The following is a 144179-nucleotide window of genomic DNA, read 5'->3' as shown; positions in this document are numbered from 1 at the left end:
ATAATCTCAATAATACATTTTTTTTAAATCCTAAGCGGATTTTCCAGTGATTATCCAGTTGAGGAATTTTGGTAACTAAGCACTTTGACACAGATTTAATGCCTTGGTATATAGAGAGGGATCTTCTCAGAGATTATTGTAATTATTGAGACAATTATTATTATTATTATTATTATTATTATTATTATTATCATTATTATTATGGAGATGATTATTATTATTTTTACTGTTATTAATAATCATCTCCATAATAATAAAAACAATAAAATTTATAATAATAATAATTGTCTAAATGATTACAATAATAATCTCTGAGAAAATTCCTCTCTATATATCAGGGCATTAAGTCTGTGTCACGGTGTAACAGTAGCAGATAACACTTCTTACTTACTAAAAATCCTTAGTTACACAACTATTGGGCTCATAGCTCAGTTGATTAAGGCTCCTATCTCTAACACAGAGAATCTAGGGTTTGAATCCCAGACTGGGCAAAAATTAAATTAATTAATTAAATAAAGAGCTTGTGTCTGGGGAAGCCCTAGGAGACCATATATGGACGGATGTTGATCTGAACCTGATGACGTGGTCCTGCTCACTGCTAACCTGACACATCTCTCAAAAGGATTCCCTGCCTGATGTCTGCTTTGGGGAACCCTAGGAGATGTGACCATATATGGATAGATATCTGAACCTGATGACGTGGTCCCTGCTCTCCACTAACCTGACACTTCTCTCAAAAGGATTCCCTGCCCGATGTCTGTAGAAGCCATTCAGTACTATTAGTTCAGGCTTGAAAAGTATTTACTACGCGGGACCTGGAGGGAAAATCTGTGAAAATCTAACAAGAAGTTAAGAAAAACGGGTCTGTCCTGGCAAAATCGGGACAGTTGGGAGCTATGTAGAGGGGCTCTGAGAACTGCCCCAGTAGCCTTTCAGTCTCATTAGCTTAAGTTTAATAGTTTATTTTAGAAGGAAGGAGGCCATTAATAACAAATATAAGAAGATTATCAAAGTCATGGTGCCTGGATCTTTGAGCAAGTGTCCCTGGTTTATCATGATGGATTTTGATGGTAGATATTCGTTTAACTGTGATGGAAAGGCCCATTTTATGCAGTTGCACCCAAAAGCCAATAAATCCCAGTTTCTGGGCATAATTGCACATTTCATTGTCTTCATATCTGGACTTTGGCTCTTTACAGACAATGCAGCTGACAGTAATTCTGGTGGCTATTAACTGCAGAGTCCTACTCCTATTACAGGTTATTTGGTTCATTCCCTGTCTTACAGGAAACACAGGAGAAAAACTTTGCGGAGTTGAAAAAGCATGGTTAATGCTTGGTGAAGTTGGGATGATGAAATATGGTAGCTGAAGCAAAAGATTTCTTAAATGTCTTGAAGGCCGATTTGGCAAGCTCCGTGCAGCACTGCGTGATTATTATTATTATAAGGCTGCATCTGCCTTTTTGTAACAGTGCTTACAATGGATTAGAAATTTCAGCTAAACAGTATAAAGGAAAAGTACAAGCCTAATAGATTGCATACAGACATTGCCATAAGGCCATTCAAAATCATCTGGAACCCACACATATCCCTCCTGACCTTCATCTCTGGGACAGAGATGCGTGCAACTCTTTAATCAAGTCTATTTATATGTGGTTTCCTTTCAATCTTGCTCAGCTTTGAGACAGAGGTTAGGGGACTTCAGTTCTTGAGATTACCATATTTTTCAGGACTATAAGGAAAATCTTGCTAAAAAGTGTCTGTGTCTTATAGACAGAAGGTCAGGAGGATGCACACTACTAGACCCTCCTGACCGCTGTAATGGAGATTGGGTAAGGCGCTGACATGGTGCTGCACCTGATCACCCAGGAAAGAGAGCCTCAGCACTGCTCTATCCCTCATTCCTCTCCCAGGTGATCATGAAGGGCAGGAGGAAGCTCCTGTCAGTGAGTTGATGGCTCACTTAACCCCGCCCCCTTTAACTTGATAAAATCGGGTTAAAAGTGGAGTGGTGTGGGTTAATTGACTGGTCTGTGGCTCCCTATTATATATTTAATAGGGAGCCATTCAAGAGCCAGAAGAGCTGGCTCTTCTCAGTGAGTGAAGCCTAATGAGCCAGCTCACTAAGAAGAACTGTAATTTCCATCACTAGTGTCCCGACATGCCTACTCACTGCCTACAAGACCTGTGGTGATGTCAGCATCAAGTGACTGATCACATACTTCCTACATCACTCAAGGTCCTGATACTGCCAAGAATGAGAACATTCTGTGCTGGGACAGGGTAAGAAGAAGAGGAGGGTAGGGGGGTTCTGTGTGTGTGCATTTGTGTGTAGAGTAGATTCCAGTGTATTCCTTATGTGTGCATAGCAGAGCTCTGTGTGTGTTTATGTGTATTGTAGTACCCAGGGTGCTCCTTATGTGTGTATACCTGAGTTGTGTGTGTGTGTTTATGTGCATAGTTGTGCCCAGTGTGCTCCTTATGTGTTTATACCAGAGCTGTGTGTGTGTTAATGTGCATACATGTGCCCAGTGTGCTCCTTATGTGTGTATAGCAGCGCTGTGTGTGTGCTTATGTGTATAGTTTTGCCCAGTGTGCTCCTTATGTGTGTATACCTGAGCTGTGTGTGTGTTTATGTGTATAGAAGCACCTAGTCAGTGTGTATGTATTTGTGTATGTTGAGCTGTGTGTGTAAATGTATGGATGTAGCAGGGCGATGAGTGTAAATGTATAGATATAGCAGACCTGTGCGGTGCTTTTGTGCGACCAGCAGGGATATTTTAATTGGTGTAAAATGTATTTTTCCTTTTTTGGAAAATACTAAATATGGGGTATGTCTTATAGTTAGAAGCGTCTTATAATCCTAAAAATACAGTAGTTAGGGTCCCATACATCTGACTTGACTTTATGAACAATATATGAAATATCATGTGAGAAGTGCATTTAGGGCAGAGATAACAGTCAGGGCTTCTTTGAAACTGAAAGTTGGCTATTAATCTGATTGTCTGGTTAGTACATTTCTGAAAGTGTGTGCGTCTGATTAGGAGGTGCCGGAGAGCCGGGATAAAAAGAATAAAACAGTTTAAAAAGTAATGCGGCGGTTTCTGCAAATAATGAAGATATGCTCCGGCATCAGCTCACCCTGAGCTGGTGCAAGGTATTTGAGGGTTATAACTGGCATTTTAAAGTGGTAGGTTTCCTTTAAAACCACTTTACAGCTGGTAATAGAGGTAAAGTGACAAGTAATAAAAAATTGCCGAGACTAAGGCTCTTTCACATTGACGTTGTTTTTCACATCCGTTGTTTAGTGATTTCCACAGATGCCATTGATTTCTATGGGTGTTTTCATCCATTGTCCGTGGAAAAAATTGTGAAACTATTATGTCCTATTTTTTCACTGATGCAGATCACGGAAGGCAATAAAAGTCTATGGGTCCACAAAAGAAACGGATGCAACATCCGTTCTTTTTCACTGGTGAGGCTAAAATCTATTAAATCTAAGCCCACAAGAAAATAGCGCAAATGCATTTTTTCACCAATTTCCCTGCATTTGGGAAGATTGCATGGGGGATTTCTATCGCAGAAAGGAACTACAGAATATCTTTATAATTAGCTATACCGTACTTTGTAAAGCTGTCTTAATAAGTACATTTGATTTGAATACTTGCACCAGCATTTAAATGATCACATGAATATATCTTGATAATGAGACCTTCAATCAACAAACTCTCCAGCTTAATTAAAATCACTTTCAAAATGCTATTTTTGATTGTTATAAAGCAATTGAACAAACACAATTTAATTTCACAGACACGTTGAAATACAGTGCAGGTTAAACCTCATCATTTATAAAACTTTTATAGAAAATAACCGAAAGCTATTTCTAGACCTCTGTGAGATCCTTTGCATATAAATTCATACAATTGTATCAATAGAATAAAAACTTTATTAGGCTTTTTAACTTTTATAGTTCATCCATTGGTTGAATATAAAAAAAAGAATCTAACCTACTAAATAGACAAAAACTACCTTTGACACCAAATTAAATTGTGATGTATAATTCAGATCCAACTACTTACTACCAGGATGTTTATTTTACTGGTTGTACATAGCCATTAAACCCACTTTATAGCTGGTAAAAGAGGTAAAGTAACAAGTAATCAAAAAATGCTGAGACTAAGGCCTCTTCCACACTAGCGTTGCGTTTCACGTCAGGGTGCAATGCGTGAAAAACTGACGTTTTTGGCTGCGTTTTTGTTCCATTTTTCCTTGGAGTAATTAGCGTTTTTGCGTTTTTCACGCGCGTGTTGTTAGCGGTTTTTTTGCGTTTTCGGCGCATTTTTCACGCGCGAGTCAATGGGAGAATCGAGCATTTTTCAAAGGGACCATGGTTTGGGATTAAAATGGGTTATTTAATTAAAAAATAATGTCTTCTGATAAGTTGCAAACATCTGCGATCTATTCTTCACTGTTCCCCGTGTATATTATCTCCCGACAAGTTAGCAGATGTGAAGAACAGTGAAGAATAGAATAAAACCAGTGAACACAGTGAAAACAGTGACCACAGGATCATTTAAGAGAAAAACACAGTGCAGAACACAGTGCAGAATAGATTACAGATGTTCGGCACATCTGCTTACTTGTCGGGAGATACGCGCGGAACGGTGCGGCCAAAATAGCATGTGAAGAACAATATATATGTGTGTGAAGAACAAATTGCAGATGTTTAAATACATCTGCAATGTGTTCTTCACACATATATATTGTTCTTCACATGCTATTTTGGCTGCACCGTTCCGCGCGTATCTCCCGACAAGTAAGCAGATGTGCCGAACATCTGTAATCTATTCTGCACTGTGTTCTGCACTGTGTTTTTCTCTTAAATGATCCTGTGGTCACTGTTTTCCCTGTGTTCACTGGTTTTATTCTATTCTTCACTGTTCTTCACTGTGTTTTTTTAATTAAATGATCGTTCGCGAGCAGGGGAAATACTGTTATTCTGGTCACCTAGCAACCCTTACGTTTAAAACGCATTGCACTCGCATTGCACTTGCAATGATTGCGAGTGCAATGCGTTCTTGATGCATCTCCATAGACTTGAATGGGGCGTGAAAATTGCGCGTGACTCGCAAAAATAGAGCATGCTGCGATTTTGACGCGCGTGCAAACGAACGCAAGCACGCGCGTCAAAAACAACGCTAATGGAGAAAGAGCCATTGAATACAATGGGACAGAGTGCAATGCAAGTTCTGCGCGTCAAATGCACGCGCAGAACTCGCGCGCGAAAAACGCCAGTGTAGAAGGGGCTTAAGATTCTTTCACATTAACGTTGTTTTTCGCAACCGTTGTTTAGTGATTTCCACAGATGCCATTGATTTCTATGGGTGTTTTCATCCATTGTCCGTCAAAAAATTGTGAAACTATTATGTCCTATTTTTTTCACTGATGCGGATCACGTAAGGCAATTAGAAGTCTATGGGTCCACAAAAGAAACGGATGCAACATCCATTCTTTTTCACTGGTGAGGCTGAAAACATGGGGTTTTTTTTAGAAATGGAGACAAAACAAAAGTGAAAACGGAGACAAATGGAGACAAACGGATTCCTTGTCAATGCATAAGTAACACCAATACCAATGTGAAAGAGCCCTTAGGGTGGTTTCACATTTGCTTTTTTTTCACATCAGTGATTTTTCACGGTACCCAATTTGACTTATGGACACATACAGGTTGTTTTTTCTTTCATGTTTTAAAATGAAAATGTTAAGCACTGGAAGAGTGCATGTTCCTTTACATCACAGAGCACTGCTGCAGCACACAAGACTAGTCCTTTCTGGTAGTTAATCAGTCATAGGACTCTGTGATCCCATCCTTCTGCTACTACTTTAGCATCTTTTGGGTCACTAGCTGTGCCTTTGAATGTGCCAGGGGTTTGCCTTTTAACCGGTTAAGGACCGGGCCCTTTCCCGTTTCTTCATTTCCATTTTTCACTCCCCACCTTCAAAAATCTATAACTTTTTACACATAAAAAGCTATGTGACGGCTTGTTTTTTGCGTAACAAATTGCACTTCCTAGTGATCGCATTGAATATTCCATGCCATGTACTGGGAAGCAGGAAAAAAATTCCAAATGCAGTGAAAATGGTGAAAAAACGCATTTGTGTCGTATTCTTGTGGGCTTGGATATTACGGCTTTCACTTCATGCCAAAAATGACACATCTAATTTATTCTTTGGGTCAGTACGATTACAGGGATACCAAATTTGTATAGGTTTTATAATGTTTTTATGCATTTACAAAAATTAAAACCTCATGAACAAAATTTTTTTTTTATTTTGCCGTCTTCTTGTGCTTATAACTTTTCCATATATCGTTGTATGGAGTTGAGGGTGGTGTCATCTTTTGCAACTTTTGATGATGTTTTCAATGATATTATTTTTAGGAGTGTACAACCTTGTGATCACTCTTTATAGAATTTTTAATTTTTTTTTAAATGGCAAAAAAGTGCCAGTTTTGATTTTGGTCGCGATTTTCCGTTACGGGGTTAAATGCAGTGAAAAACCGTTATTATATTTTGATAGATCAGGCATTTTCGGACGCGGCGATACCTAATGTGTTTATGTTTTTACTGTTTATTTATATTTATATCAGTTCTAGGGAAAGGGGGGTGATTTGAATTTTTAGGTTTTTTTATTATAATTTTTTTTTTAACCTTTTTTTATTTTTACTATTTTTCAGACTCCCTAGGGTACTTTAACCCTAGGTTGTCTGATCCCCCATGCGCCGCCATCAGTTTGAAGCCGCCGGCAGCTTTGCCGGCGGCGATCAGCAAGAAAACACCCGCGATCGGTGCCGGCACCGATCGCGGGTGTTACCGGTAAGCCTTTTCTGCAATATGCAGCAGAGACTTACCGGCTATGGAGAGGGCTCGGCCTGCGAGCCCTCTCCATGCATCGGAACGCGACCGCCGCCGTGAATACACGGCGGGCGGTCGCTAACCGGTTAAAAAATTGTACCTTAACAAACAATATCTTTAGGTGTAAAAATAGGTTTTCTAAAGTCAGTGTGGATACTGCAATTATAGTAGAAATAAAACCTCAACAGACAGGGAACCAAATTTTCCGGTGCCCAGGCAATGTTTACAGCAGGAACATTCACCGGTAGATTTGTACAAACTCCATCATCTCAGCCTTCTCCATTAACCCCTTAAGGACCAGGCCCTTTTTCGTTTTTTGCGTTTTTATTTTTCACTTCCCACATTCAAAAATCTATAACTTTTTTATTTTTCCATGTAAAGAGCTGTGTGATGGCTTATTTTCTGCTGAATAAATAGAACTTCGTAGTGGTATTATTCAATATTCCATGCCATGTACTGGGAACCGGGAAAAAAATTCAAAATGCAGTGAAAATGATGAAAAAACACATTTGCGCCATTTCTTGTGGGCTTGGTTTTTACAGCTTTCACTGTGCGCCCCAAATGACAGGTCTATTTCATTCATTGGGTCAGTACAATAACGGCGATACCACATTTGTATAGGTTTTATAATGTTTTCATACATTTACAAAAATTTAAACCTCCTGTACAGAAAAAAAATTCTTCATTTTGACATCTTCTTGCGCTAATAACTTTTCATACTTTGGTATATGGAGCTGTGGGTGGTGTCATTTTTTGCGACTTTTGATGACATTTGCAATGCTTTAGGACTGTACGACCTTTTGATCAATTTTTATAGAATTTTTCTATTTTTCAAAATTTTTCAAAAACTCCGGGCGCTATTTTCTGTTACGAGGTTAAACACAGTGAAAAAACGGTTATTATATTCTGATAGATCGGGCATTTTCGGAAGCGGTGATACCTAATGTGTGTATGATTTTTACTGTTTATTTATATTTATATCGGTTCTGGGGAAAGGGGGGTGATTAGAATTTTTATCGGAGCCAAGATGGCGGCGCCCACGCTTTGCTGACGGCGATCAAAGGGTTAAAGCCCGCGATCAGTGCAAGCACCGATCGCGGGTGCTAGCGACGGGCATTTGCTTCATTATGAAGCAAATGCCCGGTGAGTATGAAGAGGGCTCCCCCATGCACAGCAAGACATAAGGTTACGTCTTATTGCGCTATGGGGTTAAACTCCTCTACGTTTTTCAGGCTTAAAATACTCCTTCTGCTATTCTACTTAAAAGTAAGGATCCCAAGTTGGTTCTGTGATCATGTTGAAATTACTGTCCAGATTTCTTTTTCTTTTTTTTTATTTTTTAACTTAATCACCATTTTTGCAATGGTGTTTCCCTTTTAAGGACCCCAGAGATTGCCTTAAAGACATATTTAATTGACTTAAATATATACTATGCAATGATTAATTGCATTGAGGCAGATGTCACAATAACCAATGAGGAGGCTGACCACAAAATGCATAGAAATTTTATTTTTTTATTTTCAGAAAGATAAAACAGCGTATTTCAAAGTAGTCAAAGGAGCAAAAAAAACCAATATACCATATTTCCAAGAACAATCAGATACTGACAGAGTATGGAATGTATGTTGGAATAATCAAGGAGGACTGTGAAATAATGTATTTTCACAAACAATGAGATACTAACAGAGTATGCACTGTACTTCGCAATAAGTGAGGATGGCGAACTCTAGCGTACTGTATTTCCATGAACAAATAGGAATTGTAAGTGTATGAACTGTATTTTGCAATGACTGAGCTTAAAGGGGTTTACTTCATGTGTGTATAAGTGTGGGGGCCAGGATATAAGGTAATTTACCAATATACATCTGATACATACCCCATTAGCCAGAGATTCCTGTCCATAAAATGACTGCAGATGGGGGGATATGTGATCTCTATTTGTCCAGGAACAATTGCCCCTTTTAAGTGAACCCCAATATATTATATTTCCACAAACAGTTAGGAACTGTCAGTATATGCATTGTATTATGAAATAACTAAGGGGATGCTGAACCCCAATATATTGCATTTGAACAAACAATCAGATACTGTAATCAATTAATAAGTGGGTGGTAACTCCACAAAAATGTTGAGGTGCCGTATTACAATAATACACCAGGGCACAGAACACACAACAAAGCAAAGCAAGAGGTGGATGTACTGTCCCCAAAAATCACATCTGACAGGAGTATCTAGCAGGAGTATCAGCAGTATCCGCAGTGTGAATGAAGTCTGTGATTCATCATACCCTAGCCAGTACACACCTAGCCAGCAACAAGACTATCCCTTGCTATCATTCTACTGTCCCATACAGCCTGTGTTCTCCCCGCAAGCTTTTATAGCGGCTGTGACTGCCTATGATCTCATAGGGGTGGGTAGTTGCTGATTGGCTGTCAGCACGTAATTTTGTGCGATGTTGTGTTCCCAAGCTTTTCATTTCTGTGTTCAACCTCATTTAAGCCGTCATTTTAGGAAAACTTTGTTTTCTGAACTTTGGATCAAATATAACTTTATCTGAATCACTATGTTTATCTCTAATGTTAATATAAGAATGGGATAATGACCCCAAAACCAAAAATGAAGTTTCAAAGAATTATTAGAACACACAGGTCGGTAGCATATTTTATCCTACAAAATAGAGGTTGTGACCCCAAACAGGCAGGTGGTACAATTCATAGATCTATTACAGACAGGGGAGCAGCATATGTTAACCTACAAAAGTGAAAACTGTTCTGTGCTATACACAAGCCAAAAAAACATCAGCAGCAGTAGTAGTAAACAGGGTGTATTGACACCCAAACTTACGGATGGCAGAGATCATGCAAAATCAAGCACGTAAAAGGGCTGTTGACATTAAATACAATTTTCCATAGCTTTTTTTACTTTCACTTTCAACCGGATGTTGAGTCATTTTAACAAATCACCTGGAAATTTGGATTCATGAAAATTCAAACTTTTTATGAACTTAAGAACAAAGCAGCATAAGGTTAAGAGGGTCCTTCCCGCTCTGCAACAATCATCAATGACATCACAGCTGGAGATCTAGCCGATTGGCCCAGTGATGTCTGCATGCTGTTATGGGCAAGCTTATCATCTAAAGTCATGTGATGCATCATGTGGTACCGTCCAACAATATTTGGTGCAGAATCAGTTAAGAAACATAATGCTCAGCTATAGAGACAACCTTCTTCAAATAATATTTTGTTTTTATTTTAGTTTTTATTTAGTCGTTTTATTTTCAAGGCTATAACAAACACACACCAATTACACAAAGTCTTAGCATTTTCAAAAACGTATCTTATGTGACTGTAGATGAAGCTTTTGCATTCCTTCAGCTGTTTTATAGCGTATTATATGTATGTAAGTCACTCTAGTGCCAGTTTGAAATGATTCTTTAATAACAGTATTGTTGAATACAAGTTTAATCTCACACTTTTATTGAGAGCTCAGTGACCTTTCTCATTTAGCAGCACTGCATATCAGCCTCAGTTGCTATTTCTGGATGTGGTGTTCTCATCATTTAATCATGCTTGATTAAACCTTGAAATGGTAACCTTGGATAATCTGCAATTTCCATGTCATTTTTTTCTATAAACTCTCTTATATGTTGTAACTGTATATATTGCATTCCATCATTTCTAAATAATGTGCTTTGTAGAGTTTTATAACCAAATCACAAAACTGTGTTCTGGTATAAGATAATTGTTGACAGGTAGTTTCAATTAATAAGGTTAAAATGTGAATGAAAAGATATAACGCCTTTCATTTCATAAGTACTTGTGAAGGTTAAGGTAAATATACAGTCATACACTAACAACAATATATATATATATATAAATTCTCCTGCAAAGCCTAGTAATTATATAATTGATTGAACCATCTTTTTATAACCCTGAGAATATTATTGTTGTATTCATATTTCTTATGGATGTGTAGCAGTTCCTGAAAGTTCCTGAAAAATAGTTTTAGCACTTGCCAGTGTAAAACTTTTCATCATAGAGTTAGGTATAAATGTGGTTAGCAGTGGGGGTCATTTATCTTTAGTTGGGACATTTATGCATGTCTTTGCGCCAAAATTGTGACTTTTTTCAAACATTCAAATCTGAATTTTAGAGATATATCAGGCACAACACTGAAAAATTCTTGCACAACTATCTTTGCTAGGCAAGTGGAAATGACTCAAATTTACGCAAAGATGACGCAAAGAAAAAATTCTAAGATAAATGTTTTGCACTATATGGTCATGATGTGGACACATGAAGCATATTAATGAATATATAATATAAAATACTGTATGAAGTGGCATAACTAAAGTCCACTGGCCATAGGACAAAATTCCTAGTTAGGTCCCCTCCCATTTAACCGTGACCACCTCTTTTATCACTTCCCATTTGTGTCCCGAATACAATAATGAAATACAGGTGGGAATTTTAATGCTACCACATCTACTTATCTACCGGAGATGATAGATATGGTATCAGAGCCAAGCAGCTTACTACATAATTACTGGTCTGGAACCAAGATTACTACATACAGGATTAGAACCGAGCGTCCACTAACTAAGCCATTTTTTTCCAAATATATGCAAGAAAAGGGCAGCACTTTAAAAATAGTGACCACATTCAAGATTACTACATAGATACAGTGTAGAAACCCAAGAAAAAATAGACAGACAGCCTTATACTGCAACATATTCATCACAGGGCCTGATGCAGGATAATAAATCTGTTGCAGGTTGCCCTCATAGGAGAAGATAACAGAGGCCCACATGTATTAACGTGTGAGCCAGTTTTCTGTCTAACTTTGAAAAGGAATGAAAAGAATGTGCAAACTGCTTGCACACATATTTATGAAGTGTTTGCACTAGTTTTGTGTCATGGCTGAACTTTGTCGACAGCGGCACAAAAATCTGCATCTAATGGGCATTCCAGTGCCAATTAGGACCAGATTAATGAAGACCATGTGCCAGTATTTAATAATTTGTCTCACTCTAATTTTGATAAATCTGGGCCAGAGAGTCACAGCACAGAGGAGATGCTGCAGAATTGTGAGTTCATGGTAATTCTAGCACTCACTATGAATCTGGTGATGTCTGATCGGAGGAGACTCTTTCATTTTCTTCTACCTGATCACCATGTCAGCTTCATCAAGTTAAAACTCATCTCTGCAGATTTAGCAATACAAAGATTTTAGGGTCCTCAATTCATCATTATCTGCTTCAACTTCTTAGCTCAAAATTGATACTTTTCTTTTACTCCCATATACACTCACCGGCTACTTTATTAGGTATACCTGTCCAACTGCTCGTTAACACTTAATTTCTAATCAGCCAATCACATGGCGGCAACTTTGTGCATTTAGGCATGTAGACATGGTCAAGACAATCTCCTGCAGTTCAAACCGAGCATCAGTATTGGGAAGGAAGGTGATTTGAGTGCCTTTGAACGGGGCATGGTTATTGGTGCCAGAAGGGCTGGTATTTCAGAAACTGCTGATCTAATGGGATTTTCACGCACAACCATCTCTAGGGTTTACAGAGAATGGTCCGAAAAAGAAAAAACATCCAGTGAGCGGCAGTTCTGTGGGCGGAAATGCCTTGTTGATGCCAGTGGTCTGAGGAGAATGGGCACACTGGTTCGAGCTGATAGAAAGGCAAAAGTGACTCAAATTGCCACCCATTACAACCAAGATAGGCAGAAGAGCATCTCTGAATGCACAGTACGTCGAACTTTGAGGCAGATGGGCTACAGCAGCAGAAGACCACACCGGGTGCCAATCCTTTCAGCTAAGAACAGGAAACTGAGGCTACAATTTGCACAAGCTCTTCGAAATTGGACAGTAGAAGATTGGAAAAACGTTGCCTGGTCTGATGATTCTCGATTCCTGCTGCGACATTCAGATGGTAGGGTCAGAATTTGGCGTCAACAACATGAAAGCATGGATCCATCCTGCCTTGTATAAACGGTTCAGGCTGGTGGTGGTGGTGTCATGGTGTGGGGAATATTTTCTTGGCACTCTTTGGGCCCCTTGGTACCAATTGAGCATCGTTGCAACGCCACAGCCTACCTGAGTATTGTTGTTGACCATGTCCATCCCTTTATGACCACAATGTACCCAACATCTGATGGCTAATTTCAGCAGGATAATGCGCCATGTCATAAAGCTGGAATCATCTCAGACTGGTTTCTTGAACATGACACTGAGTTCACTGTACTCAAATGGCCTCCACAGTCACCAGATCTCAATCCAATAGAGCATCTTTGGGATGTGGTGGAACGGGAGATTCACATCATGGATGTGCAGCCGACAAATCTGCGGCAACTGTGTGATGCCATCATGTCAATATGGACCAAAATCTCTGAGGAATGCTTCCAGCACCTTGTTGAATCTATGCCACGAAGAATTGAGGGAGTTCTGAAGGCAAAAGTGGGTCCAACCCGTTACTAGCATGGTGTACCTAATAAAGTGGCCGGTGAGTGTAGATATGTTCTTTATACTTGGGTCCCACAGAAGCAGTTTCAATGAATGGAAATCTTTCTCCGTATTTCCCTATCACCAATGGTACTAGACAGGGATGTCCTCCTGACCTTTGAACCTCTTTTGCAATTGATTAGGAATAATAGTGGAAGGGCCTGCACCAGAATTGGGCATACCTGGACATCTCAACGGTGCACATTGATGATGGGGACCGCAAGATTTCTGTGCTAATTACCTATTGTTTTTTATTTTATCAACCTTTATCTCAGTGCATTACCTTATTTTGGAATTAAATCAATATTCAGTATTAGCAACTTCCAAAAATCTGTAGCAATGAACATAACATTGGAAGAGAACTTGGGTACACGCCTAAAGGAGGAATTTGCCTTCAGTTGGACGTCATCCTTTATTCCTTACCTAAGGATAAAATTAAAACCTTACACCTCTTAATTATTTGCTGTCAACTTCCCTCCATTAATGCAATCTATTAAACAAGATTTGGAAAGATGGTCTTGGTTCAACAGATGCTCAATTTTAAAAATGAATGTTCTTCCACATATTTTGCTTAAAACTTTACCTATTCATGTTTTTTGTTCCTTCCTAGATATATTTTTAGAACCTTATGCTCATTCCTCTAAAAAATGTCTCCTAATCAGAAAAGGGACTTGCTGGATGTGACATATTACTAAGTGGCATCACTCTTGTCTAGAGTGATAGACTGGCATAAACACATAAATATAAAATCCTGGGTATAGATTAAGACTTCATTTGTCCAGACTCCTCTATCAGTGTTACCTTGGCTACTTTTTTCTAGAGAGGTCCTAGACTCCCATCCCACAATATCTCTCATATTGTATACTTGCACTAAATTCTTGACGTGTAAACACTTATCCTCTTCTACTTCTTCTGTAATCCCTATCCTACAAAATCATATGTTCTCTCCAGCAATTCGAGATCCTAGCTTTAAAGCATGGTTTGAATCAATTCAGTTTAGAGCTATATACTTTAATAAAGGGAATCAATGGTTCACAATAGATGATATCACTACACAACAATCACCATGTAGTTTAGCTGAGTTAATCATTTATAGAACTTGTATAGAACAAGGCCACTTAGCTCTTACTTTCTAGAGTATGTATGTTATGTTTTGATCATTAGGTAACTGGCCGTGTTTTATAAATAAATGGGTATCTGATTTAAAACTAGACTTTACTGATCTTTAAGCTTGTTCACACTACTTCGATCTCCAGTTATTACCAGGAGTCAGGCTATAAATTACTGACAAGATAGTATCAAGTTCCCACTCCCATCCATTCAATGTTTCTAGAGGTGTCTTCTTTTTGTTGGAGATGTGGAAAGATGAAAGATATCCTTTTACATATATTTTGGGAGTTCTCCATATAACAACCATTCTGGAGAAGGTAAGGGAAGTGGTATCACTGATATCTGTTTTAAATATTTTTCACTGGTGTTTGTTTTGTTGCATCTATCTCAAGTTCCATTAAAAAGCATATAAAAAATTGGTCATTAGGTATCTAGTTAAAGCGGCTAGAATCTGTATCCATTCTAAATGGAAAAATACAACACCCCTTCTAGAATGGTTACATAGAATAGAGGAGATAAGACAAATAGCTTTTATGCATAATATGATAGATACGTTTCATATTATGTGGAAACCAAGGTTAACATATGGGGTAATGTCGGTATATGAAGCCTTTATGTCAACCTGAGGCTTTGAGGTTTACTGGTCCGCACTCCCCCTTCTTGTCCCCCCCTTTTTTGCGGTGGGTATATTTTTTAGTTTTTTATAGCCAGATCCTGTTTCAAAAAGTTTGCTGATTACTAGTTTAGAGCATCTAAATTTTAAACTTTGGATAAAGTGGACAAAAAAATAATCAATGATCCTAAAACACCAACATTACCGTGAGGTATGGCAAAAAAGATGCAGTTCTAGAAAAAGCACCTCAGAATCAGTATCTATCTCCTCCACAATGGAATCTTTATATGGAATGGACTTTGTAGGAAACATAAAGTTCTTATAATTTTCCTTTCTTTCCATTGCTTAGGATGTACTCATAGGGGGTATTTATCAGGGATTCTGTGCCATACCAGGGACAGCTGGGAATGGGAATTAGACTCAGGGCCCTATGTCTTTTTCTGTGTCTCTAGTCCACTCTCTGACTCTGCATAATATATTCACTGAAATGGTCTTTTTCTAGTACGACCAAATGTCCACCACCTGGTACACAATAGAAAATGATGCATATAATATGAGGGTCTTGCATATTGAAGAGTGAAACCAGATCAGTATTCAAATTCTTCCTGTTGGACAGGCAGAATTCTCATTTTATAATTATTTTGCTACTACACTATGGGTGACATGTTTTTTTTATTTCTGCTAATTAAATTGTCTAATTTTTGCAACTTTTGTCATTTTTGTGATTTTTCACTGTGCTGTTGCTTTTCAACTACGCCTTGGCTGCGCCTTGTGCAGTGTGCCTTATGTATCTTTATTTTTCAGATGTTCTGTTCGACTTTTCACTTATGTATCACTTTTTTGCTTATTTTTGGGACTTTTTAGGCGCAAATCTGCACCTGGTCCAGGGCAGGTGCTAAGGAAGGATTTTTTCATGGACCCTGTTTTTACATGTATATTGAAATTATTTCACATGCTTTAAATGTTTAAAATTTTGCACATTAACATGTTGGGCATTGAAAGTTTGGGCAGTTTTTTTTTTAATTCATAAATTCTTGCATTTAGATTTATTTTTTATTTATTTGTTAGTACTACGGGGTAGTTCTACATGGCGTTAACACGTGCATTTTCAAACCGTCAAAACAGTTCAGAAGGGTAGATTTGCCTAATTACATTGTTGTCAAAATGGTGTTTACAAAATGCATGCATTAATGCAATCTTAACACAAATGTTAACCTCGTGTTAGAGTGTATGTTAACATGTTATGTATTTTGTAAATGCCATGTTCACAGCAATGTAATTAGGCAAATCTTTTCTCCTCAGCTGTTGTGATGCATTTGCAAATGCATGTGTTAACATTACATGTGACCGCAGCCTCATATGTCGTCATCTCCCTGGGGTGTGACTACAGTGCTTAAAAATGCAGGCCACTGCCTCAAATTCAAAATTTATAGTAGTGTCCACTCCTGTATATAATCCCCTCTTGTGGCTTGTGTCTATGTGGACAAGCCAAAAAGTCTCAAAAAATCACAAGAAAAAGACATTACAAATGTCTCAATTATAAACCAAAGGGAAAAAAAACTATGAGACATGGCCTTTTATGTGTTTAATATATGTTATACAGCCGAACAACCCCTTTAAGTAGCAATAAACACTTTTGCTTGCTACTTTTTCAGTTTATTCTAAATAAATACATAATTCATGCATGCTGCATACATGGAAACTGAGCATGATAATCAAAGACAGTATAGTGCAGTAATGTCACATATCAACAACAAATAAACATCTATTGCAAATCATTTTGACAAGTGACTCATAGTTTGATGTGTAGAAACCAATTCTAAAAGCAAATCCTATTCAAAGTATTAAAGACTTAAGGTCTTCCTGTTCCTTCAAATAATTCTATCTTAAGAAGAAATACTAAAGCTAAGGCATATAAAATAATCATTTCAGAACTGAGATTCTATGCTCTCCCGTATCGCTTTTTCCATTTCAAACACTGTGGCTTTTACTACAGCACTGTTTGACCTTCGAGACACTTTAATAGAAGACACACCCTAGATGTATTGAGACTGTTCTTTATATTGTCTTTGTTGTGCAAATATGTAAATGTGTCGTGTAAACCTCCTGATAAGACTAGAAATTATTATTACTTATGAGTCACGATTTATTACTTGCTAACACTTTCCAAATGATAGACCATATGAACCTGTGAGGCATTCATACTGAATGTTGGCAGAGTCCTAACTAAATTAAATAATTTTTCACATTACATCTCTTTATCCTACACATTTAAAGCCTGTGCTAGAACAGCTCTGTATATAATAGTTACATTACCAATAGGGGTCTATGTAAAACATGTATATCTGGTGTGCATTTTTATTGGATGTTTTATGTATGGAATAACAACCTGTTGCACTATTCCATACAGGAAAAAAAAAATTTAACCTGTCCAGGCTATTTCAATAAATATCCATGGGCTGGATTATACAATCAATCCCCCTTAGAGTATTTCATGTGTAGAGTATTTAACTCCTTTCATATCATTTTAATCAAAAAATTGAAGCATATATAACACCAATCTTATGTAAAAATATGACTCATTTTATTTATATTCCTTTAAAATAATCCATAGAAAAAAAAATTACATTAAAATGAAGGAGACATCTTTAGACTGTTGCACAGTTTAAATAGCACAAGAATCAAAGTGTGTGAAGAATATAAAGCCAAATAGCTGACAATTCAGAGCATATCAGAATTTGGACTAGTCACCACCAACATTATATAAAGTCAGTCAATTTTCCCAAACCTCCATAAGCCCTTGCAATATCACCTAAATCAGCCCAAACATCCCAAAAGGACATTACCCGTTTTACGTTTTGTGTATCCACCAGAGTAGCCTTTTGGCTCCTATTGCCATGAGCCATCTAGACTTTTCAATGGATTTTACCTTGTAAAAACTGTGTACAACTTTGACCTTAAATTAGAAATATTACTGTGCAAAGTTTTTCGGCAGGTATAGAAAGTAATGCAAAGGAAGAAATTGAAAAGTAAAGTGCTTCAAATACAGGAGTGTTAAAAGAAGTGTGTGCAGCAAGAAAATGACCCAAAACATATAGTCAATTTCATCAAAACCAATCTTCAGTGAAAAAAGAAGTTTTATTTTTATATCTGTCTATTGTGGATTGTTGACATCTGTTAAAATTGAAACTAAAAATTTTCCTATAAAAAAGTTCAAGGTCAGAAGTTTGAATCAAGTATTTTCTGTGTAGTAGATATATGTTCCTTAAGATAATTGTTTAAGACAATTTTTATTTAGTGATGTTGTATGAAAAGTGTTATCCCTTAGGAATCTATGTGCTGCTACCCAGTGGATATGTTGTGAACTGCAACCTCTCAAAGGGTTTTCTACCATGTTATAACATTGGTTTAATAAAAAAAAAAAAAATTGGAGTCCTTAACCAGGTCAAACTATATTAGTTAAAAGAAGGACATTGGGCAATACATACGATCCATTCATTTTGAACAATTTATGTGCTCTTAGTCATGATTGTTTCAGCGTATGGAGAAGGGGGGTAAAGTGCTTTTTGTCAATAGTCTCCACCCTCCAATGCTGATGTCATTTAACCCTTACTAACATAGATTTCATATATAAATATCAAAAAAATCGTATTACCGATGTAAAGAATACATACAATATACTGTGATAAAAACAAAATAAATAAAAGTTCAATAAAATAAAATCAATAAAAGCAAATATGTACTGTTGCTGGTAAATTTATCATGATAAGTCCATATGCGGTACCCGATTAGTTGTTGACCATTGTTATGGTGATATATTCTGGACATCCATACTAGTTGTTATCGGCAGTCGCCATGGTAACCAAGGCGCTGCCAATCGTGTGACCATTTGCTTGAGGAATAAGGAGACACCCTCGTGGAAGTAAAGAAACAGCAACATTGATAGTTGATCTCCACAGGAACACAGCGGAACCCGCCCCAAGCCATGCAACTCAATAATCACGCTTGGAACAGGTAAATATCCGCACTGTGCGTATTAGGCTCCAGAATATCTAGTTCAGGAAGAAACCGAGTCTTTCTGGCGAGGATCTTTTTATTAACTGTAGGAGTACGGGATTTTGAAGCAAATAAAATAAGCTAATATGTTTTGGATACCATAATGTTTTTGGAATAAAGGCTTTTTAATTCTTCTCCATTAGAGCCGGATGTCCATTCCTTTGGCCACAGTTCATAATGCCTGACATGGTGGCAGTATACTGTCCGGATTTTGGCCCCCAAACTTAGTAATGATCACGAGCATTAAACCTCACATTCTGGGTTAGACACAGTACATTGTCCTCTTTATGGCCCCCACGCTTTATGATGTACCCCTTTATGATAGCCTCCACATTTATAATGAATCCTACAGTATGCCTCTCTCTTATGGCACTCACAGTTAATAATGACATGACATGCCAAATGCCCACCAACACTTAATCCCTGTGGACCCCACTAATTCCCTCTAACTTTGACTAAATGATGCCCTTCAAAGCAGCTTTACTTTATGTCTTATAATTGTAGCCCTCTTTCTAAAAGCGGCCGTCTCCCCCTTTGTTTCCTCTACCCCAATAATTATTTAGATGGCAAAGGAAAGGCTTCTACAGGTCCCAATCAGATAAATGTAAATGTCTGCAACATATTAGTAACATATATGTTTCCACTAGGTACATTTACAAAAAAATGATGCACTTCATAAAAATCCAACTTTACCACAGAACCTGCAGCGGAAATCCAAGGTTGTGGCTTGGGATTTGCAGAGGTTGTCATGCTATTTGGGTCTGTCTGAAGATAGAGTGTGTCAAGATAAAGCAGGCTGGAAAAAGTTGCATTATCACTGATTCCCACTGGAATAAATGTAAGGATTTAACACTGCCTCCACATCAGCAGAACAAAACCCGTGTGAACAACTTGTAAATGGAGATTATTGAAACATGTTTTCTTTATACTTTTATTAAATCAATTTTACGAATCTTCTATTAACATATTGTACAGAATATCTAATTAATACAATAATGTTTAAAACACACTTTGTTACTGACATCAATACTGAAGCCAGATATGGCCTGTGGTTACAGAGCATAGCAAATTTAAGTTTTCTAGTTAATTTTAGCTCCTGGAGTTCTTAAACAGTTCAGAAGTCAGGTCAAGCAGTTATGCTCTTTCCGAGACACGTAGAACATGCAAATACATTACTTACATCTCCACTGTTAACATTACAAACTCTGCTGGAAACTTTATCATTATAGGTTTTATGGATGTGATGCATGTGGTGTTATTTATGTGGCCTGATTCACTTGTAACTCAGTATATGCCATATAAACCACCAGGAGATCTAAATATCACGTAGAAGAACATAAAAAGTATGAGAATATTTTCTAAACAGGAAATAGGCAACATATGTATTATAAATATATAGACAATTTACACTATTGTAATTTGTATGGATCAGATTTTATGTTCCTTTGAATATGTAACTTGCAGTATTGTTGTACTGAAATAGTGTTAAAAATCTGAATATTGCAGTTTACAGCAGCAGGAACCTAATAAAATAAAAGTTCAAGCACAAATGAAGATTGTAAAACTGTGCTAGTCTAGATTCTAATATTCCAGAAATTGTGGTACCATGAAATACCACTTGATCTTAAATAGGAAGTATTAATTAAACTGAAAGATAGACATCACCAGGGACTGTATTTTGAGATATATTAAGATTTGATAGCCCCAAAACTCCCTTTAGATTGCAGTTTACTTCTATTATCTCCTGCGGCCTTCCTGGTATAACATGTGTAACATACAGTATTTAAGAAAATTCTACCTTCGAGGTCTGTTCCTAAGAGTGGTGTCCAGAATATTGATGGTGATCAATAGAATATAGGTCCACCCTCACAATCAACTGTTTTGCCTAAAAACACACAGAATTTAGCTAAAAATTTTGGGCTCAGTGCTCTGTGTTGCGAATGGAAGCCGTAACTGCAGCTTTTACACATACACTGAGTTCCTGCCAGCAGCAGCATGAGGAGTATGAAGCTACAGACAGATAAGTTCTTTGTCTCGTAGGGGGAGGAAGGCACAGCAGATCTAACAGTGTTATATGGAATAGTAGAGATGTGGAAGATACAACTACAATGTTCAGAAGGTAAATTATAGTGTATATAAAATGGTACCCTGATAATCTAACCACAGTGTCTGCTCACAGAACTGGTTGGATCATAATGTGTCTGCTTAGAGAGTCCCCGTCCACGCTCTGGAATTTTACACTGAAAATTACTGAGTGATAAGAGCTAAACCAGCAATAAAACTGACTAAAATTGTAAATTACAGGGTTAAAAATGATCTTTATTGTGTAAACATCACTAGGGGATTGAATTTTGAGAATTTTCTTTCATGGGCAGACCCCTTAAAGTATGCCTAGACTTCTACAGTGATTTGTACTTGTGGCTATAATTTCATATTTCAGACACTTTTTTTTAAAATTCACAGTCATTTTGAATTTCTTATACTATTAAGTCTAAAATTTTTAATTCTGCTGAATTTTTAAGGAAGCAATACAGACTAACCCTGTACTATCGAGTACAAGCCAAGTTTTTCAGCATAAAAACATGTGCTGAAAACCCCTAACTCGGCTTCTACTCAAGTCTATGAAAACAAAAACCTTTGTACTCACCTTTCTGACACCCCCTGCAGGTCCTCTTCTGTTTTTAGCTCCGGCTTCATCTTCCAGCGTGGTCCTGTCACACAAACCATGCTGATGTCCGCTTGCTGACATCATAGTTTGTGCGCCATCATCGGCCTATATATGGGGTGGGGGAGGAGGCACTAGCTATATCTGGGGGCAGTCACTGGCTATACACGGGGGGGACAGACTATATACTGGGGGGCAAGCACTGGCTATATACAAGTTGCTGGCTATATATCCTGGGTGGCAGGCACTGGCTACATACAGCGGGAGGGACTGGCTATATACTAGGGGGGGGCAGGCACTGGCTATATACTGGGGTAGGCGTTGGCTATATACTGTGGGCCAGGAACTGGCTATATACCAGAGGCAGGCACTGGCTATATACTAGGGGGCAGGGGCTGGTTATATACAAGGAGGCAGGGGCTGCTGGCTATATACAAGGGGGGAGGGGCTGTTGGCTATATACAAGGGGACAGGCACTGGTTATATACAAGGGGCTACTGGCTTTATACTAGGGGGCAGGGGCTGGCTATATACTGGGGGGCTACTGGCTATATTGGGGGGAGGTTGTGACCAATGCATTTCCCGCCCACGGCTTATACTCAAGTCAATAGGTTTTTCCAGGTTTTTTGTGTTAAAATTAAGGGCCTCGGCTTATACTTGGGTAGACTTATAATCAAGTAAATATGGTAGTTTTGTATTGTTAGCAATAATTTTGCCTGTTAAAGGGGTTTTCCCACCAATAAAATTAGTTATCCACAACCCCATTAAAGATACATATATTATATATGGTGGGACATTTTTTTTATATATATATTGTATTGTTTTAATACTCACTAGTTAGTTTTTCTTCTTTTGTTAATGAAATAGGATGTCCTTATTTGTACGAGATTTCATTTTAAAATTCTGTGTTATTACAGGTTTGTGTATTTGCATTTTATGTTCACATAACTTATAACAAATGCTAATTTTGCTAGTAGAGTATTTTTTTTCTAGACATTCGTTTAGCTGTTCTATTCTGTAACCATTTGCTGTTGTCACCAGTAGATATCACTCCAGTCAAACAGTTATAGTAAAGTATACCAGGCAATAGCATATGCTGCTTGCTTAGACAGCTGCCCAAATGTCACTAGCTCATGATTGAAAGAAAGAATACTTGGCAGGAAAATTAATTGTTCATTAACTGAGCTGTGAGAATAATCTGTTCAGTTATCATCCGGAGCTACATTAGATATATCAATCTCTGGAGTAAAGTATTTAGAGAAACTCACGGAAAATACTTTTATTTTTGTTTTTTAGTGGACTGTGGAAAAGTCACACACATCTTATAACAAAATATTTGCACTTCTTTGTACGCATTTCACATTTCTTCTACTGAAGTTCACAAAAACATAATAAATAGTAATGTAATAAATATGTTTTTGTAACTACAGTATATCATTGGAATACAAAAAAGAAATGACAAACAATTTAGTTGCCCAATATATAATTATGTAATAATTTGCATGTTAAAAAAATTGAGAAATGAAGCAGGTTTTTCGACTATTAGACACTTTTTAGCATGACTATGACACATTTGACTATGGATTGATATGATATCTCCTCTGATCTTTCTGTGATATGCTACTTTTAGGTATTTACTACTTTTACTTTTCCATTAAGTTTTATAAATAAAGACCATTTGAACAATATATACACATTTTTTTAAATATGCAGTAAGGTTTTGAACATTTTACATGGCTGATGACATTATAATTTAGTTTAACACCTTAACCCCTTCCTTTTAATATGAAATCTGGATTGTATATGATGTAAGCACCCATACACAATCCTTATATTATAGGTGACCAAGATCAAGTTGTTTAGTTTTTTTGTGCTTCTGTCTTTCTCTCCACTATTTCCATATTTTTCAAGGTAAAAATCTATATGAGGTAATGTTCTCTGTGAGACAAAGTATAGTTTATATTATAATTTAATATTCGGTTTCATGTACTGGAAAGCTGGAAAAAATCCAAATGCGGAATTAGCAAAAAAACACAGTAGCGCCAAACACACATGTGGCACTGTAACACACTGTACACGGGGAAAAGATTGAGCATGTTGGTACCATACTTCGCTATGGAAGCATGCGAAGTATGCATATGTGTGTGTGAAAGGAGCCTTATATAGTTTAATTATGCTCTGATATCTTTAAAAAAAAGTTCAAATACCTTGCATAAAAAAATGCCTTACATTGCCATATTCTGACAACTGTAACATTTTTAGACTTAAGTATACGGGGTTGTGTAATTATTTGCGGGATGAGATGACATTTTCATAGATACAATTTTCACAATTTTATAACTTTTTGATCACTGTTACAGCGCTGGGAATGGTGTTAAGTGGGCGTGCCCAGCTGACTGGAAGCTAAAATAACAGATGTTCTGTATCCCTGTAGACAGCACGGAGAAAGCGTAGCGCATGACACTGGGAGCACCGGACGAAGTGAGCACTAGTTATTTTTTTTATGTAGCCTACCACCGGCGACCTCATTTTTTCTAGTTAGTCCCGGACAACCCCTTTTAAAAGGTTTTGGGAACCAGTTATTAGATGAAAATGTGAAATTCTGATGACAGATTCCCTTCAAAGAAAAAGTTATTGGGGCACATGTACTAAGGGTCACGAGCTGCACTTTTGTCAGACTGTGCATGTCTTCATGGCTGAAACTGCTTGCACAGGTATTTAAGAAGTGTCTGCACTGCGATTGTGTCACATGAAACACGCTTGCGATGCAGCTAAGCTAGCTTCCATGTGGCACAAATTAGAGGGCATGCCGTTGGTCGGTCCAACTGATTCCGACTGAGTAACATACTTAACTTTTAAATTGTGCTGCATGCCCTATGTTAAAGTTGCACCACAAAAAAGATGGACCAGTGCGGGGAAGCAACAGATTCATGATATCGGGCACACAATCTTAGTGAATTGCCACACGCAGCATTATAGACAGACAGTGCCTTTTTAGTGAACTCTGTCTACTATTTTACTGTTTTTGTGTTTTTAATTTATAGATTCATCCAATAGGAAGCATCTGAATGCCTACAAAATTAGTATGCAAAAGGAGTATGAAAAATGCAGTTTCAAGAAAGAGTGAAAAGTGTAGCAAAAATTAGAAAATCATAAAAAAGTAGCTTCAACATCTGGAAAAATGTGTAAATACTGTTGGTTCTCCATATATTTTCAACAATAGATGAACCACTAATTTGTATACTTTTATTAGTCCGTTGTTAAAATTAATTCAGAAGTAAAAAAACATTGTCCATCTTATTGAATTAGATATTTAGGTTATATAAGCACATATTAACACTTTTTTACACTGTAGGTGTGGATTTTTTATATTTGTTGTTTAAGTGAATTTTACATCATTTAAAAATATTTAATATAAATGGTACATTTATCCGTATAATCAGCACAAATAATATTTGCTTTTTAGGGTTATTTTTCTAATAAAGCAATACCCTATATATTTTAGATTACATTGGGTTAAATTATTAGGTTGGCTTGGTATAGTCTTGTAGGCACATATACTCAAATGCTTGTTTATGAGTGTATACAATGGGCATACTGTGCAGTGATGTTTAATAGCAGTTACAAATAATATACCGTAGATTGTATCATATTGAACTAGAGGAACTAATATAAGGTGCAACGTAAGATTTAACAATTTTTAACTACTACAGATTTAGTTTCAGAAATAGCGATGAACCTGGTGCAGCAAATTCATCACTGTGACTGGTCGCACTGTTCAAACGAGCGCCAGATTGATAAATCTCCCCCAATGTCCGTCGCTGTGCTTGTGCAGTCCATGATGGTAGAGGTCAAGTGTATTGTTTTTCACTGGAGCATGACCAGTGGGCTGTGCACCATATAAGACTTGTATCTTCTTTTTATTTTGTTAATGTAGACAAAGAATCGTTCAAATAAAATGCTATTGGTAGGGGTTCAACTACAATTCTCTCAAAGGCTGCCCATAGTGGTAGCGACTTGTTTCTGTCATATAGACTTTGGAGGATATAGTAATTTAGCTGTTGTGCTTTGCAGAATTTGATGTCTATACAGAAAAATGTAACCCCTTCATGGCCAAGATTCATTGGTAGCTGAATGTCCAAGTCATTCAATGATAAATGATAATTTCTTTGGAATAGCCTTATAAAAAACATTTTTTCCTTTGCTTTTATCTTGACATGTGATACTTTATTAATTGAATGTTTTTGTTGATAGAATTAGCAGACAAATTACTAAACCTTACTTATGTAAAATATGTTTAAATATGTTTAAATTCACCACCCTTCCCTAGGATCAGCTACAAATGCATGTACCTCTACAAACTCTTAGCTCTCCCTTTCGCTCCTTACGACAGTTTGGAGTGGTGGTGGGGGGCACACTTCAAACAGCACTATCTCTTCAATCTCCGCATTTAATCTCTTAACGACTTGGCCATTTTTCACCTTCCTAACACTGCACTTTTTTTTTCAAACATGACATATATCAGTATAAATGGTTAGATCTTTGGAACGCTGTAACATATCCAGGTGATTTTTGAATACATTTTTTTTATGTGTCCTCTCATTTTTTGTGGGATGTTAGAAGGCTTAAAACTTTAGGTGCGATTTTTCACATTTTCACATTTTGAGGCACCAACTCAGCTTTCATAATATGTTGAGAGGAATAAATAATGACTTTGAGAGATTATAAATTACCACATTGTAGAAAATAAACCCTTCAAAATCTGTAAAATAAGTTTTAGGAAGTGTGTTAACCCTTTATGTGTTTCCCAGGGGTTAAAAGAAAATGGAGAGGGTCTTAGAAATGTAGGTTTTTTGGCCAAATGCTAAATGTATCACAAAGTTTGATACCAAATCTGTCCATATGTGGTGGTAAACTTCTGTATGGGCAGATAAAAGGGCATTGAAGGGATGGAGTGACATTACAGAACCGATTTCTATTAACACTTTGTACAGGCTATAAAAGCTTTACTTTTATGCCAATGTGGACATATGAGGGCTTATTATTTGTGGGGTGAGATTCCCTTCACAGATACTGCATTTTGAGGAGATGAATCTTTTCTTGTGAAGGAAATTAAAATAATCAATTCTTGTTTTGGATTGTGGTTTTTTTGTGGGGGCTGTTCCCTGCACTATGGAAATAATATGTTATCTTTATTGTCTGTGTGACCATGATTCCAACAACAAATACCTCATTTATATCAAACGTTTAGTATTGCCATCTTTTCAGATGTATATCTTTAGTATTTTTTTCTGTTGGTTTAGGGCTTATTTTTCCAAGAAGAGTTATTCTTTTCAGTCATATTATTTTGGTTATCATTTTCTGATCACTTTTTAGAACTTTTATTGTAAAGAAATTTGATGAAAAATCAACCTTTGCAAAGTTTTTTTTTTCATATTTTGTCACTAAGCACACCCAATAATGGCACCTAATATGTGAGGTTTTTTTGTGAATGTGTGCTTTTTGTAATTTATATGTTTTATACATGAAATGGTGGTGTTTAGTGGACTTTCTCTTTATTTATTTATTTATTTACCTTTTTAATACATTTTTTCCATAGTTTGGCTTTAATAAGCGATCCTTTAACCCCTTAAGGACGCAGGGTTTTTTCGCTCATTTCTCGCTCTCCAACTTCAAAAATCCATAACTTTTTCATTTTTACGTGTACAGAACTGTGTGAGGGCTTATTTTGTGCATAACAAATTTTACTTTCCTGTAATGTTATTTATTTTAACATGCCGTGTACTGCGAAGCTGAAAAAAATTTCCAAATGTGGAAAAATTAAAAAAAACGCATGTGCGTCACGTTCTTGTGGGCTCAGTTTTTACGACTTTGACTGTGCGCTCCAAATAACACCTCAGCTTTATTCTTTGGTTTGGTGTGATCCAGGTGATACCAAATTTATACAGGTTTTATTGTGTTTTAATACATTTTCAAAAATTAAACAAATGTGTACAAAAAAGAAAAAAAATTTTGCCATCTTCTGAAGCTAATAACTTTTTCATACTTTGGCGCAAGGAGCTGTGTGAGTTGTCAATATTTGCGAAATGAGCCGACATTTGCATTGCTTCCATTTTGAAGTCTCTGCAACATTTTGATCATTTTTTAATTTATTTTTTATGTGATGTAAAAAGGTGTAAAAGTCGCATTTGGGCGCCATTTCCAGTCTTGGCGGTCACCGCCGGCCGTAACCGGTTTTATATTTTGATAGATCGGGCATTTTGGGACGCGACGATACCTAATGTGTCTGTGATTTTTACTGTTTATTATGTTTTATATCTGTTCTAGCGAAAGGGGGGTGATTTAAATTTTTAATATTTTATTAATTTTTTTTTATTTTTTAAACTTTTTTTAAACTTTTTTTTTTCACTATATCTTAGGCCATCTAGGGTACATTAACCCTAGATAGTCAGATCGTTCCTACCATATACTGCAATACTTCTGTATTGCAATATATGGCATTTTTGCAGCTCATTCATTACAATGAGCCGCTGGCTCATTGTAACGAATCTGCAGAAGCCATTAAGCCTCGGCTACCATGGCAACCAATCGTGGCGATCGGAATAAAGATGGCTGCGCCCGCGCGCCGCCGTCCTTTAAATGCTGCAGTCGACTTTGCCGGCGGCAATCAAAGTGTAAATAGCCGCGATCGGTGCAATCACCGACCGCAGTTATAAGCGGTGGGGTTTTGCCGCAATATGCAACAACCCCCACCTCTGTATGAAGAGGACTCAGCCCGTGAGCCCTCTTCATACATTCCCTATACCTCTGCGCCGTAGAGTTAATTGCTTGTTCAAGCTTTCTACACTGTAATAATAATGTATGGTATTGTGCAGTGTAACTAAAGATGCAGGCTCAGTTAGTTACAGTCAGATCCTACTGCTGGGCAGAACATGGGCACTCGCCAGAATCCATGCTCTGCGTAAGCTTAAAGGGGTATTCCCATCAGTGCATTTACATTTAATTAAATTCATATGTAAACATTTCTTCAATGAATGGATGTTAATACAAAAAATGTTCCTGTGTGAAGATAATTTCTCATAAATGTAGTCATGTTGTCACTTTGAAACCGGATAGGTTCCTCGGATAGGACTACCTCACACTCTGGCAGCGGTGGCCAGACATGTGCTCTAGAGTCCTGCCTGTCCACCAGGATTCAGCGTTCATTACCACAGGACGGCTGCGGGATCTGCAGTAACTCCCCAACTTTTCATATACAAAAACAATTTGTTTCTTTGTGCTATCACTCCAGCAGAGGTGGCCGCATGCAGGGACGCTATCTCGTTTCTAAGGGACAACATGACTACATTTATAAGAAATTATCTTAACACGGGAACATTTTTTCAAATAACATCTAATTGAACAAATATCTACATATGGCAGATTAATGAAACTGAATGTGATTGCCCAGATGAAGAGGGTCCTATCCAGGGAGGAAAAGAGGCACAATTCCCTTACATGTTGTGGTCATGCTTGACCACATTGTCTAAGGGGTTAACACCCATGATCAAAGGTACCTCCAGTTGTGGGTGTTCCTGACACATTATACGATTCTGATGCATGTTGGGAAGGGCTTTACATTGAATCTGTAAAGTGTTTTCCATTTTCACAGACTAGGATATATTCACAAATTACAACAGCAAGTGAAAAGCTAAAAATGAAAATTGTATTTGTGACAGCAAATTTAACAATGGATCTCTCTGGTTCTGTGTCACTTAGAAACCTAATATGAATGCAATGTTACACCTATTATTCCTCATGCAAACGTTCATGTGCTGAAATGGGCTGCAAACCGGGGAAAGTTTCAGGCTTCGCTCACCCCTCCAATCTCCATAGGATCTGACAGCCTTTTTGAATATGTTCAGAAATAGGACCTGCTCTATCTGCAGGGCAGCTACCCAGCTAAGCCATAGTGTGGTGTTCACCGCACCGTGCTCATGCTCCATAGGCGTCTATGGAAGGCATGGGCTTGTCACAGTTTGTGTGCGTAGGGCTTACATTGAAACCGCACGTTTGTCATCATGTTGTATAGAACTCAGTATCTTAAAATAGTTTTTCTTTTTCAGAAAGTAACCTCTTAAAGACTTAGTAACCATAATCAGAATACAATTGATATCATTGGATATTAAGGTAAGCAATTTCTAAAATTAAAACATATTTATTATACATTCAGTATTGCCGTATTGCAATATCTTTAATTGTCTATTTTAATGCATCTGGATAGTAGTAGTACTGTTCAGTAGACAAGTAATTACGTTGCATTTTAGCTATTACACATTTTAGTAAATAAACTGAATGACAATGTAGAAAATTATGAGTGTAAAATTGTAATAGATATGGCAATTTGGCATGCAAAAGACATATCCAATGTTTTCCCTTTAACAGAATTTTCTCCCTATTCACAATAAAAAGGTAAATGAATATTCCCACCTTCTCTGCACTGCCATGAGAACAGAAATAGTATTGTGCAATGTGAATAATGTTTTCTTTAGTCATGAAAAGATGAATCCACCTACTGATGCTGCGAAAATAGAGAAATGAATGAGATACATTTTTCTATTTTGGTAGATGTGCTGAATTGCCTGTAGATGCATACACAGTTAATGATTCATTGTAATTGCTTTTCTGGAAATAAAACAGCTTTGTTATTAGCAACAATAAACTCCAGTACAATGGGACATATGAACACAGTTAGTCTTTAGGATACAGCTTGAAAATGTATATATATATACCATATACCATATATACTCGAGTATAAGGCTAGTTTTTCAGCACAAAATTTGTGCTCAAAAACCCTAACTCGGCTTATACTCGAGTCAACTAAAAAAATTAAGTCAAAACTCACCTTTCTGATGTCACCCGTAGGTCCTCTTCTGTCCTTCGGATCCTCCTCGGGTTCTTCCGCTCCTCCTTGGCTCCTCTGGCTGGGCAAGCTGTACACTACAGGGGCTGGGCAGGCTGTATACTACAGGGGCTGGGAAGGCTGTATACTACAGGGGCTGGGCAGGCTGTATACTTCAGGGGGCTGGCAGACTATATACTGGGAGGCTGTGACCAATGCATTTCCCACCCTCGGCTTATACTCGAGTCAATAGGTTTTCCCAGTTTTTTTGTGTTGAAATTAGGGGTCTCGGCTTATACTCGGGTCGGCTTGTACTCGAGTTTATACGATATATATATATATATATATATATATATTGTAGCCATTGTAGTAATGTTTCATTGTAGCCAATTTGTAATATTCTTTGCTTATAAATGTACAGTCTGCACCGCCTCTTGACAGAAAAAAATGAAATGTATACATTTTTGCTAATTTATTAAACTAGTTTAATAACTTATTTATTAGAAAAAGTTTTGAGCTAGTACAGCCATGAGTCTCCTTGGGAATAGTGCAACAAGTTTTTCACGCCTGGATTTTGGGATCCTCTGCCAAGTCTCTCCGGAGTTGTTCAATTAAGTTTAGGTCAGAGCTCTGGCTGGGCCAGTCAAGAAAGGCCACTGCTTTGTTAGTCTGAAGTCCAGAGCACTCTAGAAGAAGTTTTTATCCAGGGTATCTCTGTACTCTCTTGGTATCCAGGCTGCATTCATCTTTCCTTCAATTGCAACTAGTCACCCTGTCCCTGCAGATGAAAACCACCCCAAAGCTTAATGCTGCCACCACCATGTTTCACTGTTAGGATTTTGATTGGAGATTGATGAGCAGTGCCAGAGAATCTTATTTCTCATAGTCTGGGAGTCCTTCATGTTTTTTTTTAAACTGTATGCAGGCTTTCATAAGTCTTGCACTAAGGAGAGGCTTCTGGCGGCCAAAAATCCCCAACTGGTGGAGAGCAGCAGTGATAATTGACTTTGTTTAACTTTCTCACATCACCCTACTTCAACTCTTCTCCCACAATTGCTTAGTTTAGCTGGACAGTCATCTCGAGTTGTGGTCGTCCCATGCTTCTTCCATTTAAGGATCATGGAGGCCACTGTGCTCTTAGGAACCTCAAGTGCTGCAGAAATTCTGTTGTAACCTTAGCCAGATCTATACCATGCCACAATTATATCTCTGAACTTGTGGGCAGTTCTTTAGACCTTATGATTTTCATGTGCTGTGAGCTGTGAGGTCTTATATAGATTGGTCTGTGCCTTTTCTAGTCCTATCAGTTAAATTAAACACAGCTTTACTCTAATACATAAGTAGAGCCTTCTCAAGGAGGATTAGAAGGGAATAGACAGCATGTGAGTGAAATATTTTAAATATTTAAATATTCTCACGGCAAAGGGTCTGAATACTTATGACCATGTGGTTTTTAAGTTTTTCTTGTTTAATAAATTAGCAAAAATATCTACGTGTCAAGATGGGATGCAGAGTGCACATTAATGAACAACAAAATAACTTTTATTATCTTACCAATTGACTGCAATAAAAAAATGTAAAAGGGTCTGACTACTTTCCGTACCCACTGCATATATGTACAATATAATATATTCCCAATGTTATACTGTATGATCTCACTACATAGCAATCTCTGTATGTGCTTTAGATAGATTATAGCATTGTTGATGTTTAATATTGAGGCCAATGGTTTGCTTTACATTTTCTGAGTGGATGACTCTCTTTTTTAATATATAGGATATGTATATGTTACATTCACATGATGAATTTAAATGATGCCTTTTCATGATAGGTTTATATAATTACTTAGTAGACAATATGATTAATTAACTATATATAAAAGCAATTTATTCTTAATATATATATATATATATATATATATATATATATATATATATATATATAATAAAACCACACAAACTAAACAAGAAGAGAGAAGCAGAAAAAAAGGAAAAACAAGAAATGCAACCTTAAATCAGGATGTTAGTAAACCATAATTTTTAATGGAGGCCTTGATGATCAATCCATACATGAAAAAAATATATCACCTTGTCCTTTTTTTCATGAAAAGTTATATTCTCAAGAATTAAGACACTATTGCAGTTGGTAATGCTAAGCAAAGATACAGACATACATACTAAGCGAGAAACAGAAGTTTCTTTATACAACTTTAAAAGAAAGGTCGCCCCCCCAAAAAAGGAAACTAAATATATACAACAAAAATGTTCTTGCATTAACAGTACAATTTTGAATATGGTTTTCCAATAACAGTACAATTTTGGATAATGCTTTTCCAAATGTACAAATCAGAATCCATCATGCACGCATTGAAATGCGTCCTCCTCATATTGAAGTCCCCTTTTCCCCCTAAAATGTGTGGACCTGTGTATATCCTCTCTCATCTTCCCCCTCTTATTGTGGCTCCCTCATCTCCACTCATATTGTGGGCCCCTTCTCATCTCCCCCTCCCTTTTATTGTGGGTCCCCTTTCATTTTCCCTTCTTCTTGAATTCTCCCAACCCATCCGCCCCCGCTCCTTTTCCTTTACTGCAGTGCGCCTTTTTGATGCCAGTTTATGCGATGATGTCATCACATCATGCCTTCCAGCCTCTGCTATACACAGCAACAATAGAGGAAGTCCATCTGCATCAAGGGTCAACAGGCCTCAGGGACCACCAGTGAATTCACGGCTTACATAATAGCTATTTTATTTGTAAAGAAATATTCTGGTAAAACTGCTGTTCATGCATTGTTCTCTAATTTTGATCTCCAGCATATATTAAAAGTAATTGGTAATTGGACAAATTCATAGACCATAACATTCTTTTCACCTTTTCATTTATACACAGGGATCATCCCCTGAACCCTCCCCATACAACCTTAACAACACTGTACCCTAATACTGTTAAAGGGTTAAAACTTAAAATATGATAACTGACAATATGTGTGATCTTTCTTAGATATAAAAGATAAGGTATTTCATGTATGCCACACTGCTATTATTATATAGAAATTCAGTCTTCAATCTCTTGTCCTGAAACTGTTTCCATTTTCATAGCACACTGCATTCATTTTCATTATGAAGTTTTATATACACTTCTTAAAGCAAATGCTCTGATGTTATAATTAGATCAAAATTATGATAATTGTCCACCAAGCTATTCTTTTTAGTTCACTTGAGAAGTATTGTGAACTGGTAATTTAGTAGCCATTCCATGATATTATAAAGTGAATAAAATATTATTATGGAAACAATGCAATTGAACAATACGTTACACATTTTGTAAAGCAAAAAGCTACTGTATTATTTAGACTATTAGGCACAATTCTCAGAAAAAAATTGTGCTACATGGTTAGGGCATTAGTCTAAAAGTCATGGTGGTAATTGGAATATTAATAAATATCATTTTTTGACTGACGTCTTTCTTCTGTCTTCTGCAGCAGTGGTATATTTGAAATAAACAATGACAGCAGATAAAGAATAGGTTACAATATTGTTCCAAATATTAAAAAAGACAGCATTCTGTTACTATCCTGAAATAATGGAAATCATCATTTTTGGGAGCGAAGTCATAATTTTTACGTTCTCTCTTTAAATACTTGTCAATGGGCCCCAAAAAGAATTTGACAGGCAAAAGTAAGTAGTGCAAAGCATATTATATAACACATTATATATTAAACATTTTAAAATAATTTATTTAAGAAATAAACACATCCAACAACAGTATCAGGCATGTATGATAAGTATCTGCACCCTTAGGTACTCAATCAACCATTTTGACCAAATTTAATTGATAATTAGGTGTAATTGATTGAATGCAGTTTGTCTTGATTGCAGCTAGTCTGGTATTATTTCATCTAATGTACATCTATATATAGAAAGTTACCATGAGTCTCAAGTAATCACCATAAAGTCTCTACAAGAATGTTATCAAGTTTGAAGGAAAAATTCACTAAAATGTGAGAATAAGATACCAGACTAGTGTACAATCAATAGTATGTGCACATGCGAGAGCAGATAATGGAAGGTGAAATGCATGTCATGGTGTTGTGCTGGGGATGTTTAGTACTGCTTGGTACACAATATAGTATACTAGTTACTATTTTTATACTTTTTGGTATATGCTATATGGTACAATCCAAAATATATATATATCTAAATATATATGTCATCTTATACTCTACACAGCTGTATGGAACAATACTGAAGTAAGATAATTAAGCCTTAGTGCCTAAGCCTAACATGATGCCCGTCGTTGAGTTATTTTAACTGAAAGCTTTCTGCAGCACCCCTTAGATGTTGGGGTCAAAAGCAATCATGACAACCAAAGATTTATTCTCTCTCAAACATTATTCCTCTATAAATTTTGGTAAATGCAAGCTATTGGATTTCAAAGGAAACTGAGAATGTCAGCACCTATCCAGCAAACGTGCAACCACAACCAGGCTTGGCGCTAGCTGCCAGACTAGGTAAGTGGTGGCGAACTCACCCTGCAACATCCCTGCGGGCTAAGGCCCTGGTTAAAGCAGATAAACCACCCTGATAAGGGTGAACCCACTATCAGGAACCTAACTGACAGTTCCTGAGTGACCCCACAAGAGGACAGGAAAACCTACTTTGTCTGGCAGCTGCTGGATGGTGGAGCGGACAGATAACCGGAATACAGGAATAGACTAGTGGTTCACAGAATACTAACACAAGACTGAGAAAAGGAAAGCGGGGTAACACTAGGAGCTAAACGATACTGAGGGACAAACAACAGATACAGGACTTCAGGCAGGTTATACACAGGTCAGGTCAAGATCAAACAGGTTATATACAGGTCAGGTTCAGATACAGGCAGACAAACGGAGACAAACAAACCAGGTAAAAACCAAGATGGCTGCAAAGGTACAGAATCGGATTCAAAACACAGAATACCAAACAAGGTAGCAAGAGCACTAGATACACAGGTAAGACATGAAGAATAACCAGCAAAGTATGATGGGAATAGGCAGGAATATAAGGCCATTCCCGAACGCGCCTTCAGCAGCACACTGGGGAAATTGTCCATCAGGTTAGTTACCTTTGCTAGGCAGGGCAGAAATGCAAGGAGCAGGGTGTGGCTCAGTTAATCCAAACACAAGAAGTAAGCCACAGTTCACACACAAATAAACGCCATCTATTCTGCCAACTACGGATAGAGTGAAGTTTAGGCACAGACGTTACAGAGAACTTACCCTCACACATATCCAAGAATGGATCCAGAGACATGTCCCATGATCACCTCCCACGATAATGTGCAAATCCAGAGAATATCCAACGCGTTTCAAATGGTTAAACCGTTCTTTATGGTATATCTCACCTTACCCATGTCTGCAATTTATACAGCTGTCTGCTAATGTTCCACCTGCATGAGGAGGGCACAAAGTAAAGAAGTTGAAGGAGTGGCACAGTGGTATATTGGATTGAGATCCGTGTGGGTGCACGCTTCAGGGACTTTGGCTCGAAAAGACCCTTACAAAAGTAAATCCAACAGCGAGGAAGCAGCACTCCAAGTTTCAATAGTGGTATTTATTCACACCGGTGGAAAAAGATACAACGTTTCAGCTATCTCGATGTAGCCATTTTCAAGATACTTGAAAATGGCTACATCGAGATAGCTGAAACGTTGTATCTTTTTCCACCGGTGTGAATAAATACCACTATTGAAACTTGGAGTGCTGCTTCCTCGCTGTTGGATTTGCATGAGGAGGGTGTGATTATTGGTGAAACAAATTTGCATGCATGGGTACAGTTTAAGTGTGAATAACTGAACAATATATGCAAAAACATACCCAAGCCTATACAATTGATACATCTCTACAGTACAAAAAAATTTAAATATGAAAGAAAAAATGTTCCCAGTTGCCAGAGTAACAAGGGCGCCATGTTCTTAGTTAGTGCTGCATTGTTGTCAATCACCAAGGAAACAAAGATGATGGAGAGATTATCACATGATACTTACTATGACGATGAATAATGTGATAAATAATCCATCTATATTTTAGAAGAAGAAACCATTAGACATAAGTGTCTTCAAGATATCTTTGCAGTTTGAAAAAAAAATGATGGCTAGAGATGAGCAAACATACTCGTCCGAGCTTGATGCTCGTTCGAGCATTAGCGTACTCGAAACTGCTCGTTGCTCGGACGAATACTTCGCCCGCTTGAGAAAATGGCATCTCCCGCCGTTGTGATTTTTGGCGGCCAGAAACAGAGCCCCTGCCCGCGCTGCTGGGATCATTCTCTGTCTGGATGCCGCTAGGGAGAGAGCTGCTGCTGGTCAGGGAAAGCGTTAGGGTGTTCTATTAGAATAGTGTTAGGAAGGAGTGATTCTACAAGAATCCAACAGCCCTTCTTAGGGCTACAATAACGTTTTATTTTACTTTTTTTTGGTTTGCCTGTGGCTGGGCTTGCTGCTATTAGTAGTGCAGCTAGTACCATATTGTGAGTAATTTGCAGGGAGACTTGCGACCGTTGTGTTTAGCTCTTAGTGACACACATATCCACCTTAAACCCCGAAGTGGGACAATTTATTAGGGGTTTGATTAGAATTAGGCAGAGTCTGCTGATTTATTTTTTTTTACCTTTATTTCTTTTTTAGCTCAGAGTAATCTTGCAAAGCAGTGTGCTTTCAGTGTAGGCTAGAAAATAGCCATAGAAGAACCCCAACGGCTTACTTAGGCCTACAATAGCGTTATATTTTCATTTTTTTTGTTTGCTTGTGGCTGGGCTTGCTGCCATTAGTAGTGCAGCTACTACCATATTGTGAGGAATTTGCCGGGAGACTTGCGACCGTTGTGTTTAGCTCTTAGTGACACGCATATCCACCTCAAACACCGAAGTGGGACAATTTATTAGGGGTTTGATTTGAATTAGACACAGTCTGCTGATTTTTTTTTTTTTACGTTTATTTCATTTTATAGTTCAAAGTCATCAGGCACAGCACAAAATCCAGTTGTGTGCTGTCCGTGTAGGTTAGAAACTAGCCATAGCAATAGGATAGCATCGTTTAGTTTAAAAAAAAAAAAAATTAAAGTTTACACTTTAATTTGGAAAATGTTTAACCCCAGGGCTAGGGGTAGAAGACGAGGGCGTGGATGTGGGCGTCCAAATACTGCAGGGGTCAGAGGCAGTGGTCCTGGGCGGGGTGAGACACCACCTGCTGATGAGGGAGCAGGGGAACGCCGCAGAGCTACACTCCCTAGGTTCATCATGTCTCAAGTTACCGGGACTCATGGTAGAGCACTGTTGAGGCCAGAACAGTGCGAAGAGGTGATGTCGGGGATTGCGGACAATGCTTCTAGCCATTTGTCCACCAGTCAGTCTTATACGCAGTCCACCCATGTCATTGAAATCAGCACTCCTCCAGCTCCTCCACCCCAGTCTGCCCCCTCCCACCAAAATTTTGCATTTGAACCGGCATACTCTGAGGAACTGTTTTCTGGACCCTTCCCACAGTCACAAACCACTTGTCCGGTTGCTGCTGAGCTATTTTCCGATGCCCAGGTTTTCCACCGGTCGCAGTCTGTGGGTGATGATGACATTATTGACGTAGTGGAAGAAGTGTGTAAAGAGGTGTCGGACGATGAGGAGACACGGTTGTCAGACAGTGGTGAAGTTGTTGTCAGGCTAGGAAGTCCGAGGGGGGAGCATACTGAGGGATCGGAGGATGATGAGGTGACAGACCCAAGCTGGGTTGATAGGCCGGGTGAACACAGTGCTTCTGAGACGGAGGTGAGTCCTATAGCAGAACAGGTTGGAAGAGGCAGTGGTGGGGCCAAACGGAGAGGGAGGGCCAGAGCTGGTGCATCAGCGCCAAATGTTTCCCGTAGTCAAGCTCCCATGGCGAGGGCTATATTTTCAGAAGTCTGGAGGTTCTTTAAAGAAACACCGGATGACCGACGGACTGTGGTGTGCAACCTGCGCCAGACCAGGATCAGCAGGGTTTCCACAACTACTAGCTTAACTACCACCAGTATGCGCAGGCATATGAATGCTAAACACCCCACTCAATGGCACCAAGCCCGTTCACCTCCGGCCGGGCACACCACTGCTCCTTCCCCTGTGTCATCTGCTAGTCAGCCCCCTGCCCAGGACCCCGGCCCAAACACCTCCCGTGCGAAAACCCCATCTTCGCCTCCACAGCATCCACCAGCGTTCAGCTCTCCATACCCTAGACGCTGGAGCGCAAAAGGAAGTATAGTGCAACCCACCCACACGCCCAAGCCCTCAACGTCCACATCTCCAAGTTGTTTAGCCTGGAAATGCTGCCCTATAGGCTGGTAGAGACCGAGGCCTATCGAAACCTCATGGCGGCGGCCGCCCCTCGGTATTCGGTCCCCAGCCGCCACTACTTTTCCCGATGTGCCGTCCCAGCCCTGCACAAGCACGTGTCAGAGAACATCATCCGTGCCCTGACCAACGCCGTTTCTGACATGGTCCACCTGACCACGGACACGTGGACGAGTGCTGCCGGGCAGGGCCACTATGTATCGCTGACGGCACATTGGGTTAACTTGGTGGAGGCTTGGACCGAGTCTGACCCTGGGGCTGGTCATATACTGCCGACGCCGAGGATTGCAGGGCCTACCTCGGTCCAGGTCTCAAAGGCCTACTATGCCTCCTCCTCCTCCCACCCCTCCACCACCTCCTCCTCCGAATTACCATCCGTGGGCATGGCGCCATCAGTCGGTAGCTCTAGGCACAGAAGCAGTGCCGTCGCTAAGCGACAGCAGGCGGTGCTCAAACTGCTGAGCCTAGGCGATAAAAGGCACACCGCCCAATAGCTATTACAGGGCATCACGGCGCAGACTGATCTGTGGCTGGCACCGCTGAACCTGAAGCCAGGCATGGTTTTGTGTGACAACGGCCATAACCTGGTGGCGGCTCTGCAACTCGGCAGACTGACACATGTGCAATGCCTGGCCTATGTGTTAAATCTCATAGTTCAGCGTTTCCTGAAGACATACCCCCATCTGTCTGATTTGCTCACGAATTTGCGCCGCATCTGTGCGCATTTCAGGTAGTCCAGCACAGATGCTGCCACTCTCAGTGCAGCGCAGCGCCGCCTCCAGCTGCCCACTCACCGACTGTTGTGCGACGTGCCCACGAGGTGGAATTCAACATTTACCATATTATCCAGAGTTTACCAGCAGAGCAGAGCGATTGTAGACTGCCAGATGTCAACTTCCACCAGAACTGGTAGTCAGGTCAGTCAGCTTCCTCAAGTCTACAATGAGGAGTGGACGTGGATGTCTGATATCTGTCAGGTGCTGAGTAACTTTGAGGAGTTATCCTCATCCGCCATCATCAGCCTCACCATACCGCTGCTTGGCCTGTTGAAAAACTCTCTGGTCGGCATGAAGTCGGAAGTTTTGCGCTCGTCACAAGAGACGGGGGAAGAAGATTCCCTTGTTGATAGCCAAAGCACCCTTAGGTCTGTTTCTCAGCGCATATCGGAGGAGGTGGAGGAGGATGAGGAGGAAGAGGAGGAGAATGTTGGCGAGGCAGAAGAGGGGACCATTGTTCAGTCCTTCACTGTTCAGCGTGTATGGGCAGAAGAAGAGGAGTTGGAGGAGGAGGAAATGGGCAGTCAGGCTAGTGAGGGGAGTGAATTCTTGCGCGTTGGGGCGCAAATTTCATGCTAGGCTGCCTATCCCGTGACCCTCGCATTCAAAGAATTTATTCCAGCACCGATTACTGGGTATTCACTCTCCTGGACCCACGGTACAAGCAAAATCTTTCCACTCTCATCCCTGGAGAGAAAGGAGTGTGAGAATGCATGAATACCAGCAGGCCTTGGTGCACAAGCTGAAACAGTATTTCCCTTCTGACAGCGCTAGCGGCAGAGGGCGTACTTCTGCGGGACAAGTAGCGAGGGAGAGTAGGCGAGCAGGCAGCTTGTCCAGCACTAGCAGTGGTACGCTTTACAAGGCCTTTGCCAGTTTTATGTCACCCCAGCAAGACACTGTCACCTGTCCCAGTCTCGGCAGAGTAGGGCTGATCTTTACAGAAAGATGGTGAGGGAGTACATAGCTGACCATACCATCGTCCTAAATGATCACACAGCTCCCTACAACTACTGGGTTTCAAAGCTGGACATGTAGCACGAACTGGCGCTGTACGCCTTGGAGGTTCTTGCCTGCCCTGCCACTAGCGTGTTGTCCGAGCGGGTTTTCAGTGCAGCTGGTGGCATCATCACCGATAAGCGTACACGCCTGTCGTCTGACAGCGCTGACAGGCTGACGCGTATCAAGATGAATAAAGCCTGGATTTCTCTGGATTTTCATTCTCCACCAGGTGAAAGAAGCTCAACCTGAATAATGTATGCACTCCTCCTCCTCATTGTCCTCCTTCTCCTCCTCTTTGTACACTAAAGCAGAGGAAACTGGCTATTTTTTGCCAGGGCCAACTGACTCTAGCTATAGTACTCTATGTATTTAATTTTTTGGAGGGCCATCTACCCGGTCCTCTGTTTTAAGCAATTTTTGGGAGTGCCACATACAGGCACTCAATCTATTTAATTTTTCTGGAGGACCACCTACCTGCTCCTCTGGTTTGAAAACTTTTTTGGACTGCCACATACAGGCACTATCCAAATTAAATTGTCTCCATAGCAGCCTCCACATGTCGTCTTTTTAGCTGGCTCCACACGTTGTCTCCATTGCTACCTCCACACGTCATCGCCATAGCTGCCTCCAAAAGTCGTCCATATAGCTGCCTCCATACATGGTCTCCTTATCAAACGAACTGTGTCAGGCAGAATTTTGGGTTGTTTTCATTGCTTCCACATCAAACTTGTTATCTTTGTCGCCATCCTGCTGTGTAATCCACAAAATATACTGGCAAACTTTTATCATTTACCGATATTATTTCAGCGCTTCTTGCGCATCTGTTTACATTCCCCTCACCCGCCATAACCCAAACTTATAAGAACGCTACTACACTTGATCTTATACAAAAGGTTCTTAGAAGTGCTGTTTGGGGAGTAGCCTAGAGACAGGGGCTTGGATAGGCGAAAGCTCGCCTGGCAGCGGAGCGCCAGCTCCATCCCAAGATCCAACTAACATAGTTTTAACTGCAGCACCTTTAATCTACTACTAGTTCACTGCCTCCATACATGGTCCCCTTATCAAACGAGCTGTGTCAGGCAGAATTTTGGGTTGTTTTCATGGCTTCCACATCAAACTTGTTATCTTTGTCGCCATCCTGCTGTGTAATCCACAAAATATACTGGCAAACTTTTATCATTTACCAATATTATTTCAGCGCTTCTTGCGCATCTGTTTACATTCCCCTCACCCGCCATAACCCAAACTTATAAGAACGCTACTACACTTGATCTTATACAAAAGGTTCTTAGAAGTGCTGTTTGGGGAGTAGCCTAGAGACAGGGGCTTGGATAGGCGAAAGCTCGCCTGGCAGCGGAGCGCCAGCTCCATCCCAAGATCCAACTAACATAGTTTTAACTGCAGCACCTTTAATCTACTACTAGTGCACTGCCTCCATACATGGTCCCCTTATCAAACGAGCTGTGTCAGGCAGAATTTTGGGTTGTTTTCATGGCTTCCACATCAAACTTGTTATCTTTGTCGCCATCCTGCTGTGTAATCCACAAAATATACTGGCAAACTTTTATCATTTACCGATATTTTTTCAGCGCTTCTTGCGCATCTGTTTACATTCCCCTCACCCGCCATAACCCAAACTTATAAGAACGCTACTACACTTGATCTTATACAAAAGGTTCTTAGAAGTGCTGTTTGGGGAGTAGCCTAGAGACAGGGGCTTGGATAGGCCAAAGCTCGCCTGGCAGCGGAGCGCCAGCTCCATCCCAAGATCCAACTAACATAGTTTTAACTGCAGCACCTCTAATCTACTACTAGTTCACTGCCTCCATACATCGTCCCCTTATCAAACGAGCTGTGTCAGGCAGAATTTTCAGGTGTTTCACCAGATACATAGTGGAACGCGGCCCATCTGTCGCCGCCATGCTGGAGACCTGAAGTTGCAATCATAGCAGCGCAATATGGATGCCCCATACTGTCGCTCTTAATCATGGAACCATTTCCGTAAAAACAATTAAAAATAGAACCACTATGCTATTCCATTATTCCTTGGTGAAATATTCAAACGACCCGGCCTGCTTTGAAAATTATAATTTTGTCAAAGTAAACGCTTCTGGCCCCCAGAAGCCTGAGTCCATTTAGGGTATGTCGCCATGACACTCTCTAGCCTGCCGCTGCTGCCGCTGCCTCTGCATGCCGTCCCCTATAGTGTCAGGGTCAATTATTGCATGTTTTAGATGCTATCTAGCCTCATTCGGTCACTCTGTCATGGCCATGCTGTTGCCCATAATTTTGGCATAATGGTGCATTTAAGCAGCCTCAGAGGCATCCATGCATGCTGCCCCTGCTGTTTCCTGTCCATTTCCGTGGTGTTTCCATCCTTTTCTGAGGTTCCCAGGTGTTTGGCTAAGCTTCCCTGTGCAGAGCCTTGGTCCCCTTGAAAAATGCTCGAGTCTCCCATTGACTTCAATGGGGCTCGTTATTCGAGACGAGCACTTGAGCATCGGGAAAAGTTCGTCTCGAATAACGAGTACCCGAGCATTTTAGTGCTCGCTCATCTCTAATGATGGCATAAGGATTAGTTCCAAGAACCTGAGGAGTAAAGGATGTGTGGAACGCAATAGACACCCACTTAGATTTCTGTAGTGCATTAGGGGCATGAAACCAGGAATTATAGAATTTATTCAAGCAACTCGGAATACATGCAGACTTAGGCCGCATTGCCACAAATGCATCGGGGCCGTATATATGGCCTCAAATTTACATCCACATATACGTCCCCCATAGTGTGCTCACCCTACCTTGCCGTGGCCGCAAACAATATAGAACATACTCTATCTTTTGGCACTTGCGCCACTATTCTCTATGGAGAGGGGAAATTCGAGCAGCGTTTTTTATGTAGTCTATATAGAATTCGGCCTCTCTTGCTCAGACTAATCAAACACATTAAAGAAGCTGAAACTTAGGTTAATCATGACCACTTACAATACAAGGGCAAGGGCAAACGGTTAAAGAACTACAGATGAGACATGGACTTAGGCATAAAGACAGGATGTATTCTTAACCACACGAGGATATGTTAGAAAATTTTGGCCAACTTTGTGGCAACAGTTTGGGGAAGGTCTATTGACTGTAGTATGACTAGGGCATAGTGCACAAAGCAAAGTTTATAAACTTTAAACTGATAGAACTGATGGTCTGCACAGAACCCTGACCTTATTTGCATTTAAATAGTAAGGGAGATGTTAACTAAACACTATCCAAAATCTCATAGAAAATCTTCCCAGATGCATTAAGCTGTTTTAACTCCAAAAGAGGACAAATTCCCATGAACATAGATTATCTGCTATAAGATTGTAACAGCAATTCAGAAAGTAACTAAATGCAAATTTACATTTTTGTATAATTTTTTGTATAATGAAATGTTTCACAATTTTAAAATAAACTTTTTGTATCAATTCCTCATGGTTCTCTATATCTCTGTTGCTTTCTTCTTTCCTGTGGATAAATATGGGTCCATGTCACATAGGTGCATGACACATCATATTACACAGCTCTGATTATTCTCTGTGATTCTAACAAGTGTTTACTTGTGTGACATCAAATGAGCAGCGATAGATTTTTATCTACCGGAAGAAAGTAGTTGAAGTTTCCTGTAGAATGTCAGTTACCAGAGATCTAGAAAACTAGAAAGTATATTGGAAAATTGCATAACTTTTCATTATACAAACAATAAAATTTGTTTGTAGAAAATGTACAACCCCTTTAAGATTAGACAATGCTTCCATTTTTTATTAATAGCATTTCCAGTTGATTAAGGGCTCATTCAGACGGTGGTAATGGGGGCCGTAAAAACCAGAGAGAAATTCAGGCTCGCTCACCACAGGTGCTCAATCCAAAGAGAGTATCCACTCTTGTAGCAATAGGAAAAAAAAAAGAAGGTAGATTGGCACTCACTGGGTCCGTTTAAAATTCTTCAGCAAGGATAAGGTTCTGTACACAGTTATATCTTTCAGACCATTAGGTCCTTAGTCCTTAATGGTCCTTAATGGGGGCCGTGATCTGGTCGCCTGATTTGCTACCATATCATGGCCTCCATAGACTTCTATGGGGTCCGCTGCAAAATATAGCACTCACCCCTCATCCTCCCAAACCTGTGCTTGCCCGAAATCTGGTCTCAGTGAGCACTTGGCCGTCTGAATATACCATAAGGCAAACATTGTATGATTATGCTTATCATTAATCACCAATGGGAAATAATTGTTACTGGAACATCTGATCTTAAAAATTATGAGGGATTTCCACAAACTGATAAGCTTACAATCATTTCATTTTAATGATCTTCATAACCTTTTTGATCATTTTACTGTTAACGTAAATTTTCATCTGTTTTATGGGCCGTAAGAATCCTTTTGCTTATGTCCTGGAAATTCCATGCACTGGTCATACCACGGAAACTGAGACAACTTTTCTTGATGAACTGAAACGGTCTTAATGTTTTTAATAAACTACTTTATCTATTTTCCTTCTCCAAGACAATGTCGATTAGTACTTAAACCATTTGTCTATTATATGTATCCTGCACAGCTTTCTGTTTATTTCTTTGGTCTTTTCACATTGCTCAGCACCTGCTAGCCCATATACTTAGTATAATTTAGGGCTCAGTGGGGTCCTCCACATGTGTTCCTTGTTCTGGACTTCACATAGATGATTGATATTAGAAAATGTCTTTTTCATAGCCAACAGTTTTTGGCATTGAAACAATGAAATTTCCTTTGGCCTCACATTTTCTTGTTGTCAACATTTGTGCATTCTTTTTTTCACATTGTATTAACAGTTAAACTGCTTGAATGCAGTACAATTATTAGAGTTTATTATTGTGTACAGTTTAGAATTTCAAATAGGAAATTTGTTGTTTCAAAAAGTAGCAAATGGTAAGTATATTCTTTATGGATGGAATTCATTTCTAAGACACAAAGCATGTATTGCTACGGCCCACTTGGAGGACATTTTTCCTCTGGTTCACTAAATATCTGAATATTAACAGCATGGCTGTGAACTAAAACTTATAACTTTATTAGGTATGCCTTAAAACAATCAAAGTCACAAATTATAAATTATAAAATCAACAATCCGTACTATAGAAACCAACCTAGGCAACAATACTAGTCACCACAACCCCCAGTGGTTGTGGATCAAACAATGGGGATACACACGTACATTTTAGATTCAAGGTCCCATTCAACATGCCATCAAACAAACACCTTGAAGATAGGACATAAAGGATGGTTCTTACCACGTCTGATAGCGGTCTGCAGTATTGTCCAATCGTCAGCGGGACTGTCTCCAGGGTACGTGCATGGATGGGAGCATTGGGATGATGAAGGACATACCTGTATGTGTTGGAACCAGAGTACCAGGACCTGCACTGGAACTACAGCTGTCCCTGTCCCCCAGGTATAGTTAGCTCCCGCCCTGACAAGGGCAGTCCCACAAACTTGCCCTAATCTAGAAGAACACCCTGCATTCCCCTTCCCTGACGCATTTCTTCCTGTTGTAGGTTCTTCAGAGGGATTGCGGTGGAATTAGTCATAAAAAACAGGACCCCCAGGGTACAGGAGTATCCCTCGGGGTGTCAAATAATACTAAGATGAACCCAAGTGTAGGGTCATCTACTGGGTACCCAGTGCGGAGACCCAGACGCTGATCCCTGTTTGATGGTGTTGGGATAAATGTCCCCATTAAGTGGCAGATTATAAGTACTAGCTGATACCTCCCCCCTATGGATCACTCACCAATTGGGGTTCCTGTAGCAAAATGCCAATCCGCGGTGGCAGCCTCGTCCTGTGATTGCCACGTGCGCCGCCATCACAAGCCGGCGGAACTTCCGGTCACGTGATACAGTCACGTGGTCCATGGTCACGTGATCCGATCACATGACCGCACGGGGGTGTATCTTACATGGTTGTCATGAGTGCATGACGCTATCATCAGTGAGAGCGTCGGCTCTCTACTGATGATGAAACACAGCTTAAAAATGGCTAAGTAAACCTGGTGATCAGAGTAACAAAGCAACAGGTATCTGAGTAAACGGATGTATAAAGGTGCATTTATTTGTTTAGTGAAGGTTATTTCGATTAACCAGCAATGGCTATAGAAAATTTACGCCAGGCCTAGAAGGATTGGTCTAGTAACAGGGGGCCCCCAACCGAGAGATAGGAAAATGTTGTCCCAGTCAGCCCACTTAAATTACATCACAATCAGGTATTATTCATAGTTAGATCTCCATGTGTATAGTCACAGGGCAGAGATCCGTCAATACCTCTTTACAGAAACAGAGGTGGGGGGATTGGATGTCATGTCTGCAGTTATGTCTCAAGGGAATACATTTAGAGGAAGCATGTAAATTGTAATTGTTCATTAAGTCCCCTCGGTGTCACTGTCCCCAGTCTGTAGATCCACTTGGTCTCTACTTGCAGAATCCTCTTATTCCAATCACCTCCTCTCTCGGGGTATGGTATTATGTCGATGCCCACAAACTGTATTTGTTTAGGGTCCCCCCCATGAGTCTGCTGCATATGTCTGGCTATTGATGTATCTCTACCATGCCTTATGTCCCTTAGATGGTCGCCCACTCTTCTCCTGAACTCCCTGTAGGTTTTTCCAACGTACTCAAGTCCGCAACTACATGTTGCCTTATAAATCACACCCTTCGATCGGCAGTTGATGAAGCCACGTATGTCAAAGGTTCTACCAGTTACATTGCTGTAAAAAGTTTTGGTGGTTGTAATGAAGGGGCAAGCAACACAATTCCTGCCACACTTGAAACAGCCCTGAGGACATTGATTAAGCCATGACCCCTCTGGTTTTACGGGAGAGAAGTGGCTATGGACGATCCTGTCCCTTATTGATCGTGCTAATGGTGACTAATGGTCTAGGGCCAACCATTTCCTTGATGTCTTCGTCTAGCATTAGTATTGGCCAGTGTTGTTCAAGTATGGCCCTCGCCTCATTTGCTCCATTATCAAAAGTGGTAATTAGTCTTAGTCTGGAAAATTGTTCAGCCCCCCATTATCTTTGGTGGTACTCACAAACAACTCTGTTTGATCGAAGCGTGAAGCATGTTGGAATGCGGAGCGGAGGACACTATCTGGGTACCTCCTTTCCCTCAACTGTTTCCTGAGGTCACCCGCTTGATTTCTATACTCCCTGTTGTTACTAAAATTTCTCCTCATGCGGAGATATTGTCCTTTAGGTATCCTTTTGCGAAGTGGGAGAGGATGATGGCTCTCCCATTGCAAAAGGGAATTTGTCGCAGTCGGTTTGCGATAAATTGTAGTTTCAAGCGTATTTTCCTTAGTCCGTGTTAGTAGTACATCCAAGAACGGGAGTCTGTCAGGATTAATTTCTTAGGTAAACCGCAGCCCTATAGAGTTGTTGTTAAGGCTTTCTGCAAAATTTACAAAGCTTTCCTTGTCCCCATTCCAAAGTACAAATATGTCATCGATAAAGCGGAGAAATATCTCCGCTCTATCAATCCCTGGATATGGGGTGTAACCAAATAAAACTGTGTTCTCCAACCAGCCCAGGAGCAAATTGGCATATGTGGGGGCACTTGGGCTCCCCATCGCCGTGCCCCTGAGCTGGTGGTAGATCTTGCCATTAAACAGAAAAAAGTTGTGTTTGAGTGAAAATTCGAGCAAGCACAAAATAAACCAGTTGTGTTTAACAAACTGAATGCCTCGACTTGAAAGAAGAAATGCCACTGCCTCTACTCCTTTGTCGTGCGGTATAGAATAAAGGGCCTCTACGTCTATACTGGCTAGAAGATGATTATTCCCTACATTAATGCCTCCTACGTGTTTAAGCAGGTTGGTTGTATCACTTATATAAGTAGTGAGTGCCAGTACAAATGGTCTGAGGACTTTGTCTGCATAAATGCCAATATTTTGGCATAACGAGCCCACCCCCGATACTCTCACTGATGATAGCGTCATGCATTCATGACAGCCATGTAAGATACACCCCCGTGCGGTCATGTGTCCAGATCATGTGACCATGGACCACGTGACAGTATCACGTGACAGAAAGTTCTGCCGGCGTGTGATGGCGGTGCACGCGGCAATCACAGGACATGACTGCCACCACAGATGGGCATTTTTCTACAGGATCGCCAATTGGTTAGTGATCCATAGGGGGAGGTATCAGCTAGTACTTATAATCTGCCACTTAATGGGGACATTTATCCCTACACCATCAAATAGGGATCAGTGTCTGGGGCTCCACACCAGGTACCCAGTAGATGACCCTACACTTGGGTTCATCTTAGTACTATTTGACACCCCAAGGGATACTCCTGTACCCTGGAGGTCCCGTTTTTTATGACTAATTCCACCGTAATCACTCTGAAGAACCTACAGCAGGAAGAAATGCGTCAGGGAAGGGGAATGCAGGGTGTGTTTCTAGATTAGGGCAAGTTTGTGGGACTGCCCTTGTCAGGGCGGGAGCTAACTATACCTAGGGGACAGGGACAGCTGTAGTTTCAGTGCAGGTCCTGGTACTCTGGTTCCAACATATACAGGTATGTCCTTTATCATCCCAATGCTCCCATCCATGCACGTACCCTGGAGACAGTCCAGCTGATGATCGGACAATACTGCAGACCGCTTTCAGACGTGGTAAGAACCATCCTTTATGTCCTATCTTCAAGGTGCTTGTTTGATGGCATGGTAAATGGGACCTTGAATATAAAATGTACGTGTGTATCCCCATTGTTTCATCCACAACCACTGGGGGTTGTGGTGACTAGTATAGTTGCCTAGGTTGGCTTCTATAGTACGGATTGTTGATTTTATAATTTATAATTTGTGACTTTGATTGTTTTAAGGCATACCTAATAAACGTTATAAGTTTTAGTTCATAGCCATGCTGATATATGGAATTAATTTCTACTAATTTATCAGGGCAGTTTCTCTGTAATTCACTTTATGGAGTAAATCTCAAAAAAGTGACACCCCCAAGTGCCATTCCACCAAATTAGTATATACAGTGCTTGCCCAAATTTATTTTATATGTACAGTAAAACTTCCTTTAATTATAATATTTGCAGTGCCTCCGATGAATTATTGTAAGACATATATATAATATATAAATACAGTTCCAGAACCAAGTTCCATATAGAAATAAAGCTTCAGAACCAAGCTCCATAGAGAAATACAGCACCAGAACCAAGCTCCATGCAGGAATTCAGCACTAAAGTTTCGCTCAATAAGCAGACCCATTAATAGAGACAAAATCAGGATACAAATGCAGTCCCTAGTATAACAACAGAACCAGCCTCCAAACAGAAAGATACCACCAGAATTGGGCTACATACAGATATACAACACCAGTGTCTGTACAGAAAAACAGCACTAGACCGCAACTTCAAACAGAAATACAGGACTAGAACCAGACTCCATACAGATGTACAACACCAGAATCAGGTCCTGTAAAGGTATTATACAGCAAAAGTAACAGGATTTTCTCGGAAATACAGCACTGGAACCAAGCTTTGTAAATAGCTGCATTACCAGAACATTGCCCAAACCATAAATATGGCAACAGAACTGAGGTCTTATAAATAATATGGCACCAGAACTAGCATTCATACAGAAATACAGTGATGTACCTGGCTCTGTACATAAAAAGAGCAATGTAACCAAGCTCTATAAATTAATACTGCACTAAACTTAGTTCATTAAATAGATACAGCTTTAGGACCACCCTCAGCCCATTGATTAAGGCCTTTTACCCCTCTAGAGGCTACAGTCAGTACTGACTGAAGAGTCTAAGGGTTTTCTACAGCTGCAAGTAACTATATTATCCCCACCCTGCCATTGTGGTTCCTGATGTGTTGCCATGGCCTCAAATCACAATTAATCTTCAATTATGGCTCTCATGTCCTCATGGGACAAAACAAATTATGACTTAAAAATTCAAAAACATAAAAATAGAAAAAATAATTCTCAAAATATGACATGTTTTGTAATGAAAAAATCCTGTTTCACCATATACTATGATGTATGATGAAAACTGACCTCTGATTGGTTGCTAGAGGCAACTAGAGCAGTTCTGCTCTCAGATACATCTGATAAAACTCTCTATATGGCTATACCTGCCTATAAGCTGGCTGGCACTGGACACCACTCCAGCTGTGCATAACAGCTCTCCATGAACTGGAGCAGGAACATCAATCTACTTTTGGTGGGTTTGCCCTCATCATGGCGCTTTAGTATCATCAGCACTGGCACTTTTGTGTGCCTGGGCAAGCCGGTGCTCTGTTGCACTCAATGCGGAGACCAGAAGCTGCCCTGTGCAGTTGAGGCAACGGGTCCCAGCATGACTTGATTTAGTCCACAACTTGGTGGAATAGGGCAGGACGGGACTATGGAAAAAGTAGTGGAAAGCGGGCACTTTATACTGTTGGAAGCATGTGCAGAGCTTGTGCGTGACATGGCCCAAACTTTCTCTTTTTCTCCAAGATCTTGAGTAAGGACTGAATAGAAAAAGTCCGAAATGCACCGATCTTTTCTTGGGGATCATGCAAGATGTTTGTCTACCCTTTTAATCTGATAGAGTAAACTTCATTTTTTTAAGAAATAGAACAACGTGTACTGGAATTCCACTTTTCTCTTACTGCATACTGTATACTGCAAAAGTACCTTAATAATAATGATAATATCTTAAAGATTTTGATGGAAATGCAAACTATACTGCAACAGAAACTTTTAGTTTTTCATTGGACTGCATACTTTACTTTAAAAGTGCCTTTAATATGGAACTGAAAGCTATACTGAGATTTTGCATTTATGATAGTTCTGGATGATACTGGCCCCACCAGTAAACCTCTGATGCCTGGCTATATTTTCGGCCCACTGAATTTATAAATAAAAAAAAAAAAAGATCAGAAAATGCTAACACATCACTTTCAGAAGGTTTACTGGCCCTCTGTAACAGACACTACACATGAACAAGTAGTCATTCAGTGACATGGACATAAGTGGCATTGAGTACCTCATAGGTGACAATCTGCTCCATCAGGATGAGAACTTCATTTTAAATTCTCCCGGCCATGGCTGTTGAATTTGCCAATAACTCCTATCACCATCAACAGATTCACTTACAGATTAAAGTCAAATAAATAAGTGTTCTTTAAACATATGTACTCCCACAACACAACTGACCTCTCTGCCCCCCTCCACAAGTATCCACGGTGTGACCCTCCTAATGGATTAGAATATATAATAATGGACTACATATATATACATATTGTATACATTTATATTATCTATACAGCCATATATTATATACAGTCGCTTTTGATAATATTTTATGCAGCCCCCATGCCTGCTATATTTCTCTCTAGCTTTAGATCCCAGGGTTGCCCGGGATAGTAAACATCTGCTCTTAGCTATGACAAAATAGAATTTATTAACAAAAAAATATTATATATCTATCTATGAATCTATCTCTCCCTGTCTATCTTTCACTCACTCTCCCTGCCTGTCACCTACTCACTATTCCTGCCTCTCACTCACAGCAAACAATGACTCCTGTTTATGGTGGGAAATAAGTGTATGTTAGAAAGCGTGTGGTGAAAATTGTGTCTCAAAACCGAATCTATGACATTCCCTGAGTCACCGAGAGCAACTGTGCAAAATTTGGTAAACGCGGCAGTGCAGATTCCTTTAGCGGACATACATACATACATACATACACATATACATACACAAATCAGTTTCTTACCTCCGGTAACATTCCCACGCTGCCACTCCCGTCCCCATCTTCTCCAGCAAAACACCAAATATCCCAGCGACGCCAACCTTCTTAGTCCTCTCTTCTTATAATCACTCAAATTTCAACTAATTTCAGATGGAGGAATTACTACTGATCATAGTAAATGTGAGCGCTTTTACAGAATTTGGTCTCCATGTATTGTTTTTCATCCAATATGGTTTCCTGGCTGCCCGCTGGCATCGCCACATTTTTTGCACAAATTTGTACTATGCATTGTGTCTGTTTTGACATTTCACTCCTTCCTCTCTTTTTACTATTAATTGTTATTGACCTACAACTTGGCCACCTTGATGAATTTGCTCTGTTACTGTATATATTTTTAATTCCTGTGCAATGATTCACACATTGTCAATATTCACTATTGTATTTTCAATGCTTGTCACTGGCAATGCTCGGCATTTCTCCTTTTATTCATTATCTCCAATGGTGGTCTATTTGATAAAAAAATTTGTCCAACCATACAGAGGGGTGAAGTTTGGCACACAGGAATTATTGAGATCATTACTTTGTTATACAGTAACACAAAATGGACCCAATGTCGCCAAAATGTATGGATGATTTTATCAATATTAATTTCACCAAATAAGGTTTAAGGATAATATGAAACTATATGAACGGATGTGATTTTTTGTTAATAGATAAGTTATTAATCAACAAAGCATTTTACTATAAAATGACATGAAAAAAGATTTACCAAAACAACACGTGTACACGAGAGTATCGAGATCTATACCAAAAATCCATTATGGTTTGTTTTTACTCCCAAGCAAACATATGTCATAAAATACCAAACAGACTCTGTAGAACTTTAAAAAGACAATACTCTTTTCTACAATGTTTTCATCACTTTGGTTGCTGAGACTCTGAGTTTCAGTAAAGGATCTTTGATCCCCATAGTTAATAGGACATTGATTGGAACAGATTCTGTAGGAAACTAATGAAACAGAAAAGTGCATGTTACATCTTTGATCTGTTCTCTTTACAGTAGGTCTCCTATTCTCTGTGCATAAACTTGCCATTTAGCTCAGAGATAAAAAAGAAAATACTAATTTGAAGTTACTATAGTTCTACTTTTTCACAACTAAATATCACATGTGCCCATGTGTCTAGGGGCCTAATGTGATTCATCAAAATTTTGGTTCATATTTAGTTTGAATTCCAGTAAATTAAAAAAAGAATGTAGTAATGTAATGTCACATGAACAGTTTCTTAATTATATTAACAAGAAAATAATATGCACAACAATAAAAAAGATTAAAAAATAAAATGAAAACTTTCTATATGAATGATTGTCAGTCAACACAAAATGTTTTTATAGCTTAATGGTAAAAGTACAGTCATTCAACTTAATTTCTCTGTTGGAAAGTTTTTGCTGCATGAAATTTATTAATTTAGCAATTTATGAATAATACTAAATAATTACTAACATTTCATGTTGCCTTAATTAAAGGTATTATTCAGAAATTCTATTAATGTTCCATTAAACCATAATTAACTAATTAAGTAAGAGTTTTAATACATTAGACAACATAATAAAAGTCTGCCTTTCTTGTCCTAATGTCTGCATTACACATTAAGCATTGCTTGGAAAAAAAAAATTATTAAGTTATTTAATCTTCCTAATGTTATTTTAATGTTAATACAGATTTTGTGATGTCAGCAGTAAAATTTTCACTTCCCTGCAAAGAAATAGTTCAACTAAATCACAAATACAGCTATAGCAGCTATAGCTATATATCTAACATCAATGAAACAATTCCCTTTAATATGAAGTCGGGGAACTGTAGAAACAAGAAATAAAAACAATACAGAACAGAACTTCTTTTTAAAAAATCAGCCCAAAGCTGAATCATAAAAGAAGAATGGCACCAATAAAAATCAATTACATGGTTTCCAAAACTTTTTGACAATGACTCTTTACAAAGGGTGATATTGGACCTTTATTACAGTTTCAGTGCAAACTTTGTTACATCTTCATGAAAGTCAGCACTTTGTTGCCCTTAACATTTGAACTGCTACTGCTACTTCTAGTGCCCGTATGAAATGATTTTACAATCATAAAAACATAATTGAACTTTGTATTCTGAAAATCTTGTTAGCACTAAAAAACATGTTAAAAAGTAAAATTAATTAAATAAGTAATATAAATATATAAAATATTAAATTATTTTTAAATCCACAAACATGACTGAGGTTCAGCATGGTTCAGTATTTACAGGGGCCAAAACTAGCTTTAAGAGGACCTGTCACCCCAAATTAGTGCCCCCATCCAAACATACCTAATGAATCTACTCCCCGGCCCCTTTCTAATGCTGCTCATTTCAAAGTCCTGGCATTAATCAAACTTTAGTAAACGGCGCTATAGCATATGACAAATAACATACTTGATCTCCGATCGACGGACAAGCAGTCCGGCTTATTCAATAGGGGGCCGTCCAGGCACTCCTCTTTTCCACAGGCCGCCACTCCCCCAGTTCTTTTCCTATGCACTAGATGCCGGCGATTAGAGCACTAGATCCGTGACGATTAGAGCCTGTGGAGAAGAGGAGTGTCTGGATGGCCCCCTAATGAATAAGCCCGCCCGTCAAGTATGTTATGTGTAATATGCTATAGCGCCGATTACTAAAGTTTGATTAATGCCAGGACTTTGAAATGGGCAGCATTAGAAAGGGGCCTGGGAGTCGATTCATTAGGTATGTTTGGATGGGGGCACTAATTTGGGGGTGACAGGTCCTCTTTAACTCAAAACAAACAGATGGCTTGTTATAAACACACAGACAATGAGATGAATTACATTATTAGCAACTGAAAATAAAAACGCAAATTGTCCTATGCAAAGTATCAAACATATGAACGGCTTGTAGTAGGTTTTTCCATATTTCTTGTCTGTATAAAGTCTAAATATGTGTATTGAAAGTTAAGATGGTTTTATTTTAGCAGCAGCGTCTCTAGATATTTTGATTTAAAGGTAAATATTAAGCATCCTATTTGTTTCTATGTGGGACAACCCTGTGAATGTGGTGCTGAGAGTCTGTGTCATTGAAGTCCATTGAAAGATGACACTGTTGTTAGATTCCTATTACTGACCTGCTCATATTGACAATCTATTCTGGGGGCTTGTCGTCTTATATCTAGGAACGACTGCCTATCATAGAAATATAAAAGTTAAAAAAATATGTAAATGAGCCCGAGGTGCTCTGGGCTACATCACTGGAGTTCCTCCTGGCTCTGCCAGCTATTAATTTATTCATACCCCCATTTATTTGTTCATAGTAGCCTGGCCCTGCCTGTCAATCTCTCAGACAGCCGGTGACGGGCGGGCCATACTAAGATGAACAGATTGGGGACATGAATAAATAAATAGCCAACAGAGCCAAGAAGCTCTCTGGAGACGTAGCCCAGAGTGCCTCCGGCTCATTTACATATTTTTAAAACTTTTATATTTCTACGATAGGCTTCCATACCTGGAAATAAGACGATGAGGCACTCTGCGATCTGTGCATTATACCTCCTTTGATTGATTGGTTTTCCTGGGGATATGATCTATTCCAAATTTTCATCAAAATATAAGTGGTTTGGAACACAGTGACCTAGATTTATCAAAAATAGGGCAAACTGTACTATGTGCAGTATGCCTATGGAGTGTGCACCAGATTAATCAAAACTAGCGTCAATCTTAATTAATCTGGCGTCTGTTGCATTGCTTGGGAAATGTAACATTTCTTTTGTGCACTTTGTTCGTACTGCAGAATGGTGGCACACATCATTAATAAATGTGGCGCAAACTTAGACTAAGCAGTAACACACCCCTTAAGGTCCACATTTTTCTGTCTTATCAGACACAGTGCATCCGCAACACAAAACTGACGCAGATACTTTATAAATACATGTGTAAGCAGTTTGCACGTTCTTTGTAGTGCAAAATCATATAGAAAACTTTATTAAAGTTTTCATATTTATTAAAGCAAACACTTTAAAAATGTGAGCCAGTGGGTGCTATTTCCTGTAGCTTTCTTATTGGCACAATTTTCCATGTTTCATAAATTTCCCTATACTGTATAATCTTTTTTTTGTGCAGGTGACTGATATTTAAATATATAAAAGTAGTATGTTGAGAAATACCATACTATTTTTCTTTCTTCTTAGTGTTCATTCTCTAATCTGCTGGGAACCATTCACTTTTGTCCAAAAAAAATGAAAAGGTACACAGAGCCATAATATATAAGATCAATTTTTTACCCCTGCTGTCGACAGAAGGTGTGTTCTAGCTAAATATAACCCAGAATACTGCATGGCCATTGTACTTTTATTAAAACTACAGTATAATAAGTTCTGTTTAACTATGCAGATAGAAAAGCAGAGCAAAATAATAAAGCAAAGACAAGCAGCTATTTCAAGAGAAAATTGCAAAAATGAGAACAAATAATGCAATTACAACAGATTGTGAAATTAATTTGCAAATGACAATGATTTTTACAGAAAAGTATGACGTTTGCATTTATAATAGATTAGAAATGGAAGGAAAAGTCAGAAACATTAGTCAGTAAGTAGTGATGAAAATATAAGATTCTAGTTTCTGTGCTTGCTATAGAACTGGTTGTTACATTAGATTTAATGTTATTATTCTGAGGAAACAAGTTAAGCACCTTTACCTCAAACATTTACAGACGTTATGCCTCTGTATTTCTATGTAATTTAAAGTATAGGGATACAGGGATACCATTTCAAATGAATTGAAACATTATTCACCTTTTTGGGGGAATCCGTTACCGTGAAAAAGTAGTTCAATCGGCATGTAATAACGCAAGATGAATGTAGAAGGCTATTATGTACTGTATCTTTGTCTTTATCTTTATCTAAGATATTACATTTCATGGAATTCACTTATAGATATATTTGCTCTATTTATGTTTAGGAACAGTTAACTAGCTATGGGGTGGTTCTATCATGAGGAAATATGATCAGTCTCTAGATTACTGATGACCACCAGTTTTCAGGAGCATACACAAATATATGGTATGTGACCAGACCTTAAAGGGGTATTCTCGTCTCGGCATTCACAGTTCAGTTTCATTAATCTGCCATACATAAACATTTCTTCAATTAGATGTTATTTTAAAAAATGTTCCCGTGTGAAGATAATTTCTCATGAACTTAGTCACATGGTCCCTTAGAAACAAGACCATGTCCTTGGTTACGGCCACCTCTGCTGGAAGGATTGCACAAAGAAACCAAAAGTTTTTGTATATGAAATGTTCGGAAGTTACTGCATACCCTACAGCCGTCCTGTGATAATGAAGGCTGAAGCCAGGTAGTAGGCAAAGGTTCAATAACTCATGCCTGCCCACCGCTGCCAGATTGCAGGGTGGTCGTAACCGAGGAAGCCATCTGGTTTCTAAGGGACAGCATGGCTATGGTTATGAGAAATTATCTTCACACAGGAACTTTTTTTTTAATAACATCTTAATGTTTACATATGGCAAATGAATTTACTTAAATATGAATGGCCAGATGGGAATACCCCTTTAAAGAGTAACTTTCATTTCAGATGTTATAAAAAAAGCAACTGCAACCCAGTTAATTTTGTAGGAAATCATTTAGACACAGCTCTCTTAAAGGGGTTTTTCCACAAACAGGATAGGGCATAACTTGCTGATCAGTGGGGTCCCACGTACCTCCATCTATTTCTGTCATATCTATAGATATTAATGGAGCAGAATGGTCATGCGCGGCCCTCTGCTTCATTACCCTAATGATGGGTTTCGCAACGCCCGACCCTGAAGTTGAATGCCAGTCAGGCTTTAGGTTTGGTGGTTGGGGTTACATGGCAAGCTGGTTGATTGACTGCTTAGCAGCCAATCAATCACCCTTTAGCCCCTTAGCCACCACAGCCCAGCATAGTTTGGGCAGGGCTCTGATTGGCCAGGCAAGACATGTGACCTTGTTTTAAAAGAGCTGGGTCACATGACCAAATGTCATTACAGCCAGGAAGGAGCTAGGGAGAGACTGAATCTGCAAGAACAGTGAGAGAAAGAATAGAGATTTAATATCACAATTACCCTGTTCAGGGTAGATAGGGAGATATGGAGAGAAAGCTTTCGAGAGACATATAGAAATAGTTGCCTTAGGCAGTGTGAAGAGTTGTGTAAGGGAGGTAACCTTACTGCAACATCATCATCAATTACAGAAATAGCAGCACTATTGCTGCAACAGTATATCCCTAAATTGCTGAGTCCGTATGCAGCACATAGAAGTGCTGCTGTTTGCTAAATCCGTACATTCCTAAATTGCTGAGTCCATATTTACTGCATAATTTTTTTCAAAATAGCAGTGCTACTGTTTGGTATATTCCTAAATTGCTGAGTCTCTCCTCACTAAATCCCCTTTCCTTTTTTAAAATTTGCAGTGACTTTGAAAAAAATAAGTAAAACATAGCAGGAACAAAAATGCAGATAATTCAGGGGTCACGTTGCAGCTACTTTGGAACAAGCAGCTCCTCTGTGGTCAGATCAGACACTCTGACCTAGAAACAATGTACATACAGGTGTCATCAAACAGCCAACTATTCCCATACTCCTAGAGTCTTGGGCCATTTGGCCATCGGCAGCACTGGTGAAATTAGTATATAAGACATAACTTTTATTAGAGGATCAATATTAAAAGAGTTTGTGCTCCAACAAATGACAAACAAATCACAAATAGTATGTTGTACTAGTAGCAGCTCACTTGTAAAGCCTATTACGTCATTGACACAAGGAATTACAAAGGACCAAAATTTTAGCCATGCAGGTACTACATCAATGTTCTATGGGTTCCTTGATCCTGTTGCAGTTCTATCATGACATAAAAATGTTTCTCTGAAAACATAGTTTACCTGCGCACAGAACTACAAAACACCAAAATTTATCCAGACAAATACTACACATACGTTCTATGGATTCCTTAATCCTGATGTAGACTGTTATAAACACAGAAATTTAGTTTACCTGCTCTCAGGACAAGTTACAGAGAATAATGGTTAATCAATCAGCAAAAGTAACATGGAATGTTCTTACCATTGCTATCTCCGTGCCAGGACATTTAGAACGAGTTCCAGTGGCTCAAGGGATATGAGTCCACCTTTGTGCAGTAGGATAAAGTCAGATCAGAATGTCTGTCTCCCTTTTTAAAATAAAGGGGAGCTTACAATATACACAAGTAACCAAATCATAAGAAATACAAAAACATATAACATGGCTGCAGCTCTGCATCACCTGGCATTAATCAAGTGTAGGCTATATAACCCAAGCACACACAGGTAAGATCAGGCAATGCTGAGTGTTGAATTATGAACTAGTTTGTCTGGCCAGTATATACAGTATATAACTCTTTGTCGATGAGAGGGGCTTCTTTCTTTAATTCGACACAGGCAGCAGAAAGGCTAGAAGGAGTGTTTTCCGAAACGCGGGTTGGGTGGCACACTGGTCTTCGGATCCCCAGTCTTATCCCCCTATTGACATCTGCCTCTTGTGTAAGCTTAATGCTAATTAAGTACCTATGTTTAGTAGTTATTGGGACACATTCACTAAGGATGTAGGAAACTGCACAAAAAGTGCTCTGCCTGTGTATAATGCTGGGTGTGACAGATTCATTAAGGAATTGAATCTGTTGCTTTCCTGCTCTGGCCTGAAAGAGTTCACTAACTTTTTTGGTGGTGCACCTTTAGCGCATGCAACAGACTTTGTTTGTTAAATCAAGCACTGGAACGCCCCCTGATTTGTGTCACATGATGACTAGTGCAGTTGCGCCACAAAATGGTTGCGTGCTACACAGTTGTGGTGCAAACACTTCCTAAATACCTGCACAAGCAGTTTTCATCTAAAAGAACGTGCAAAGTCCATCAGCTTACATGGTTTATTTACAAGGGAGGTAGCACTTGATATAATTAATTGTTTATACTATATATTAATATGAATAGCCTTATATACAAGTGCATGGGGGATCCTCTCCAGCTCGCCATTTTTTTTGTCCCACACCATATGTAGTAGTCACATTTCCCTATCTTTTCGCTGGCCTTTTTGTTTATATGTATTTTAGACTGTGATTTTGGCATTTATTAATAAAGTTTCATTTTAAAACCTGAGTTTCTTTGGTATTCCCCTGTTTTTTTGTATGTTGCTTTATGGCAGAAAGGCTAGGTTCACCTCTTATACCCTGTAGCCTAATAAGCTCAACACCAATTAAAATGCATCCTTTTTTATTTTTAGAAAATGGACCAATGGTACCAGATGTGAAGTGTATGGCAAAATGAGACCTAAACTCAATAGTATAACAGAATAACAGTAATATGGGGTGGAGCCTGACCGCAGAGAGAGACAGACGCTTCAGAGTGAGCTCCCGTGGCTTAGCCATTAAATAATGATAAATTCCGCTACTTACCTGGTGAAAGTATGGGGAAATTGAACAGGGATAAGCCTGGGGAGCAACTGGGCCTAGACTGAAGAAAACACAAGGTGCCAGATAAGCTGCAAGAAATGGTGGTGACAGAGGACTCTGAGGCTGACAGCCTCTCTACAGCCGGAGACCCGCCAAGGGATACAGAGGTGCCCATCTCACGCTCCTTTTTGAAAAGAACACTTCTCCAAGCCATGTCTTCTGTGATGAAGGAGCTGGCTGAGCTCCACCATATTGCTCACAGAGTCGAGGAGCTAGTAGCTAATTAAGAGGCGGTCATTAACTTTAGCTCGGCACTTGAGATTTGATACAAGCTCAGCTCAAAGCACTCATTAATGCATTTATTCTCTGGGATTATCAAGAAAATAGAAGTAGGAGGAAGAATATTCGATTTAAAGGGGTGCCGGAAGTGATTTCTCATGAGGAACTACCATCGGCGGCGAAAGAGATTTTTATATCCCTACTAGGGAATGAGAGAGCTCTAGGTATGGAAATAGAACACATTTACAGGGCATTGCGTCTACTTCTTAAAGATGAGCCCCCAAGAGATGTGATTTGCGTTTCTCTTATCATACGTTGACACAGCAGCCATCTTAAAAGCAGCAAGGAACAAAGAAGTTATTCAGATCAGGGATGAAAAGATTGCCATATTTCAAGTTCTCATCTGCTACCCTTAATAAAATGAGAATTCTAAAACCCCTAACAGACTATCTCCGTCTCCGGACTATCAATACCTTGTTCCAATGGTTATTCCCGTTTGGGATGCCTTTTCAGAGAGGAGGAAAGAGATGCACAATAAGACACTCAGAGGACCTGATTTCTGCCTGGGAAATCCTGGATATAGAACCACTACAAATTGCTTCCTGGTCTGCTATATCTGAACAGCTCCCTATGACTGAACCCTGGGCCACAGCGACAAAGGGGAAATCCCCAAGGAGGAAGAAACACACTAGCTGAAGGTCTCAGGGATGAACTGAAGCTCACAGGCTAACAAAACTGCCTAGCATTATCCACCACTTCTTGATCCCTATATCCGTGGAACTGAGCCCAATACCACATGAGTCTGTCCAAACATACTCCACACTGGCCAATAGAATCAGTTGGCCTTATATGTTTGAGACAATACGGAAGTTCGGATTCCCTGATACCTTTGTACCCTATACACTCATCCAAGCGCTAGAATCAAAGTAAACAGCACTTATTCTGAGCCATTCAGCATAAAACGGTACTAGACAGGGATGCCCACTCTTGCCCTCCCTATTTATCCTAGTAATGGAGACCATGCTCCAAGCCCTCAGAGAACACCCCCATATCCAAGGAGTTAAAATAGCCCTAATACTCACCTAAACACCACCTTCACTAATGACCTTATAAAGATGGTTAGGAACCCAAAAACTGTGTTCCCTCACATCTTCCAGATTATAGAAGAATTTGGACAAGTCTCTAACTTTGAGATAAACTTCAGCAAATCTGAAGCCCTATTATATCAGCGTCTCCATCACTTATTAAATATCTCCAAAACACGCACCCAATTAAATGGCAACCAACCAAAATGAAATATCTAGGAGTCTACATTTTCAATAACCCCACCTCTCTCTACAAGGACAATTATCAACCCCTATTATCCTAAATAGACCAACAATTAAAGACCTTAATAGTACACTTTATGTCCTGGTTAGGAAGGAAAAACCTCCTGAAAACATTCATAATGCCCAAACTCCTCTACCTGATGAAGATGTCCCGACACTTAACTCAAAGTTTTTTCACAACAATTAGCTCGCCATTTAGGAAATTTCTGTGGAGAGGAGGTAGCTCCAGATAAGCCTATAACACCTGATGCACCAAAAAGGGAGGGAGGGATTGGACTTCCTAATCCCAAAAAGTATTATACAGCAATCCACCTCAGGAGATGGGTAAAATTGAACAACAAAGCAGCGAATATCTTACGGATGGACCTAGAACATTCACTACTTCCATCGTCCATCCTGGCGTGGGCGTGAGATCCGACCTCCATCACGCATACCTATATCAGGGGCTTGGGAGAATCTAAAACAACTAACGATCAAAGAACTCCTAAGTTTAGCAAAATTACCCTGACGATTTACTACATTTTCTGAATAGAGTCATTCCTAATATACACTTTATGCATAAATTAGACATTTCACTGCAAACAAATAGCAATGATGTCAGTACCTGTCCAGCAACCGCCCAACCACAACTAGGCTTGGCGCTAGCTGTCAGACTAGGTAGGTGGTGGCGAACTCACCCTGCGACGTCCCTGCGGGCTAAGACCCTGCCTAAAGCAGATAAACCGCCCTGGTAAGGGCGAACCCACTATCAGGAACCTGAGTGACCAAAGTGACAGGAAAAACCTACTTTGTCTGGCAGCTGCTGGATGGTGGAGCGGAAAGGTAACCGGAACACAGATATAGGTCAGTGTTCAGACTGGTAACAGAAAGCGACACAAGACAGACAGGAAGGTGGGGTCACACAAGGAGATAAACGGTACTGAGGGACAAACAACAGATACATACAGACAAGCAGAGTCAAACAAACTGGGTCAAAACCAAGATGGCGGCAAAGGTACAGATTTGTATAGCAAATAGAATGGTCAGAAGGCAAAGCAGAAGTCATTACACAGAATAGCAATAGAAACGCAATAGCAAGAGCGCTAGATACACAGATAGACTCCAATAACCAGCAACAAATGAAGGGGCTGAGCAGAATATAAGGCAGAAATGGACACTTTCTCCAGCACTGACTGGCTCAGCGGTCCATCACTCAAACCTCAGCTGCAGGCAAAACAATTACAATTATCAGTTCCCATGCAAATAATATCTTGGGCCTTTAGCAGATTTTTACGGGCTTGTGCCCAAACAGAGCATAGGCTGGACACAATGGTATCTGCATGCGGGTTCCCGCACAAATTCATAGACATGCAAGAAAAATGGGAAACAAAACCATAACTGCAGAGAAATGGGGACTTGGCGGTAAATGGGGTGTCTTGATGATTGTACATAAACTCAGCAATAGCTAGAAGTGTACCCCAATCTTCCTGGCAGTCAGATACAAAGCTCCTCAGGTACTGCTCAACCCATAAACTGTCTTGATCAGATTGCCCAGCAGTTTCAGGATGACAGCACGGTGTTCCAGACAGTTGTATCCCCAACTTTTTACAGAACTCACTCCAGAAACTCACAGATGCAAATGGTTCCCCCTGATCAAAAATAACAGACTCAGGTACCCCATGCAGTTTAAGAACATTGTTAACGAACAGAGTGGAAAATTCCTTGGCATTAGGCAATTTCTCTAGCGGAAAGAAATGACACATTTTAGATATACGGTCAATAACCATCCAAATTACTGTCATGCCCTGAGAAGGAGACAATTCTTTGACAAATTTCACTGATACATGTGTCCATGGTTTAGACGTAACAGATTGATGAGCAGAGGATTCAACTGGGCAATCTCTGGAAACCATGGCCTTAGTATAATTACATGCTGCAACATATTCCTCAGCATCATGTGACCATTCAGGCCACCAATAAGATTCAGAAACCACATTTCTAGTAACAATGACACCAGAATGTTCACCAAGTGTAGCACCATGACATTCCTCCATAACCATGACCCAGTGTTGGGCAGGTACAAATAACTTCTCTGTAGGGGTGTTATCAGGAGCCAGATGCTGATTATCACAGATGACAGTAAATAAATCTGGCTCACTAGCAGACACATCAACCTTCAGAGGCAAAACAGACACAGGTTCAGGGTTTTGTAAACCACATAACTCAAGATTAATGGGCTCGTAGTGTTCGGGCCCAGAGTCAACAATGGTCTTGTCAGACATCTTATCCTTAGTCAAGGAACCAATAACAGGTGACCTCATCTGAGGTTTCTGAAACACCTGTGCACCTAAGTGACCTCCTTGATTATCACTTAGATGCTGATGCTTCTTCACCTGAGGTCTGACAGGACAGGACACGATGAAATGACCCGAGTTTCCACAGTAGAAGCACAGGACATTCCTCTTACGTAGATCTCTGCACTGCTGAGGTGACATGAATCCCACTTCAGAAATACATCCCCGATGTAGTGCGCATGCGTCCGGGTCATTCCCGCAAGTCATGTGACCAAGATGGCGGCGCCCGGCGCCGTATTTAATAAACTGCATGTGTGGTGAGATAATAACTCACAATGTAAAAAGTGATATGGCACAAAGTGATACATGTGAGATCTAGGGGCGCCTGAAATCTCCAGTGTATTGATCCCCCACATCGGGAGGGTGGAAAAGGGAAAGAAGAGGCAAAACTGCCACATGATGAAAAAAGCTATGTAAAAATGTGCATGACACTTATATAAAAGTGGGGAAAGATATCCGTTTAAGAATATAAACAAATAAGTGTAGTACATATAAACAACTTTAAGTTATATTATTTTATATTTTATATTATTTATTACAAGGCAATTGTGCATTATAGCATGAATAAAATCCAACACCCCACAAACAGACATACATACATGGGCCCATGTACACACACACACATCGATGACAGACACATGAAAAAACCACCCAAATGATTTGTTATACACAGATATCTAAGAGAACAATCTATAAATAAATAAATATCAATGAATACAATAATGTTGCAGACAAATCCAAGATAGAGGTAGTAGGTGAGACCTTGGCGGGCCACTCAGAAAGACCCGAAATCATGGTAGATATACAGTCAGTTGTCAGGAGCGTCAGAAGCAAGGACGGTCATCTGGGAAATGAAGACTAAGGGCTCAATGGACCACGGAGAAGGAAAAATAGTGAATGTAATATTATATCACAAACAGACCTAAATGGAGGATAAAGAACAATAATTTGATAGGTAAGTATGGTATAAAAGGTGGTCCATGTAAATGTATTCACAAAAACATGAGTGAGGTGAAAGGTCCAGTGTTAAGACTGTGTGTGATATCACAGTATATATAAGTGACAGAGAGACCAGAATGAGAAAGAGGGGATAATAGAAAAAAGGGGATGATAGAAAAAATATGAGAAAGGCGAGAAGATAGAAAAAGTTAGAGCAATAGAGAAGTGTGAAAGATGTAGTGATGAAGGAAAGAGGCAGAAGCCTATAGTGTGCAAAAGAAGTGTGAAAGATGTGGTGATGTAGGAGAGACGCAGGAGCCTATAGTGTTGTGTGTGACAAAAAATGTGAAAACAATAGTGATGGTTAGGGAGTCACGAAGACAAAAAAACAAGACAGTATAGCATAATGAAACTACTAAATTAGGGTGACTCAAGATGTGCCAAAGGTGAAGTGAGGGTGAAAGAAATAGTCTGAAGTGAGGATGATGTGAAATGGAAATAGGAACAGTGCAGATTATGTGAGTAGAGAGAAAACAATAGTATACCTTATTGTTTATAAAAACCGGAGAACAACATGTCTTCGTTCCTCCCATGTGGGGACAGTGAACCCAAGCGAAATATCCATCTTGTCGTGTCATGTAGGGACTATGAGTGACCTTGACTTAGACCATGACCAAACGTGCTTTTATATCCTGATTGCACTTCAATATCTTTTCATGTACTTTTTTGGCAGTTATCTCTTCTATGTGGGGAACTGACCATTTGATTTCAACAATAACTGTCTGTAACCCATAGATGACAATACTATGAGGGGATTGACTGTTCCCAATTAGCTCTGCCCTGCTCAGTATAGGGTCAGCAGGCCCACAGCAGGGACAAGTTCCAGTCGGTGTGGCAGTCATTTAGGGCTGCAGCCCCAAGTTGAGGCTCCATGGTGTACAATAGAGTCCAACTATAGCCCCTGATAGGGCATAATAGGGATCCCAACACTGTACACCCTAGAGTGGGCCCCCCACGTCATACTTTGACGTAGCTCACCGAGTTTATTTGCCCCTTAACCAACGAGTGAAGTCACAGAAGGACCCCACAAAAACACTCTGGCCGGAGGGATTTCATCTTCCTAATCACCCCCTGGTGTCCACTTGACTGACAGCATCACGATTCACACATCATGCTAACAGGTACAATACCATTTATGGTGTTCTAAGTTGGTAGGGGTTCGTGTGTCAGCAGATTCCCTGTGTAACATGCACATATCGGGCATCTCGAGGCTATCTGCGGATAGTGTGTTTTTAATACCAAATTTCTCTTACGGTTTGCCCTTTAGATTTTTATGATATTTCTATTAAAAGTTATATTTTATTTGATCTACCAGTTCTACTCCTCTCTAAACAATGTGAACAGCAGAGGGTTTCCTTGGCTATTTACAACTGATTGTTGTCCCTGGTTCCCTGCCTCCATGCACATTTCACCAGGGCTTTATCAGGAAGTGTGACAAAGTGCATTGGTATCTAGGGTATTTATTGTTTGAGGAGCTACAACACATCTATAAGGCCTTTTGCACATAGTGCTATTTGGGTACAATTACAATGTGTGTAGAGTAGAGATGAGCGAGCACTAAAATGCTCGGGTGCTCGTTATTCGAGACGAACTTTTCCCGATGCCCGAGTGCTCGTCTCGAATAATGAGCCCCATTGAAGTCAATGGGAGACTCGAGCATTTTTCAAGGGGACCAAGGCTCTGCACAGGGAAGCTTGGCCAAACACCTGGGAACCTCAGAAAAGGATGGAAACACCACGGAAATGGACAGGAAACAGCAGAGGCAGCATGCATGGATGCCTCTGAGGCTGCTTAATCGCACCATTATGCCAAAATTATGGGCAACAGCATGGCCATGACAGAGTGACAGAATGAAGCTAGATAGCATCTAAAACATCCAATAATTGACCCTGACACTATAGGGGACTTCATGCAGAGGCAGCGGCAGCAGCGGCAGGCTAGAGAGTGGCATGGCGACATACCCTAAATGGACTCAGGCTTCAAACCAATGGGTGGCAGAGAGGAACCAAAGGAGGTGAGCAAGAAGCGCTCAAATAATATCGGTACATGATAAAAGTTTGCCAGTATATTTTGTGGATTACACAGCAGGGTGGCGACAAAGTTAACATGGAAGCCATGAAAACAACCCAAAATTCTGCCTGACACAGCTCGTTTGATAAGGGGACCATGTATGGAGGCAGTGAACTAGTAGTAGATTAAAGGTGCTGCAGTTAAAACTATGTTAGTTGGATCTTGGCATGGAGCTGGCGCTCCGCTGCCAGGCGAGCTTTCGCCAATCCAAGCCCCTGTCTCTAGGCTACTCCCCAAACAGCACTTCTAAGAACCTTTTGTATAAGATCAAGTGTAGTAGCGTTCTTATAAGTTTAGGATATGGCGGGTGAGGGGAATGTAAAAAGAAGCGCAAGAAGCGCTGAAATAATATTGGTAAATGATAAAAGTTTGCCAGTATATTTTGTGGATAACACAGCTGGGTGGCGACAAAGTTAACAACTTTGATGTGGAATCCATGAAAACAACCCAAATTTCTGCCTGACACACCTCGTTTGATAAAGGGACGATGTATGGAGGCAGCTATATGGACGACTTTTGGAGGTAGCAATGGAGACAACGTGTGGAGGCTGCTATGGAGACAATTTAATTTGGATAGTGCCTGTATGTGGCAGTCCAAAAAAGTTTTCAAACCAGAGGAGCAGGTAGGTGGCCCTCCAGAAAAATGGAATAGATTGAGTGCCTGTATGTGGCAGTCCAAAAAAGTTTTCAAACCAGAGGAGCAGGTAGGTGGCCCTCCAGAAAAATGGAATAGATTGAGTGCCTGTATGTGGCAGTCCAAAAAAGTTTTCAAACCAGAGGAGCAGGTAGGTGGCCCTCCAGAAAAATGGAATAGATTGAGTGCCTGTATGTGGCAGTCCAAAAAAGTTTTCAAACCAGAGGAGCAGGTAGGTGGCCCTCCAGAAAAATGGAATAGATTGAGTGCCTGTATGTGGCAGTCCAAAAAAGTTTTCAAACCAGAGGAGCAGGTAGGTGGCCCTCCAGAAAAATGGAATAGATTGAGTGCCTGTATGTGGCACTCCCAAAAATTGTTTAAAACAGAGGACCGGGTCGGTGGCCCTCCAGAAAAATTAAATGCATAAAGTACTATAGCTAGAGCCAGTGGGCCCTGTCAAAAAATAGCCAGTTTCCTCTGCTTTACTGTACAAAGAGGAGGAGAAGGAGGAAAATGAGGAGGAGGAGGAGTGGATAAATTATTCAGGTTGAGCTTCCTTCACTTGGTGGAGATTGGAAATTATGAGAAATCCAGGCTTTATTCATCTTAATAAGCGTCAGCCTGTCAGCGCTGTCAGTCGACAGGCGTGTACGCTTATCGGTGATGATGCCACCAGCTGCACTGAAAACCCGCTCGGACAAGACGCTAGCGGCAGGGCAGGCAAGAACCTCCAAGGCGTACAGCGCCAGTTCGTGCCACATGTCCAGCTTTGAAACCCAGTAGTTGTAGGGAGCTGTGTGATCATTTAGGACGATGGTATGGTCAGCTACGTACTCCCTCACCATCTTTCTGTAAAGATCAGCCCTACTCTGCCGAGACTGGGGACAGGTGACAGTGTCTTGCTGGGGTGACATAAAGCTGGCAAAAGCCTTGTAAAGCGTATCCTTGCCAGTGCTGGACAAGCTGCCTGCTCGCCTACTCTCCCTCGCTACTTGTCCCGCAGAACTACGCACTCTGCCGCTAGCGCTGTCAGAAGGGAAATACTGTTTCAGCTTGTGCACCAGGGCCTGCTGGTATTCATGCATTCTCACACTCCTTTCCTCTCCAGGGATGAGAGTGGAAAGATTTTGCTTGTACCGTGGGTCCAGGAGAGTGAACACCCAGTAATCGGTGCTGGAATAAATTCTTTGAACGCGAGGGTCACGGGATAGGCAGCCTAGCATGAAATCTGCCATATGCGCCAGAGTACCAACGCGTAAGAATTCACTCCCCTCATTGGCCTGACTGTCCATTTCCTCCTCCTCCAACTCCTCCAACTCCTCTTCTTCTGCCCATACACGCTGAACAGTGAAGGACTGAACAATGGTCCCCTCTTGTGTCTCGCCAACATTCTCCTCCTCTTCCTCCTCATCCTCCTCCACCTCCACCTCCTCCGATATGCGCTGAGAAACAGACCTAAGGGTGCTTTGGCTATCAACAAGGGAATCTTCTTCCCCTGTCTCTTGTGAGGAGCGCAAAGCTTCCGACTTCATGCTGATCAGAGAGTTTTTCAACAGGCCAAGCAGCGGGATGGTGAGGCTGATGATGGCGGCATCGCCACTGACCATCTGTGTTGACTCCTCAAAGTTACTCAGCACCTGACAGATATCAGACATCCACGTCCACTCCTCATTGTAGACTTGAGGAAGCAGACTGACCTGACTACCAGTTCTGGTGGAAGTTGACATCTGGCAGTCTACAATCGCTCGGCGCTGCTGGTAAACTCTGGATAACATGGTCAGTGTTGAATTCCACCTCGTGGGCACGTCGCACAACAGTCGGTGAGCGGGCAGTTGGAGGCGGCGCTGCGCTGCCCTGAGAGTGGCAGCATCTGTGCTGGACTTCCTGAAATGCGCACAGATGCGGCGCACCTTTGTGAGCAAATCAGACAGATTGGGGTATGTCTTGAGGAAACGCTGAACTATCAGATTTAACACATGGGCCAGGCATGGCACATGTGTCAGTCTGCCGAGTTGCAGAGCCGCCACCAGGTTACGGCCGTTGTCACACACAACCATGCCTGGCTTCAGGTTCAGCGGTGCCAGCCACAGATCAGTCTGCGCCGTGATGCCCTGTAATAGTTCTTGGGCGGTGTGCCTTTTATCGCCTAGGCTCAGCAGTTTGAGCACCGCCTGCTGTCGCTTAGCGACGGCACTGCTGCTGTGCCTAGAGCTACCGACTGATGGCGCCATGCCCACGGATGGTAGTTCGGAGGAGAAGGTGGAGGAGGGGTGGGAGGAGGAGAAGGCATAGTAGGCCTGAAACACCTGGACCGAGGTAGGCCCCGCAATCCTCGGCGTCGGCAGTATATGACCAGCTGCAGGGTCAGACTCGGTCCCAGCCTCCACCAAGTTAACCCAATGTGCCGTCAGCGATATATAGTGGCCCTGCCCGGCAGCACTCGTCCACGTGTCCGTGGTCAGGTGGACCTTGTCAGAAACGGCGTTGGTCAGGGCACGGATGATGTTGTCTGACACGTGCTGGTGCAGGGCTGGGACGGCACATCGGGAAAAGTAGTGGCGGCTGGGGACCAAATACCGAGGGGCGGCCGCCGCCATGAGGTTGCGAAAGGCCTCGGTCTCTACTAGCCTATAGGGCAGCATCTCCAGGCTGAGCAATCTGGAGATGTGCACATTAAGGGCTTGGGCGTGCGGGTGGGTTGCACTATATTTGCGTTTCCGCTCCAGCGTCTGGGGTATGGAGAGCTGAACGCTGGTGGATGCTGTGGAGGATTGTGGAGGCGACGATGGGGTTTTTGTGGCAGGGTCCTGGGCAGGGGGCTGACTATCAGCTGACACAGGGGAAGGAGCAGTGGTGTGCATGGCCGGAGGTGAACGGGCTTGTTGCCACTGAGTGGGGTGTTTAGCATTCATATGCCTGCGCATACTGGTGGTAGTTAAGCTATTAGTGGTGGAACCCCTGCTGATCCTGGTTTGGCAAATGTTGCACACCACAGTCCGTCGGTCATCCGGTGTTTCCTTAAAGAACCTCCAGACTTCTGAAAATCTAGCCCTCGCCGCAGGAGCCCTCGCCACGGGAGCTTCACTAGTTGACACATTTGGCGCTGATGCACCAGGTCTGGCCCTGCCTCTCCGTCTGGCCCCACCACTGCCTCTTCCAACCTGTTCTGGTCGAGGACTCTCCTCCGTCTCAGAAGCACTGTGTTCACCCGGCCTATCAACCCAGCTTGGGTCTGTCACCTCATCATCCTCCGATCCCTCAGTCTGCTCCCCCCTCGGACTTCCTACCCTGACAACAACTTCCCCACTGTCTGACAACCGTGTCTCCTCATCGTCGGACACCTCTTTACACACTTCTTCCACTACGTCAAGAAGGTCATCATCACCCACAGACTGCGACTGGTGGAAAACCTGGGCATCGGAAAATTGCTCAGCAGCAACCGGACAAGTGGTTTGTGACTGTGGGAAGGGTCCAGAAAACAGTTCCTCAGAGTATGCCGGTTCAAATGCCAAATTTTCCTGGGAGGGGGCAGACTGGGGGGGAGGAGGCTGAGGTGCAGGAGCTGGAGGAGTGCCGATTTCGGTGACATGGGTGGACTGCGTGGAAGACTGACTGGTGGACAAATTGCTCGAAGCATTATCGGCAATCCACGACATCACCTGTTCGCACTGTTCTGGCCTCAACAGTGCTCTACCACGAGTCCCAGTAACTTCAGACATGAACCTAGGGAGTGTAGCTCTGCGGCGTTCCCCTGCTCCCTCATCAGCAGGTGGTGTCTCACCCCGCCCAGGACCACGGCCTCTGACCCCTGCAGTAGTTGGACGCCCACGTCCCCGCCCTCGTCCTCTACCCCTAGCCCTCGGGTTAAACATTTTGAAAATGAGAGTTATAACTTGAATTTTTTTTTTTACTTTTTTTTTTTTTTTTGTGTTTTTTAGTTTTTAAAACCAAACGATGCTATCCTATTGCTATGGCTATTTTCTAGCCAAGTATGAAAGCACACTGCTATGCCAGATGAGATGACGCTGAGTTATGAAAAAAATAAACGTAAAATAAAAAAGGAAATGGCAGACTGTGCCTAATTGAAATACAACCCCGGGCCCTAATAAATTTTCCCACTTCGGTCTTTGCGATGGATATGTGCGTCACTAAGCGCAAAACACAGTGGTTGCAAGTCTCACTCCAAATTGCTCACAATTTGCTAGTAGATGCACTGCAGCAAGTACAGCCACCAGCAGATCAACCAGAAATCAAATATATATAACGCTACTGTAGGCGTAAGTAAGCCGTTTGGATTCTCCTATGGCTATTTTCTAGCCAAGTATGAAAGCACACTACTATGCCAGATGAGATGACGCTTAGTTATGAAAAAAATAAACGTAAAATAAAAAAGGAAATGGCAGACTGTGCCTAATTGAAATACAACCCCGGGCCCTAATAAATTTTCCCACTTCGGTCTTTGCGATGGATATGTGCGTCACTAAGCGCAAAACACAGCGGTCGCAAGTCTCACTCCAAATTGCTCACAATTTGCTAGTAGATGCACTGCAGCAAGTACAGCCACCAGCAGATCAACCAGAAATCAAATATATATAACGCTACTGTAGGCGTAAGTAAGCCGTTTGGATTCTCCTTTGGCTATTTTCTAGCCAAGTATGAAAGCACACTACTATTCAAGATGAGATGACACTGAGTTATTAAAAAAATAAACGTAAAATAAAAAGAAACTAGCAGACTGTGCCTAATTGAAATCAAACCCCTAATAAATTTTCCCACTTTGGTGTTTGAGGTGGATATGTGTGTCACTAAGAGCTAAACCCAACGGTAGCAAGTCCCCCTGCAAATTCCTCACAATATGGTACTAGCTGCACTACTAGTGCCAGCAAGCCCAGCCACAAGCAAATAAAAAAAAAAAGTATAATGTTATTGTAGCCCTAAGAAGGGCTGTTGGGTTGTTGTACAATCACTCCTGCCTAACAGTAAGCTAATAGAACACCCTAAAGCTTTCCCTGACCAGTAGCAGCTCTCTCCCTAGCGGCATCCAGACAGAGAATGATCCGAGCAGCGCGGGCAGCGGCTAGTCTATCCCAGGGTCACCTGATCTGGCCAGCCAACCACTGATATCTACGTGTAAGGGTACCACGTCATGCTGGGTGGAGTGCAGAGTCTCCTGGCTTGTGATTGGCTCTGTTTCTGGCCGCCAAAAAGCAAAACGGCGGGAGCTGCCATTTTCTCGAGCGGGCGAAGTATTCGTCCGAGCAACGAGCAGTTACGAGTACGCTAATGCTCGATCGAGCATCAAGCTCGGACGAGTATGTTCGCTCATCTCAAGTGTAGAGTAAAGATGTCTGTAGCATATGACGTATATACAGTATTTATTTTTAATTCCATAACCAAACCCTAAGGTCTGCAATGGAGCTGTAGATGTGGAAGTGCAGGATATTTACAGTTAAGGATATTTTTATATATGCTTAAGATCATGTTAACATGCATTGCATATTACATGAATCCTGCAGTACTTCAATACACTGATGTGACATTCAGTATCTAGCATGACTAACTGGCACAGCTGTTTTTTTTTTTGTTTTTTTTGTAAATGCAATGCAAATCTTTACAACCCAAATTGCTTGCTCTGTGTTATTTCTACTTGTATGTTTGTATATTAACCTTCTTGTGTTTAAACAATACTTTTTTTCTCTCTGCTGTCTTGCTTCAGTTTGATATCCCAGGTATTAAATGGCTCATGTTATGTACATCAACACACCATCATGAGGCTTAGAAAAGCTTTCATGAACTGAAAACACAGCTGAACATGTCATTCATAGCAAGAGTAATCAGGGTAGGTAAAATCACTTCAGCTTCTACACGGAGAACAACCAAATATGTGATGACTGAAATGTCTATTTATTAACCTGTAAGAATAGGGGCATAACTAGGAGAGGACACAGCCCCATAACAGACTTCTGAATGGGGCTACCCTTCTAACCTTAAAACACATACATATCTGTACACTCATGTGAGTTGCAATCACACGCATTTATACACTCATACATACACAAACTATTTATATATTTATATACATACACCTACGATTCTTGTACACACAGAGATATACACTCTTATACATAAAGTATATATACTTCTTATATACACCCACACAGCAAATACACACATGCATACAATACCATAAACAGATGTACAGCAAATACACACACATACAGAGTGATACCAGTCCGTCCTATTGTTTTGTTGTCCCTACCCTCAACATTTCTTATCTGAGCTGTGGAAGATGTGCACTGTTATATACATATTATGCTGTAAAATGTACACATCCTCCATTATTTAGCATGTCAGACCGGATGTGAGGGCCTCCTCAAACTGTGAGCCCCATAGAAGCTTCTATGGCTGCTACCACTGTAGTCATACCCTTATGTAGGAAATATACTGCTTTCCATATTTTTAATTGATCCTTTCTCACTGCAAACTACGCAAATATGTTGGGAAAAGCTATTTAGCATAGTGACATACGAGTTGTTTGGCTTATAGGGGTATTTCCACCTCAGCCCTTTCCAGCTGTGTCTATGCCACACTGAGGTGATCAGAGTTGTGGAGACAAACTGAGTGTTTAACAATGAAATAGAACAGAAGTTACAGAAACAGCATAGCGCAATGAACTACACTTTATATGTTACTCCTGAAGTTACAGACACATTGGGGCAGATTTATCAAGCTGTCTGAAAGTCAGAATATTTCTAGTTGCCCATGGCAACCAATCACAGCTCCCCTTTAAAATATTCATGAGCACTGGTAAAATGAAAGCTAAGCTGTGATTGGTTGCCATGGACAACTAGGAATATTCTGACTTTCAGACAGCTTGATAAATCTGCCCCATTGGGTGGGTATTCATAAATGGTGTTGGTCCATATTTTGGTGCATGAATAGTGGGGTTTAGTAATATGAGATTTTAGATTGTGACGCAACGGCTAAATAAATAAAAACCAATAAATATGTGAAATGTAACTTACCTCTATGGGAGTCACAGAAAGTTTTTTAGCCAGCTCTGACCACCACAGCATGGATGAGACAAAGCTATTTTAATCTTAGCTACAAACAACTTAGATCTTAGAAAAATTTCTAAAAAATTTAACAATTGCTCTTTTCAGTGTAGTTAGGTAGAGAGAGGAGGCAGTTACATACAGGGACCGCTAGAAATACTAAATAATTGCCCTTTCAGGGCAGTGGGAAGAGCTGTATCTGTATACTAATACTCAACTGTAGTGGAGCACCAGTGACTGCATGTCTAATCTCAAATACTCTCATACCACAGCCACTGACTGTCTAATCTCAAACAGTATCATATGTAGTCACTGCCTGTCTAACGTCAAACACTCTCATACACAGTCAATGCCTGTCTATTCTCAAATGGTCTCACACATAGTCATTGCCTGACTAATATAAAACTGTTTCATACCATAGTCACTGTCTGTCTATGTCAGATGGTCTCTTACAGCAGTCACTGCCTGTCTAATCTCAAATCTCAAACACTCTCATATGTAGTCACTGACTCTCTAATGTCAAATGCTCTTATATGCAGCCATGCCTATCTAATCCTAAATGGTTTTACAGGCTGTCAAATGCCAAACAGTCTCATACTTCAGACACTGCATGTCTAATTTCAAACAGTCTCATACGCAGTCAGTTCCTGTCTATGCTCATCATACGCATTTCAAATGTTCTCATACTGCTGTCACTGTGGTAGCATCTTATACGGCAGTAAGAATATCTGTGTCTGAATTTCTTATAGTTTCTTATAGGGCAGTGAGAATAGATGTCTCTGGATACTCATTAAGGGCATTAAAAACAGTGCAAACTGCAGTTTGCCTGTGTAGTATGAAGAGGTTGCTAGACTCATGAATTGTGATGCCCTTTCTTCATGAATCTGGCTTCCTCTGCACTTCTCCATCAGAGTGCACCAGTTTTTTTTTTGGTGCACCTTTAGCATGGGCGTGCAACTCACTTATGTCGGACTTTGTATGTTCGGTGACAAAATTTGTGTGGCATGAAGAATAGTGCAAAATGGTTGCATGCAACACATGTGTGGTGCAGACACTTTTTAAATACATGTGCAAGAAGTTTGCACATGAAAAAACTTGGAAAGCCTGGTTCACGGACCATAGTAAATGTGCCACATAGTGTCTTAGAGTGCAGTGAGAATAGCTGTGTCCAGATACCAATAACATCTTATAGTGTATTGCGAATAACTGTGTCTGGATACCCTTAGTGATTTCTAGTGCAGTGACATTAACAGGATGTTACTTGGTTTTAATTTAATTTGTTACATTTATTTATTTTGTCATTTTTATTTTTTTGTTATTATTGTATGTAATTGCTCTAACCCATTTTTGGCAGAGCTATTGCCCTGTTATTACCCCGATTTTGCAGCCCCCCATCACTTACTACACCCATTTAACTGCCATTTTTAGGTGTTAAAGACCGTGTCATTGATTTCAATGGGGTACAGGGTCAAGTCCTGGTATCAAACTACATTTTTTACTGAAGTTCTGCTAAAATCATTGAATCTGAATTTCAACACTCATCACTATTTCCAAATAAGAATATAGAAAATATACTGCAGAAGGAATACATAGAAAAAAATGAGATTACAGGCAATCCCCGGGTTACATAAAAGATAGGTTCTGTAGGTTTGTTCTTGAGTTTGTATGTAAGTCGGAACCCTATACTTTATTATTGTAACCCCAGTCAAAATTATTTTGGTCTCTGTGACAATTGGATTTTAAAAAAGTTGGATTGTCATAAGAATCAGGATTAATAATACAGCTTCATTACAGACACCTGTGATAACTGTTACAGCTGTTTATTGTAGCCTAAGACTAAAGTAGAGTAAATTACCAAAATCCAGAGGTCCGTTTGTAACTAGGGGTCGTATGTAAGTCAAGTGTTCTTAAGTAGGGAACCGTCTGTACTATATAAACGATCATCATTATCAAAACAGAGGGGTTCGAGTGAACAGCCAAAGCTGTATAATAAAGAGTATTAAAGCTGTTTAGAGCAATGCCTGAGCAGTGTGAGCCTTCCAGATGATTAGCGGATTAGCAGGGGTAGCAAGAGTAAGACTTCACCAATCTAATATATGGCCTATTATTGCAATTCCACTAGATGCTCATTCATAGGTACTTGATAGTCAGTCAAGAATCTTTAAAATAATTTAGAATATTTAGTAGGCCCATAGTAGGCTCAGTAGGCCCTTTGTGTTATATTGTATATAAGAACACAGTACAAAATGTTTATTATTATTAATCCCTTCACCAATTCCTACAACCTGGATTCTAGGGATCCCTGTTCTTAGAAGACAAAGATCAAACAAATATGTGAATAAATATGAACACCATCATATTTGTTACTCATGATTTGTAACCGATCATATCCCTAAAAATCCTAGTTAAGTTGATCAGTAGTGCTCCTCTTTATTTTTGATTTCAGAAGGTGCCAATTTTATTTTCATTTTTGAAATTTTCCCTTTACAGTAACAAAATAAAACATTGTAATGATACAAGAAGTAAGGTATGCATAACAATAACATACATTCCCATTGGTCATGTAATCAATATTTTATTTAAAAAACCCAAACATTTATACTTAATTGGCACCTGTGACAAGTGCTCCACAGAATCAATGCGAGAGGAGTTGCCGGGTTCTACAGACTCACAACAGACTAACATCCAGGTGAGTATTAATGTCTGTTTTTTTTCACATTGCGCTTGGGTACAGCTCTCATACAGGTCAATATGGGACCCTAAGTCACAAATCTATTTGATTTAAGGACAAAAATTTAACTGACAGGTTTAAATATTTGATAAGTAAATGGATTTATAAATAGGTTCTTATGAGCAAATACATTTATGGATAAATGAACAGATAAATGTAAACATTCAGGCATATGGGTAAATAGGTAAAAAGTATTTTGAATCAAGTATTTTGACTTGATCCTCAAGTCTGAGGAGGTTGTAGATGTCAGGCATATATCCAGTTGTTCTAAAATGTGATGTGAAATGAATGATGCTGCAGACATATATTCATACCAACAGAAGGTGCCACAGTTCTATAGATTAATACAATGGGGCACATTTATCAAGCTGTCTGAAAGTCCGAATACTTTCAGTTGCCTGGAGGGCGCGGCCGGCCGAGAGTGGGCCGGCACGGGTCGTTACTGTCCCCGCATCGACGCATCATATGTGAAAAGTTGCCGGCTGTGGATAAACGCTGCGCTGCCTCCCGCCCCGATACATCAAAAGGCCCCTTTGTTTCATTGCAGCCAATTGGTAAGATCAAAGAAGTTTTTTCTTTTTCTCATTAATGCACACTCTGCACCCCATCTTGACAGAAAAAAAAGAAATGTAGATATACTTGCTAAATTATTAAACAAGAAAAACGGAAATATCACGCAGTCATAAGTATTCAGACCCTTTGCTGTAACACTCATATTCTGTCATTGGAGTCCTGCTGTGTTTAATTAAACTGATTGGACTTGATGAGGAAAGGCACACTGCTCACAGTGCATGTCAGAGCACATGAGAATAATGAGGCTCAAGGAACTGCCCAAGGGGCTGAGAGACTAGAGGAGGACTAGAGAGTACTAAAGGTTCATAAAAGTACAGTGGCCTCCATAATCCTTAAATGAAAAAAATTTGGGATGACCCCAACTCTTCAGCGACCTGACCATCCTGCCAAACTAAGCAATCCTGGGAGTAGAGTCTTGGTAAGAGAGGTAAAGAAGCTCACAGTGGCTGAGCTTCAGAGATGCAGTAGGCAGACCCTCCACTAGTCAGGGCTTATGGCCAATGGAAACCTCTCCTCAGTGCAAGACGTATAAAAGCCTGCAAACAGTTTGCAGAAAAGACTTAAAGACTATGAGAAATAAGATTCGATGGTCTGATGAGACGAAGATTGAACTTTTTGGTGTTAATTCTAAACATTATGTAGAGAAAAACATGCACTGCTCATTATCTAAAAAATGTAATCCCAACAGTGAAACATAGTGATGGCAGAATCATGCTAGGGGGGTGTTTTTTAGCTGCAGTGACAGGATGACTGATTACAACTGAAGGAAAGATCAATGGAGCCAAGTACAGAGATATACAGGATATAAACCTCTTTAAGAGTGTTCTGGACCTCAGACTGGCCAGAAGGTTCGACTTCCAACAATCAAAGACCCTAACATCTCTGTGACCATTCTTGACTGGCCCAGCCAGAGCCCTGTCGTAAACCCAATTGATCATCTCTGGAGAGACTTGCAAATGGCTTCCACCAATGTTTATCATCCAATCTGAGTGAACTGGAGAGGATCTGCAAGGAAGTCTTCTACCAACATTCACCATCCAACCTGAGGGAACTTGAGAAGATCTGCAAGGAATAATGGCAGGGGATCCCCAAATCCAGGTCTGAGGGGTGATATGTATCTCTAAGGACTTTAAGTCCAAATTTGGCAAATACACACTAGATAACTCCTTCTAAGATGCACCCAATTACGTGGGGATTGCGTTAGCAAAAAATTGGACACAATGGTGTAAACATACAACACAAAGAAACAAAAAATTATGTAAATACATGAGATAGTAGTAGGTTGATAAAAATCTGGTGGCGAAGGTGGTGATTGTCCCCTGACTTTGTGAAGAACGTGATCTAAGTGAAAAAGAGAAACTCAATCAATTACAATTATATGAGTCATCAAAAGATTATTAAAGAATACATCCTAACATTGAGGTATGTGTAAAGCATATATTAGATGGAACCTACAGGACAAACTTAATTCAGAGTGTTAATGTTAAAATCCAGATTTAAATCAATCGGTTGTAAGGAATTGAGTCTGTGAATCCATTCAGATTCCTGGGACCCCTATGAGCCTACACCCACCATTGGATATTAATCCATTTACATTGTGCCGCCCTTCACCCTTAACATTGTTTATCTATGAAATATATGTGATGTAATAGATTTTTCACGTTTACCACATACAATAGAGTATTTTTAAGGAACAAAAATGGAAGATTTCTTTGTTGAAACAATTAAAACAGCTTTATTAAATAGCTTGTAAAGCATCATTTGCCTTTGAAGTCATATCTGAGCTCAGAAGACTCATCCTACCAATAATTCCTATTCTCTTGCAATTGTAAACATCTGCACAAGTAAATCCTACATCCAAACACACATTTAAAGCCAATGTGCTGAAAAGAAGCTTTTTGTTATTGTACAAGAGATTTTACAGCCAAGAATTCAATAATGCCTCAAACAAATCTGCTTACACAATATACTTTTAATTCTTTCATTATGCAAATGACTTATGGTGTTTGCTGTACAAAAAAGACGATTTATAAATTAATGCAAAATAGGATCAAACACAGAAAACTTTGTAATTTTTTTTTGGGGGGATGGGTGGAGACTAATACAATTGAATAATTTTTATTGTCCTTTGCATGTATTTTTTTTCTTATACCAACACTGATCTTTATGACCATTCACTGTAGTATTATAGGTTGAAAATATTATAAATAATTTTTTTCTATAACTTAATTATTGTAGCTCCTTCTTGTTAGAGAAATCATAACCTTCAGCAGAACTATAGAGCGTTTAAAGGGTTTTAATGGTACCACTAGAGGAGGCTGGTGAGCTTACTCTGTAATTTGTTGATATTGAATTCATGTTTTTATACTGCCCTTGCCACTTTCTAAAATAAGGGTCTGATGTGACATGGACATAGGGTGAGTCCCCAAACAAATTGTATAACTTTCATTATACAATAAATATAAATTATTTGCTTACGGTAGACAACCCCTTCAATTTATGACAAGACCCACTAATAAAGACCAGTATTGATAAATCTCCCGTAATGCTTATATATTATGCAACGAGATCTTAAACACCACATAATAGTGGAAGATTTTTATAATTCCCCTCCATAGTTAGACAGAAGGTTGGAATTCTGTACCAGATAGCAAATGTAAATACATATTCATCCCCAATGCACTTTTGATTAATTATTTTATTATATATGTACGACTCTAATGTGCTTTATCTATTGAAGGAAACTTGCATCCTGAATATAGAAGGTATTGGAGCATTCCTACAACAATGGATTTTTTAGCACCCATTTCCATGCACAAATATTCTTATATCTACAGTACTGTAGTGGCAATTCAATTCACTTGTTTCTTAGTGTAAATTACTAGATTTATGGGTTGACACTAGAGATGAGCGAGCACTAAAATTCTCGGGTACTCGTTATTCGAGACGAACTTTTCCCGATGCTCGAGTGCTCGTCTCGAATAACGAGCCCCATTGAAGTCAATGGGAGACTCGAGCATTTTTCAAGGGGACCAAGGCTCTGCACAGGGAAGCTTGGCCAAACACCTGGGAACCTCAGAAAAGGATGGAAACACCACGGAAATGGACAGGAAACAGCAGGGGCAGCATGCATGGATGCGTCTGAGGCTGCTTAAATGCACCATTATGCCAAAATTATGGGCAACAGCATGGCCATGACAGAGTGACAGAATGAGGCTAGATAGCATCTAAAACATCCAATAATTGACCCTGACACTATAGGGGACGGCATGCAGAGGCAGCGGCAGCAGCGGCAGGCTAGAGAGTGGCATGGCGACATACCCTAAATGGACTCAGGCTTCAAACCAATGGGTGGCAGAGAGGAACCAAAGGAGGTGAGCAAGAAGTGCTCAAATAATATCGGTACATGATAAAAGTTTGCCAGTATATTTTGTGGATTACACAGCAGGGTGGCGACAAAGTTAACAAGTTTGATGTGGATGCCATGAAAACAACCCAAAATTCTGCCTGACACAGCTCGTTTGATAAGGGGACCATGTATGGAGGCAGTGAACTAGTAGTAGATTAAAGGTGCTGCAGTTAAAACTATGTTAGTTGGATGTTGGCATGGAGCTGGCGCTCCGCTGCCAGGCGAGCTTTCGCCAATCCAAGCCCCTGTCTCTAGGCTACTCCCCAAACAGCACTTCTAAGAACCTTTTGTATAAGATCAAGTGTAGTAGCGTTCTTATAAGTTTAGGATATGGCGGGTGAGGGGAATGTAAACAGATGCGCAAGAAGCGCTGAAATAATATTGGTAAATGATAAAAGTTTGCCAGTATATTTTGTGGATTACACAGCAGGGTGGCGACAAAGTTAACAACTTTGATGTGGAATCCATGAAAACAACCCAAATTTCTGCCTGACACACCTCGTTTGATAAGGGGACGATGTATGGAGGCAGCTATATGGACGACTTTTGGAGGTAGCAATGGAGACAACGTGTGGAGGCTGCTATGGAGACAATTTAATTTGGATAGTGCCTGTATGTGGCAGTCCAAAAAAGTTTTCAAACCAGAGGAGCAGGTAGGTGGCCCTCCAGAAAAATGAAATAGATTGAGTGCCTGTATGTGGCAGTCCAAAAAAGTTTTCAAACCAGAGGAGCAGGTAGGTGGCCCTCCAGAAAAATGGAATAGATTGAGTGCCTGTATGTGGCAGTCCAAAAAAGTTTTCAAACCAGAGGAGCAGGTAGGTGGCCCTCCAGAAAAATGAAATAGATTGAGTGCCTGTATGTGGCAGTCCAAAAAAGTTTTCAAACCAGAGGAGCAGGTAGGTGGCCCTCCAGAAAAATGGAATAGATTGAGTGCCTGTATGTGGCAGTCCAAAAAAGTTTTCAAACCAGAGGAGCAGGTAGGTGGCCCTCCAGAAAAATGAAATAGATTGAGTGCCTGTATGTGGCAGTCCAAAAAAGTTTTCAAACCAGAGGAGCAGGTAGGTGGCCCTCCAGAAAAATGGAATAGATTGAGTGCCTGTATGTGGCACTCCCAAAAATTGTTTAAAACAGAGGACCGGGTAGGTGGCCCTCCAGAAAAATTAAATGCATAAAGTACTATAGCTAGAGCCAGTGGGCCCTGTCAAAAAATAGCCAGTTTCCTCTGCTTTAGTGTACAAAGAGGAGGAGAAGGAGGAAAATGAGGAGGAGGAGGAGTGCATAAATTATTCAGGTTGAGCTTCCTTCACCTGGTGGAGATTGGAAATTATGAGAAATCCAGGCTTTATTCATCTTAATAAGCCTTAATAATCAGCCTGTCAGCGCTGTCAGTCAACAGGCGTGTACGCTTATCGGTGATGATGCCACCAGCTGCACTGAAAACCCGCTCGGACAACACGCTAGCGGCAGGGCAGGCAAGAACCTCCAAGGCGTACAGCGCCAGTTCGTGCCACATGTCCAGCTTTGAAACCCAGTAGTTGTAGGGAGCTGTGTGATCATTTAGGACGATGGTATGGTCAGCTACGTACTCCCTCACCATCTTTCTGTAAAGATCAGCCCTACTCTGCCGAGACTGGGGACAGGTGACAGTGTCTTGCTGGGGTGACATAAAGCTGGCAAAAGCCTTGTAAAGCGTACCCTTGCCAGTGCTGGACAAGCTGCCTGCTCGCCTACTCTCCCTCGCTACTTGTCCCGCAGAACTACGCACTCTGCCGCTAGCGCTGTCAGAAGGGAAATAGTGTTTCAGCTTGTGCACCAGGGCCTGCTGGTATTCATGCATTCTCACACTCCTTTCCTCTCCAGGGATGAGAGTGGAAAGATTTTGCTTGTACCGTGGGTCCAGGAGAGTGAATACCCAGTAATCGGTGCTGGAATAAATTCTTTGAACGCGAGGGTCACGGGATAGGGAGCCTAGCATGAAATCTGCCATATGCGCCAGAGTACCAACGCGTAAGAATTCACTCCCCTCACTGGCCTGACTGTCCATTTCCTCCTCCTCCAACTCCTCTTCTTCTGCCCATACACGCTGAACAGTGAAGGACTGAACAATGGTCCCCTCTTGTGTCGCCAACATTCTCCTCCTCTTCCTCCTCATCCTCCTCCACCTCCACCTCCTCCGATATGCGCTGAGAAACAGACCTAAGGGTGCTTTGGCTATCAACAAGGGAATCTTCTTCCCCTGTCTCTTGTGACGAGCGCAAAGCTTCCGACTTCATGCTGATCAGAGAGTTTTTCAACAGGCCAAGCAGCGGGATGGTGAGGCTGATGATGGCGGCATCGCCACTGACCATCTGTGTTGACTCCTCAAAGTTACTCAGCACCTGACAGATATCAGACATCCACGTCCACTCCTCATTGTAGACTTGAGGAAGCTGACTGACCTGACTACCAGTTCTGGTGGAAGTTGACATCTGGCAGTCTACAATCGCTCTGCGCTGCTGGTAAACTCTGGATAACATGGTTAATGTTGAATTCCACCTCGTGGGCACGTCGCACAACAGTCGGTGAGCGGGCAGTTGGAGGCGGTGCTGCGCTGCCCTGAAAGTGGCAGCATCTGTGCTGGACTTCCTGAAATGCGCACAGATGCGGCGCACCTTCGTGAGCAAATCAGACAGATTGGGGTATGTCTTGAGGAAACGCTGAACTATCAGATTTAACACATGGGCCAGGCATGGCACATGTGTCAGTCTGCCGAGTTGCAGAGCCGCCACCAGGTTACGGCCGTTGTCACACACAACCATGCCTGGCTTCAGGTTCAGCGGTGCCAGCCACAGATCAGTCTGCGCCGTGATGCCCTGTAATAGTTCTTGGGCGGTGTGCCTTTTATCGCCTAGGCTCAGCAGTTTGAGCACCGCCTGCTGTCGCTTAGCGACGGCACTGCTGCTGTGCCTAGAGCTAGCGACTGATGGCGCCATGCCCATGGATGGTAGTTCGGAGGAGGAGATGGAGGAGGGGTGGGAGGAGGAGGAGGCATAGTAGGCCTGAAAGATCTGGACCGAGGTAGGCCCCGCAATCCTCTTCGTCGGCAGTATATGACCAGCCGCAGGGTCAGACTCGGTCCCAGCCTCCACCAAGTTAACCCAATGTGCTGTCAGCGATATATAGTGGCCCTGCCCAGCAGCACTCGTCCACGTGTCCGTGGTCAGGTGGACCTTGTCAGAAACGGCGTTGGACAGGGCACGGATGATGTTGTCTGACACGTGCTGGTGCAGGGCTGGGACGGCACATCGGGAAAAGTAGTGGCGGCTGGGGACCGAATACCGAGGGGCGGCCGCCGCCATGAGGTTGCGAAAGGCCTCGGTCTCTACTAGCCTATAGGGCAGCATCTCCAGGCTAAGCAATCTGGAGATGTGGACATTAAGGGCTTGGGCATGCGGGTGGGTTGCACTATATTTCCGTTTCCGCTCCAGCGTCTGGGGTATGGAGAGCTGAACGCTGGTGGATGCTGTGGAGGATCGTGGAGGCGACGATGGCGTTTTTGTGCCAGGGTCCTGGGCAGGGGGCTGACTATCAGCTGACACAGGGGAAGGAGCAGTGGTGTGCACGGCCGGAGGTGAACGGGCTTGGTGCCACTGAGTGGGGTGTTTAGCATTCATATGCCTGCGCATACTGGTGGAAGTTAAGCTAGTAGTGGTGGAACCCCTGCTGATCCTGGTTTGGCAAAGGTTGCACACCACAGTCCGTCGGTCATCCGGTGTTTCCTTAAAGAACCTCAAGACTTCTGAAAATCTAGCCCTCGCTGCGGGAGCCCTCGCCACGGGAGCTTCACTACGTGACACATTTGGCGCTGATGCACCTGCTCTGGCCCTGCCTCTCCGTCTGGCCCCACCACTGCCTCTTCCAACCTGTTCTGGTCGAGGACTCTCCTCCGTCTCAGAAGCACTGTGTTCACCCGGCCTCTCAACCCAGCTTGGGTCTGTCACCTCATCACCCTCCGATCCCTCAGTCTGCTCCCCCCTTGGACTTCCTGCCCTGACAACAACTTCACCACTGTCTGACAACCGTGTCTCCTCATCGTCGGACACCTCTTTACACACTTCTTCCACTACGTCAAGAAGGTCATCATCACCCACAGACTGCGACTGATGGAAAACCTGGGCATCGGAAAATTGCTCAGCAGCAACCGGACAAGTGGTTTGTGACTGTGGGAAGGGTCCAGAAAACAGTTCCTCAGAGTATGCCGGTTCAAATGCCAAATTTTCCTGGGAGGGGGCAGACTGGGGGGGAGGAGGCTGAGGTGCAGGAGCTGGAGGAGTGCCGATTTCGGTGACATGGGTGGACTGCGTGGAAGACTGACTGGTGGACAAATTGCTCGAAGCATTGTCGGCAATCCACGACATCACCTGTTCGCACTGTTCTGGCCTCAACAGTGCTCTACCACGAGTCCCAGTAACTTCAGACATGAACCTAGGGAGTGTAGCTCTGCGGCGTTCCCCTGCTCCCTCATCAGCAGGTGGTGTCTCACCCCGCCCAGGACCACGGCCTCTGACCCCTGCAGTAGTTGGACGCCCACGTCCCCGCCCTCGTCCTCTACCCCTAGCCCTCGGGTTAAACATTTTGAAAATGAAAGTTATAACTTTAAATTTTTTTTTAACTTTTTTTTGTGTTTTTTTGTGTTTTTTTTTTTTTGTGTTTTTTAGTTTTTAAAACCAAATGATGCTATCCTATTGCTATGGCTATTTTCTAGCCAAGTATGAAAGCACACTGCTATGCCAGATGAGATGACGCTGAGTTATGAAAAAATAAACGTAAAATAAAAAGGAAATGGCAGACTGTGCCTAATTGAAATCCAACCCCTAATAAATTTTTCCACTTCGGTCTTTGCGATGGATATGTGCGTCACTAAGCGCTAAACACAACGGTCGCAAGTCTCACTCCAAATTGCTCACAATTTGCTAGTAGATGCACTGCAGCAAGTACAGCCACCAGCAGATCAACCAGAAATCAAATATATATAACGCTACTGTAGGCGTAAGTAAGCCGTTTGGATTCTCCTATGGCTATTTTCTAGCCAAGTATGAAAGCACACTGCTATGCCAGATGAGATGACGCTGAGTTATGAAAAAAATAAACGTAAAATAAAAAAGGAAATGGCAGACTGTGCCTAATTGAAATACAACCCCGGGCCCTAATAAATTTTCCCACTTCGGTCTTTGCGATGGATATGGGCGTCACTAAGCGCTAAACACAAAGGTCGCAAGTCTCACTACAAATTCCTCACAATTTGGTAGTAGATGCACTGCAGCAAGGACAGCCACCAGCAGATCAACCAGAAATAAAATATATATAACGCTATTGTAGGCGTAAGTAAGCCGTTTGGATTCTCCTTTGGCTATTTTGTAGCCAAGTATGAAAGCACACTGCTATGCCAGATGAGATGACGCTGAGTTATGAAAAAATAAACGTAAAATAAAAAGGAAATGGCAGACTGTGCCTAATTGAAATCCAACCCCTAATAAATTTTCCCACTTCGGTCTTTGCGATTGATATGTGCGTCACTAAGCGCTAAACACAAAGGTCGCAAGTCTCACTACAAATTCCGCACAATTTGGTAGTAGATGCACTGCAGCAAGGACAGCCACCAGCAGATCAACCAGAAATAAAATATATATAACGCTATTGTAGGCGTAAGTAAGCCGTTTGGATTCTCCTTTGGCTATTTTGTAGCCAAGTATGAAAGCACACTGCTATGCCAGATGAGATGACGCTGAGTTATGAAAAAATAAACGTAAAATAAAAAGGAAATGGCAGACTGTGCCTAATTGAAATCCAACCCCTAATAAATTTTCCCACTTCGGTCTTTGCGATGGATATGTGCGTCACTAAGCGCTAAACACAACGGTCGCAAGTCTCACTACAAATTCCTCACAATTTGGTAGTAGATGCACTGCAGCAAGGACAGCCACCAGCAGATCAACCAGAAATAAAATATATATAACGCTATTGTGGGCGTAAGTAAGCCGTTTGGATTCTCCTTTGGCTATTTTCTAGCCAAGTATGAAAGCACACTGCTATGCCAGATGAGAAGACGCTGAGTTATTAAAAAAATAAACGTAAAATAAAAAGAAACTGGCAGACTGTGCCTAATTGAAATCAAACCCCTAATAAATTTTCCCACTTCGGTCTTTGCGATGGATATGTGCGTCACTAAGCGCTAAACACAAAGGTCGCAAGTCTCACTACAAATTCCTCACAATTTGGTAGTAGATGCACTGCAGCAAGGACAGCCACCAGCAGATCAACCAGAAATAAAATATATATAACGCTATTGTAGGTGTAAGTAAGCCGTTTGGATTCTCCTTTGGCTATTTTCTAGCCAAGTATGAAAGCACACTGCTATGCCAGATGAGATGACGCTGAGTTATGAAAAAATAAACGTAAAATAAAAAGTAAGTGGCAGACTGTGCCTAATTGAAATCAAACCCCTAATAAATTTTCCCACTTTGGTGTTTGAGGTGGATATGTGTGTCACTAAGAGCTAAACACAACGGTAGCAAGTCCCCCTGCAAATTCCTCACAATATGGTACTAGCTGCAAATAAAAAAAAAAAAAAGTATAACGTTATTGTAGCCCTAAGAAGGGCTGTTGGGTTCTTGTAGAATCACTCCTGCCTAACACTATTCTAATTGAACAGCCTAACGCTTTCCCTGACCAGCAGCAGCTCTCTCCCTAGCGGCATCCAGACACAGAATGATCCGAGCAGCGCAGGCAGGGGCTAGTCTATTCCAGGGTCACCTGATCTGGCCAGCCAACCACTGCTATCGACGTGTAAGGGTACCACGTCATGCTGGGTGGAGTGCAGAGTCTCCTGGCTTGTGATTGGCTCTGTTTCTGGCCGCCAAAAAGCAAAACGGCTGGAGCTGCCATTTTCTCGAGCGGGCGAAGTATTCGTCCGAGCAACGAGCAGTTTCGAGTACGCTAATGCTCGAACGAGCATCAAGCTCGGACGAGTATGTTCGCTCATCTCTAATAATAACATTACTCTTTATTTCTTTCCACCGAGATGCTAATTCCCTCCTATACACTGATAGTTAAGATTCTACACATAGAGTGATAACTGTGATAATACACAATCCTATTATCTGACATGGATCCATTACCTACATACCTAGATTACATAAGCTCATGTCCTCAGTGTCCTCGCGTGCGACACTTTTGATGCAACACATATTCACGCGCGCCTAATCTGTCGCATCTCCTTACATAGGAGGCAATAGGATCAGACCTGACACATTGTTCGCATCATCCGCCCCCGCCCCCTCGGGGAGGGACTTCCTGTTTAAATAGTCAGCTCACACACAGAGTCACTAGCGCATCCTCCTGTGTGCAGCAAGCACAATACTAAGCCCCAGCACCCAGATACTCTTTAGTAGACAGCTTTTGGTGAGCATTAACCTGTTTTCTTTGATTTTAGATACCACTGGTATATGTCTGCACAGCTTTGTTCACTCTGATACCCTTTTGTCTTACTAATATCATGTAATGTTGTGAACTACATTTGTTGATGAATCCTGGCTCTGAGAATCTTAGACTACTACCACGTTGAACAGACTACATGGATATTGTATTGATGTTCCTTGGATTTTTCCACTATTATGTATTTTTGTATATATGTACCTTATATCCACTTGTATATTTCATGTCACTATTGATGTTGTATGTTCGATTTACAGTGTTTGAGAAAGGCCCTTGTGGCCGAAATGTCACACAAGTATTACTGCTGTTATCTATCACTTTGAAGATATTAAACGCATGTTAAAACCCATTGGAGTGCGTGGTCCCAATTTTACTTTACTAAATCATGTGATTTCATTTAATATACAATAAAACTCATAATCAAGTTAATTCTGAATTCATCATCTAAAATACAAAAGTAAAGAATAATAGGACATGGAGATGCAAAAGTATGGTAATGCGGAAATAGACAAGATGACACAGATCTGTCATGCTTCTACAGGAGAATAGAACCTCTGGTTGGATTTGGATATAATAGTAGTAATAATAATAATAATAATAATAATCTTTATATAGCACCATCATATTCTGTATTACAAGTCATTATGAGTACAGTAGTTCTTTTTCACTCTGTTCTATATTTGATCCATATCTTCCTCATATAGTGGGATATCCTGGAGAGTGGTTGCATAACTTCTGCATGAAATGTAATTGATATTGGTGGGATACTTTTCCATGCATATTTTTACAATTTGTCTGTGATACCTACTCATTACTTGGTGGGATGCCAACACAGATTGCTGCTATTATTTGAGGAGACTGATGCTATTTTCTGATAACTACAAGAGTTTACCTGGTAGGTGCAAATAATAAGTTTGTTATTTATTTGGCAACAATAAGTGATATTACTATATAAAGTCACTGCATTCTGGCCTAAATACTTGCAGAAATAGGGTCACTGATGTATATTGTATTATAGACCAAAACTGAAGTTAGAAGCTTATCTCATAGTAATTTGCATCTGTGAATGCTTATGGAATAAACAGTACAGGCAGTCCCCGACTTACGGCGTTTCGAGTTACGGACAACCCGTAGATACGAACGGGGCACTCGGCACCCCACACATGCGCAGTCCACTTCCGGGTTTCAATAGCGCTGCGCCTCCTCATTGGGCGGGCCGTGGAGGTGACGGGGATCGTTGGGCGGAGAGAGAGGCTGGAGCGGGCCGTGGAGATGACGGGGATCGTTGGGCGGAGCGAGAGGCTGGAACGGGCCATGGAGGTGATGGGGAGCACAATCCGTTGCCGATGCATAAAGTAAGTAATTGCCGGCAGTATCGGGGGTTCAGGTAACTAAGGATGCATTAGCTGGTGCGCTCTCACGCTTCCTTAGTTACCAGCCAGTGCACTAGAAGCCGGAGATTCCAGGTAACTAAGGAAGCGTGAGATCGCACCAGCTAATGCATCCTTAGTTACCAGCAACACGACTTACATACAAATTCAACTTATAGACAACCCTCCAGTCCCTATTGTTAGGATTGGGTAACACAAAAGACAGGGGATAGTGTGCCCTGAGCTTGCCCCATCCTCTGTCCCTTCCTATAGCCCCCCCACGCTAAACCGTGGGGCGACTACTTGAAGACTCGAAATACACTGCTAAGTGTGGGAAGGGAAAACACAAACAGACTGACAAACATAAAACACAAAAGAATGGTTAACTAGCCGGAGTCACAACGAGAGGGTACGTCAATAGCAAAATCAGTAGGCAAAGAGTCAATGTCAAAAACGAGCCGAGGTCAACAACGATACAGATACAGATACAGAGCAAGTCAAACCTAATGCTGAGCGAGTGGAGAAGGGATTTCAAACACGGGCACAGGTGACTAGTGAGGCTGCAATTTATGCAGCCAGAACCCCACCTCCAGAACCTGATAGGAGCTGAACAACTACTGAGAATTAACCCCTCATGGTGCAGAATAACCAAGCACAATAGCAGGCACCATGCAGAGGTACCACAAGTCAGCAGTTCAGAACACAACTCCTAGACAGAGCGAGATCTTAGCAGCCGCTGCCCGGGACGAGAGGAGGAGTTAGCGCGGACACACGCTGGAGGTTGGAGAACACTGCTAGCACCACCAGAAGAACCAGAAGTACCAGCATTCTCTCCAGCAAACTTGACACCTATCTTGTACGTAACCCGGGGACTGCCTGTATTAATTGAAATAAAAAGCTGGAATATGAGGTTGACCTTGTTGTATTCCTCATTTGCATTGGCAGCTGTATCCACACATGCCGGCGCCCCGGCAGGTCTTCTGCGTGATCCATCAGTCAGCGGCAGGTCCCTGTGACTTTGTAGGCTCTTTTGTCAGCAGCAGGTGCTGGAAAATTATTGTGTGTGACGGTAGCTGGCACACACACTGATGTCAGCGGCGGGCGCCGGAATAGTATTGTGTGTGCCGGTAGCCGGCACACAGATTGATGTCAGCGTCGTCCGCTGATGTCAGAGCTATGCGCTGCACGGGCCTGCCGCTGACTGATGCATCACACTGAAGACCTGCCAGGGCATGTGAGTTTTTTTTTTTAATCTAATGTCTGTATAACGGGGCAGGGGAGGGGCTACATAACGCGGTCGTAGGTATAACAGATCGGGGGGGGAGGTCTGCATTAGGGGGTAGGTGATGGCTATATACTGGTGCATGGGGGCTGGCAGGCTATACAAAGGTAGGGCATGGGCTAGATGGCTATATACTGGGGCAGGGCCTGGATGGCTATATACTGGGGCACGGGCTGGATGGCTATATACGGTGGCAGGGGATGGATGGCTATGTACTGGGGCAGGGGCTGGCAGGTAATATACTACAGGGGCTGGATGGCTATATACTGGGGCAGGGGCTGGATGGATATATACTGGGGCAGGGGCTGGCAGGTTATATACTACAGGGGCTGGGTGTCTATATACTGGGGCAGAGGCTGGATGGCTATATACTGGGGCAGGGGTTGGCAGGTTATATACTACAGGGGCTGGATGGCTATATACTGGGGCAGGGGCTGGATGGCTATATACTGGGGCAGGGCCTGGCAGGTTATATACTACAGGGGCTGGATGGCTTTATACTGGGGTAGGGGTTGGCAGGCTATATACTACAGGGGCTGGCTGTATACTACAGGGGCTGGTAGGCTATATACTACAGGGGGTTGGTTGGCTATATACTGGGGGGGTTGATTTATATCATACCCCTTGATCGATGGAAGCATAGTTTCCCAGAAAAATAACAATATAACCAATGTTCACTTTGTGTTGTTGAAGGCTCTGATATGACATGCAATGATGCCAAGAAAGTAAGGGGTTATGCAGGTACAGCTTAGTAAAAAGTAAGGGAACATAAGGAAACAGGGCCACATTAGGTCCCCTAAATATAGAAAATCCTTCGATCCTTCCATCCTAAGGCCCCCTGCTCAGCCCCAATCTCTTAGGGAATGCTTGACTGAATAGGAATTTGAGCGACAAGCTGCAATTCCACACAAAAGTAGGACCTGCTATATCTTTAGTGGTGCAGCCATCCTGCTCAGTCACAATGTGATGAGAGTATGTGCTCACCGCATCATGTCTAGTTGTAACAGATCGCTATGGGTTTGCAATGTATGCAGCCTAATCATGGCTCCCAATATGGTTGTGTGTATTGGCTTTTATAGAATATCATAGCACTTAATCCTGCAGACAGTACTGTAGTAACCAATAGACACCAAAAACTAGTTTAGGAATTATACCCATTAACCTATTACATGTATCTCGTTAGTAGATTCTCTCTTGTTTGCTTTTGGGGAATGATTGACAAGTCTCATTCTATTTGTGTGTAATAAGGGACTTACAGGGCCAGGTAGGGAGAAGCTGGAGGGAAGCTTCCCTGCAGACCCTTTAGCACATGTCCTACAGCCTCACCTCATGCCTCACTGTTAAAAATCTTAGTCTTAGAGCTACATAAATATAATGAGGAGCCTTTCCTTATTTCATTGTGCCAGTCTTTAGAGCACCATGAATCTGCTTTAACCTCCTTTTAACCTCTCATTTACCAATGATACCATCACTAGGAATTGATTTTATGGGTTGTGTGTGTAACTATATAAAGGGGGGCTTTTCCAGTCTACACTACCTATGGCCTTGTCCAGATCCTGATATTACGCCTATTATTGAAATATTAGGATTACTCACCATCTACCTCATACAGTGGGTTGCAAAGCTTTTAACATCTATTTCCTTATTTGTAAAGGTTACATATTCTCAGTAAAACTACAGCAATTTTGTGAAGGCCTCAGAGGTTTTGTTAAAGAACATTAGCAAACAAACAGCATCATGAAAACAAAGGTACACACCAGATAGCTCAGGGATAAAGATGTAAGAACTTGCGTTGCAGAGTTAGATTTTAGAAAAATTGTCCAAACTTTGAGCATCTCACGGAGCACTGTTTAATCCATCATCAGTAAATGGAAGGTGTATGACACATCTGCTAACCTTCCTAATCCATGGCGGCTCACATAAACTGATAGTCCAGAAAAGGAGCACAGGAAGCAAAAAGCATCCAAAGGACCCAGTGGAACTGTAAAATATCCAGTTTGAAGTTTGCTTTAAGCTATATAGGGGAAACAGCAAGTATATGGAAGAAGTTTATTTTAACACATCACACTAAACGTAAACTTTTTAGCCTAGACTAAAGAATGCTATGTGCGAAGTACAGCCAACACTGCATATCAACCCCGTTGTGAAGCATGGTGGTGGAAGCTTTTTCCTGTGGGGATGCTTTGCTTCAGCAGGGACTGAGAAGCTGTTCAGAGTTGATGGGAAGATCAATAGAGCTAAATGGAGGGCAATAATTAGGTTTGGTTCACCTTTCAGCAGGACCATGTCCATAAACATGGAGCAAAAGATACAATGGAATTATTTAAATTTAAGAAAACCATTAGTTGTGGATAATTATATTCATTGTAATATATATATCCACAATTGTGGACACTCTGTGGCGCACACTGCACTATTCTTCATACAACACAAATTTCTGCACTGAAGGGGGCTCTTGTGCTCAGTCTGACTGTGCAGCACATTTAACACGCAGAATTGTGTCGCACGCCCCTTGTTATAGGTGCAACAAAAAAAAGTGGTGCACTCTGTCGGGGCAGTGCAGGGGGCACCAGATTCATGAAGAACCTGTGCCAGAAATTATGAATCTGGTGCCCTCTGCACTATACATAGGCAAAGTGCATATAGTGCAGCTTGCACTGTTCTAAGTAAATGTTTCACAATGTAACATCACTTGTTTTTTCAGAAATAATGTAATCTCCATTGATCGACATTTGATGGATTTTTTGTAGAGATACACCATGCCACTAGAACAGTGTTTTACTAAATTACCAAAATAAAGCAACATAAAACCTTTATTTTGATAAAAAAACATGATGTTCATAATTAGAGAAAATTAATGACAGTAGAACAGAGAAAGATGAAAACTACATTTTCTGAAGGTTACAACAGTCAACAAACAGTAGGAAATGTACAGTCCTTTACTTTGAATGACTTTGCCATATCTGTGGCCACAAGACATCACAAGTGTCTCAAACTGCTCTGCTACGATTTTGGTCCACTCTTCTTCTAGTCTCTTCCACAGTGCTGTGACTATTGTGGGTTTCTTTTCCATAACTTTCTCTCTGAGGATTTTCTAGAGGTTTTGTATTGTGTTTAGTTCATGACTTTGCGGCCATTACATTTTTTCACTGTGTTCTGTTTCAAGGAACTGCTATCCATCTTTTGCTGTGTGACAGTGTGCATTGAGTGATGAACTCTAGGAAGGAAGCACGTTGAGTTGAAGAAGGTTCTGATACAGATTTTCCTCTACTCTGCATTGTAGCAGTATAAGAGGTCCAATTCCTGCTGCAGAAAACACTCCCCAAACTATGACACTTCCTCCACCACCTTTCACTGACTTCTTTACACACTTTGGGTTCAGTCTTTTCACAGTTTGTTTACAAGCATAATGTTACCCTTCATATCCAAATGTACACTTACTTTCATTACTAAAATGACCTATGTCTCCACTGTCCACACAACATAACCATCAACAAAGTTGAGTCTATCCGTTTTGTTCAGCTAATGAGCGGTTTGTGACTGCAGAGTGGGCTTTCAGTCCAAATGCTCTTAAATGTTGTGTATGAAGAGACAAATCATTACCCTATTCAGTGCTGATCTGGTAAATAATTCCATATGCATTATTGAAACGATTAGCCATGGAGTTTCTCAGCATCCTTTCCTTTACTCACTTGCTTTGGTCTTTAGACAGTAAAGTCTCTTGGATGACTTGAATGAGTTTTTGATGTACAAATGGAATATTATAGAAATTACTAGGGCGGTCAACTTCTTATTTGCCCTTCATCTGAACTACCTGCTGTTGTGGGTTACAGGCACTTTGGACCAGTCAGTGAAAACTGGTAGGTTAGGCTGCCAGTTAAAGAAAATCTGCCATGATAAAAAAAATCTGCCATGAAAAACAAGCATGATAAACCAGGGACACTTACATATTCAGGAACAGTGACTGTGGTAATCTTATATGTGTTATCTATACCCCCCTTCCTTCTAAAATAAACTTATAAAGTTATGCTAATGAGCCTCAATGACTCTGCAGGGGGTCTCCAGAGTCCCTCAGTGATGTAGCTTCACTGTCTATGACAGTGAGCAAATGAGATCTTCTCTTCCACTGTACTTCCTGCTGCTGCTAAGTTACACAGGCAGAGGGAGGAGGGAGCGGGGTGAGAGAGACACACATGTACATTATGTGAAATGACTGATTCTTTTCTGAATTTGTAAATGAAATGATAAATATAATAAGTGCTAGAGTAAGTAATTAAACGAATGATGGTTGCTATGATATGGGCTACACCAGCTATCAACATGGACACAATGTTAATAATAATAAATACTTTTAGCTGCAACGAAAAGTAGAATGTTTCACAGGATATTAATGTTTATCCAAAATACATCAGACATGTGTTATAGAGCTTTCAGCAATCATAATTTTAATTCACAAACAAACATGTAAAGTTTATTTCCGAATATTTCCATCTGTTAAAACTTTAAATGTTGATGTATGTCCCTGCGGTTTCCGCTTTAACACCTCCTCACACCTGATGCATTACATATGTCCCTCAGGCTACCCTCAGTTGTGAGAGCATGTGAGATCTGTCTTGCTTTAGGGAAAATACAGTGATATTTACTGAGAATCTAAACAGTAAAGCAGATTGTGAAACCCCAGGCTAGACATCATGTAGAGCCATGCAGTTATCTTTAGGGCATTTTTTTTCTACTTCACTTCATAAGTAGGATAAGGTAAGCATACTTTATGAGCAAATATTGCTAAATGCAAGCCCATAAGTTCTGCATATTTACAGTATTTATCTACGCACTTATTTAGTCCTTAAAAGTTTATTTTTAAGACAGAATGTTAGCAAAAGCTAGGAATTAATTATTTCTTATGAGCCGTGTTAATTTAGATTTTATGCATTTTATGTATTTATTTATTCCAATAGCATGGAATTTTAATGGAAATCATATGTGCCAAGTGATGACTGAAACAGACATTCATACTTCTAATAATTCTATTATTCTACACCCATGTCTTTTCAATAGTTGAATCTTTCTTTTGGTAAATATTTTATACATAGCTTCTTTTCTTATGTTATCATCACCCATGGCTTTAGGCAATGAAAAAAACCCTTTTAACTATAATTTTAGAAAACTATAAACTGTCATTGGGATTCCAATATAAAGGTTAGTGTTCATATGATGGTACATGTTCCTATGTATCACTGATTGGATTGTCTGTGGTACTTGTTTTATGAATTGCTTTTTTTCTATTGCTTTTAAATTCTTTAAAACTCCAGAATCTCTACTGTATTTTAATTGGATCTGATTTGCAAGAATAATAATAGATAGAAAGTATATCTCCAAGCCTCAGAAAACATTAAATGACACTGCTCTAGAAGAAAGAAAGTTAATTAACTGATAAAAACATATTTTTTTTGTAAAAAAAAAAAAAGGAATTGAAATATTTTAACATGAGCATGGCAAAGATAAATTATGGAGCAGAGGTCATTTTATAAAATTGATTCAGATATTTTAATGTAGTTTCCTGGAATGGTTTTTGCTATTTTTAATATTTACATTTTTGTTGCTTTCTTTTCTAACTTTGATGATTTATAAATATGCTAATTGTTGTTATGTCAATGAAACAAAGATTACATATATTTCAAGAGTAACTAACACTGAAGGAGGCTGCACAGTTTATGTGCCATATGAATGTAAACAGAGACCATGAAAACCAATGGTTGGACAGTACAGGATACTTGGGAAGAAAGAGGGGGTGAGTTGGGGGGGATAGGAACAGGTAAATAGGATTTTTATTTTTAGCCATTTTAGCCAGTCCAGACAAGCCCGAAGCCATTTTCAAAATCAGTAGAGCATGCCAGGCAGAACTACTCAGGAACTTGCTTATGGACATTTCATGGAAGTTTCATGACAAAAGCAGTTGAGTGCAACTATCCTTCAAAGTCAATTATACACTGGCTTAGAAAGCCAGGTAAAACTTACTACTAGTAAGTCAGCAATGACATGATCAATCCAATTCAGCTTTCCCAGGGACCTAAATTTGGCTTGAGAGGCTGGACTGCATTTTAGGGTTGAGTAGGGGCAGGACTGATTCCAAGTAAAGATCTTACACCTTAAGTTTTAGGTGCATATGGGGTCCATAGCATGAGCAAAGTGTAACAGTGCATGTAGACCTGCTGTGTTCATGAAAAACGTTATACCCTGGTGTTCACCATTTAAACTCAATACAGGATTTGGACTCTGCTGCAGAAATAGTCTCATAGTATTATAAATTGACTCAGGTAAGTCTCTGGTGTGGGCATAGATATGGTAGAAATGCAGCACAAAGAACAGGGAAGGTAGGTAACACAAGGAAAGGTCATAAATGTAAGCATGGACAAATTTAGACCTTTGCAGTCCATGAACTCTACTTGGTTTTCTTTCCATGTTAAAGGTGCCATAAAATAACTAAGAGATTGGTGACCTGTGCAACCCTTCTACATAGATATGGTACCAGAATTATGCTTTCTAATTTCATCTAGCTCTGTGTAGCGCTGCATAATCTGTGTGCGCTATATAAATAAAGGAATTATTATTATCTAGATGCAGTTACAGGACCAAGTGGATACTGCACCAATGCCATGTTTACTACACACATAGGTCTAATTTTACAACATAGATACTGTACTAGAAACAAATTTACCACAAAGATAAAGTACCATGACCAAGTGCACTGCATAAATCCATTATAGAACCATGCTTTCTATATAGGAACTCGATGACCACTTCAAGCTTCCAGAATAGGCAAGTTAACAGAACTAATGAAATTATATATATAGTAAATAGAACCAAACATACTCTTTTTCCCCAGTAAAAATATTCAGAAATATATATTATGAATAGAACCTAACATTGTATTATAAAGAAAACTGCTAGAATGCTGCAAATTTATATTTTTCAGTGGATTTTGATAGTCATAGTCATAGTCATAGTTTTTGTCAGTTTGTGGTGAGAGAAGTAATTGAGCACCTATGTGATGCCTGAATAAACTAAAGTCTGAAATCTAAATATATCCTACATCTCCCACTATGAATTGCAAATTCTGGCAAGAGATGCAGTGTCAGTGACATTTACAGGGAACCTGTCAATTTGGAAAAATAAACCACCCACAGGTCCTTATAGATCGGTGGTAGGGTACCATATTGCCCTATATTATTTTCTGTTTTTGAGTGCATTAATCGAGGCCTATCAGTGCCTGGCCGATGCTGAAAGTGAAGTCAGAATAGTAATACGATGTATTTGCCATAGGTAAAGCACATGCCCAGTGAAGCTGGGGTGTTATTTTGGTTTCATTGAAGCATCCTGAAAGGCATCACCAATGTCGAGAGTTGCAGATGTGAGTCTGAGGTGCCTTGTGGGACTCACTTCTAGTGAGATATAAACATTTGTTATTTTATTGTGCCCACAGAGTTCTTAAGGACCAAAAGGACCTGTAGTTTCTGTAGTGTCCCAAATCAACCTTACTTGTTCCCTTTAAGTATTCTATTGGATTCATACATGCCATCATTACTTAACTCTTAGGTTGAAGGGATCTAGACTGATAATTGGAGTTTAGATTGTTAATGACCCTCTGGCTTTTTCCATAGATGTCTTCTGATTCAACTGGGCCAACTGCCAGATAATTGGACCACTCCAATGTAGTGGCATTCCCAATACTTCTACTTCTTCTTTTCTTTCTTTTTCTCTGTGGGATCTAAATTGGGGCAATGTGAATATTAAATAAAACTGAATATAAGTAAATACATTTACACAGGTTAAATGATTACTGATGCATTCCAAATCCTTACTAGAATATGCATTAAGAGACAAATAAATTAAAGAGAAATAATCTCTTTCTAGCTGTTTTTCAATTATTAACTTGTATTTTTATGAAGATTTAAATGACATTTACAAGGAGCATACTTAAATGCTTTCAGAAAAAAAGCTTCCATGGATATTTGGAAGTTGTTCTAGGATATTTTTTATGCTAAATGGATTTCTTCTATTCTCAGATAAATCTCACAATAATCCCATACTTTGCAGCTTACAGTTGCCATAGCCAAGGTTAATTAATTAGAAATATTAAAGCTTGGATTAACACGTGGAACTGATTTACTCGCTTGTAAGACAGTACAGTTTTTCAAAGGATATTTTTTAAGCTTTAGTATCACTGCAAAACAAAAAAGGGGGTTTTAGGTTTTTGTTTCTTTGTGAAAGTACACAAATGTCACATTCACTTTAGTGAGTGAGTTGGAACATCAATGTAACTATGAATATGACCAATCTGTTCTAAAAACATTTATTCATACAGGACTGCAAGAGGTTGGTACAAATAACACACACAATACCGCTGGACAATGGCTGATACTGATACAACCAGCTCTTGTATTATTTGTTTTCTCTGTGTCTTTAATCCCCAGATGAATATGACTGCAGGCTACAATAAAAACATTAGGAAAGCATCCGGGTAATAGAGGTTCAGTTTAGAGTTAGCCTTGGTACTGTGCTTGTTAGAGCAGTTTCCTACGGTTGCTCACGTAGTGTTTTTGGAAGTTTTTCCAAATCTGACCGGCTAGACTTTTGTAGACAACCTTCCGCATTGCCTTGATTACTTCCTTGACCATCCTAGACTCTTAGTAAAACCAACCCTTGCTTTCTTTATTACCATCAAGCACTTATTTACTAAGGGTCTGCACATGCGCTTTCGTCAGACTTTCCGAAGTTTTTGGGTTTTGCACAGCTGTAACAGATATTTAACAGGGGATTGTGTCGCACACTATCTGTTTTTGGCACAGCTGTGCTGGGTTTCATGCTACAGGAATCGGGGGGTGTGCCGGACGATCCAACAGATTTGGACTGAGCACGGGATTTAACTTTCAAATTGTGTTGCAAGATCAAGCACTTACATGCACCAGGAAAAAGAAGGTGAACTCCGTCGGACCTGAGCGGAAAAGCGACACATGCAGGATATCGGGCGCACAATTTAGTGAACCGCAGCAGAGTGCATGATCGTCGGATCGTCTGTGAACTTCTTCAGATGGGTAAGTAAATGTGCCCCATAATGTGATTTATTTCAGTGTGTGCTGGGGTGAGTGCAATGGGTTGATCAACTACTTCATTATGAGTGTTGAGCAATAGGTCTATTTAACTGCAATTAACTATAGCATTTTAACTCAACATACATATATATTTTGTTTTATGTAATCAGATGATGCATAAATTTTTATATATTTTAGATTTATGTTTTATTAAAGTCAGTGGTGAGCTGAATTTATTTTATTTCATTCAGTTTTAAGGAAGGGTAAACTTTTAGATAAACCTGGTCTGATCAGGTCTGAAAGTTAACTTATTTAAGTGGTATTAGATTAAACACACAGTCTGGGAGATGTATCAATCTGCCTATGCTAGAAAACTAAAGTAATTTGGACTTGAAATGCTGTGGGCATTCTTCCAAAAAGGGATGTTTTTGTCCTAGATTGCGAAATTCAGTCTGTAGATTGAAAATTCAGTCTGTACACCATAAAATGCAATATCATGTTGCAGCAAACTAAATCAACTAATAAGAGGTGCAAGGTATGGCTCACCCTTGGAGCTAAGAATCAGTTGTCAGCTAATGAATATGGCATATATGTCTAAATCGCTAAAACTTGAAGTAATGATATATGACATATTACAATAAAACAGATTTTTGTTCCATTTTTAATGTAAAAATAGAATATGAAAGATATGTGCTTATACTACACTGAAAACATATGACGTTTATTTCTAAATGTTTTTAGTAGATGAGGAACTATGTCAGCAAGGGAAGAAAAGATTATCATTCATTAGAAAATCTTGCAAACATTAAAGGCTATGTACATCTTAGAAATTATTTTATAAATCATTTGGGGATTTTGTGGGACAAGAAGATGTTGTCATCAATAACATTTTGGCAACTTACTACCTTTTGACCACTTCCCTTAAAAATTGTAATAGAGGCAAAATAATGAAAAAGTGTCTCAAAGATCATTTGGATGTTATTTTATATTATGGCATTCACCATATGGGATTATCATATTATATTTTGGTACATCAGACATCATGTTTTATTTGTTTATTTTTATATGCATTTTACATAAAGGGGGCGAATTTAAAAAAATCTTATCACTTATACAACATACTGCAATACAACTGAAACTAAGACTTCCAGCTGTCAATGGCAAATGACCGACTCCCACTGGTTACATCAAAGGGGGAGTAGATAGTCTCCTTTTATGGTAGTGGCAGCATCAGAAGTTAATGGTAGGCAAGATTATTCAGACCGTGAGCTCTCTCCATATACCGATTCATGATAGGTTGTTGTAATTTCATGAATTGGTTAAGTTAAACTGAATTAGACACTATGACAGTTTGGCATTCACTAAGTGTTATATGGATAAATGTACCGTTAAATGTATTCAACTGGGTTCTAATAATAATACACATGCAAGATATGTACCAGGGGTTAAAATGGGGAACTGATAACAAAAGTAATCTGCTGATAGTCTCCAAATAGGCTTGGATCGATTTTGAGAACACAATGAGGCTCATTTACTAAGGGTAGTGTACCGCACTCTCTTGGACTGTGCGGCATTTTTGGGTTTTGCACAGCTTTGACAGGTAATTAACAGGTGTCTGTGCTGACTTTATGTCGCACGTGAACAGCTTTTGGTGCAGCTGCACTGGCTTCAATGTGACACAAATTGGGAGGCGTGCCTTCCGAAAATCCAACTGATTCGGATTGAGCGCAGGATTTAACTTTCAAATTGTGTCGCAAGACAATGGACTTACATGCACCAGGAAGAAGAAGGTGAACTCCGGCGGACCTGAGCAGGAAAACGACACATGCAGGATGTTGGGCACACAATCTTAGTGAATCGCAGCACAGTGCATTATCGTCGAACAATACATTTTCAGTGAACTCCAGACCGGGTAAGTAAATGTGCACCATTGTGTTTTATTCGGCTATGGCGTGAGGCAAGTCTATTTCGGTGAGAGAATCCAACCGCTGAAAGGTTATAAAAGAGGCTGGTTCAATAATTGGAGTGAAGCTTGAAGTTTGGGAGTTAATTCTGCATCAGCGAATGTTGAGGAAGTTGAATGGCATTTGTGCCAATTCTAACCACCCTCTATATACTTCTTTTTTTTTGTACTACAGAGTACATTGAGTAATCATTACTTCCAGCCTTGGTGTAGGCCTGAAAGATTTAGGGGAAATATCGAGTATGATTGCTGAGACACCTGAGATATTCTTGGTTTTATGTTTTTTTTAATGTTTTTATTACCATGTTTTACTTTTATATTGCATAAGCATGCAATGGTGTATGTTTTTTTAATGTTTGATTGCAACAATCAAATTTCCCTCAGGGGATAATAAACAATTTATTGTTTATTAATTTTATGATGTAATTACAATGCGATTTTAGTATTTATCATTTGATTTAGGTTACATTTCGTTATCACTATGTACAAGATTCTAAGACACAGCCATTCAATGCCAGTAGAGACAACAGCATCAAATACACATCACTTTGTATTATTCCATACAAGTAGCAGAAGAAATTCAAACTGGAAATAGAGGTGGGGAAACCCTCCAGAGAATTCATTAACATGAAGTGTTTTCAACCTTTATATTGTTTACTAAAATGCCTTCATCCTCCATCATAAGTTGAAAGGTATCATGCCTGTTTAATTTGATACACTCAAAAATATTTTTTTATTTTAATGTGTAATGTGATTGGCAGATAGTAGTGGGTTACAATATTATTAAAACATATCATACGTATATTTCAATAAAAACAATTTTTTTTTCATTGTTATACGAGCAATAAGAATTTAGTAATAACTCGGTATCATCTTTAATTTTAGAATCTTGAGTGTAAGGCCACAAGATTTAATGGGTTTTGACCTTGACATACTTATCATATGGAAGGAGCACACAGCTGCTATGGGACCCATGAGGAGTAGGGAGCACAATACTGAACTCATTCTACTGCTTTCCAGCATAGATCTTCAGCATTTTTCACAGCAACTACTTGTGATGAGGGCATGGAGGGTCCGCAGTTCAAAGAGATTTTTATAGCTTCTATTGAGTTCAGTGATGTTTTAATTCTAAGATGTTGATCTTCCTCTAGCAATGGCTGCAGATTGTCACTTGTATTATTTACTTTATGAAGGGAAGCAGGGGATTTAAAGCTGAAAGATCCTGATTTTTCAATGCATTTATGCCAGTTCAAAAATACTAATGGCATATTTATAAAGCACCTGCTCGCCTTTTTTGAAGTCAGAAAAGTTGGAGAAGAGTGACTGTTAGTTTTACATTGTTTAAATCTTATGCTTTCTTCAGGGTAAAAATTTGGGAAGTCTAAAGAAAATTATATTGTCCCCCTAGATTCAACTGTATGTTCAGAGAGTTTCAGAGTTTGGGCTATTATTTTAAACCTGACCCTGCAATAAATTTTGCCACAAATTTATCCCTGACCTGTCTGGTCATTCTTTGGTTTTCATTGTGTTGTTTATTAACTGATGCTCTCTAACAACCCTATGAGGCCTTAAAGTGGGTATCCCTCAAAACAAGTTAGGCCATATTCATAGAATCAGTGATGAGACCCCCACAGATCACAAGAGTGGGGGATCCAATATACCCCTGTCGGACCCCTTGTTGCTCCCCAAGATGAGCGGAGCAGCTCTATGGAGCTGACGGAGTCTGCCAGCTCCACAGAGATGAATGGGGCAGCCCGGCCATGCGCAACCAGCTGCTCCACTCATCTTGGGGAATGGCAAGGTGTCTGTCAAGGGTACATTGAACCCCCACTCTCGTGAACTGTGGGGATCTCATTGCTGAGACCCCACTGATCCTGTGAATAGAAAAAACCCTTTAACAAAACAGCTCTACTTATACAGAGAATAAACTATATGCAGACTTTATTTACTGATAAGATGACTTCTAAAGGTAATTGTACATGACACATAAACAGGGTAAGGCTATATTCACACGACGGTGTGCCCGCCATACCATAGGAATGTATGGCACATGGCACCGTATTCTGGGGAAAGATAGGACATGCCCTATTTTTCTCCCAGCTATGGAATGATACGGTGCCACCAATGTGCCCATTGCTGTCTATGGGGGAAATATATACGGCATATATATGTTGGCCTTATATATATGTCCCCCAAACGGCCTTGTGAATGTAGCCTTGCTTAGATGAGACTGAATACAAGTAAGGAGGTAGGCTAGACAGTTAAATTGAGTTATCATGAGGAATAAGCCCACCGGGAAGAGTGGAATCTCCCCTTCTGACTTAAATGAAGCCCCACTTACTAACTACATAATCATAAACAACCCTCATCTACTTCCACCCAGCTTGTGATGTAAATGGTCAATTTAAAATATAGCATAATTGCATTACACTGCTTCGTACCCATGACTCCTTATAGACACGTAGAATAAAGATCCTAAAGTTCCTTGTAATTTTGAACCCAAATTTGAACTTGTGAACATTCCGGTTGTTGGTTTATTGGTCTTAAACCTTACTTCATGTTTCCTTTATTATTAACTGTTCTTAACCATAGTTTTTATTTCAGTTTTACATTGGGAATTTTAGCTGTGATAAAAAATGTGGCATAAAGGCTGGTAGAAGTAGTTGCTGACTAAAAGCAGTGCTCCCAGCACTTACACTAACAAAACTGTATTATAGATTTAACTCTTAACTGACCACAGTTATTCTTGGCTAAATGCAACACCCATTGGTGGTCAGTTGTAAAACAAAAAAATAGCTATAGCACTCTAGGTAGGTGAAGAAAGTAAGTGGGTTTTCTGATTAGCCTGGAAAGCTAAGCCAATCTGTTTATTCTTAAAGTTGACTTCTACAGTGTTAAGAAGAAGGATTATTCATTTATGTTTCCTGGGTTTATAAGCTACAGGCTAGAAAATGTGTTTTAAAATATCCTTGTTCAGCCAATCTAAAGTAGTTATTGCTATGTGGATGAAGGTTATGCGTGGGACTGTCTAAGAAGAGAAAGTTGTTTGAATTGTTCAGAATTTATTTATACGTGAGACAGCATTGGGAATTTATCAAGCATTGAGCCCACTATGTGAGCATTCGAAAGTGTTGGCCTTTGTCTTGGTGCCAATTTGCAATTAATAATTATAAAAGAATACATAGTTTAATTTAAGTTATATAGCTTGTTTGTTTCATTCAGTGTTCCAATGTTTAGAAGGTTGCAAACAACTAGCTAGCGTACTTTGATAGACCCAAATTTAAAATATCAATGTCTAGCAGCGTTGGTAGATACAGATACATTTGTTCCATTGCTCAATTTGTTACAGCAGACAAGAATAAGCTTCTTAGCTTTAAACTTGTAAGTTATCTAATTTCTATTAAACCTTTACCTTTAAACATTTATATATGGATTTCCGTTGCCTACATGAGTCATTACACTGTACAGAAAGCTGAAAAGAATAAATGTTAGTAGAAACTAATTTACATATAAAAGACCCAGTTGATCTAGAAACAAATACATTCTGCTTCCAGACACATATTTATGAGCTTCATTAGAGCTTTACAAATAAAAGTCTCTGGTCATTTTGTACTGATCACGCGACTGATAGAAAAGTGCTTTATGTTTATTTTGAAGTTAATGTGTTTAAAATGGCCCTTTGTCAGAGCAACAGTATTCTTAAAATGTATTATACAATTTAATCAGCAATTGATTGCTGCTAAAAATAATGCAGAATGATAGCTCATTACAATGAAAAATGTCTTCTGATATAAATAAATGTTAGGGGAAAAGATTCATGGACTCCATCTGAAATTGATACAGTCATAAGACTCTCTCAACTAATGTCAGACATTAGTATTATTATTAATTAATAATAATTATGTTTTATATTTTTTATTCAAGATGTAATTAAAGGAAGCAATGTTTTTTACTATTTAAAAAATCCTATAATTTCAAAGATTATAATTCAAAGGAAACCTGTCAGGAGGCATTGACCTAGTACAGGCAGTACAAGATAGGTTCTGTAGGTTTGTTCTTAAGCTGAATTTGTTTGTAAGTCGGAACTGTATATTTTATAATTGTAACCCCAGAATTTTTTTTGGTCTCTGTGACAATTGGATTTTAAAAATGTTGGGTTGTCATAAGAACCAGGATTAACAATAAAGCTTCATTACAGACACCTGTGATAACTGTTACAGCTGTTTATTGTAGCCTAAGGCTAAAGTACAGTAAATTACCAATATCCAGAGGTCCGTTTGTAACTAGGGGTTGTCTGTAGGTTGAGTGTTCTTAAGTAGGGGACCACCTGTAATCCCTTACTAGTTTGTTGTATAGTAGCTTAATACCCTCCAGATCATGTTTCTTTCATGGTCAACAGTGGTGACACCATTCTGAAAATCAAATTTGAAGTCACATGTAAACTGGTTGTCTAAAGTGAAGCGGGGCAGAGAGTTTAGCGCTGATGTCAAGCTCTCCCACCTCAAAATGCTCCCTAAGGTGTATTTTATGCCTTTATATCCAGGATAAAACTAATCAGCTTTCTTGAAGTCTCCTGGATTTATACTGACAGGTTGTCCTTAAATATGAGTGCAAGATGTGCACAATTCCATGTCTTATTGCAGAAAAGGTTACTCATAGCATATTATCTTTAATAGGCCTTGTTATATTTATGACAGCACATTAGATTGGGGCCTGAACATAGATTGTCTCAGAAGTGCAATGACAACACAAACATACACAATCTAAGTCTCTCAGCAACATAACAGGAGCAGGAACTGTCAAAAATATATGTATCATTGACAAGGAATAGAGCTTGTGAGTGTGCCATGGATTGCTTGGTAGTCCAATTGTGATTCCTTTTTTTCACTTTGTAGATTTATACTCTTCTTACATGAATCCTCCGACATCTGTTGCCTTTGACATGTTACTTTTTTATTGCATAGCTACCGATATAGCAAACATTGACTGTCCTGCTACTTTCTCCAACTAGGCAATTGTCCACCAGTGAAAATAGTAAAAAGTGCTGTGCTGTGTGATGAAACACCCATGAGACCAACATTGAATTGTTTAAAATGTGTAGGTTGCTTTACTCCACCATGTTTATTATATTTGAAGTTTTAAGGCCCATGTGTAAGTAGAATTAAAGAACCAAAAGTTGCACTTTCTGGTGCTGCATCAATTCTTCTAGTTTTTGGATTCCATGGGATTAATCCCTTGGTGCAGATATGATTATAACTTGTTACAAAAAGGTAAGAAGGGGAGATTCCATTATTGATTTTGTGTATCCTCAATCAGATGAACACCAAGACCATGCAAAAAAAAAGGCAGTGACCTAAACTTTCCCATTCCATTACGGTACAACCCTACTTAACCAGTGTACATTTTCAGAAAAGAAGTCCCTAGGTCACATTTTTAGTTGTAAGGCTAGCTGCACATATGAGTGAGAAAGTTTGTTTACCCCTGCACCTCTGGTTTGATTGATATCTGATAATTTACATAATATTGGGGGATGGGTGTACTTATATCATTCTTTGTACATTAGATACATTTTTTTAAATTGAGGCAATGGAATGATTCATCAGTAGAATAATTTACACTACAATAGGACTTAGTACAATCAGGTAAAACAGGAAACATTTCCAAAAAGGTCTATCTGTTTAAAGATGATGGACAGTGGCATCACTAGGAGAGGCTGGGAAACATAGAAGACTTCTAAATGGGGCCCTCCTTCCCCTTAAATGTAAAAATACATATTTATACCCTCACACATATTTATACACACACCTATATAAAATTATACACACTTACATACATTTATACACTTGTATACATTTATATACTCATTTACTCATATTTATTTACTCACTATCCAGCTGTCTTCTCACTTCCCACCTTCTTATACCAGAGTAGTCACCAAAGGGGGGTCAAAAATGACATAGATGCAGCCCAGTAGCTTCTGACAGAGAAAGCATATGGCAGGACATTAGCAAATGAAATCCTGCCATACTGCTATATCCTCCCCATCCACCATTATTTCTTTTCTGAGGAAATGGCTCAGTCTGAAGTGAGCTGTATACTGTGGAAGATGTGCTGCATAATAAATATAATGCTGCATCGCATATTTTTGTGTGTGGCTAGACCCCCTAAAACTGCAGGCCCTGTTGAAGCTCCTATGCCTACTACAGTGATGGTTATCCCCCTGATGATGGAAGACAATGTGGTTTTTAAAGGGAATCTGCCATCTGAAATTGACCTAATAAACCTCTACCAGTATGTTGTCAAGCAGTTGAACATCTCCTAGATCATGTCTCTTTCATCACCCAGCAGGGTGAAATCATCTTTGAAATCATCTTTGAAGTTAGATGTAAGTTAAATGTATAAAGTCAAGGAGGCAGAGAGTTTAACATTAAAGTAAAGCTATTCCTGTCTCTGAACACCTCCTCCCACGTGACTGACATCATGCGCTGGACTTCAGGAGATCCCATCAGTGACGTCCCTGGAATTACAGTGAAGGGGGCATTTTAAGCCAGGGAAAGCTTGACTACAATGTTGAATTCTCTACCTCCTTGACTTCATAAAACCATTTACATCTCAAGTCAAAATAGATTTTTTTGTATGAGTCCACCATAAAGGGTCATGAAAGCAACATCATCTAGCAACTGTCCAGCTGCTTGACAACATACTGCTAGTGGTTTATTAGGCCAATTCCTTTAAGGTAAATCAAATGTGTTCACAAAGACTTTAGGATGTTTTTAAGAATTTTCTATTAAAATTCTTCCATTGCTATAGTTAATTGATATATTAAAAGCAAAAAAGAAAGGGCATATTAACTATCCAGGTCATGCTGTGTCCTCACACAGAGTTCATGCACAAGGACACAAAGACCTATGTAAATAGCAGTGACAACAAATCAATATGTTTCTGAAAGTCAAAAACAGAACCTTATTCAAAGCTGCATAGAGTGCAGAGTGGCTTATGGTGGTTTTACATGTTCCTGTAATTCACATGGCCACTCTGTCCATAGGCCACTCTGCATCCTTTGCTGCCTTAGAGAACAACATTTGCCTCTGACCTTCTCCTGCTGTTATAAAAGTGTTTTAAATATAAAATATGAAGCATAAGCTTTGATCTTTTAGTCATACTGCAAATAAGATTATATGCCACATGATTTTTATGTATTTCTAAGATTGTAAGACTAAGCTGTGCATGTAGAGGATTTTATTGGAACTATCGACATCACACTGCATGCATCATGAAATACTGCATCAGGGTAAAGCAAAGCATTGGAATGATGACATTATTAAATAAAACATAAAAAAGATATTGATTTTATAATCGGACATTTGCAGTAGAGACATTATTATTCCTGCATCCCTAACTTTTATTAATGTAAACAAGCAGACAGACATCCTTATATATAGGTGAGCCTGGAAGTAGCAGACTGATGCTATAAATCTTTGGCTATATTTTCTGTACGATGTCCAGGAAGGCATTTATTAGACAAGACATTACTTCTTAACATTTTCACACAAATTTCCCCTTATTAATATGGGGGGGGTTGATCCTGGACATTAAATTATTAGGAGGGGGCTGGGTTATGAAGTAGATGTCAGCTCCCCACCCCCCAAGATATGCTGGATAAGGACTATTTCTTTTTATGTGTTTCTAATTTATCTGTAAACAACAAAATGGCACCTGGCTGCCTGCTAAAGTCGCTGACTCTTTACAACTTCTCTATCCAGTAGCCATGTGCTAAGATTAGATACGTTGTGCACCTGTCAGCACTAACAAAATAGCAAATATACATTATGTAAAGTATGCATTAGGAGCTGATCAGTAACCTATCAAATGTATTACACTATTGTAGTAACCAATCAGAGGTGTTATTTTAATAGCCAATCATAAGCTATTGTTCAAGTGTATGATAATCAATCATGCTAATAGTAAAGACGTTACATCCTGCTTAAAGATGTATAAATAAAGGGATTTTACCCACCCACAATTGGGAATTTTGCTGAGTTCTACACATGCCTGTTGAGATCCGTTATTCCTCCGTCGCAACGTCATTAACCTATGGCACGAGACCAGATCCCCAGTGTCGCAGACCTTATCTGCTTCAACAGTTGTAACCCCTGGAAAGTATATTATTGGGGGGGGGGGACTCCTTGAAAGTATATTATTGGGGGGGGGACTCCTGGAAAGTATATTATTGGGGGGGGGGGACTCCTGGAAAGTATATTATTGGGGGGTGGACTCTTTCACAAACCAACGAGAAGAAGATGCAGGTGATTGCTGGACCAGGCATGCAAGATAAGTAATACGTTAATTTTTTAAATTGCTACTGGACAGTATATTAATAGGGGGAAGCTCCTGGACAGTATATCATTAGGAGGAGAGCAGGAACTTCTTGACAATATATTATTAGGTTGGGAGAGAAACTTATCGACAGTTTATCATTGGGGGGGGGGGGGGCTCCGGGACAGCATATTATTAGGGGATAATGGGTTCATGGACAGTATATTATAAAGGGGGAGGGGAATGGGCTCCTCGACAGTATATTATAAAGAGACCTCCGGGACCATATAATAATAGAAGACTACTGGACAATTGGAAACTGCTAGACATTATGGAGCTTATTTACTAAGGATCCACGCACGCACTTTTGTCGGCCCTTCCGACATTTTGGGGTTTTGCATGGATTTTACAGTGTATTTAACAGGGGTCTGCACTGGGATTGCATCGCACGTTATCAGATTTTGGAGCAGCTGCGTTGGCTTTCACGCGACGCAAATTGAGGGGCAGGCCGTCGGACAATCCGACTGATTCAGACTGAACGTGGGAATTACCTTTCAAATTCTGTCACAATATAATGCACTTACATACACCAGGAAGAAGAAAAAGAGCTCCAGCGGACCTGAGTGGGGAAGCGATATCAGGCGCACGATCTTAGTGAATCGCGGCACAGTGCAATGGGAATGTCCATTGGGAAACTTTGGACAGGTAAGTAAATGTGCCCCTATATTTAGAACTGGGACTGCTGATCATTCACTTAACCCCTTAACGACCTGGCCTTTTTTAGTTTTTTCACTTCCATTTTTCACTCCCCACCTTCAAAAATCTATAACTTTTTTATTTTTCCACATAAAGAGCTCTGTTATGGCTTATTTTCTGCGTAACAAATTGCACTTCGTAGTGACGGTATTTAATATTCCATGGCGCGTACTGGGAAGCGGGAAAAAAATTCCAAATGCAGTGAAAATGGTGAAAAAACACATTTGCGACTTTTTCTTGTGGGCTCGGATTTTACAGCTTTCACTGTGTGCCCAAAATGACATGTCTACTTTATTCTTTGGGTTGCTAAGATTACATGGATACCAAATTTGTATAGGTTTTATAATGTTTTTATACATTTAAAAAAATTAAAACCTCCTGTACAAAAATTTTTTTTTGATTTTGCCATTTCTGGCGGCAATAACTTTTTCATACTTTGGTGTACGGAGCTGCGGGTAGTGTCATTTTTTGCGACTTTTGATGGCATTTTCATTGCTACCATTTTTAGGACTGTGCAACCTTTTGATCAGTTTTAATTAATTTTTTTATATTTTCCAAAATGGCAAAAAAATTTGACTTTGGGCGCTATTTTCCGTTACGGGGTTAAACGCAGTGAAAAACCGTTATTATATTTTGATAGATCGGACATTTTCAGACGCGGCGATACCTAATGTGTTTATGATTTTTACTGTTTATTAATATTAATATCAGTTCTAGGGAAAGGGGGGTGATTTGAATTTTTAGGTTTTTTTATTATGATTTTTTTAAACTTTTTTTAACTTTAACTTTTACTATTTTTTAGACTCCCTAGGGTACTTTAACCCTAGGTTGTCTGATCGATCCTATCATATACTGCCATACTACAGTATGGCAGCATATGGGGATTTTACTCCTCATTCATTACAATGCGCTGATAGCAACGGGACCCAGCGCGCGTCGGGAAGGGGTAAAGGTGTAACTGTGATTCTGAGCAAAAAAAAAACGAAAAAACATAATTCTGCTCCTGATGTCCCTGAGAATCATTCCTCAAAGTATTTTGCCTCTCGGTCGTCATTTAGTACCTTTTCTGGCCCATAGCAACCATGGTTTCCAGCTCTCAAAACAACTACAATCAGCAAGATGGAGAGGCGGGACCTGTCTCCTGTCACCTCATCACAAGCAAGTGTTGCTGACCAATGAGACCATATCTATCTAATATATTTCTATCTATCTATGTATGTTCTATCTATTTACCTATGTACCTTCCCATCTAAGTAAAACTTCAGCGCAGCACATGAGGGAACAGTTTGAAGACTTGGAGAGTCTCTCCTGCCATTTCCTGCTGTGGAATGTGAGGTGAATGGGGGAGGGGGATTGTGATTGATCTGCAGCTTCTGTCTGTGTGGATTATTTGTTTATATACAATTGTAGGGAAGGCTGAAGGAGAGATACGTGTAGTTGTTTTGTTAGGGCTTCTCTCTGCACATGACTGACTGCTGGAGCAGTGAGACATGAGGTAAAAAGCTGATTGCAGAGAGATGTTAGGTGGGCGTGTCTGAGAGAGGTCAGGTGGGTGTGTCTCTCCCTCCGTAGCCAGCTCCTCTGTGACGCAAGATTTGGGTAACTAATCCAATTGCAAAAGGGCTTAAAATGACCTGCCCTACAACATATCAAAAGTTTTTTGAAATGACGTTTACACTGTAATGATTTGTAACTATTAGCTCAATTAACCTAATTAACTATAAGAGGGGCTGCTATGCTGCATATTGCTTATTGGGGACATTGCTGACTGCATAGGGATTGCTGAGGGGGCTGCTCTGCTTCTTTAATTAATGATGGGGTGCAGGGTTACATGTTAATTAAAGGGGGTATTGCTTTGCTAAATATTAATTATGAATTGCAACAAACATAAATTACAAAGAGGATGTTGATGTGTAACAAATAGTGGGTGCTGTATATAAATTAGGAGATATTTGTCATCTGTTCTTAAAGGCTTTTTATTGGCAAGATTGGCAATTCTATACCATTGGAAGGATAAAGAGGTACCTAGGGTAAAGGCATGGGAAGAAAGAATGGACACTTTATTTCATGCTGAAAAGTATGAGGAGTTAGAAAGCGGTATAAAAAGATCTGGGATAGGGGATATATGGCTGAATAGATCCAGTGTATAATAGCTAAGGCAGTCGTGATTATTAGAACTGGGAATTATTTTCTTTGTCAAAAGGTTTATTGTTGAGGTGGTGTTCTTTTTTTCTGGACCGGACCGGTCATCAGCTGCAGGCCGCCAGGGAAGGGGAGGGTGGGAATAAATGGGGGGGGGAATTATGATTAAGGGAAATTAATATATAATGTTAAAGAATCTGATATTCAGAAGGTATTACTTGGATGCACATTAATTATGAGGGTAATTCAAATTTTAAAAGAAAAAGAGGTAGAACGGTGGAGCTACAACTTAGAAGTAAGTGAGTAGTAATGTCTAAATCTCCTTTAAACGTTTTTGGCCCTATATAGTTTTGTGCAGTTTATTTATGTATATGGTATATTCATAACTTGCAATGTTATTAGTATTCTACAGGTATGTGGGTATTGGTATGGATATATATTTATGTGCACCTATATTTGAGTGTTTCTTATATATGGTGTGTGTATTTGTATGTGTAGCATAAATAAGTGTGTGTGGAGTATATATGATACTTTATTTATATATGTATAATATGTATATGTTGTGTGTGTATGCTTATGTCTTTGGAGTGTATATATGATAAATGTGTATTTGAAGTATTATATGTGGGATGGGGCCAGCAGCAAGGGTTTGGGTATATGGGGGACCTAAATCTCAATTTGCATCCCGGCCCACTGGGATCTTTTACACCACTGAGTAAACAGGTACCATTTTGGCACAATGTCAGCTACTATTGTATCTCCTTTACAGGTCTTTCAACAAGATGAAATCTTAGACAAATTGAATATGAATAAGTATACTACGCCATATATGAATCATTTATGCCTTTACTTAACACAGAGCTACCTCAATAAATAAATGAAAGGACTTGAGTAGTTTACCTGAAAAAGTATATAAGCTATGTTTGATCGCTTGTGTCCTGAATTTCACATATTTGAATTACTGGTTACAATTCTGCAGCTGTTTTATTACGTCTTGCTTGATCCTTTGTTCATCATGATCATAGATTAAATGCTAGGAGGACCACAAAATACACCACAAAATAGCTGTTTGCTGTTTTTTGGGTTTATTGTGCAACATTTTTGCACAAGTAAGCCCAAAAAGGTGCATGGTGAGTAGAGTCTAAATGAAATAGTAATATTGCATTGATCATATCAGTCCATAATAGAATTTTAAGTGTTAAGAAATCACTTAAAGGAAATCTACCATCATAATCAGGCCTGATAAACCAGGGACACTTGCTCATAGATTCAGGCTGTGACTGTGGTTATCTTATCATATTTGTTAACCATGGCTTCCTTTCTTCTATTCTTCTAGAATCAACTTTTTAAATTATGCTAATGAGTCAGAAAGGCTAGGGGCATGTTATTAGAGTTCATCTGTGCTGCATACTCACAGGCTTTTAGTTTGTCTCACTCTCCCCCTGTTCCCCCAGCACTTCCCCCTTACTCTACCTGATGTAACCTCACTGCAGCAGAGGAAGTGTTCCTTGCAAACTGTAGCACCCTGTGAACATGTGCTTGTCTGGCTCGTCTGGCTCATTAACATAATATAAAAGTTATATAACATTATATGATCTATTCAATTTAATGACAAAGGGATATACCAGTGCTCATATAATAAACCGATTGGATGTCACCAATATATCACCAGGGTTGTCAGCTTCAGCATCCTTTTCTTTTTTTGTAGACACCTATTAAACTCTATTCTTTCCATAGAAACCCTAAACCAAGGCATTGCTCCCTGTCCTTAAAATGACAGTCCCATTACTCGCCCTGGTATAGACCTATTGTACCCTATCAACAAATATTTAGGAGGTGACATCCCTGCGTGTTTCATGCACCCATCTTAATGCAATCATCAGTGGAATCATCAGTCCTGTATTTTGCAAATGTTTTCAGGGTAACAAACGTGTGCAGCACACAGCAGAGGCTCTGGGTGCTGCACTGAAAGAAAGACACCATGGATAACAAATTTAAGAAGATTAACGCAGTCACAGTGTCAGGATTTTTGAGTACTTTGGGTTCGAGCCTGAGCTTCAGGTGCGTCCATTGCGACTCGGACATGACGGATTTTGTGGTTGTGCAGTTTATACAGCAGTTTAACACCCCCTAGATCAGTGATGGCAAACCTTTTAGAGACCGAGTGCCCAAACTACAACAATGACCCGCTTATTTATCATAAAGTGCCAACACAGAAATTTAATTTATGATTTATACTCCCTTCTCTGTCACAGTTTTCATTGATACCAGTGCTCTGAGGACACCAATAAAGCAGAAAATAGTCCCAGGTACAGCTGTCACTTTAAAATAGCTCTGTGCATATCAAGTCCTGGGCTGTCTGGGACTGCAGGAAGATACCTGGAGTCATCTCTGGTGATGGCCTGAGTGCCCACAGTAAGGGCTCCGAGTGCCGCCTCTGGCACCAGTGCCATAGGTTAGCCATCACTGCCCTAGATACTAGCCATGGCTGTAATTATCCAGGGGAACTCCAGGGTGAGACCCTTGGCCAATCACAGAACCGGAACTCTGGACCCGAATTTAAAAAGCAATCCCGCTCATCTCTATTGTTGAGTAGTCTTCAATGTTCATTTAGACTCACAACACAATGTATATATATATATATATATATATATATATATATATATATATATATATATATATAAATGTATAATGTTAGAACTTTCTTTAATGTATGTTAATTTTCAGCAGAGTGCATGCCATCCTCCAATATCTCTAAAGTATAACCTAATTTTATTATTTTGTCAGTTACCCAAATCGTCCAAAAACCATCACTTACCAGGCAACATACAAGCTAGATTAAAACTATTCAATAGGGTTATATTATTAATACTTTTTCATTAAAAGAATCCATAAATAAAATTCACTTTATAGTGAGAATTTAAACTCAGTGGCTTCTTTGTGAATATTTTTTAAAACCAATATGCTTCCTTTATTTATATTTTTATACTCCTTACTCCCCATGGCGCTCCTTAATCCTACAGATACCTTAAAAGAGAAAAAAAAAAGAAAGATTAGTATTATCTTGTTTAATAAAATGATATGGCACTGAGTAAAATAATTTCCAAATCTGAAATATGTTTATTGACATATTTTCTCAGCAGTTTAATAGTACACTAAACATGTTACTTTGTTTGGTAGCCTAAAAATTCTAAGTTATTCAAGATAATTTGAGTACAACTTAAAAACTTGTATTTCTACTTATTTACTACTTATTGGGCATCTAAACAGAAGTATCAATTTGCACAGTTATAATTTCATCCAAGATTATACACCTGTAAAAATGACTTAAATAGGTTCATGTACATTGGGAATTCATAAAAAAAACAGCCTTAGCCATCCATACTAACATGAAGTTATATGTGATGAAACCAGAGACAGTTACTGACTGATAACCACCAAAATAAACAACTAAATTACACTTGGTGATTAAATCGTAACTTTAACTTCCAACATTAAAATGTTCAAAACTATAGCGAAGTACCAATGACTCAAAAAGCTACTGGTATACCTGTGAAAACATAAGTCCTCTATGGGAGGATCTTATTACAATCACCCCTTATGTATTTTATATACAATGGATACCAAATAGGGGTCTCAACTTAGGTCTTTAAATGGCACTCATGCCTGTTGCTTGTGAAACTCCAATGTGTCGTCATCCTCTTCTGCTTTCTGTTAATTCCCTTAGAGGGGTTCACACATGTAGTGCACAAAAAGATACAGACAAAAGAAGACAGAGTAGGTATATTCTTGAGTCAACAGACAGAGATCTTGTGACTTTTAAAAGTCTCTATCCTTATTAGGCCCTGTCACCACAAATCACACCTAATCATGATTAACTTCGTAACTGCAGTCCTAACTAGCTACAGACCCCAACCCTATGATAACTGACCCTATTGACAGCCTATTATGATCATGGTAAAGTCACCACATACATAGACAGTCAGAAAGGTTGGAAATCAAATCCCAATCCAAACATGATATGACATGTTTCGCCCAACTGGGCTCATCAGGGGGTAAATGGAAACACCAAAAACAACTTACCAACTAATCAAAAGTCCAACTGTGCACCGGAACAGGGCGGCATGCTGGCGGATTGGGGGGAGGAGTCCTCTCGCTGGAGAGAGTGTATAAAGCTGAAGCGTCACCTTTGTGCACCTACTCCTCCATCTTGATTTAAGGAAAATAGTGTTATGATGTATGGGCCAATCCTGAACCATATTTACAGTAGAAATAAGTACAGAAGAAAGTATATGTCACAATAGTCAATAATGAGGAACAAAGCACCAATAATGCAGTGTGCAGACTTCAAATATTACAGCATGAAATTTGATAAATACCCCATACAATACATGCATATACATATACACAGAGTGTATGCAACACCCTATAGTGCATATACATAAATACACACAGTGCGTGCAATATCTTTGGTGTTTGTTGTATAAGCAAGTAAACATCTGGATCCTTCACTCACTAAATGAGACACATACAAATGGTGTAAACTGTACATGCTACTCAGAGAAAACAGGCAAAACTTTTGAAAGTGCAGTAATAAAAGTGTTGCAGACTCATACAAAGCACTACCACACCCCTTTAGGTGAACAATTTTCTAAAGTGCCGAACGAAGTGCAGCTGCGACACAAAAGTGGTGGAACCACGACATAGATATCTGTGCAAGCTATAAAAAACCTTTTTCAGTGCAAGTCATTGACACAATAATATATCTGGGCTTATATTCATTGTGGAAAGACTGTACCAAAATGTGTAAAGAAGTCAGTGAAAGCTGATGGTAGAAGTGTTATGGTTTGGGGAATGATTTTTGCAGCAGGACTTGGACCTCTTGCGTCTGATTGCATGCAAGTGTGTATCCTCTTCCTCAGCAACACTTGATTCTTTGTTACTTTCTTCACTCAATCAGCCAGCAATTTTTATGCAAGAAAATTCCCCCTGTAACACACCAAAATGTGTAAAGCACTTCATTGAAACATATAAATTGGCCAGCAAAGAGTCCTGATCTTAATCCAATAGAAAACCTCTGCAAAATCAGTGATGACAAAGTTATGGCAAAGAAATTCAAAACAGTCACAGAAGTGTGGGAGAGACTGGAAGTAGAGCTGACCCGAATCACTCCATAGCGATCATGTCCTGTGACTACAAATGTGCAGAAGTCATTCAGAGCAAAGGTCTGTGCACCTCCTAATGACTGGTGAATGTAGTCACATTCAAAAAAGTTAGTAATAATATTTCTTTGCGCTACAGTCATTGATATTCTCTAATTATGATTATCACATTTATTGCAAAATAAAGGTTTTATGTTTATATATATTTGTTTATTGTGTAAACCACTGTTCTAGTGGCATGGTATCAAATGTTGATCAATGGAAATTACATTACTTCTGAAAAAAGCTATTGATCATCCATTGTTCTCTAATTTTATGAACTTCTATTGCACATACTGTAATGACAGGACACAAACATAGACAGTGAGCCCTAGCACTGAGCCCCCCCAACAAAAAAAATGCAGTAAAATAGGTGAAAAAATGCATTTGTGCATTGGGCTTGGATTTTACAGCTTTCATCACAAGGATGCCAAATTTGTATAGGTTTTATAATGTTTTCATATATTTACAAAAATTAAAACCTCCAATCCAATTTTTTTTTTCTTTTGGTGCTAATAACGCATGCTATAATAAGTGTAAATAACTGTATGATTAGTTGTTATATTTGTGCAATCTGTTAATAAAGATTCATTCTTTTGCTAAAAACTTTTTCATACTTCGGCGTACAGAGCTGTGTGTGGTGTAATTTTTTGTGGCTTTTGATGATGTTTTCAAGGCTACCATCTTGAGTACTGCATGGCCTTCTAATCACGTTTTACTGAATTTTTTATGTTTTGCAAATTGGCAAAATAGTGGCATTTTAGACTTTGGGTGCTATTTTCCATTTTTGTGTTAAACGCTGGGAATAACCATTTTTATATTTTGATAGATCAAATATTTTTGGATGCAGTGATTCCTAACATTTTTAGGATTTTACTGTTAATTTATATTTATACCAGTTCTAGGGAAAGGGGGTGATTTGAATTTTTATGTTTTATGCAGGTGTTACCTGCGAGTGTTTGTTGCAATATGCAGCAAACACTCACTGGCCATGGCGAGGGCTCAGCCCTTGAGCCCTCTCCAAACACCTGCAACCGATGTGTGTTGTAGTTAAGGGGTTAAAGAGAGGACTACTGAAAAGTGTATGGGGAGGTAAAATTAAAATGTAGCCTTTAATAGTGCTGTCTTTAAAATACAACAGTAAAGTGTGTTTATACAAAAACATGTTTTACATCAATACTCTTCACCATTGCATTTTAACAAAGTACTATTAAAAGTTATGTTTTTATTTTACCTCACCTATACACTGCTCATAATAAGTAATATCAGCATAATGGGGGTAATTTATTAAGGGCCCGATTTGCGTTTTCCTGACGTGTTACCCGAATATTTCCAATTTGCGCCGATTTTCCCTGTATTGCCCCGGGATTTTGGCGCACGCGATCAGATTGAGGCGCATCGGCGCTGGCATGCACGCGACGGAAATCGGGGGCGTAGCCGAACAAAAACCCGACGGATTCGGGAAAAAAACGCCGTATTTTTTTTAAAAAATGTGTCGCGGAGCTTGCACTTACCTTCACTTAGAATAGGCCGGTGAACTTGAGTGTGTTCCAATGCTCTTCAGCGCAGCAGCCACCTGGTGGACGTCGGAGGAACTGCCTTAATGAATCCCGGCCGGACCCGAATCCACCGCAGAGAACGCGCCGCTGGATCGCAAATGGACCGGGTAAGTAAATCTGCCCCAATGTGTAATGTAAGACAGCAAAGAGAACGCCAAGCAGACATAAAGTTTTTCCTTTAAAAAGACTTCTTCTTTATTTTGTCCATATTAAAGGTCATTCTTATGCCCTTGTTTTTTGTTTTTTTTTAAGATTTTAAAAATTATGAAAATGAGTCTGAAGGGCTCCAGAGGGGTTAATGTAGCCTGGAAGCCAAGAGGCTAATTTGCATCATGTTTAAAGCCATTTTTTCTTAAAAACAATGCTTAAAGAAAAGCAGATCCTACCAAAGGAGGTACACACTGGTATGTCAATGTCCTTGTCCTTGTCCTTCATCCTGGTGGTAGATGTCCTTTAAGAACACGTTCTGATGTGTTTCTGGTCACCACGGACCCTTAGTCATCTGGTTTTGCCTTGCCATTTTTGAAGTTGGTTGGTCTGTGCAGCTTGTGAAGAGTGGGTGGTTACTATTTTTTATAGATGGGGCACATTCACTTACCTGGTCCAGTAAGTTCTTCGAAAGTGCATTGTACGCCGATGACCTCTGCCGCGTTATCCTACATGTGTTGTTTCCCTCAGGTTCGCAGGAGTTCACCTTCTTCTTCCTGGTGCATGTAAGTTCTTGGTCTTGCGACACAATTTGAAAGTTACATCCCGCACTCAGTCCGAATCGTTCGACGGCAAGCCCCCCCCCGATTTCTGTCGCATGGATGCCAGCACAGCTGCTCCACAAAAACAATCGCGCGTGAGACAATCCCAGTGCAGACACCTTTTCAATACCTGTCAAAGCCGCACAAAACCTGAAAAAACGCAAAATCCATTAATAGAGCAGCACGTGACTCTTAGTAAATAAGTAACAGATTCTCCTACTATGCTGTGTGTAAACTGTTTTGGTAAACTCCAAAAATGCTAGACATTGCTTGTAAATATATTATATATATATCATTTATTATGCAACTGTGTTTATCAAATATCAAATTCTTTCTACGAAAATATGCTAGAAATTACCACTTTAAGACACCCATTTCATGGTAGAGAATTCATGCTTGAAGGCAGGTTTTATAGAAAAATAAATCATTGTGACAACCAGTTTTATATGAATATTAATTTGATTAATTTGTGTAAAACTATAAATGAAATGAAACAAGAACCTCATAATAGAAATCTATTGTTTATATTTAGAAAACAAAGATGGGAATAGTGTTAACCATTTGTAATCATTGCACATTGTTTACAGCATATAAAAGTCAGTTAGCTCTTCCAACTTTTCAATGTTTTTACTATTTTAGGGTGTGTAGAGTATGGTTTTCTTTTTACCCTACAGTACAGGAAAATTGAATAATGCACTATTAACCCCTTACCGACACGCGCCCTAATAGAACGGCATGTGCCAGATCCCGGTGCATGGAGAGGGCTCACGGGCTGACTTACTGCAGCAAAGACTTACCAGTAACATCCGCGATCGGTGCTAGCCGATTTCAAAAAGATGGTGCTGCATGGGCGCCGCCATCTTGTTCCCCGTGACGCCATCAAGTCTTCGGAAGACCTGAGGCTGACTCATATTAAAGGGGAGGAAAATCCCCATATACTGCCATACTGTAGTATGGCAGTATATGTTAGGATCGATCAGACAACCTAGGGTTAAAGTACCCTAGGGTGTCTAAAAAATAGTAAAAATAAAAATAAAAAAAAGTTTTAAAAAATTATAATTAAAAAACCTAAAAATTCTAATCACCCCCCCTTTCCCTAGAACTGATATGAATATTAATAAACAGTAAAAATCAAAAACACATTAGGTATCACCATGTCTGAAAATGCCCGATCTATCAAAATATATTAACGGTTTTTCATTGTGTTTAACCCCGTAATGGAAAATAGCACCCAAATTAAAAAATAGCACTTATTTGCCATTTAATTTTTTTTTTTAAATATAAAAAAATCATTAAAAGTGATAAAAAGGTAGCACAGTCCTAAAAATGATAGCAATGAAAACGTAATCAAAAGTTACAAAAAATGACACCACCCGCAGCTCTGTGCACTGAAGTATGAAAAACTTATTGCCGCCAGAAGATGGCAAAATAAAAAAAAAAATTTGTACGGGAGGTTTTAATTTTTGTAAATGTATGAAATCATTATAAAATCTATACAAATTTTATATCCCTGTAATTGCACTGACCCAAAAAAGAAAAAAGACATGTAATTTGGGGCGCACAGTGAAAGCTGTAAAATCCAAGCCCACAAGAAAACGGAGCAAATGCGTTTTTTCACCATTATCACTGCATTTGGAATTTTTTCCCGCTTCCCAGTACACGGCATGGAATATTAAATACCTTCACTATGAAGTGAAATTTATTACACAGAAAATAAGCCATAATACAGGTCTTTACTTTTTTGAAGGTGGGGAGTGAAAAATAGAAATGAAAAAACAAAAAAAGGCCAGGTCTTTAGGGGCTGAATATAATTATATTTACAAAAAAAATTACTTGTTACAAAACAAATTATTTTTACAAAAAACCTCTGATAACTAATTTTGTTTTTTAAAAAAGACTACTTTTTATGGAAATAAGTCATTTTAAGTGATTTTTCACAAATACTCAAACCCAATATCAATAAATCAAATATATCTAGAAGTGAAATACTCCCAAATATTATAAGTTACTGCCTTCTCTGTGTCCTTTTATGCATTTCTCATGGTCAGTTCCACCTCTTATTGTGCAAAACCTTTTTGGTGACCAATGGACAAATTTGTAATTCTAAAATAGTTTTATTTTTCTGGCATGGTGTAATAAAGATATACTGAAGGTAAACCTGGGCGTCTTGATCAGACCCTGGCTAGCATATACATGCATGGGCACCCTGCAGTGGCATCCCTCTCTCCTCGCAATCCACCCCTGGGTCTGTACTTGCAGCAATCATTGAGTTATATTTGACTGACCATTTACACCCAATATAGATTTTATTCTATATAAAGCAAATGTCTTGTTCATAAAATTATAATCTGTGAGGTTGCTTTTTAATTTGCCTATAAGGTTTCTAATATTTCTGCATTATTTGTAAATGCAGTGGGCGTGTTTAGAAATTCCTCCTAGTTCTGTAAAAAAAAAAAGTGTTTGTAGTTTTAGATATGTTTTCATAGTGTATTCGAGGTCAGCGTACTTTTCATAGTTTTTATTTTGGCACTTTCATTTCATCTTCATATTGTAATGTTTCTATGTACCGTATTTTCCGGACTATAAGGCGCACTTAAAAGCCTTGGATTTCCTTGGAAATCCAAAGTGCGCCTTATAGTCCGGTGCGCCCTATGTATGGCACAGGACAGCGGACCATACTTACATAGGTCCCCGCTACCGGAGACCGGAGACAGCAGATCTCCAGCGGGAACTGCAGACCACGCGGCACGAACAACTTCTGCCGCGTGGTCTGCAGTTCCCGCTGGAGATCTGCTGTCTCCGGTAGTGGGGACCTATGTAAGTATGGTCCGCTGCCCTCCTCCACCTCCCCCTCACCTTCCCCACTCACCTTCCCCGCGTCGCCGCGTCTCTTCTCGGCGTCGCGTCCCGTCGGGTCTCCACTCCGCCCCCGGACCTCCGCCACGCCCCCGGACGTTGCGCCTTATAGTCCGATGCGCCTTATATATGGAATTATTACATATATAAGGCGCATCGGACTAATGCGCCTTATATTCCGGAGCGCCTAATGGCCCGTAAAATACAGTATTATGTTTTGTTTAAATTCTATTTAAGAGTTCTTCTTACGGAGACTACCAATTAAGGCCACCGTGTAGGCGTGTGGAGTCTTACAGCCATGGTTAGCTGGTGACAGGTTCCAATAGCCTATGCTTTGCTGATTTTAAAAATGTCAGCATTCTGATTCATTTCAGTTCTTTATATCAGTTTAATTCACATTACCCGGTATTGAGTAAGAGTTTCTGGTGGTAAGGCCTTATACATAGACCAGAACTATTGATGTGGATATTGATTCAGTTATCAACTACTATTTTAATGAACATAATAAAGTTACATTTTAGATGCTTCTACTTTTTCAGTGATTATATGTTTTATTTGAAAAGCATTAGTAGCTTTTCCTTCTGATGGACTTACAGACCAGTCAGGTACTGTAATTTAAATTAAAAAGTTATAAGATGATATAGATATATTTATTGCAATTATAAATGTGATTATTATTATTGATTAAGACTATCAAGCTGGTCTGCATCAATGTTGCTGGAGGCCCCCGAGCTCAAAATCTGGTGTTTGTGTGTGTGTGTGGGGGGGGGAGAGGGTAGTTTGACAACAGAAGGAAATAGAGAAATCAAAGTTCACAAACTTCTACACTTGTTTCTCAACCATATGTTGTTTTCATAATGTAAGCCCATCCCAGTTGGCATGCAATACCCCATGTAGATTCTAGGATGTACTTGGGGTCCCTTAGGGCTCCCTGCACACAAACTAGCTTTAGATGCAAGTCATTTAAATCTCTGTTCTATAGATTTGTTTTTTATCTAAGAATATGATATTGATGAGTACATACATGTTCAAATTGTGATGAAATCAATAAACTATCTGTTATATAGTCATCTGCTAAATAATATTTTTGCATTCATTTGCTAAGGTTGGTTTGAATTGATTTTCCATGTGTGCGAGGGGTAGGGGGCTCAATTTGCTCAAGCTGCCAATGGCATCTTACAAGCTTTTCCTAGACTTAATGCTTTATGTGCTGTGTACTGCATAAATTAGTTTATATGTAGAATATGTACTGAAATGCTGTATGTTTATGCTCCATTTTTACTATATGACTGAAGGCTTCGTTGATGATCTAAACAGCTTATTATGTTTTTCTTATACCAAATATGTTCTTATAAATTTGTATTATTAAGAGAAAGCATATATTTAATATCACTTTATTTAGTAACTTTATTGATTTTGATGTAACCTACTGGATACAGAACATTATTGAGAATGAATGATTATTACTATTCCCCTTGTGCAATAGTATCAGAGCCACCCACTAGAAAGTCTTATTCTATGGACAACAGGATAAGCATGGGCGTAGATACCATTAACCCCTTAAGGACGCAGGGTTTTTCCCTCATTTCTCGCTCTCCACCTTCAAAAATCCATAACTTTTTCATTTTTACGTGTACAGACCTGTGTGAGGGCTTATTTTGTGCGTAACAAGCTTTACTTTCTCGTAATGTTATTTATTTTAACATGCCGTGTACTGCGAAGCTGAAAAAAAATTCCAAATGTGGAAAAATTGAAAAAAACCTGTCACGTTCTTGTGGGCTCAGTTTTTACGACTTTGTGCACTAAAAATAACAGCTCAGCTTTATTCTTTGGTTCGGTGCGATCGTGGTGATACCAAATTTTTATAGGTTTTATTGTGTTTTAATACATTTTCAAAAATTAAACGAATGTGTACAAAAAAGAAAAAAAAAATTTGCCATCTTCTGAAGCTAATAACTTTTTCATACTTTGGTGCACGGAGCTATGTGAGGGGTTATTTTTTGCAAAATGAGCCGAAGTTTTCATTGCTACCATTTTGAGGTCTGTGCGACATATTGATAATTTTTTATTCCATTTTTTATGTGATGTAAAAAGTTGTAAAAGTCGCATTTCGAAAATTTGGGCGCCATTTTCCGTCTCGGAGGTCACCGCCGGCCGTAACCGTTTTTATATTTTGATAGATCGGGCGTTTTGGGATGCGGCGATACCTAATGTGTCTGTGATTTTTACTGTTTATTATGTTTTATATCAGTTCTAGGGAAAGGGGGGTGATTTGAATTTTTATTTTTTATTTTTTATTTTTTCAACTTTTTTTTTCTTTTTTTTTTTCACTATTTCTTAGACCATCTAGGGTACATTAACCCTAGATGGTCAGATCGTTCCTACCATATACTGCAATACTGGCATTTCTGCACACTATACATTACAATGAGCCACAGGCTCATTGTAATGGATATGCAGAAGCCATGTATCCTCGGGTCAAACGAAGACACGAGGCTACCATGGCAACCGATCGCCGCCCCCCGATGACGTTCGGGGGCGCGGCGATCGTAACAAAGATGGCGGTGCCCGTGCGCTTTTAAATGCCGGCGGCAACGGAGGGGTTAATAGCCGCGATCGGTGCAAGCACCGACCGCGGTAATTAGCGGTGGGGGTTTTCTGCAATATGCAAAAACCCCCACCTTTGTATGAAGAGGACTCAGCCCGTGAGCCCTCTTCATACACTCCTTATACCTCTGCGCCGTAGAGCTACGGCGCAGAGCGTTAAGGGGTTAAATACCATAGGGGCTGCCAAGGGGTCCTAGGTGTCAGGATGACTTATTTTCACACAACTATCTTATAGGCTGGCCATGGGTGGTCTGTGAGAGTGGGACTCCTGGGCCTCTTCTTCTGGCTGTACCAGTGACTTGAGTCCTGATATTTCACCCCTAATGATTGCCCTGGACCTATTGTGAAATAATTATTTATATAAATGAAGAGAACATAGCTGAAAACTAAATATTCATAAGATTTGATATTCACTAGGGATTGTCAATATTCACATTAAGGTGTTCTGCAGGAAACATTCAAAATCACCATGTTATACAGTAACTGTTAACTTGAAGGGATATTCTCATCTGGACATTCACATTTAATTTAATTCATCTACCATATTTATACATTTCTTTTATTGGATGTTATTACAAAAATTCTGTGAAAATAATTTCCCATTGATTTAGACATGGGGACGTCAGAAAGGTGAGTACAGAGGGTTTTTTTTTTCATTGATTCGAGTCACATTTTTTTGCTGAAAAACTCAACCATATGTGGTAATGCTTGTATCAATTCCTCACAGTTTTCTAAATATCTGCTTGCTGTCATTTTATAGGAATCTTCATTGATTACTTCCATTGGATATAAATCTCTCCCTTGTCATGTGATGTCACACAGGTCGATGGCTCGTTATAACACAGAAGGTAATCAGTTCTGTGTGTTATAATGAGCTGTGCACCTGTGTGATATCACATGACGAGGGACCATTTTCTATCCACTGGAAGAAAACATAGAAAATTTCTATAGAGTGGCAGCAAGCAGAGATCTAGAAAACCCTTATGAATTGATACAGAAAGTATAATGGAAAACTGTCTAACTTTTCATTATACAATAAAATTTATTTGCTGGATTAGGAGAACTCCTGTAGCTAAACAGGAGTGACATTTTGCAGTGTACTGGACATCAATCTATTAATGTATAAGAATCCAATTTAGTATTGTAGGAGGAGACTTATATTTGGAATGAAATTTGGAACACTGAACTGATACGGAAGGTGCAAAGCAATAACCATTTGGAAGCTATGGGAAAGGGGTGATAGTAGTGCAACTCATGTGCCAGTATAAACAGAGACAATGGCACAGACAGTGGTGGATGTTTTGTTGGAGGTTTAGACATTTAGAATTAATGGATAAAGGATGTTTTACTATAAAAAGAAGTGTCTATTTATTCAACAAAAGTGAACTGGCTCAAATTTGCTATACAGGCGGTCCCCTACTTAAGAACACTCGACTTACATACGACCCCTAGTTACAAACGGAGCTCTGGATATTGGTAATTTATTGTATTTTAGTCCTAGGCTACAATAAACAGCTGTAACAGTTATTAAATGTGTCTGTAATGAAGCTTTGGTGTTAATATTGATTCTTATGACAGCCCAACATTTTTAAAATCCAATTGTCACAGAGACCAAAAAAGTTCTGGCTAGGATTACAATGATAAAATATACAGTTCCGACTTACATACAAATTCAACTTAAGAACAAACCTAGAGACCCTATCTTGTATGTAACCCGGGGACTGCCTGTATACAGTATGTATAATATGAATAAATTGTAAAGAGCCAACAAAATCTATAGAAAAGAGTTTATTTGTTGGCTTATCTCTTGTCTTAAAAAATATATTTTATGACAAATTATTATCCACAAAAGATATTAAAATTATTTGCTGCAATAATAGGAAAAGAAAATTGAATAAATTAAATGCATGTTTTATGAGAAGAATGGCAATATGAGTGCAAACATTGATGTATTGAATATTCTGTACAGTAGGTCATTTCCATCTGAAAGACTCCTAAATGGAATTCAAACAAATATGTACTATACAAAAGTCTGCACGACACATTTACAGTAATGTAAAAAACACACTCTAAACATTAGCAAGAAATTACAATTATATAATAGAATACAAATGCAACATTGAGTGGTGATTAATTGTGTTAAAGCAATTCAAATCAAATTTGTAGCATACACTGTTTTGTATGGGTCTCAATTAGAATTTTAATGAGCATACCCGTACTCGTCTAACTACTCACTACAATAATAAGAATAGAAAGAAATTATAAAATATATTCTTGGGTTCAATATATTTTTTGTTCTTACTAAGGTCAAATCTATAAACAATACAGAAATTATGTTTTCAATAGCATCAAGAAAGTAGAATGAATGCAAGTTACACAATATATACATATGAATAAATGAATTATGAAGAGTAATAAAATATATACTATTATTTAAAAAAAACAACACTGAAATGAATGCATTATAATAATATAATCAAGTTAAAAAATTAAAACACTCGGGATGACTTATCACAATATTGTCTGGGCTGTTTTACTACTTTTTACGGCTAATTTGTCCCAGTTGAGACTTATTTGTTCCAGTTGGAAACCATAGGTCAGTGATGGCAAACCTTTTAGAGACCAAGTGCCCAAACTACAACAAAGACCCGCTTATTTATCGCAAAGTGCCAGCACAGAAATGTAATTTGTGATTTATACTCCCTTCTCTGTCACAGTTTTCATTGATACCAGCACCTGAGGACACTAATAAAGCAGAAAATAGTCCCAGGTAGTCCTGTCACTTTAAAATAGCTCAGTGCACAGCAAGTCCTGGGCTGTCTGGGACTGCAGGAAGATACATGGAGTCATTTCTGGTGATGGCCTGGGTGCCCACAGAAAGGGCTCTGAGTGCCACCTCTGGCACCAGTGCCATAGGTTAGCCATCACTGCCATAGGTCATATGTTATTTTTAAGTAACTAACTTTATGACCTAAAATGGCGGAAAAAACAATCACAAATGGAGGCAAAAAGTTGCAAATAGTTGCTCAAAAAAGCTCCACTTCCCTGCGTGTGTAGGAGAAAAGTTTTGATTGGGTTGCTCAAGAATTTACAACAAAAACAACAGACTTGTATGTCAAATGTAACACCCTCTTAGATAAATCAAACAATTCCAACTCCCCTCAAAAAGACTAAAGATAAATGAGGAGATTAATTTGGTATCTAGGTATTAGCACAATAGGGACTAAGTTGAAGAAGTCATTGTAACTAATTGTAACTTGATTTCTCATTGTAACTAGTTATACTACTGGTTTTAAGAGATAGATGGATACATAGAAGATAAATAGTATGATGTTGAATAGGTGGATAATAACATCTCTCTACAGAAAGTTTCCATTTCACTATAGAAAAAGAAGATCCAATGTTTGCCTTCTTTATTTTGATTGTACAACAGCCTGCTAACCATCTGCTTCTGGGATTGTTCCGCTTTACACTAAATGTACGATTCAAGTACTCCGTACAGTTTTGCGTTCCTTTCCTTTTTAGCTGAACATCTGCTGATAACAAAAATATGTACTTTCATGGTTTGGTTTCAAGTATGCTGTCTATTAAATATCAATGAAGTACTGCATTGTTTAGAACCGTTAACAAAAATATAATTTTAGCAGCCCAACTCCTTTCCCTTTACCTAAGCAGTAGGGAAAACAAACATTTTCCAGTACAATGGGGCAGGTTGTCAGTAAACACAGTTTTCCGTTACATTTTATTCTCCCTTTAAAATGATAAGTTTTATGATATTCTTGTAATGAGAATGAATAAAACCTTTTTAAAAGGAAACCTACATGAGGAATCTACCATCAGAAGTAGATATCATGGTAGATTACTTCTGCCTGCCTTTTCCCTAATCTGAAATGTAATGCTCACTAAAAATTTTATTTTAGTACCGTATTTTCCGGACTATAAGGCGCACTTAAAAGCCTTGGATTTCCTTGGAAATCCAAAGTGCGCCTTATAGTCCGGTGCGCCCTATGTATGGCACAGGGCAGCGGACCATACTTACATAGGTCCCCGCTACCGGAGACAGCAGATCTCCAGCGGGAACTGCAGGCCACGCGGCACGAACAACTTCTGCCGCGTGGTCTGCAGTTCCCGCTGGAGATCTGCTGTCTCCGGTAGCGGGGACCTATGTAAGTATGGTCCGCTGCCATCCTTCACCTCCCCCTCACCTTCCCCACTCACCTTCCCCGCGTCGCCGCGTCTCGTCGGGTCTCGTCTTCGGGTCGCATCGCGTCTCCGCTCCGCCCCCGGACCTCCGCCACGCCCCCGACCCTGCGCCTTATAGTCCGATGCGCCTTATATATGGAATTATTACATATATAAGGCGCATCGGACTAATGTGCCTTATATTCCGGTGCGCCTAATGGCCCGGAAAATACGGTAATATATAAATTATGCAGAGGCTACTGGGGCATGTGCCTGGCTGGACACTCCACGACCCTCTGCAGTTAATTTCATATAACTAAAATAACGTTTTTAAAAAGTTAGGTTAGGTTCCAGGATTATTAAATTACAGATTAGGGCAGAGACAGACATGAGAAATCTACTATCAGATCCTCTTCTGATGGTTGATTCCGCATGGTAGGTCTTGTATAACAATATTTTTATTGAATTTTCAGTTATACAGAACAGTTATACAGAAAGAAATACATGACGTAAGGGAAATTCCAGAATCACCTTTTCAGAGGATCACAAGCAAGTAAAATTTTCTTGTAAGAGATGGAGGTAGAAAAAGCAAGGTAAAAGGGGGCGGTTGGACAGGAAAGAGAGAAGGAAGAGGGAAAATATAACATCAAAACTATGTATACAAGGCAAATCCTCCAAACAATGTCATCCATGTTAACAATCATTTTACGCTAAACCCACATACCAGTTAAGACTTGAGAGAAGAACACCTCACACATAGTATCAACACCTACTCTAGTACTTTCCTTACAGAGTTCTATAACCTATGTAGGATAACCACTTCTGCAAACCGCTGGTAAACGCACTTGTGCTCCCAAATCTCCCAGAAATAGTGCGGTTGTACTGAACTTCACTCTTGATAACTAACACATAAGGGGTTTCAGTGGACTTCCACAGCCTTGCCAAGTTACTGCTAGCAAATGTCAAAATGTGCAAAGTGATAGCTTTATCCCCCCCCCCCTCTCCATCTCTATGTATAATAGAGTCACCTCCAGATCCCACAGGGGAGGGAAATGAAGCACCTGAAACACTGTCTGCCACATAGGAACTATTTTTTTGAATTGCCACCAAACATACAGTAGCATTCCCACCTATTCATTACAGTGCCAGAATACATTAGAAGCATTTTAGTACATTCTTGATAACCTTTAAGGGCTTAATTACCATCTATACAATAGCTTTCTAGATGTTTCTTGGTGGTTAATGCATCTAGAGAAATTGAAGTTGGTCGCCAATACATCCTTTCATTGGAACCAAGTAAACTGCTGGTGTAATTATTCATCCAACTGTTATTGATACAAATAATGCAAGGGAGTCCTATGCGAAAGAAGAGCAGAGTATGCTTCCTTCTCCTGGTAATTGACAGAAAGTATCTCTCATAGGGAGAGACAGGTGGCTTAGGGGTGGTTGTGCTGTGTCGTAAAAGATTTTGGAATTTTTAGGGTAAAAATCCATTTTTGAAAGATCGAACTCCAGGTCAGCAAACTACTTCAAGGTGGTATCAGTATATAGAGATTCCACATTAGTCACTCCATACTATTAGCAATTAGCAAAGTTCGAGCCAGATATCAGGTGAGAGACCACGGATAGAGGTAATTGCCTCCGGCGTAAGGGAAACAAATTAGCCTCCTTTAAAACTTGTTTTCTAATATACAATGAAGCCCTCATTGGGGGAGTTAAAAGCTTAGGTTTAAGGTTGGAAAATCGTGATATCCACACATGTGATGCTAGTGAGGATAGTTCAGATAATTTTTCTACCTTTAATTTATCTGGGACCTGCAGCCATCAGGCTTTAAGTTGATCTACCAAAGCATCGTGATAGTAGGAAATAAGACATGGACATCCTAAGCCCCTTCCAAAATGGATGAGAAGAGGTGGATCAATATAGTGCCATGACCAATGAGAAAAAGGGACCCTCCACCCCGAATGTGCTTAGAACCTGTCTCAAGTACCCCCAATAACCTGGTCATATGCTTTCTCCTCATCCACTGTGAGGAACAGAGAAGGCATCCGACAGACTTCTTCTAATGCAATAAAATTTATGAACCTCTGAGGTTCCCTACTGCCTACAGCCTGCACCTGTTCAGGGTGTAAGCTCTGTACACTGAGGCATGAAAAAGTTATTACTCTCAGAACGGGGAAATTTTTTTTAAAACCTTAGCTGAAAGGGTTTTAATTTTTTTAATTCTATTAAAACCTATAAATTTGGTATCCCGTGGTATTGCTCCGATTGCCGTTGTTACATGGGGATGTCAACTGTAAGTTACAGCTCACACTGGTGATGAGCTGATCTGGCATTGGCTCAGTAACATACAGGTACATTGTGGAGCACTAAGTTACAGTGCTCTATGACACATCTGTACGTCATGGACCGTTAAGGTGTTAATATAGTATATTAGAAAAATGTTCACAATACTCTTTAATGTTACTCTTTAAACTCTAAGATACTTTCTGATCCTTGTACAAAATAGCACAGGTTTAAGTTAAAAATAGTCAGGTAAGCCAAGTTATAGATGCAATAAATTAAACATTCACCTGAGTCATCAAGATTCCTCAGTAACCATTTCTAACCTTTCTAAAATGTGCTCTGAAAACTATTTTATCATGTCTACGATTTCCCAAGAATTACCACAAATATAAACATGATAAAACAAGATGAAAATCTACTAGACTTACATCAGAGGTAGCATTACTTCTACCTGGATTTTCCTTTGTTCTGCTTATGAAAAAACCTAATTTCATTGTGTTTGTAACTCTGTTATGACTTGATGACCATTTCAGTATGGTTTACTTCTGCATACAACACATTAAGCTTTTAACAATAGTTTAGGTAAATATTGTGCCTTTAAATGTACAACTAAAATGTGAAAATGTTATGTTTTAATATTTCTAGTCATTAAGCAATTAAGGGAGATTAATTAGCAGATTAAACAAAATAAAGCATCTTTAAGTATGTTTTTCTTTTCTCCTGCATAATACAGGTGCATCAGTAGAACTTACTAAGGCTTAGCGCAGCTTTATGGAATACCCACTGTAAATCCACAGAGAAGCAGCTGACTAAATTAGGAAAAGTGCATATACACAGCTGTGTCACATTTTCCTGGCACTGCCCCAAACCTAAAGCTCATGCTGTTAGCCTAAAATCAACACCTTTTCTGATGTGCCTATGTTGGCAGAAAATATGCTCCACTGCCAGGTGTTTCAACACATCCAAAGACTCCACAGCAGCTAGAATACTGATGCTTGGAGGGATAATTGGATTTAGAGATATTTTAAACTATAATGTAAGAAGCATTCTATATCTCTTTCACATGCTAATAACTTTATTTTCAGTGCCAAGAAGACACTGAACAGCTTAGTTATCTACCCTCTAGAGTAGGGTATGTACTCTGACCCAACTTAATCATCCATTCATTTATCAATAGTTATTAGTAGTTAAATCATTTTTGGCATTAGTTTTTAGAAATATTCTCACACATCGGGTGTTTGACAAATAAAAATGTAAAAAACAAAACGTGTTTTAGAGCAAAACAAAAATCTTCACACAAATTAATAAACGATTTGAGTGTATGTGTTTATGTATACATGTATGTCTGCTAAAGAAATCTGTACCGTCACGCTTACATTCCCAAATTTTACACAGCCGATCTCTCTGACTAAGGGAACGTCATAGAATAGGTTTTAACCCTGCGTTTTCCAAAATCCACTTATTACCCACCATATACAGGAGCCATTGTCTGCTGCTGCTGCTGCTGTGGAAGCTGAGCCGTGATTGATTGCCGCTCTGCCACAGATCATTAATATGAGCTCTGAGTTGTGATAGGTTGCTATAGGCAACAGGTATAAAATGCTTATGAATGAGGTAAGATGGATATAGATACATAGATAGGGGAAGATTAATTAGAAATATCTGAGGTAAAACTTTTCCAGTTGCCCATGGAAACCAATCAGAGATCAGCTGTATTATCTTATCCTGGCTTTCATTTTGTGACTTTCTCTTTGGACTCTCTTTGGATTTTTTACAGTATCTGCTATTTAATTATGAATGTTCGTTATTCTTCTGTGTTGTTTGCTTGTATGTCTGCACAGTGACCTAGAGAGGTATTGTGTTCATGGTTGTCCCATATCATGTAAGATACGCTGAGGCAAGCAGGCAGGTGACAGTTTGGGGGGCTGAGTTTAGGGCACACTGTACTTCTGTCCCATAAAAGTGAATAGATCTGTGGTTTCACATGAGCACCTTTCTATTGCTATAGGAAATTCAAGCAGTAGACTACGAGTGACCAAACTGCAGGTATTTAACATCTAATTATTGAATGTAACCATTTAGGTGCTGTTCCAAATACATATATCATACATTACATTATACATTACATTATACAAATACAGTATTTTCCAGACTATAAGGCGCACCATCAATAAATCCCTGCTAAAATGTCTAGGTTCATATATAAGGCGTACCAGATTATATGGCGCACCTGATTATAAGGATGAATGACCAGCAGGTGGCAGACCTGTGCATAGTTCAAGGCAGCTGTTTTCTGTAAGTATGGTTCATATATTAGGCACACTGGACTATAAGGCGCACCTTTGATTTCTGAGAAAATCAAAATATTTTTTGTGCGCCTTATAGTCCGAAAAATACGGTACTATATATATCATACAAAGGGGTTTGACCCATAAGTTATACTCATCTTCTATCTAGAGGATAGGGATAAATGTCTTATTGAGAGCATAGGAGTAAATATCTGATCATGTGGCACCCAATCGCTGGGCAATTGGTAACAGGAGGGCTATGTGTCCTCCTCAACTGTCCTGTGTTGCAAGCCCCTGGCATCGACTTTGTGATTGTAAAGTCCCATAGATATCAATGGAGCCACCAGGGATGAGTGATCAGACATTTATTACCTATGCCATGGAAAGGTGGAATATGTCATTAATGAGAAAAAAAAATCTTTAAAGAGGACCTGTCACCCTGAAAAAGTGCACTAGGAGCTGCTTAGTAAAGTAAGCACCTTCTAGTGTTAAAACAAATGCAGCAGTGTTATACTGGAAATGTCCGATAACACTAACTAATACCGCTGTGATGTACAGTATTCATGAGGGGGTGGGATTAGGGGCGCATGACACGCGCATGACACATGGCAGTCACCGCTGCCCTATGGAGCGAGCAGGGCAGTCCAGGGAAGAGACCACTTTGAGAGGGGTCCGGCGTTTGTACTGTACATCACAGCTGCGTTAGTTAGTGTTATCTGAGGTTTCTGATAATGCTAGCAGGTCCTCTTTAAGGAAAATGGTCTTACTCTCCATATATTTTCTAAACTGCTTTGTAAGTCACCTATAATGGTGAGGATTTTCTTGTCATCTTAGTTCAGACAGAATTATGTTACAATATGTAATTTTAAATTTAGTGATACAAGACATGAATATGACATGAATTACGTCTTAGTTTTGAATTGAATAGTTATGACATTGTGCACTTTACAAAAAGCAAGCTGGAATACCCAGGTTAAGATGAATTGTATGCTAAAAATGGTTATAATATAGCAATGGGTGATCAATTTTAGTTCTTACATAGATTGCAATGAGTAGCTTTGATACAAATGCATATTAAAATAGCATTGTTAGACTGCATTCAAGACTGAATTCATCAGAAAAGCACAATCATCATGTACAAACACATTGTTCGGTTCTTACATTAAAAATCCCTTGAAGTCTAATATAAGCAATAGCAAACTTTTTCAAGCAGATGTTCCATGGAAATTCATAATGTTTAATCAACCCTTATTGTCCTTAGAGAAACAGTAGTGATTTTCATAGAAAACAAGTTTACAATGACTTCTAGGCTTGCCTAAAAATCCACTGGGATAACAAAAATAATGTATGATTTATAGTTATTTAATAATAGTAATTCAAATGTGACAATTGGATTTGACAAAGTGAATATTGTGAAATGGAAACAGATGAAAGTTAAAATATCAAGTAAGTCTTCTAGGCTGCGTCCTCTTAAAAAAAAAGACTGTTAAATAATTTATAAATCTTCACAGGTTTCATGTAAAAGGCAGTATATTGACCTTTCATTCATGATAACCTTTTTATCATATTTTTGGTTTTCCTTTTTCTCGAATCTTGCACATTTTTAGGCAGTGGTGAATTTGAGGCTAAGACTCAATCCTTGAAAAGTTTGTCACTCCTGAGTTGTCTTTGTTGATGTCCCTTCAGTCTTAGACTACTTCCACCCACCCGTCCTCTATGCTTCTCCTGATATAGCATTGGTTTAAATGAATATCAGGCACAACGGCAGTGGATAGGTGAGTGTGCCAGGTGGGTGGAAGGAGCATGCCTGCCTTGGTAAACAAACAGGAATTGACAGGAATGCCAGGGAAGGTAAGTACAACAACCCCTAGTTACGAACAGGGTCCTCCCCCACGCATGCGCGGCCGAGGACCCCGTTTGTATCTAGGGTTGACCCGTTCCTCGGATCGCAGTAGCACTTATCCTGTTCTTGTGTGTGCCGCCGCCTCCTTAGTGATGAAAGCAGAGGGGGAGGTAACTAAGGACGCTGTCGCGCGATACCGGCGGCTTGTAAAGCGCTTCTGTGTGCATAAAGAACAAGCCGCTGGTATCGTGCGACTGCGTCCTTAGTTACCTCCCCCTCCACTTTTATCACTAAGATTGCGGTTGCGTTATTCCAGTGGCTTGTTCTTTATGTGTATTGAAGTGCTAAGGGCACCACGATCTTAGTGATACAAGCGGAGAGGGCGATAACTAAGGACGCAGTCGCATGATACCAGCGGCTTGTTCTTTATGTGCACGGAATCGCTTTACAAGCCGCCGATATCACGCGACAGTGTCCTTAGTTACCACCCCCTCCGCTTGCATCACTAAGATCGCGGTCGCGTTATACCAGCGGTTTGTTCTTTATGCACATAGAAGCGCTTTACAAGCCACTGTTATAACGGGACCGCAATCTTAGATCCGACTTACATACAAAATCGACTTACGTACAAACCGAGAGTCCCTATCTTGTACGTAACCCGGGGACTGCCTATATAAGTATTGTTTTTTTCACAGCTTGTCAGGCCAGCTGCCAAGCTTGTTTGGAAGTGGAGGGATTGTTAGCTATACTAGGGTTAGATGTATGGGCACTGCCCTTGTAAAGGCGGCAGCAGCTAGAAAGTAGGGTCAGCTCACACACTCTCTGGGACAACCTATGTATCGAACATGGAAGGAAAGTGTATAGACTGCCGCCTAGATCAGTGATGGTGAACCTTTTAGAGGTCGAGTGCCCAAAGTGAGACTCAAAAACCACTAGCTTTTCCAACACAGCAATTTAGGCAGTAACAAACTTATTGCTACCAGAATCTTTGAGCTCCAATCCGACACCTTTTCACTATTTGGACAGGACCAAGCAGCACAGGATGGGTCTTTTTACAATAGCAGGGCACTACTTGGACTGCCTGAGACTGCACGAAGATGCTATGTCTGGCAAACTCTGTGTCTGGGAGACAGCCTGTGTGCCCACAGAGATTCCTCCGAGTGCCACCTCTGGCACCAGTGCCATAGGTTCGCCACCAATGGCCTAGATGGTAAGATTGTTCCTCTTTTACATAAGCACTGGCAGACCTTACCATAATATTTGGTATATATGTGTTTATGTTTTTCTTAGTTCTTCTCTTTATGGTTTTGAGTGACATTTTGATTAAAAGTTATATTTTAAGTATTTAGATACCGTGTTTGCATTTAATACTTGAGATTCCGGTATGAGACTGGTCTGGATAGACACACAGGTTTTTTTGGGTTTTTATGCCTTTTACACAATTAAATATAGGGAAGGGAGGGTTGGGCTGGTGGTAGGTAGAGGAAGATAGAATTAAAGATTTTTTGTTCACCAAGATATTACTTCTTTGCATTACATCATGTGCATAGTCAAGGTATGTTTAATGGGCTACAATACTAATTGACACTCCCTGGTGTATAAAATAACTATTTTTAGTTGAATTGATCATCACTAAACACAATGGAATGATACAGGAAGCAGTGTTATTTGAGGTATTCCAGAACAATCAAGAATCTGCCCCTATAAATTTGCCTTCAGGACCTTAACAATACATGTTAAGTATGTTACCATTTCTATTCTATGATTCATTGTTTATGTCAACACAATGCTATAAGTGGGACATACAGGATTGTGTATTGTGCAATATTGACATATTGAGATTTTTTGTACCTACTATACCTACTGTACCTACTGTACCTACTGTACTACTACCCTTTTTTATATATTTAAAATGTGATCCACAGGGTACTTTGTGACAAATACTTATCCTTTAACTGTGCCATTTCCCTCAGGTAAATAATTAACTCACAAGGTTATAATAGTCAAGTGGTTCCAACATTTCAGAACATCCAGACAAAGGTCAAGATAACTTTATTTATTTTTTCATTATTAACCCCATCACTCCCTCCCCTGGGATTCTCTAGAAATCTTCATGTTTGTAGTGCACCATGTAGCCATAGGGGCCTTGGTGGCCCCCTTTAAGTGCATTTACATGTTAACATTAGCTCAACATTAGCTCATACATTACCTAGGTCAGAATGGAGGTGATTCTGGATGGTCCAGATATCATGCCATCTCATCTAATAGCTCCAGCACTGTATTCATTTCATTAATGATGGTGGCACGCAGAGGCACTACATGGCACTTAAATGATTCACAAGGTCCCTGTTTCTGAAAATAAAGCATAGTTATCTTGGTAAACTCTTCATACATTGTTAGACAAGCAGCCATATTGTTTCTGGTGGTATTTACTATGAATCTAAAAGACTTATCTCTCTTATTATTAATACAAATAATATAACAATTACTTCATCTCTAATGTCATATCCTTTTAAATATGATTTTATTAGGAAAATATTTTTGTAAAGAAGAACATATAATTGCGTAATACTACATTGATGTGATATATCAATTATTTAGATACCCTACAGGGTCTAGCTAGCAAAGGAATTCCCTTCTAAATATAAGTTATAGCAAAGCATTATATTTGGTTGTAACACCTGTTATTACAAACACCTCTTCCTAAAGTGTGCTCATTTCACGTCGGCATCATTTGGGCATTACTTCTAAATGTAACAGCATCTGTTTCACATTTAATTTATGTGCTCAGATGTTTATCTATATTTTCCTAATGTATTGTGTAGCTCTAATTCATTTATTATTTATCCTATGCATCTGTTAAAATAGAAAAAATCTCCTAAACATATTGAAGACAAAGTCTTTGAAGACATACCGTAGCATCAACAAACAACATCTTAGATATGGTGCATAAGTTTTATTGCTGAGAAAAGTTTATGTTCTCTGTCAATGAAAATGTTCCCCGAGTTTGCACTTCTTTTGTACCCACTGAAGGCTACAGGGACTATTAAATATAACCCTTGGCTTCTTATGGCTCTTTCCCAAACACCAAATGGTACCAGCTAATTTTAATGTATCCAGTTAACCCACCTTTCACTGCAATGTTGTATAGTGAGTGTGGTCTACTGAAAAAATAAAAATCCTTTGCATTAAGAAACTTCTTTTTCAAATTAGCCTAAGATGCCGGATGTAAAAACCTACTTTCTAGTGATTTATATGTGTAGGGAACATGATGAGACTTGGGCGCTACAAACAAAGGGGGGCATGTATCTTATTTTTTGTTTCTTTGGTGTATAATTGAGACTATTGGGAGGTCTTTTTTGTATGTTTAGTGCTATTCTGGCAGGTGCAACTGGCTTTTTTGAGACTTCTTGTTGCAAATGTCTCAAATCCACATGAACACAAGCCATGTGAAGGGGGGGGGGGGTAATGTACAGTAGTGAACACTACTGTAAAGTTTAGATTTGAGGCCGTGGCCTGCTTTTTTAAGTGCATCACAACAGCTGAGGAAAGGAGATTTGCCCAATTACATTGCTGTTGCCACCCATGATAACATAGTGTTAACAATCGTGTGTTAACACTGTGTTCACACACATGTGTTAACATTGCATTAATGCATGCATATTATAAACACCATGTTGATGTAATTAGGCAAACCTGCTGTTTTCAGCTGTTTTCATTCATTTGAAAATGCATGTGTTAATGCCAGGTGTGACCTCAGTCTTAGAAATAACCAATAAACTGCTTTAAAAAGTGGATGCAAAAATGTATGCATTTTAAAAAGAAACAGCCCAGACTTTAAATGCCCAACAGGTTTGTGAAATAATTCCAATTATATGTTAAAACAGGGTCCATGAAAAAAAATCCTTCCTCTGCACCTGCCCTGGACCAGGCGCAGGTTTACACCTAAAATGTTGCAAAAATAAACAAAAAAAGGGATAAATAAGTGGAAAGCCCTTGTGGATCATCTCGTCGTACCCTCAAATTTTTTATACTATAAAGTACAGAGCTTTACAAGTTGTCAGAACAAACTGACTTTGAGATAATGACATGGGATAATGATTTTATATTACTAGATTTGTAATTTTGGGATGCAAGGATAAAAATACACAATTATGTCTATTAATATTTATGTTCTAATGAAAAGAAAGTAAATTGGACTTTATGTTTTTATTATACTATTTTTACAGGCCCCCTAGGATGATTGAGTTGGAATGGGTTTTATCACTCATACAATATAATTTGTTCCTAGTGTAAACATACTACATAAAAATCACACCCATCCTCCAGGGGTTAATTAAGATGATTCTCTCTTTCAGAGTCTGTCATAGAAATGGAATAGCTGCCCCCCCCCCCCCCTCTAGGCTACAAATTGAGAAAAAAACATCCAACACCACACATCCAGGAACAACTTTGTTGCAACTATGAACCCTAAAACCACATATACACAACACATTTACTGAACTCGAGCAGGAGACAGGTTATTAGCCACAAATTATATTCTCTAGAGATTCTTAGAGTCTTTCTAGCAACAAGGTAAAACAATTTGCGGAATTTTATTAAGCAACCTCAGACTCAGTATTTTAGCAGCCTCAGACTCTCTAGTAGGTCAGCCCACTGGTGTGGTACTTTATCATGTTGCACAATGTCATCTTTCCTTTCAGGTCGCGTTCACACGTTGCGTTTTGACCTGCGTTTTCATTGCGTTTGAAACGCATATGCAAGAGATGAGGAGAGGTGATTTGCCTAATTACATCACTGTTAACATTTCCGTTTACAAAACGCATTGTAAACACGATGTTAACACAAAACGTTAACACATGTGTTTTGTTAATGCACGTGTTAACATTGCATTTAAAAACATTAACGGTAATGTAATTAGGCAAATTACCTCTCATGAGCTGTTGTATATGCGTTTCAAACACAATGAAAACGCAACCAAAACGCAACGTGTGAACGCACCCTCAAACACTAATCATGGGATCCCTAAATATGTAACTCCAAAAGCATAGGGAATGTGCATATATCAGCTATTTCACGCAGGAATTGGACACATCTGATGTACTTCTGGTGCTCTGTATGCACCCATACCACACCCATAGCGAACTTGTAGGTGGATCAGTGAATGCTGGACATTTAATCCAGCTTCTTCATATGCCTGGCCATGGTACAAGTCCAGATGCAGATTTTCATAAAATGGTTTCCCTGAATGACGTTACTCCATTGGCAGCCTGGGAATTTGTAGGACCATTGCTTGTTCTATTCAAAATTACTTGTTCTATGTAGAGAGGATTAATCTACAGGATTAAAGCCTTCACTGGAGACTTGTGTCGCACCTGCGGCGCACTATGAACATTGCGTGGTCTATTTTTCTGTTTTAGACCTAAGTTGCCACTAGTACTACTACCATTACTGTGATGGTTATTTTACATATTAGAATAATTAGAATCTTACAAACTACCATAACTTGAGCATTTTATCATGAATATATTGTACAATTCAGGCACTAAATATTCACCAAACGTTAGAACATAATTTCTGTTTTCTTTAACATTGACTTTCTATCCTATACGAATGTAAAGAAAGAAATACATATAATTAGAATGTTGAATAGTTGTTGACTAACAGTAAAG

This window comes from Engystomops pustulosus, chromosome 1 (genome assembly GCF_040894005.1).
Source record: "Engystomops pustulosus chromosome 1, aEngPut4.maternal, whole genome shotgun sequence".
Lineage (NCBI taxonomy): Eukaryota > Metazoa > Chordata > Amphibia > Anura > Leptodactylidae > Engystomops > Engystomops pustulosus.
The sequence above is the reverse complement of the archived record's forward strand: the minus strand, read 5'-3'. Positions refer to the sequence as shown.